Raw genomic sequence first — 121,896 nt, forward strand, 5'->3', positions numbered from 1 at the left:
ACAAAGTCATGCATGTTCGTGCAAAGTAACGTTACGTTAGCTCATATGGAGGAGGTGGGTCATCGAATTGAAAAGGTAAGGTATTGTTTGGGTAATAAAAACGGCGAGTCGTCATTACTAACATTAGCAATGCATTATCAGAGCCTGTTTCTCTGTCATTATGATGAGACGCTGAGGAAAACAACATTAGCACGCCCATTATTGTTTATCATGCAAGTTCTACAGACAAAAATAATAGAATGAGACGTAATCTTTCACATCACATATTTTAGCGTTATGGATGTGTACTGCAGTGTAAGTAAAAAAATACAGCTGGTCGCTTTCACTTATAGCGTCAGCTAAATGAATGTATCTTTGCTAACGGTTACACACAGTGACAGAGGCTTGTGCTTGTACTTACGTTAATGACAGATACCTACCGTTACAAGTTAGACTAACAGCTACTGTTCTAACAATGTACTGTCACATACGAGCGAGCGTACATCTTTACGATTATATTTGGCTAATCGCCATTAGTACATGTTTGCAATATATAATTACTTTGCAAAACATCTCTCATTTGAAGCATAAACGTAATTAACAGAAAAAGCTTCTTGTAGCAGCCTACGTTCCTGCTGGATCCTGCAGCCTATCTGGCAACCTCGAGTCAGGGAGGAGGGGGAGGGGATACACCGCTCTACAGTCATTTAAAAGTGATTGCAGTACCAGTTTTGGCCATATTCTTACATACGGCTCCTTTAACTAAAAAAAAGTTCATAAGAGTTATTTGCTCATGAATCGAACCACAATGGTCATGATGTATTTGATTCACTAAAAATAACTGGTTCATAAGAGTCATTTGTTTGTGATTTGGACTAGGCTACAGTTATTGTCCTGTATGTTTTTGATTCACTAAAAAGAGCTGGTTCATTAATCATTTGTTCGTCAATTCAGTCGCAGCCTTCGAAGGAAACAATAAAACGACTTTTTTGCCATTATTAAAAAAATAATAATAATCATGTTTTCACACATCTATTTTACATTTAGAAGGAAACAATACCACATCCTAAAATATTAACCTCAAACGCCACTGATCCAAAGCTAGATTTAGCATCTTTTATCCACATTGTACTAAAGAAATGTGTCCTCCTTTAACTAAACCTCCATGGTGTTTGGCTCAAGGCCAGACGTCAGTGTATTTTAGGTCTATGCAGAGCCAGTCTTGCCCATTTCACCCCGTCCTGACCTGGTTCTGACCCGCTGCGCCCGTGGAATAAATCATTTATGTCCTCTAGAGTTTTAGGTGAAGCGTCTGAATGAAGTCGAGCATTGTCATCTCTGCAGCTTGAACCCGATGCATGACAATGAACGTGAGTCACGCGAGAGTTTATTACAGTCTATGCGAAAAGCGAAGAAAGCGAGAGGCCCGTTTAGAGAGGATACGTGACAGACGGCGGTTATGCCCATAGACATAATAATGTAGGCCTATTCCTCCAATGACCCACGACACGTTTACTTTTGGTCTATTGCATACGAGATTAACCCAGCGGAAAAGAATCCGGCTTCTTAGAAGAAACGCAGCTTCTGCTTAGTCTCAGGTACCAGTAGGCCTACGAGCTGCTTAATTAGCACAATCATTTATTAATTATTAAAATAACAAATATTATTATATTTTTCTTAAATATTTTGTTTCTATTACAGTACAATAGTTTTGTTACAATAGTACTGTTCTTAACTTGTTTATTTTTATTTAATAATAATAATTTATTATATTAATGACAACAACAATAATAATTTATAATTAATAAATAGTATTAATTAATAATATTCATTTCTTGTTATTTTAATAATAATAATCATCATCATTTTGTCATATTAACATAAAATCACATTTTTATTCACATCGTTTTATATACACATAATTTATTATTATACATTTAACACGCTTTAACACATCTACGTCACACGTAGGCTCACTATTGGCCGACGCTGGTCATGTGTGTGATGCGTGTGATGTACAACAACAGAAGCTTACGCTATTACACTAGTGAACTGACTCGAGGCCCACAGAGAAGGACATGAATAGTTGAAATAAAGTCGTTATTTTTGTTTTTTTGCGCACAAAAAGTATTCTCGTCGTTTAATAAACTTAAGATTGAGCCACTGTAGTCACTTGGACTATTTTAACAATTTCTGTAATAACTTTTCGGGGAACAAGTGTCAATCCCTTAGAAGCCTATGGAGGAGTGATCCAGCTCTCAGAGTTAATAAAAAATATCTTAATTCGTGTTCCGAAGATGAACGAAGGTCTCACGGGGTTTGAACAACATGAGGGTGAGTAAATACTGACAGAATTTTCATTTTTGGGTGAACTAACTCTTTAAGTTTATCAAACGGCAATAATACTTTTTTTGCGCAAAAAAACTCAGAATAACGACTTTATTTCAACTATTCATTTCCTTCTCTGTGGGCCTCGAGTCAGTTCACTAGTGTAATAGCGTAAGCTTCTGTGTTGTACGTCACACGCATCACACATGACCAGCGTCGGCCAATAGTGAGCCTACATGTGACGTAGCTCTACGCTATCACACTAGTGAACTGACTAGAGGCCATAGAGAAGGAAATGAATAGTTGAAATAAAGTCGTTATTTTTGTTTGTTTTTGCGCACAAAAAGTATTCTCGTCGTTTAATAAACTTAAGATTGAGCCACTGTAGTCACTTGGACTATTTTAACAATGTCTTTAATAACTTTTCGGGGCTGGAAGCCTATGGAGGAGTGATCCAGCTCTCAGATTTAATGAAAAATATCTTAATTTGTGTTCCGAAGATGAACGAAGGTCTTACGGGGTTGGAATAACATGAGGGTGAGTAAATACTGACAGAATTTTAATTTTTGGGTGAACTATACCTTTAATTCGCATTTTCATTCATATTGATATATAATCATAATTTGTTATTAATTTATTATTTCTACTACAAAATAAATATTTTATAGTAATCATTTTCTATTAAAAATACTATTTTAGTCATATTGATATACAATAGTGGCCTAAAGTGATGTCTGGAGGAGATATTTGTTTTTAATAACCCTACAAGTTCGATTAAACCATCAAAATATTTACATATTTTAAATATGAGGGAAGAACTAAACAGTAATCTTCGTTAAGGTTTTTATCGGACAATATGTTTTATTTCACTTTTCAAAAAGGAAAAGAAAAAGCATAAAATGACTACAACATAACCCGTTAATAATATTTCGTTGTCGTTCTCAATTTCTTGTGTTCATAATTTCTTTGTATATGGCAGCCTTCATGGCCAAAAATAATTTCCACACAATTTGGCACATTTCATTGTGTTATCAAATAGAAAACAATTAACTCAAAGCAAAATCTTTAACAAAATTTTAATAATATTTGAATAAAGGATGAAGATTTAAAGTTTCCATAGGCGGACATCACTTCCGGCCACTACATTATAATCATATTTTTTGAGGGTCAAATTGTGCAGACACACACCCAACACACAACTTGTTATGGTCAATTCAATTTCACATGACAAGATTATCCCAGTGGAAAACAATCCAAGAAACGCACCTTCCTGATACAGTAGCCTGTGTCTCCGGCGGGATTCAGTGTTGTCTAATGAGCAATAATCGCACCAGTACGAGCTGAATAATTACTGTAGGATGATCGAAACACACGCGTGAGCTGAGACCTCTGGGGGAAGAGTGCTTCACGGCAGATAAAGCCCAAATCACACCCAGCACGCCGGCCTGGTCGGGATGAGATTAACGTTACACACGCGGCGGTTCTGGTCTAGAGTCCGAGTACATTGACTCTCAAAATGTCTCATTACAGCCCATTTGGACAGACTCACACAGAATGGGGCAAACCGATAGTCCTTCAATCCCCTTGTGCCAACCAGCATCTCCAGCCTCTATTCGATGATAATTAAATTCTCTCTGGGCATGATGGGAAGGCGTCCCCTATGATTTGAGCTTGTGGAGGTAGTGACTGACATGTTTGATTATCAGACACTTTCATACAGCCTCTGAAAACTCTTTTGGGGCGTCGACCCACGAGAACTTTGGCATGTCTGTAACAGTATATTTGTTTTCTGATTGAGTTTTTGAAGAACATCGGGTTGCTTGGAACGAATGGCGCCCTTTTCGCTCGCCCCTTACGATACTTATTCATTCATCTGTCTCGATAACAGTCTGCGCTCACAAGCTCTTCACATTGATCTCAGCGCTGGAGAGATACTCTCAGAGACGCTGTAGGGTAATGAGCTCTGGAACCGGTGGGAGATTCAGGCTCAGCGCTGCAGGAACACACACTCAATTCTGCAGGAAATACATGCACGGCCATGCTAGATGGTTCAAGCTATGCTCTAAAAATGGATTTTAGCTGCTTGCACAATGTTCTTACTTAATTTAAATTAGCTAATGCAGCAGGAGTCTTGAACTTCACTGTGTGCAATCAATTTGAATGTGTGAAATACAGTAGATGTCTACTGTTGTGGTGCAGTGATAGTTTCATATACACTCAAAAAAATAATTTGTTGAACCAACTTAATTAAATTAAGGAAAGCTTTTCCACGAAATTGAATTATATTTATCCAACAAAATCGAATTTGTTTGAAATGATTTGTTGTAATCTTGCTGTATGAACTTAAATTAATTTGGTCAAGACTACTAAAATAATTGTTTCATTCCTAGATAAAGTTTTTGTCAAGTTACCCAGATTTAATTTTTTGTCCTGCCTAAAAGCACCAACATTATAATTTTAGCTAGTTTGACTCTATAGTTACTTCCAATGATAGTAGCCTCTAGCATTGAATTTAATTAGAACAACTTTTCACATAATAATATTAGATATGACTTATGCAGGTCTGCAAGTGAGTAAAGTCCTCTAAGTTTCTAACATAACTGAACATTAAATACTAACATCAACTAACAACATCTTTCCATTTACTGAAAAACACATAAAATAACATTTTAATCCCTAAATTTACCCTCCTAATGCAGTCCCTTGCAAAGCATGCTGGGAGCTACAGATCCACTGCCAAGTTAGTTGTCAACAAAAATAATTCATGTAGTTTTCACACAAATTAAGTAAACTTCAGTTTTAAATATATTAGGTTGATTGAACACAATTAAATTAAGTTGTGACAAAATATTAAACAATCGTGTTACTTTTGCTTATTTTAATTAATTAAATTTAACAAGAGGCAAAATTTATTTTTTTGAGTAATAATACAGTGGTATTTTATTTGTGGTGAATGAAGGTCCGGGTAAACTTGAAAATCTCCTCTCAGCTTTCAAAGTATGCTCTGGCTCAAACGCAGAGGTCAGCACATGCGCAGTACAATCGCTTTTCTATACTCTACAAGACATCAGAGGGCAGGACTGAGTCATGTCATTTAGAGGACATTCACTTGGAAGTAAAGAAGAAGAAAAGTAGCGGATCCATAGACAGTAAGAGAAATGGACACAGCGACCCCCTTGATTTCAACAGAGAAAACTGAAGCCAATTAGAAGCACTCACTTCCTGATGGCTGAGCGACTGCGCAGGCTCAAACTGAGCTCAAACTTGACGACGTAGATTTGTAGTAGCTGTGCCAAGACAAATCTGAATCGCCTAATTATTTTCAATTCCTCAAAAACGTTGTTGAAATATTTTGTCCTGTTGCTTTTATGGACTCTCTATCGATGGGCTTCTCCCTTGACTTTATGTCTCCATGTCCCCCAGATTACCTCATAGACAGTAAAAGATTGCCTGCGAGCTTCTCCTCCTGTCTATACGGTAATTTCTCTACTGTGCGACAGAGAGTCGCGTGGTTATGACGCAATCGTTAGCCTATTTTTACAAAAACGGCTTCTATGGGGCCATAACGTAAGATACAAAGTAATGGAGCCTTTTATACATTGTCGTGTTTCTCTATAAATAAATTATGGACAAATAAAGTCTTTGGACGCCTCAGATGTAAAGTTATTCACTGTCAAAGTGACGCCAAAATGAATGGGAGTCAATGGAATGCTAACAGCAGGTGATGGTCTGCTACAATTGCGGCCCCCGCGAGGCTTCAGTTTCCGGCTGATGGATTACCCCCTTGAGGGGATCTCCTAATGCCAAAACAAAAATTATGGATAATGATATGCTGCTTTGTTTACTGTTCTTGAAACAGCATGTTGTTTGTATCGCTCTTTCCGCACTCTTCTTCGCCATTAACATTTTTATTATATTTCTTTCAGTTTCTTTTGTAGTTTTTATTTTACAGTAAAAGTGTTATTACAATATAGTAATATTTATTTTTGTTAATTTAATAATACTGATAATTTCTCAATAATAATATTATTCTTATTTTATTAGGCTATATTTAATATTATTATATGATGATTTTAAAACATTTATTATTTAAAATGCAGTTACATTCCCCATGTTGTGCAACCCTAATGCTAATATCATTTACTTTTTTGACACCACACTGAAGGTGGAAAACCGGCCTTGTGATGATGTTCCCACTAAGGTCAAAAAGGTCAAAAAATAAGTATATAAATAAATTAGTAGCAGTCCAGCTAATCAGCTAACTAACCAGCTTGGACCAGCTAATGATGATAAACAACCGGATAGAAATTAAGTCGAACAAGATACACAGAGAAGCTCTTTTAAGTTGTATTCTCCATCAGGGAATAGACTGATAATGACATAAAATTAAAGAATTAAATGTGAACCTTTAGCAGACTTGACAAAACAAACCTTTCTTTTAATAGGCAAATGGCAATGATTTCCACTGAGGCAAAAAGTGGCCAGTGAACGGCAGACATAATATAGCCATCCAGGGAACACATTTGTCAGTCTTTTTAAGACTTTAAAATGGATTTTCTGGTGGCTTTTTTATCCTTTTGTTGTTAGTGAAGACGATTCACTGCACATCTTTCTAGCTAGTTTCTCTCAGAGGGTTTATGAAAAGAAAGAAACATAAAAGCTGCTCGTCTAAACTTTTTCTTGGCAAAGTGAGAAAGGAGTGCTTATAGGAGGAGCTGTGAAAGGAAATGACCCAAATAAAAGAAAAACATGAGATGTATCTTGAGAAAATGTGTAGATGAGCATTAGCATTTGTGCCATGATCACAGATGAGGATCGGAAAATATAGCATATGTATAACACAGATAGTATCTCAACCGTGGTGCTTGTTGACTGAACATGAAACATTATATTTTAAAGATTTATTACATTTTAAATATATTTTTCACTTCAATGTTATAGTTAAATGAAACAAAATGTCTATTAGGGCCTACTTGAAAGTCTTTAACCAACCTGGACCAAACCATGCTCCAAAACACGGCTATACCACGTTAAGCTGGTGATGTATGTGCGTTTGCTAGGTTATGTTAACATTTGACCAGCAATTATGTTTGGAATAAACTGCTGATGTGTGTGTGAACAAGGATGAGTGTGTCCCAAAGTCAAGTTCAAGGTGGTGCGGAAATGAGAAATGTGACGGTGAAGATTGCCTGAGAAATTCCACTCAACATTCCCTTGACCCAATTCAGAGTTGCATTGTCCAGATTAAATGAAATAAACACAATTTCCTCATTCAGTAGAGTTGGTTAGTCTAGAATAGCCCTCGGCAGAAGCTCTTGTTTGCTGCTGAATTCAATTTAAGGTTTAATTAGAGTGGATGATGGTGATTTACACAAGACCTCCAATCATAGATTAAAACCAAGGAAATTCAGAAAAAATGTTAATTAACCAAAGACAACTTCGAGGAACAGGAGATATGTTTAAGAATTGTAATGTATAAATCGTATTATTTTTTTATTATTTTTTTTTTGTATTGCCTGGCTTAACAAAACATAAAAACGAGACCTTCCCCGAATTTCTAGGTTATCTGTGGCAGCGGCTGATTTATATGTGAAGGACTCGGGACGTTTTTGCCGGGAAAATCAAAAGGATGTGATTTTTACATGCGCCTCTCTTCCGTTCAGTGACACATGAATTTTAATTACCTCATCTGTCAACATGCTGGTGAATTCCAGAGCTTGTGCAAACATTTCCACATGCTATACTGTTTTCTCACAACTGTCATTTTTGTTATTGAGAGAGCGCGCCTCACATGTTTACATAACGTCTCTCTCAGCAGTGTGGACGGCGTCTAGATGTTCGTTAACGGTATATCGCTGCAAAGGTATTTCCAACTTCTTTTTACTTCTAAAGAACAAAAGAGAATCTCCCTGTGAGTATTTCGGGGCATTGAATCACGTCCAGTCTCGTGTATGTTAAGTCAGTGCGAGCAAGAGCAAGTGTCTGGCTGCAGTTGAACGGCCACCGGTGTCTCTGATGATAATAATAATAATAGTCTAATAATAATAAGGGTTTCTGAATTCTACAGGTAACCCCTTTGAGGTGTTCTATAGTAACGTACATGTTTTCAGACACTGCATGTGTCAAACATTTACAGTAATAATCGCTACATGAAATAAATGCTATATTTTCATCTGAAAGATTAGCATATCATTCGCTTAACAGCAATGAGTCGCTAAAACATTCCCTGACGCATATCAGAAACCTTCAGCAGATGATTTTGTGAAATATATGATATAGAAAAAATCTGTATCTTGTCCTAAATATATATTTTTTACATGTTCATCAGTTGTATAAACGAGTTACTTGCTGCTAAGGCCTACTTGCTAAAAGGTTCCTTTAGATGTAACTTCATAACGACATTCAGTAAGTGTTTTTGTATTCTGAATACATATGTAAATCCATTATTTTTAAAAGATGTCATACAAATATTTCACTTTAGCTTACATACGTCTATGTGTGCTAACTAGTTATATTATGTTTCTGCTTAAGTATTAAACTAAAAATGATAATTATATAAAATGAGTGATAATTTGTTGTATGTTACATTACTAATTATATTAGCAGTTTATAAAATTGCAGTAACTACAACTGTGGCAAAACATGCACTTATACCACATTCAACACTGTAAAACACAGTTCTTCGGGTTTGTTCCTTTTTTGTACGCAATCAAAAAAACACCAAATTTCAGCGTACAGTTTTGTGATGAATTTTCTCTTGTAGAGATTTGTAGAGGATGTGAAAGCTGAAACCCATAACAGCAGTGTTTCCTCCCCAAACGCAGTCAGAGATGGAGTGCAGATGAGAGCAGACAGGTGTCCTGAAGCTCTTCAAGCAGCAGTCGCGGGGACTAAGGATCAGACAGGGGTTCAGATCGCATCGGCCCGGCCGCTGGAGCCTCGTGTTCAGAGAGGACAGGTATCTCTCTACATCCGACTGAACAGCACACAGCTGCCTGCAAACACGACAGCGGAGTCACTCCACACTCACATTCTCTCACATCTGTCCTCATCACTGGAGCCCTGGATCATAGTCGTCTGCATTTTTAGGCTCACAAAAAAGATTTTCAAAACTGAGAGCGTTAAGGGATGCACCAATTAAAAAGATCCTCTTGCTTTAATGATAACAATTTATATGTTACACTGCCGTTCAAAAGTTTTGGATCGGTGCGATTTTTAATGTTTTTAAAAGAAGTCTCTTCTCACCAACGCTGCATTTATTTGATAAAAAAAAATAGTAATGTAGTTAAATTTTTAATTATGGTTTTCTATTTTAATATATTTTAAAATATAATTTATTTCTGTGATCAAAGCTGAATTTTCAGCATCATTACTCCAGTCTTCAGTGTCACATGATCCTTCAGAAATCATTCTAATATGATGATTTGATGCTCAAAAAACATTTATTATTATTATCGATGTTGAAAACAGTTGTGAAATATTTTTTTTTCAGGATTCTTTGATGAATAGAAAGTTCAAAAAACAGCATTTATTTGAAATAGAATCTTTTGTAACATTATAAATATCTTTACTGTAACTTTTGATCAATTTACTTCGTTCTTGATAAATAAAAGTATTGATTTATTTTATTTACTTCCCTCAAAAAATAAAATAAAAATTCTTACTGACCCCAAACTATTGAAAAAAGCTTAAAACTACTTACAAAAGCTTTCTGTTTCAGATAAATGCTGTTCTTTTGAACATTCTATTCATCAAAGAATCCTGAAATAAAAATGTAAATAACTGTTTTCAACATTGATAATAATGAGAAATGTTTCTTGAGCATCAAATAATCATATTAGAATGATTTATGAAGGATCATTTGACACTAAAGACTGGAATAATGATGCTAAAAAAAATTAGCTTTGATCGCAGGAATAAATTACACTTTACTATATATTCACATAGAGAACAGCTGTTTTAAATTATAATAATATTTCACAATATTACTGTATATCTACACTTGCTTACATTTGTGCTGAAACTGTATTTAGGTGCTGTATCAGTGCATTTAATATTTAATTTTGAATATCAATTTACAATTTTATTTCCATCATTATGTGTAAAACATAATGCCTTTTGAGAGTGTTTTTGCTGCCTCAGACGCACACCAGGTGTGAGACCAGTGTTATGAATCACCACACAGAGGAGCAGCGCAGACTACTTCCTGTCTCACACTATTCACACTTCCTGTGAGTTAAGCTTTGTCTTCCAACGCACATTTAATGAGATTCCCTGCCTCTTGAGTCACTTTTACAGTCTGTGTGTGTGTATCTGCTGTAAAACGGGCTATATTTATATAGCATATATATATATGAATATTCTCCCTGCAGATATGCTCGAACTGTCTTGCTGATATCATACGCGCATTTTCCACTAATCCGCCTTCTCGGAGATCAGCGAACTGAACTAACCAGCGATGCTGATAATTAAATTGGTTATTTAAAGTTATTTTTAAGGTTCAGGGGTGAAGGTGAAGCTAAAACTCTTATTTGACAAATTTCACAGCTCATGAATAAAAATGAGCCTCAAACATTGTAAGGCTGTTTTGCTTCTCGGGGTGCAATCATGTGCTTCTCCGACCTTTATGAACTTAATGAAGTTTAAAAAATAAACTAATTGACGGATAAAAATGGGCTTGCATTTCAGAAAGCTGATAGTTTCAAGGGAAAGCGAATTTTTTTGATTTTGTACCATAGTGGTCAGGCTTTTTCAGTAAAATTTAACATCCTTTACACAAGTTAAATTAAATTGAGAAGAGAATTTACGTAGCTTTAGAAGCTTTTTTTTGTATTTTTTCAGTCACTTTATGTAGATTTATGGGAACTTGTTCAGTTGGAATTACACAAATATTTTAAAAAAAGGAGATATTAGAGTTTTGCATTCACAAAGGATGTTATACGTCAACCACTTGGCTTTCAGGGCCGTAAGGCTGCTGATGCTGCACTTTGTCTCATTTACAAAAAGAAAACATTGACTCTCCTACTAGTCATCTATTTTCTGCATGACTAGTCAACCACTATAATGTGTAGTCATGCATGGCCTAGTACATATTACATGCTCTTGATGTAGTATGCAGTGCACAATATGTCTGAAAACATGTAGTTCAAGCAAGGACAACATGGGACTAAAATATGCACATGATTGAGTGTAGGTGTGCTCTAAACACGTCTAAGTCTCTTTCATCAAACCTGTTCCAACGCTCCGGTCCAATTCTTCAAACGCTTCTCTTCCTTCAAGTGTCACAAGAGAAAATATTCTTTTTCATGTTTTCTCCTCACCTCACTGGTAAAGACCACGTGTGTGGGGAAAAAAAAGCAGACGGGTTTATTAGTAATATGTTATTTAGAACTGTCATGACACGACGGTGCATCCGGGTCCGGAGAGGATAAGAGTGCCATCTGTAAACACCAAATCAAACTGGCCTTTCATTACATGTTGCAAAACCTGCATGCGTAAGCGGTCTACTGCAGTGCAGCTAAAGAAGTGTGTACGGACGGGATTTGGAAGCCATGTGTGTCCTAAATCCCAGAGTTCCTGTATTGTCTCTGCTAGTTTGGCTGCAGGAGATGTTTGTATTTAGCTCCCACGCCGAAAACAAGCTAGATTTACTTCTAGGGTGTCGATAACACTATTACTCAGGGCCTGTTCATTTTTGCGGCTTGTTAATTTAAAGTTAATTGTATTTGCTTAACTAGCAAGTCCTTAATTATGCATCAATTTAAAAACTCTTCTCTATTCCAATTTTGATACCACAGCTGAAACTACTTGCCTTTTCAGTTATCCAGTCAAGAACAGTAAGCGATTTGTTCTTGGTCCTTTTTAAAAAAAATTAACCTTAAAAACACAGACAGCACCAGAAATATTAGTCTGCTGTCACTTTAAGGCCGTGTGTCCACCAAAGCATTTTTAGCCTGATGAAAACGTCTAGTTGTGGGTGATTGAGAGCACTTTGGCGGCAAAGTGTTCTCTCAGTTGAAACGCTTTGCTCGCTATGATATAGAATATCCGTGGAAGTTTTACCAGTATCTCATTTTACAGGTAGTTTGTTTCTGTATTGTTTCTATATAAAAATTTAGATACAACGTAAAGTATTTGCTCTGGCTCTTGTTTTAAATGATTTTGTGTTATTATCCTTGTTTGTACAAGCAAAATGTGGCCTGTTGGTTGGTGTTGTAATAGTCCCGACCCTCCTCCACTGTGATTGAATGGTGCGTTTTCCAGAGTTGAACATTCTTCAACTCTCTGCGACTGGTAAAAAAATGCCGCTCAGCGTGAAATAGATGCTCAGCGCCTCATCACGCTGCTGCTGTTATAAAAACTCAGCACTCCGATTGAAAACAATTGGAAAAATACCTAAAAAGCATAAGACCAATGCACGGATCCAATATACTGATGCTGTACACATGCACTGTGTTTCTCGACTGTTTACGTTTACTCAAGCCATATCCGCCTGTGAAACTTGCCGATACAGGCATTTCTTATACAGTTTTGTGTGAAAAATCTGTTCAAGCGAAAGAAGACGTAAAACCTAAAAAATAATTACAGTATTCGCACGCTGTCTGAGACGCAACTTTCTGGGCGCGCGCTTCGGGTGTGTGTGTAACGAATTGAGTGTGACAAGCGTGTGAGTAACGGATTGAGTTCCCTTTTGCGTCTTCTTGCGCTTGAATATTTAAATTGGCAAGGCTTAAACTGAAATATAATGAAATTACTAGATGAATAATGTTCATGCTAAACTATATTTTGATCATTTTCGGTACAAAAAAATTGACTAACATTATAAATTAATATTAGGGAGATAAAAAAAACATAACAATAAAAGTGTAGAATATGGCCAAAATATAGTAAGCAGCTGTTTTTTTAGGTGCTGTATGAGTCAATAAAGTACATATGTTAGCTATAGTGACAGGACTGATTTTAAGTGTCATTGTTTGTCTGGAGCTGCTGGCGACTAACAACCAACTCTTGCTTGTATACTCCTGTGTCCTGAAAGTTCATTTTTGATCTTCCTTGACGTACGTTCATCATCTTCACTATATTTTTCGCGAAGCATTATTTTTTTATTAGTTTTGGGGGGCGGAGCAACAAAGGGATTGGTGTGTTTGTGTGTGTTGATTTCAAATGTCAACAGTGTTTCTCAGAAATTGCTTACTGCACCTTTAATTGTATTTGCTTAACTGAGTCCAGAATAGGCCATGCTGTGATGTTCCTGGGCTTAAATATTTACAGGAAAAGAGTTTTGCCCCAAGAAAAGGACAGTGTTTTTTCTTTGTTGGCACACATACACTTCCTTTAGGGAGAGAAGAGTCAGCACAAACGCTATTTAAGTGTGATATCCTCACTCTTTAATGAGTAGCTGGCAGCTTTTTAATTTTAGCGGCAAGCGTGCGGATCATAACTGCGTCTCTGCGGGGGAACTTTCCGCTGGTATTTTCGCAGGATAACCTTTGTGCTCATATCCCTGAAATCCACACAGATTGCTGTGGTGCGTCAGGTCTGTCAGAGTGCCTCATTGCCGCTCTCATTATTAAGGGCTGATTAGAAATTTGTGGTCACGATTAAATGTCAGCGAAAGGTCAGGAATTGTTATGCAAATGCTGAACACAAAACATTGTCAGCGTTCGGCTCACTTCTTGAGGTCTGTCATCATTCAGGAGAGGAGGAAAGACCTCGGGGTTAAAAAACGTCCGTCTCCGTTCGAGCGGCGAATAAGGCAACATGTTTTCTCTCTGTTGACTGATAAGTGCCCCTGTATACATCTGATCATGTTTTCACATGACTTCGAGAGATCCCGTTGTATTATACACAAAGAAATGTGGGTGGATACAGACACACACATGTGTATGTTCTGAAGGACTAGACTGCTGCTTTTGAATGCTTAGATACACACTGAACAATAATACGGTGGAAAGCCTCTTCTGCTGTGCGTGTCTGTGTTTGTGCTGGTGTTCATAAAGCCAGCGGCTGCGGTGAATCAGTCATTTTGTGTCCCTGTGAACATGTCAAAATATCTGAATAACAAAATCAAGTTTTTATTTCATTAAGTGTCAGCTGGAGTAACAAGGCTGATACATAACATCACAAGCATCTGATACCTATATTTAGGTTGCTGTTGTTTTTTAAGTTGGACAACATAGAAAATATTTAATGTTTTAAAATGTAAAATATTGCAGTCCATAAATGTGTATGATATTTGATCAAATATAACGCATACAACACCTTTCAAAAGTCTGGGGTCGGTAAGATTTCTCTTTATGCTCACTAAGGCTGCATTTGTTTGCTACCAAAGCAGTAAAAACTGAAATATTGTGAAATATGTAATTTAAAATGTAATTTATTCCTGTGATGCAAAGCTGAATTTTCAGCATCATTACTCCAGTCTTCAGTGTCACATGATCCTTCAGAAATCAGTCTAAAATGCGGATTTGCTGCTCAAAAACAATTTTTATTATTATTATTATCAATGTTGAAAACAGTTTAATATGCTGCTTAATATTTTTTGTGGAAACCGGATTTTTTGATGAGTAAAAAGTTAAATGTTATAGATATCTTTACTATCACTTTTTAACCATTTAATGGTTCCTTCCTGAATAAAAGTATTAATAAAAGAAAAATTTGCTGACCTCAAAAGTTGAGCAGTAGTGTATGTTATTTTAGAATATTTTATATTCTAGTTTATTTACAAAATGGTTAATACTATTAAAATTAAGAATAAAAAATTATATTTTGCAATATTTTCTTTTTCCTACTATTTCTTTTCCTACTATTTTTTTACAAAAAATATAAAATAATGCATGAACAAAGTAAATATCATGTGGATTTTGGACCAATGAGGTTTCACTGTGGGCGGGGCTACAGAAACAGAAGGCATGACATGACATAAGACTGAATTTATGAAAACTGCTAATTGAGTCTGTATATTTTTCCTGTGACAGTGTATTGTGTAGACAGCTGAGATTTGGTTTCCTTCCAAAACAATGGTGTTTTTAATCCCTCTGACACATTTGCACATCTGTGGGCTGATCTGTGATATTTATCCGCTCTACAGTGGCTGTTATGCGTATCAAGTGGTGTAATGTAGTTTGACACTGTGGCTCGACGCTCACGTCTCCGCTTCTGGAGTGGGGCTCGGGAACCCTGGTTTCGTGCTGTTGAATACATTTTCTCAATTACCCGACGTTAAATGAAGGGAGCTGCGAATTTAATATGTAAGAGCATTTGATGGTGAGAGTAGCATTACACTTCATGCACTAGTTTAATGGACAAAATGTGTTCTGCTTTTAAATGATACCTGGAGAATAGAATACCTGGAGAAAGATCTCTGAGAAAGCATACCCATTCATCCCATTGGCACGTCATTCTCTAAGTTTTGAATTCAGTTAGTTTTTCCCATTATAGTCTATATGGTACAGTGAAACATTTACTGTATTGGCAGCAAACTGTTCTAGCAGAACCTCATGGCTGTGTCATAACTTCCTTACACCTTTTGATAACACTCTGAATAGATATGCTGTTACAAACATAGTGGATTTTTTGTCAGTTATGTAATTTGGGTAATGTATGTGATGTGATGCGATGTTATGTTATATGTTACGATGCTATGTGATGTGATGTGATCATATGATATCAACTCAAGTCACCCTTATTTATATAGTGCCTTTTTCTAGACAGATTGTTTCAAAGCATCTTTAGTGAAAACAGGAAATTAATGGAACAAAGATTGTTTTGGCTGAACAGCAGATATATGTATATGTTATGATATGATATGTCATATGTTATTATACGATACGATATGTATATGTTATATGATATCATGATGTTGTCATATTTTATGATATGATAAGTCACATGTTATATGATATATCATGATGTTGTCATATGTTACTATATGATGTCATATGTTAAATTATATGATGTTGTCATATGTTATGATATACGATACTATATGTTATGATATAATACGTTATTTTTACTCTGCTAGTTATTCGATTTACTTTTTACTACATGGTATTGGTACAGTAGGTAATTATTTAACTTTATACGGTTTTAACATTTCAATGACACAATAGAGGACAAATGTTCTTTAATGATCTAGATTATTAATTACTTGTTTTTCTTTTTCTTTTTTTTAAGCAGCGTTCAACCAGACCAACTGTGACCTGGTTTAAGACTCAGTGCTGGTAACTGGATGGTTGCTCGATTGTTCTCCACAAGGAGCAAACCATGAGCCATTACCATTGTGCCGTTGAGCAAGGCTCTTAACCTCAGGTTACTCCAAGGGGATTGTCCTTGTAATAAGTTCATGGCACCGTTCTACTGTCAGAACAAGTGAAAGTCATGGAAATTAAAGTAACCGACCTATTCTTAGTTCGGTTCTTCTTCTTAGTATTCTTAGTAGAGATTCTATTCTTCTTCAGGTTTGCGACCTGAACGTAAGTGTTGAAGACTAATATGTTAAAATTATGAACATAATGTATACATAAAATATATATTTGTTATATTGTACTTTTGGTTTTTATTTTTTCTATACTTTACATATATGATGATTTAAATCTATTTGATTGGTCAGATGGCCCGGTCTGTTGTGATTGGTCGGAAATGAAATTTCCGTAATTTCAGCTCCGCATCTTCCAGCAATATTACACACTGCATGAAAGGTAATATTTGAAAAAGCATAGGGACAATTTTCTCAACAGAATTTCCTGAACGTTTATCAAGAATCAGCCTGTTTCATGCATGCAAAAAGGACACTCTGGTCATTGATAAAAGTCTAGATTTTGGTCCATATATTTGTTGTCAGATGCGATGAACTTGGGAATAGTTGTCTGCTACATTCCCTTACAACTGGAAAAGAAATAGGCTCCATCTGCGTTGTAAGTGGCCAGTTTTGGCAATACGCCACTGCTGATCTTGTATTCCTCAGCTAGTGCATCGTTGTACCAAACTGCTTAAATGCTTTTTGCATTAGAGATGAAAGAATTCCCTGTGTCCAGCGCGCCTGTGGAAGTCAGAGTAATAAATTAGATATATGATGACTAGCATTTGGCCTCCAAACTGCTGTATAATACATGAGCTGGGTTTCATCTGTGCTCTTTTCTTATTAGCATTTGCTTATTAATGAATTATTTTGCTCGATTATGCTTGGAATTTCTATTTTCTATTTTTCCTATCAAACAAGAGCACTTTTCACACTTGAAATCGCTACTAACCTCATTTTACTGAGGGGTTTGTAAATGTAAGGAAGCATAAACATTTACACAAAGCATTTTGAATAACCCGTAAATGTTTTTAAAATTGGTTAAATGATGCAAATGTTTTATTTATATTTAGGTACGATCAGATCTCTGTCTGATCATTTGAACCAAAAATAATTTTTGAATCAGGTTTACTAAAACCAAAATCATAAAAAAACTGATATAAAGTATAGAAAACATGTATTTTATTTCAGGAAGTTGTCAAAACAACATTTCTCTCTTTTTTTTAAAATGTGTATAAAGAGTTTATAGTAATTTTTTTTTCAGTTTTACTTATTTTAGTACATCAAATTAAACTATTCATTTATTAATTAAAACTGAAATAAAAATGTATAGAAATAAAAACACTCTAGACATAGTAAAAAAATGATAAAAACGACAAAAAAAAAATTCTGAAAATGGAAATATACTAAAAACTAATTGAAACTATTTTAAATGAATAATACTACTAAAATAACTCATCTGGACACAAAACGCATGTTAATGCCAGGTGTGCCGAAAAGGGGTGTTGCTTTTTGAAGTTTGTGCATGTAAGTGTTCTGGTGATGTGCTAATATTTTAAATAAGGGTACGCCGTTTGTTGTGACGTTTGCTGAAGCGTTTCAGTTAGTTTTTACGTTCTGCTCAGTTCTTGAACGTTTGGCTGCAGCTCTTGAGTGTGTCATGATGCTGGACATAGCAAAAGTCTGAATGTGTTCATGCATAAAACCCCTCTGTACATTAGTGCACTACACTAGAGAGTCCATAGACGTGTGTGTGTGTGTGTGTGTGTGTGTGTGTGTGTGTGTGTGTGTGTGTGTGTGTGTGTGTGTGTGTGTGTGTGTGTGTGTGTGTCTGAATACTGAGAGAATATGACACAGAGATCAGGTAACTGTTGAGGGTCATTGCTGTTAGTCATTTTCTCTTACAGCTCTGTGGTGCAGGTTTTTTCAATAACGCTGTGGGGACTCCGTTTTTGTTCCGCCCTGAATATTTCTATCCGTGGTCCCTTGTCCTGTGAGAGGACCCTGACACTGGGCACAACAGTGTCTAGTCCTGCAGATAAGACCTGCTGCTCTGCCTCGCTGTATGCTGTCTACAGCCTAACAAAAATGAGACTGACTGAATTTTAAAACATAGATCAATCTTGAAGTATTGATACAGTGATTGGTACATACAGTACATTTTTGACTAATAATTTTCATGTTTTAGCATGAGAATTAAGTTTATTATTATTAATAAATTTAATTTCATTATATTAATTATTTAATCATTATTATTAACCTTTGTGCTGCTTAATATTTTTTGGAACCGATGATATTTTTTTTAGGATTCATTGATGAATAAAAATTTGAAAAGAAAGACATTTATTCAAAATAGAAATAATTTGTAACATTGATAATAAATCAGCATATTAGAAGGATTTCTGAAGGATCATGTGACACTGAAGATTGGAGTAATGGCTGATGAAAATTCAGCTTAATATCACAGAAATAAATTATATTTTAAAGTATATTATAATAGAAAACCATTATTTTAAATTGTAACAATATTTCAAAATATTACATTTTTTTCTGTATTTTTGATCCAATACATTGATGAGCATAAGATACTTCTTTCAAAAACATTAAAAATAGTAACTTTTGACCGGTACTATATAATAAAAGTATATATTGACAAATTATTATTATTTTATGTATCTATTTATGTGGTGTGTGTGTGTGTGTGTGTGTGTGTGTGTGTGTGTGTGTGTGTGTGTGTGTGTGTGTGTGTGTGTGTGTGTGTGTGTGTATACAATATATATATATATATATATATATATATATATATATATATACTACCATTTGAGAGGTTTGACTCAGGATTTAGGATATTCATAGGACTCATAGGATTTTAATATTTGTAGTTAAAAATAATTGAATAATAAAATATTTGATATGAATTTAATTTTAATATGGAAGTAATGATATTATTATTGGCAGTGTATTTATCTAATGGTGTGTATTTCTATATGCAGATGCGAAGTTTCTCATTTACATATGCAATTCTTCCCACATACACAAGAAAGTGTGCGTGCGTGCGTGCGTGCGTGCGTGCGTGCGCGTGCGTGCATGCGTGTGTGTGTGCGTGCGCGTGCGTGCATGCGTGTGTGTGCGTGCAAATTACACTTAAGATTAGAGGATCTGTAGAATTCTGTACTGACATTTTTGACATCCATAATCTAATAAACTCAGAAAATCCATAGCGCACACACATTTTTTTCATTTTTTTTTATATGGAACTGTTTTTGTATCGGTTATTTTCACGACTGAATCAAATGTATTTTCAATAAATATTATTTTCTTAAGTAATACTGAGTCAGGCATTTTGGAAGACAAATTTTGACATTTCTAAATTAACTAGTATCATTTCAGGCAGACAGGAAGTATAAAATGGCAGTTAAAAATAGAAACGCACACATCCAGCACTGTCTTATTGGCCAAAACGATTGATCTTATAAGGCAGCATAATTTTGCTGCCTACTATTTGGAGCGGGCTAACGTCTGGAGCTTGCCTGTGGTGCTTAAAAATGCTGTGTAGGCAGGCAGCTCCATTGGGTTTGGAGCGGAGCCATTCTCTCCTGTCAGATGTCTTTGAGGAAGCAAATAGGAGAGCAAAGTGACGTTTTGTTACACTAAATGAAATGAGAATGGCAGCGGGATATACGGCCGATAGCGCCCAACGCTCCGGCTCACTCTTGAGTGCCACTGACATTTCCAGCGAATGACGACACAGATGGGACTGAAGCCGGTTATTAGTCTCTGCATGTCTGCATTTATGGCCATTTCAACGCTAAATGTCAATTATCATTGTGCTCCTATTCGTCAGCTAACCTTCACTTCTGAGCATGAGCTCTCTTTATCTTTTCACTGCTGGACTATTATGACAGCGTGAGTTCGTGGAATAGTTGAAAGGGTTGGTTCACCCTAAAATGAAAGTTCATTTTCCGACCCTTATGTCGTTCTAAATTGAATTTTATATTTTCTGTGGACAACCAAAGATGAGTATTAGAAGAACATCCTAACTGTTCTTTTCAATATAATGAAATTAAATTGGCCTGTCAAGCTTAAAAATAACAAAACACCACTTGTCAAGTCAAAGTCTTCTTTATTTTTATACCGCTTTATACAGTACAACCAAGTTTCCCAGTTGCTTCACAGTGCTAGATAGGAAAATAATGATCAGTGAAGCAAACGGAATTCAATTCTGCTGTTAAAGGATTAGTTCACTTCAGAATTAAAATTTCCTGATAATTTACTCAGCCCCCACGTCATCCAATATGTTCATGTCTTTCTTTCTTCATTCGAAAAGAGATTAAGGTTTTTGTTTTGAGATTCCAGGATTTTTCTCCATATAGTGGACTTCAATGGGGTCCAACGGTTTTTGAAGGTCCAATTGCAGTTTCAATGGGCTTTACACGATCCAAGCCGAGAAATAAGGGACTTATCAAGCAAAACGATCAGTCATTTTCAAAAAAAAATAAACATTCATATACTTTTTAACCACAAATGCTCATCTTGCTCTAGCGATGCGCCACGCATTACGTAATCACGTTGAAAAGCTTCCCATTTTGGAAGCTTTGTTATTAAGAATGTATGGTAATCATTTAGCACTATATCTGAAATTTTGTGTCCATTTTTTTTTTTTGTGTGTGACCACTTTCATTTATTCAAAGGTACAGGAGAAAATGGACAGGGAATTAAATGGGAACAGGAAAGTACACAAGAAGAACTATACATCACTGCTGAACTGACATGAAGGTACATCTTTCACTATCAGTTTCAGTCCCATTCCATAACCTTCCATAAATTCAACTACACTTGATTCAGTGTTTATTTATTTATTCAACAAACCAGTTTTTTTAGTTTTTTTATGTATGGGAATCAATATCATGGTCTGATGTAGGGAGAGTTCGGAAAGAAGGCGTAGTTCAGCTGGAAATCGTCCACCTACGCTGCTTATTCCTGGCCTGCGCTGTTTCTAAAACAAATAAAAGTCTATTTCTGATTCCCGCGGCGTACAATAATCCCGCTCATGTGGAGCTGAGGCTTTTCCAGTGAGGAGTCATTTGAGGAGAGAAGGATTGTATTGCTCTCTGCCTGAGAGGTAATTAATTTCAATTCCATTCATTTGTCTCTTTGCTTGACATTTTAAGCACTGAAACTGATGTGGAGTTTATATGGATTAATACCCGGCTCATTCCCATTGTGGCATTAACCTGCTTTTGTGTATTATCTGAAGAAAACAGTCCCGGACGCAAGCGCGGATGACCCACATCATTACCCCGAACATGAACAAACATTTACAGGTAATCTCAAGTTAATGTGACATCTGATATTCATTTACACAAGTGCGGCCTGTTGACTGTCCTTCACAAGGAACCACAAAACAATAGACCATTGTAAAATTTAATAAAGATGCTTTTGCTGTCAGTACGCACACCATCTTGCTGTCTAAATGAGAAAACGGAGCAATTGTAAAGTTTCAAAGCTTTTGTAAGGGTAATGGACATGGCAGTTAACATTTAAAGGGGGTAGCTCACCCAAAAATGCTAATTCTGTCATCATTAATGCACTCTCATGTTCAAAAAGGACTCAAAAGCATCATAAATGTTGTCTATATGACTCATTAGGTCTTCAATCAAAAGGATTTGTTTACAAATCGTACTGATTCGTGAACAGACTCACTGAGTAGATTGTTAACTGCTGAGTCCAAATTGGTCAGATTCATGAATTAATCATTCTGACTGGTTTTGTGAATTAAATCAAAAGATTCATTAAAAAGATTGACTCAAATTAATGGTTTGTTCAAGAATCTGGTAAAGTTGGTTCTGTGGAACACTGTGACCAGATCATTGAGTCAGTTAGTTTGAGAACCAAATCGGTCTGATTCATGAACAAATCATTCAGACTGGATTTGTGAATCGAATCAACAGATTATTCACAAATCGGACCGATTTGTTTCTAAAACTCAGACTCGACTGTCAACCACTGTCACCAGATCATTGAGTCCGAATCAGTCAGATTGGTGAAATAATCATTCAGACCGGTTTTGTGATTCAAATCAATATTTAAATTCATTTGTTTTTTCGAACCGACTAAATTGAGTGTGTTCACTGTGAACAAATCACTGAGTCAGTTAGTTCAAGGACCAAATATGCCAGATTCGTGAACGAATCATTCTGATCGGTTTTGCAAATTAAATCAATGGATTCATTGAAAAGTGCTTCACTCATCAATTAAGTGCCGCTAGTTCTTCTGTTAACGTGTGAGACTGGATATTTAAGGGAATAATGACTTCAATTTCAGTCTGTTTATCACACAAAACTATCGTATGTCTTCAGAAGACTTGAAATATAGTGCATATGGACTAGTTTCATGAAACTTTAAAGGTGCATGGAAGCTTCGAATTATAATTGTATGAAAAACATTGACCAGTACAGCCCTCAAAATATCTCTTTTTGTCATTCGGATTAGGAACAATATGAGGGTGAATAAAGTATACTAGAATTTTTTTTTTTTAAGTTTTTTTTTTAGTTTGAACTGCCCATTTAATTTTGAAAAGGCTGCACAGGGACTCTCAGCTCTGACCAGGGGTGGTTTGATCATTATTCCTTGTTTATTCATTCTGAAACAGCCTTGTTGGGTTTTTCCAAGGTCTGTGTGGATGAATAGAGGCTCTCGATGGGAGAGCATGAGTGGATCAAACCCCTCTGGGTGTTGAGAGGCTCCTCAAACAGAGACCAACAAAAGCTTAATCAAATGTTCTCCCACCCAAATACCACAGCCCTCCAAAAAAACACAGGGTTATTATAAAAAATGTATTTATTATAGTTTTTATTTTGCCTGGCATTGGTTGTCAGTTTCAGTCAAGTTTTAGTGTTGCATAAAAAGTTTTGATTTGTTTTTAGTTTCACTTGGATGCAGAGGAGTCTTAGTTTTCGACCACAAACTGTTCCATCTGCCTATGATGACGCATACTTTATCAGAAACTGTTTCTTTCTTAAAATAGTACCAAAGTTTGTTTAATTTGTCGAATTCGCATCAGAAGAACAGTGCTGTACATGCTGAGTAAAATGCAAGTAGCATCACTCTGGGGCACTTTCAGCAGCATGGATTGATTCGCTGAGATCTCGTGTAAGCCTCTGATGACCCCCAACAAATACTCAGTTTCTCTAAAGTTTGCGAAGTTCATGGCATAGAATCTTTGAAATATGTTCAAGAGTTTTGTTAGAGGTCTTTTGGGGTCAACTAAATGAGACTTGAGAATTGTTTTCATAAAGACGGCGGCATTAATATTCGTTCTTAACACTTTGCTGCAAACTGGTTTATTATTGTGTCTAGTTTTATTTATATATATTAATAATTTTAATTTGCTTTTTTATTTTTATTTTTTTCAGTTTTATTTGTATTTTATTTTGAGTGATCATAGTAGTTTTAGTTTTATTTATATTTTATTCAGCTTTAATTCACATTTATTTCAGTTAATCGACAAGGGTAACATTTGTAATTTTCATATAATTTATAATATATCAGATATATAATATCTATAATATATCATTAATTAAAATAAAGCTGAAAAATAAAATATAAATATTAAATTATAAACTAAAAAACTAAGCTGAAAATTAGAAATTTTACCCAATATATATATATATAGTTGTAGCACCAGATTACACCAATAGCAAAATAAAAACATCAAACTTAGAATATTAATTAACTAAATTAGGTTTTATTGTAATTGTTTAATTAAAACATTTTTATATAAGAAAATATAATATAAAAACAAGACATTTTCTCTGTATTAAAGTCCCCCTGTGGTGAAAATCAAGCTTTTAATGTCTGTGTGGTGTTTTAAATGTGCTTTAAGACAAACCATGTGCAAATTCATGTCAACACCATTGCTGAGTATTTTCTCTTTAAAGCTGCAGTGAACCAATGACAGTATCAAAAACACGGTTTGAAATCGCTGGTGTTTCTGACATCACAAACTACTTTGTAACCAATCATTTCAACCTGTGATCATCAACGAGTGGATCTCTGAGCTGGAGTGAGTGAGTGGAGGCGGGTCTAATTTGCGTATTCATAGAGCTGTATATACTTAATGAGGCAAGGGTGTAGAGTTACATTCAAGCTAATGTCATGCATAAAAAAAAGATTTCAAGGAGAAAAACGTTTAAACATGTCATTTTGATGATCAAAGATGAGTTTTAAGGGATACAATTAGGGCCTGAAATTAACACCTGACCAAGCGCCAAATGCGGGTGAATTTTGCAATTGGCGGGTAAAACTGTCAATCTACCTGCCACGTTGGCGGGTAGCCAATGAGAATTGAGTGATTCATTAGTTTTTTTTTTTTTTTGGGGTATGTCCGATAACATCAACAATTTTCATTCAAGCAGCTGATTTCTGTGAATGCATGTAAAACGAAATGTATATTGCAGCACAGTATTTACATTAACGACGATTTGAGACAATAAATGTACATTTAATGTAAAACTATGTAAACGGCGCTCTGTGGTGTGGCAGGATTTTGAACAAGGTCCTGAGCTGTTGCTGGGCGCCGCGGACAGACGGCGAAAGGTGCCGCTGGTGTGTGTACATTGATAGAAAGTAATGTGTTTGAATTTTAAAGCCGTGTTTCTGCGCGACGCGGCGCCGCGCATCCAGTGAGTGTGCGACCCCCTTAAAGGGTAAGTTCGGCGTTTTACAAGTAAAGCCCTGTTTTAAGATCGTTTCTGATGAAATCGAACGGTTAAGATAAAAATTTGGAGACATGCTGCTGTCCCGAGAATTCTAGGTTTTTGTGTTAGCGCCCCCCACACCCATTCAATGGTTTCATAGGGGCACTGGAACAATCATTCATATAAACGCATTAAACTTTAGTTTACAAAGATTTGAAACTCACCGAGTGGTCTGGGGTGTTCACTGATATGCTCACGCAAAAATCGCTGCAAAAGATGCTTTCCAACAAGTTTTATCGTAGTTTTTGGAAGAAAGTCCGGTTGTGAGGCGTGGGAAAAATATTGCTAACACAAAAACCTAAAATTCTCGGGACAGCAGCATGTGTCCAAATTTTTACTTTACTTGTAAAACGCCGAACTTAAGAGTTATTATTACTTATAATGATTTCGTTAATAACTTGACAGCACTTACAGTAAATGTGTATTCTTACAAGTTAAAGAACAATGTTTGTGTGTTTTCTATTTTTCACCTTTATGAGGCAAAAAAATAATAATAATAATAATTTTGGCTGGTAAAAAGTTACTGTGGCAGGTGGTCAAAAAAGTTAGTCAGACCCTGGATACAATTATTGACTACAGGGGGACTTTAACATTTATTTTTTATTCGTGTGAGTATACATTTATAGTTTAATTTTAGTTCTCATTCTACTGCAAATTCCCATTTTTGATTATTTAAAGACAGTATTTCTCGCAACTAAGGTTACTGATAACGTGCTGCACTGTTTGGTGCAGGTTTGAGACCTAAATCCTGTGTGTGTGTGTGTGTGTGTGTGTGTGTGTGTGTGTGTGTGTGTGTGTGTGTGTGTGTGTGTGTGTGTGTGTGTGTGTGTGTGTGTGTGTGTGTGTGTGTGCTGCAGTGTCTGCTGTTGATGGATGGTGTGCTGCTCTGGCTTCAGCTGCAGTGTGCAGCGCTGGCTTCTGAAGGTGCGTGAATCTCTCTCTGTCTAAACGCCCCCTTATATCAAAGCGGCTTTCAAAAGCAGCATCTTTGTCGTATGTTATTATGATTTCCCCAGTGAAGGTGGTGTGTGCGGCTATCAAAGGACACAGCAGTGCTGGTCACACTACGCCAGCAGATGTTGTGTTTCGGATGCTGTTGCCCAGCTTGAATCACCTGTGATCTCACCAGGCCTGTGCTGTTTTTAACTGAACCTTCAATGCTCATGAAGTCAACATATAATCATATACAGTATATAATACAATCTTTTTTAAAAGTTCCCCTGTAGTCAATTATTCTATACCTTAAAACTCATCTTTGATCACCAAAATTACATATTTCAACTGTTTTTTCCTTTAAATAAAAAGACTTCATTCCTTAAAATAGCTTGAATGTAACTCTACACCCTTGTCTCATTTAGTATATGCAGTTCTATGAATATGCAAATTAGCCCCGCCTCCGCTCCCTCACTTCAGCTAGAGATCCACTCGCTGACGATCACACGTTGACCTGATTGGTTACAAGAGAGTTTGTGACGTCAGAAACACCAGCGATTTCAAACCGTGTTTTTGAGAGACTGTCTTTGGTTCATTGGAGTTTTAAAGAGAAAATACTCAGCAATGGTGTTGACTAGGGCTGTCACTTTTGTGAAAAAATCCTGTTCGATTTTTGAGACATATGTGTTCATTGAATCGATTGTAAAATCGATTTTTCCATGTCTAAAGACGTTTCCATTTTCAACACCAAATATTGGCAAATCCACGGACAACTATAACAGGCATTAGGATGAACGTAAAGAGGGCGCTTGAGACGCGCACAAGTCTTATAAATATTTCTGATGATTTATTGGCGTGAAGTTTTTTGCACAATGACAAACAGGGATTGAAATTAACACCCGCCAAATTCGGATAAAAATGAACTTTGGCGGGTTACGCTGTCATATCACGAGTCAATTTGGCGTGTTTCTATGTTTACTCACTTTGCTGGGGAAGTTCGTGTGAGCCAAATCTGCGTGGATTTAGCGCAAATACGCAACTCGTGAGTCCTCATGATATATTAAATACAGCGTATTTCTGGCTTGCTTGAACACACACGTCACTAAGCAACAAATAACGGCGCGCTTGTTCACTTGCACTGAGGTAATAGCAAATATTAAAAAGCATTTGGTTAACAGAACAGACATTGTTATTTTCCAACATCCTACATGTTCTGTGTACTGTATTAATCTGTCTACCTAAAACACATTTTTGGTTAAAAAAAAAAGGCAGTTAAAATCGATTCCTTATTTTCGTTTTCGAAACTTGTGTTGGTTGGTCCGATCGATTGTGCAATCGATTTTCGAACGTAAAGTGACAGCCCTAGTGTTGACTTATGAATTTGTACATGGTTTGTCTTAAAGCATATAAAAAACACCACATAGACATATAAACAACATTAACAGCTTGATTTTCTCCACAGGGGGACTTTAATGCATGTGATTATTGTGAAGGATTCAACATGGTATTTTCAAGGAAAAATGTCTTAGTAATGTGTCAAATAATTTTCCTTTCAGCATTTCAACCAATACTGTAGGTGTCCACAATGTTTCAAAAGTATAGGTCATTCACAAAATAATAGTAAATGCCCAATTTTCACAACCTAATCATGAAGGAAATGCCACATTGGATGTACAATTAGGCTTTTATTTTATTTTATTTTAACACCAGAATAGACCACTAGTTAGAAATCAAACTATGAATAAATGTCCTAACCTATAAAAAAAATGTCTCTCATTGAATATCCCGTTTCAATTGGAAATACCATGTCATGGAATGACAATGGGTTGCAACTGTCATTTCATGTTGATTTTCATGTCAGTTCTTTTAATGAAGTTTCTGTTAAACCAGATTCTGGCAGTGTAAGTCATTAACATTCTAACTTCTAACTGTTGTACTTGAACAGTTAATTAGCTGATTCATCAGCTACCTATTGTTCAGTAGCTGAAGTAATACCTGGATTATGTGTATTTTAATTGAGGTTAGGTCCTTGAAATAACTATATGAGGCCTTGAGGGGGGAATAACTTTTGGCTCTGTGAGCAAACCTCGCATAATACATTGTGTTAAAGCAACAGCAATGATAGCAGAAAATTCAGAATTGAAGAGTTGAAATTCATGAGTTGGTATTTGAATTAAATTGGCCACGCCCCCACAGGATATTTACTTGGAATTTGGATTACAGGAAGAGGAACTCTGAAATAAAGTGCACTTCCATCTCAGTATATCCAGGTGGCATTTCAAATAAATGTTTCAAAACCATTTCATTTTATAATTTTTTTTTCCAAAGATTGCTTTGACTAGTTTAAAAACCTAGTTAAAAAATTCAAACCATGCAGGATAACTAGATATATCTTTTTGTGTCATTAGCCAATCAGAAGATTCACAACCAATCAGATTACATTTAGTTTGTATGTGCTCCAGGAATAGAGGGAGGAGAACATAATACTTTTCAATTTTCCTGACCACTATGAATCTAAAAATGTCTTCAATTCGTAGTTCAAATTCCACCTATGTTTGGGAGAAATTGTGTATTTAATGCAAAAATAAAGGCTTTTTTTATTAACCATTTATTAACCTGTCTTAGCTTACTGGTTTTTATTTTTAACGAAAGCAGCATTAGATACAGACGTTTTCAAGCTTGAACTGTATAAAATGTCCCTTATGCACGTAACACGTGGTTAATTTTTCATTTCAATCTTCTAAGACACAGGTATATCTCAGATCACTAGAGATTTGGCAGACATTTCATCTTGGATGACCACCCTTCATTTAAAGCTGAAAACCAAGCTGTTCTTCAGGCCAAAAGCGATCCTTGCCAAGATCCGGCCATCTCTGTAGACGGCTCAATCATCTGTCCCTCAGAAAGCCAAAGACCTTGGCATTACAGTGATGAGGATCTGGCACATGTACCCAGTATATTACAGCCCTGACTTTCTTACCCTGTCTGTCTTGTCTGTCTGTCTGTCTGTCTGTCTATTTTTACATTTATTTATAGTTTGTTCTACCTATCCTTTCTGTCTGCCATTCTATCTATCTTTCTATCAATATGTCTGTCTGGCTAGCATTCTATATCTATCTGTCTATCTTTCTATCTATCTGTCTGTCTATCTATCTATCTGTCTACCTGCCATTCCATATCTGTCTATCTGTCTGTCTATCTATCTGTCTGTCTGTCTGTCTGCCATTCTATATCCGTCTATCTGTCTGTCTATTTATCTGTCAGTCTGTCTGTCTGCCATTCTTTATCTGTATATCTGTCTGTCTATCTATCTGTCAGTCTGTCTGTCTGCCATACTATATCTGTATATCTGTCTGTCTATCTATCTGTCAGTCTGTCTGTCTGCCATTCTATATCTGTCTATCTATCTGTCAGTCTGTCTGTCTGCCATACTATATCTGTATATCTGTCTGTCTATCTATCTGTCAGTCTGTCTGTCTGCCATTCTATATCTGTCTATCTGTCTGTCTATCTATCTGTCAGTCTGTCTGTCTGCCATACTATATCTGTATATCTGTCTGTCTATCTATCTGTCAGTCTGTCTGTCTGCCATACTATATCTGTATATCTGTCTGTCTGTCTATCTATCTGTCTGTTTGTCATTCTATATCTGTCTGTCTGTCTGTCTGCCATTCTTTATCTATCTATCTATCTATCTGTCTGTCTGTCTGTCTATCTATCTGTCTGTCTGTCTGTCATTCTATATCTGTCTGTCTGTCTGTCTATCTGTCTGTCTGTCTCTCTGTCTGTCTGTCATTCTATGTCTATCTATCGGTCTGTCTATCTGTCTGCCATTCTATATGTATCTGTCTATCTATCTTTCTGTCTGTCTGTCTGCCTGCCATTCTATATCTATCTATCAGTCTGTCTGTCTGTCTATCTATCTGTCTGTCTGTCATTCTATATGTATCTGTCGGTCTATCTATCTGTCTATCTCCTATCTGTCTATCTGTCTGTCTGTCTGTCTCTCTGTCTGTCATTCTATATCTATCTGTCTATCTATCTGTCTGTCTGTCATTCTATATCTATCTGTCTGTCTATATATCTGTCTATCTATCTGTCTGTCTGTCTCTGTCTGTCATTCTATATCTGTCTGTCTATCTATATGTCTATCTATCTGTCTATCATTCTGTCTGTCTATCTATCTGTCTGTCTGTCTGTCTCTCTGTCTGTCATTCTATATCTATCTTTCTATCTATCTATCTGTCTGTCTGTCATTCTATATCTATCTGTCTGTCTATCTATCTGTCTGTCTGTCTGTCTCTGTCTGTCATTCTATATCTGTCTGTCTATCTATATGTCTTATCTATCTGTCTATCTGTCTGTCTGTCTATCTATCTGTCTGTCTGTCTCTGTCTGTCTGTCTCTGTCTGTCATTCTATATCTGTCTGTTTATCTATATGTCTATCTATCTGTCTATCTGTCTGTCTATCTATCTGTCTGTCTGTTTGTCTCTGTCTGTCTGTCTATCTATCTATGTGTCTGTCTGTCTCTGTCTGTCATTCTATATCTGTCTATCTGTCTGTCTGTCTGTCTATCTATCTCTATCTATCTGTCTGTCTATCTATCTGTCTATCCGTCTGTCTATCTGTCTGTCTGTCTCTGTCTGTCATTCTATATCTGTCTGTCTATCTGTCTGTCTCTCTGTATGTCTGTCATTCTATATCTGTTTATCTGTCATTCTATATCTGTGTGTCTGTCTGTCTGTCTGTATATCTGTCTGTCATTCTATATCTATCTATCCAAAAACTTTAAACATTTGTTTTTCTGGGTAAACATTTTAAATATACATTTATATACATTTGAATTCTTCGTTTAATTCAAAATCAGATAGCAATTCTTATCCTGTTTGCTACTTCAATTAAAATAGAGAAATTCCAATCAATTCAGTTTTGGCGCAAAATCCAAGAACCATAATATACCCATCATCCTCTACCCGACTGCAGTCTAAGTGCTTTGTCTTCAGTTGGTTCAGGTATTATTCTATCTATACGCATCTTCTACTGTAAATGCTGTGAAAGTTCAGGTTGTGGCAGCTGCTCGCGTTCATTCTTCATTCTATTAAAATAAGAAGTGATTGTAGAGCAGAAAATGTATTTACAGGGATGTGATTGTTGCATTAAGGAGTCGCACAAGCATTAAGGAAGCGCCAAACTGCTTATTCCTTTTAAAACAGGGTTCTGCTCCACAGAACTATTCATTTATTCATCATGTAATAAAGTCAGCCTCTTCTGTGAATGGTTTGGCTTAAAAATGGTTCATCAGAAAAGCAGGCCTCTGACAGATCCTGCTCTAGTGCTGTGTGTGTTGAGCTCTGTGCCAAAACTATGAGATAACGAGCCCCCTGATGATCATTAGCTTCAATGACTATATAATGAGCCTGGAAAATATGCAGAGGTCAGAGAGGAAAGCCTCTATTAAAAGCATTATTAAACCACAAGGGTCAAAGTTCAGGACGACGAGAGTTGAGGAGTGTTCTGAGGTCCGGTTAGAGGAACTCAATGGTCAGCTGTCACAAGCTGCTCTTCTATTCACAGTTCCTACGCAGGATTCGCTGCTCACTACACGTTGAGTAGATATCTCCTTTAAAGGTACATTTTTTAGTGGTTGACATCAATTGGCTCTCTGTTGCAGTTTAATATGCCGAAATGTGGACCGAAATGCTAATGTGGGCGTTCAGAGTTTGAATCGCAGTTTGTTGCACTTCCTATTGTTATTTTTTTAAACATATGCATTAACATTTGTCCAAGAAGACAGTTAAAAATGTATTTATTTTTGTTTGTTTATAATAAATATTTAGATTAAAATATTAAATATTTGTTAAATAAATGTGTAAATTGTGTAAACACAGATAAAAAAAGTGTATATATATATAATTTTTGTATTCAGAATGTTATATATTTATATTAATTCATATTCAAATAATTGAATAAATATTCATATAAATAAACATTTATTTTGAATATTAAATATGTATTTTAAATGAATACACATTTATTTATTCATTTTTAATTTATATACAAATATTAAATATATTAACGTTAATATTTATTGACTATATACACATATTATTTATTCAAAATTGAATATATTTAAATTAAATATTAATATAAATATATATTGAATATTAAATATCCTATAATATATGTTTATTAAATGTTTTATATTTATTTTACGACATTAAATATTTATATTAAATGAATACTTATTTATTCATTCATTTATTTTATATAGGCTACAAATATTAAATTAATATTTATATTAAAATATTTAATATTTGTTGATTATGTACACATTTATTCAGAATGTTATTTATTTATATTTCATCATATTCAAATTATTTAACACATATGTATATGAAACATTAATATACATATATAAAAAATTAATTAATAAATATTTATATAAAATATTAAATATTGATGTTATAATTATATTAATATGAAATATTTATGTTACAATATTAAATATTTATATTAAATAAATACACATTAATCATTCATTCCGTTAGAGCAGATAGCCTACATCCTGGTGCTCATGTGGACGATCAGAGTTCAATTCCATCTACCCTAAAAAAATTTCCAATCCCATTTCCTTCTTTTTTCATCTTCAAAATGGCAACATTGCCAAAAAAAATAAAAATGAAAGCAAGCATGGAATACGGCCTGTCCAGACATTTATCCATCATAAACAGAATGGACAAAGCAGCATTCCTTTTTAATCTTATTACTAGACCTTTTGTGGAACAGAACGAAATGGCAAAGATTGATGGCGGGATGCTGGAAAATGAGGAAGGACCGTTCACATTAAATGAACTCCTATTCCCGCTTGAGCTCTCAGCGAGTCCCCCATCTGCTGTCCGGTGAAGTGAGTTATTTAGCCATCGCGGGAACCATCAGGGGTTCAAAGAAAATGATATCGCTCTGTACCAGCCATCTTCAGAGGGGTTAAAGCATTCCAGCGCTCAGTTCACATCAATTCTCCCACTTGTTTCAAACAGGCACACACAGGTTTCACAGCCGGCCAGGTTCCTCCCGGGAGCCGCGTTTCACAGGACTCTCTAAGGTCAGGCAACACTGCAGCGTCTCTCTCACTCTGGGATACGCCAGCAAATGCTAAATTAGGACACAGAAAGCCTTCATTCCAATAAAGCCTCGGTCTCCTGAGTCAACGGACAAAAAGATCAGGGTTTGCTGGAGGAGGTGGTAAATTATTCATGGCTTTATACGATTTGCTAGGAGCAATTCTCTCCCTCTTTCTGTTACACTCCTCTAGTCATTCTCTCCCTCTTGCTTCTCTAGAAACTTTTCCTCCACCTGCCAGTCAAGACATCCTGTTTCCCGTCATGTGTTTGACAGGATCTGAATATTGTATCTGAATGTTTGGACCAATCCGAAGAGATACCAAGACATTTTCAAAAGGTACATGTAAAGCTTTTTTTTCTTAGATGAAAATTTTGTTGGTTGTTTTATATATTTTCCCAGTCACTCTACACAGCTCCGCCCATGCTAAAATCTCATTGGTCCAAAATCGCTCACTACTAATGTTATAACATCAATATGTTTTGATTGGCTGTCATTTTTTCACTTTGCATTGCAGTTTTAGTTTGGAAAATGAAAAAATACTATTTATTTTCATACCAAACAATAAGCACTCGAATACAAAATAAGGCAAGTCAATTTTGGGTTCTTTTGATGTTTTTCAAAGAAGTCTCTTATGCTTGCCAGGACTGCATTTATTTGATCAAAAATACAGTAAAACCAGAAATATTGTGAAATATGTTTATGATTTAAATTAGCTGTTTTCTATTTGAACATCTTTTCAAATGTAATTTATTACTGTGATGAAAAGCAGAATTTTCAGCATCATTACTCCAGTCTTCAGTGTCACATGATCCTTCAGAAATCAGTTGTCTTGCTTAATATTTTTATGGAAACCATGATTCTTTGACGAATAGAAAGTTCAAAATAATGGCATTTATTGAAAATGAAAATATTTTGTGACGATATAAATGTCTTTACTGTCACTTTTAGTACGTTTAATGCGTCCTTTCTAAATAAAAGTATTAATTTCTTTCTTTCTTTCAAAATAAATCTTATTGACCCCAAACTTTTCAACGATAGTGTAACAGATTTTGTCAAATGTGCTTATAAATTGGTTTAAAACAAATAGCTGGAATTAATTGGGACATTGCAACACATTTATTCTCTTATCTGCTTAAAAACCTGATTAACATGATTAACCCTAAATTTGTACAATTGTGTTAAAAATAATCGTGCGCAAACACAAACTTGCGTTAGAAAAGATCAAAAGCTTGTGTGAAAACACTGCTTGCTGATTGGTCAGTGATGTTTTTAAAGTGTGGCTTAGCAAAGGGTCAATTTACATAAAAGGTCAATCCGGTTCAATCCGTGATCAGTTTCAGCCCAACACAAAGAATCTGAGCAAACAAACAAGAACCTTTGTTGCCTGTGCTGAACGAGGATATCTGAAGATTCTCCTGGAGGCTTTTATCTCCTGTGCAGAAACTTTCTAAAGTCACACTGATCCTGGGCTTTGATCCTGAGCTTTCTGTTCTACAGTATCCTCTTCCTCTCCAGAATCCAATCTCTATCTCTCTTTCTTTCCCTGTCCTCTGGTCTTTCGACTCCACAGCATCATAGACATTGTCCCCTCATTCTCGGTCTATCAGACTCGTGCTGTTGAGTCCTCGGCTAACATATTGCACTGGAACATAGAGGATCCATCACTGTCATATACGTGCATAGAACAATGATTGAGAGACAAACACAAAGACGGGTGAGAGTAAGATAGCGCTTGTCAAATCATGGTGTAATCATTATCTGTCTTGTTTTGCAGTAAAAATGTCTAATCAACCTTAAAACAATATAAATTTAGTTGGGGAAAAAAAAGAGATTGTTACAAAAAAATCAATTTCATCTGTAAATCTGTATAATCGCTGTTTCCACAAGAATATTAAGCAGAACAACTGTTTACAACATTGATAATAATAATAAATGTTTCTTGAGCAGCAAATTATCGTATTAGAGTGATTTCTGAAGGATCATGTGACACCGAAGACTGGAGTAATGATGCTTTGCATCACAGGAATAAATTATATTCAAGTATATCCAAATACAAAACAGTTATTTTGAATTGTAATAAAATTCAAAAATATTACAGTTTTTACTTTATTTTTGATCAAATAAATGCAGCCTTGATAAGCATAAGTTATTTCAAAAACACACAAAAAAATCTTACCGACTCTAGAGCTGGATGATAAAACGATAACGATAATTATCGCAATATACTTTTCCTCTATAAAACCAGAGTTTGATAGAAGTTCGATATAATGTTTATGCGCCAGAAGCGCAACGAAACAGCGCTACTCATTTACGCCACGCCACAGACCATTTATCCGCTCGGCTCAAACTACACCGCAGCGCGAGCTTACGAGAGAAAATACATTTATTCGCTGATCGCTCTCGATCATGTGACCACTAAACAGCTCTGTGAGATCCATTGAGAAGCGTTCAAAAGCGTGAAGTGTTTGTCATGGTCTGACAATAAAGAGTCGTTTAAAACCACAATTAATGGTCTGGTTTCTACAACTTTTACTCAGGAGCAAAAATCTGCCTTTAAACTTGAAAGAAATTAAAGATTTTTTATTTATTGTGATAATTATCGATATTGACTGATATAATGTTTTTGGCCATATCGCCCAGCCCTTGAACCCAAACTTATGAACAGTAGTGTATCTTGATTTAAATTTTAAAAAAAAAGTAATGTATTCAAATTAATTAATTTATTTTTTTGCCCTTTTTTGTTTTTTGCTTTACACAAGGGGGAAAAAAGAGTTACATTCTTTGAAATAAACTAAATTTCCTCCCAAAAAATATTTCCACAATTCGACTATTTCATGTTTTTTTACTTTGATGATTTTCTATGATGCTTTTTTCATTAATTTGAAAAAAGACCTCAAAAGAACTTTATTTTTCTTACCCCATTAGTATATGATGTGTTTGTTCTTTTAAAGGTGCTCAAAGCGATGTCACGTGTTTTTTAGGCCAAAAACATCTCCTCACTATCCGCTAGCTGCCTGTCCCCTGAACACACTGTAAAAAACGGCGGTCTCTGCAGTCACCCCAGGCTCCACAAACGGCAACAAAAACAAACTGAGCTAACCCGCGCCACAAAACATAACAAACCGTTCCAGCCAATAACCAACAAGAAGGATTTGGGGGTGGGGTTTGGGGGGTTAGTGCACGGATGAGGAGGGGGGAGGGTCTAGCTAGCCTCTGTTTTGTTTGACAATTCTTCGAACGTCAAAAAGAAGGGACGTTACCTGACATCGCTTAGAGCACCTTTAAAGATAAATCTAACAAATGTACTGACAAAATAACACATTGATCTTGTTTTAAAGTCGACTGTTCTCTGGGATTTGTTTTCATGATAGTCGAATGTAAAGAGTTTTATCTCTAAAAACTGATTAGCTTATAACCCTAGTATATGGGACATCGAGTAAGTAAAAATAAAAACCGGAAAACAGGCTCGATCAGTCGAGGTCACTTCGAGGTCACAGTTCAGCACACGTAGCACGGCGCTCGTGGTTCGACTGGTCGAGACTGTTTTCCAAAGATGGCTCCTGTTTGTATATGCAAAGTGCCGTGTCTTTATAAAGTATCTCCTTATTAAACTGTCTGTACACTTACAAAGTTTTCAATGCTTCAGTTTGCCCTCATTATGCTACCGTGTTAGTGTTGTTAACTAGCGATTTTTATTTTTACTTACTCGATGCCCCATATACTAGCGTTATAAGATAAACAGTTTTTAAAGAGATGAAACTCTTTACACTCGATTATCATGAAAACAAATCCCAGAGAACGGTCGACTCGGTACTAATGTGATATTACACCCCAGGTTCATTTTGCGCCGGAATTGTCCTTTAAGGACGTTTTAATTGGGAAACAAGATAAAAATACTGATAAAGAAATCCAGATTGATCCAGATACAATCTCTTTCCCGCCTACACTTAAAATATTAAAATTTGCTAGTAAATTTCACAAATAATCACAAAGAAATAGCAAACAAAACATTGAATTAAACGTGAAATTTTGAAAAACTGAAATTGTATTTTCTCAGAAAGCGTACTCTAATCATCTATTTTATTACAACTAAATAGGAGAAATCCCAGAGAAATTCCAGAGATCTCATTTGTAATTTTTCTCTCCCATGGGACAGTTTGTTCCATCAGAAAACAGCTACTGTGATGGCAATGAAGAGAACAAATGTGATTGGTGCATCTCTCTCTCTCTCTCTCTCTCTCTCTCTCTCTCTCTCTCTCTCTCTCTCTCTCTGTCTCTCTCTCTCTCTCTCTCTCTCTCTCTCTCTCGGTTTCCCACACTCCACTTCCTCCCTCCACCTTGTGCCGTCCTAACGCTCTCCCTTCTCTCCGTCTCTCACTCCACCTCTCCGTTGGCTGACTGTAGGTACGCCCTCTGCTCGAGTGTGTGTCGGTGTGGTCGGAGCGTGCGTGTGTGTTCATGCGTGTTGGAAGCAGGTGGATCACGGATGCGTCTGCAAGCTCTTCATCAAGGTTGTGTTTTGTGAGGAGTCCGGACCGCATCAGCATTCTGGATATAATCCCACTCCTGTGGATACGGACACACACTAACACGGGCACATCCCACTGCCGTTAAACATCCGGTAAGAGGGGTTTTATTACTCTCAGTGACCGAGGGAGATGTTCGGGTCCCAACTGAGGTTTTTGTTTGTAAAGCTCTTCTCAGTTTGAGCTCTTTGCAACTGGTTTGGCATCAAACAGAGCAGCTCTGATTTTTTTTTAGGCGTGTTTGCAAGAGATATCCGTTAATATTTCATACATCACAGTGTGCAACGTCTATATTTAGTCCGGAGTAATGCTTTATTTGGTACATACGTTCAGATACCAGCCAGTTTCTCTACCAGGCGGATCATTTAAAGAGCGGGAGGGGCTGAGAGGCATTCTGGGTACAGCTGACACATCTAGAAAAGCGAACAGGCGACAGAGACAGAGAGAGAGAGAGAGAGAGAGACAGGTAGAGAAGGCTCTGTAATGAGCATCAATATTTATTAGATTTGGCCACTTCAACCTTAATTTCACTCTGTGCGCTCGGAAACTAATAAGAGGGAAATGTGATTAGGCGTCATGGGTAGAATAGCACTTTCCACTTCTCTCCCCTCCAGTTAAAAAGCGGGGGGGGGGAAAAAAACGTCCACAGGGAATTTAGGAAACATACACACGTGACAAAAACGCTTCTTGGATATTTTAGGTTGCCTGCATGGAGGTTTTAATGTTAATGACTCTTGTTCATACCTCGATCAATAGCTGTAAGTTATTAATATGCTATTAAGTTATTAATGATTAAGAACAAAACATATACTATCTCAGATGTGTGTATAGTGACCGATAGCTCTCGGCACATCATCTTCTGACTGAACAATGCCCGATTATTGTGGCCGAAGTCACATGATCACAAACACACTGCAAAAAATGATGTTCTTCCCCAGTATTTTTTGTCTTGTTTTCCATATCTAAACATTCTTAAATCAAGATACATTTACTTGAGAAGCAAATTACTTCTATTTCTCAAAAAATATCAAATTACTTCTATTCTAAAAAAAAAAAAATCAAAAAGACAAATTCAAACTTAATTTAAAGGGAAAACATGTTTATTTTTCATATTCCACTGGCAGATATTTTTTCTTGTTTAAAGCTAAAACTCACTTTTCAGGAAATGAGACTTAATAGCTCATGTCATTTAGCATCTCAAGTAAATGTATCTTGATTTTAGAATTTTTTGCAGTGCAGGAGTGTTCCCTGCCTTCTGTTCTCTTGCTCTATCTAATCACATCTGCCACTGTGAAGTTAACTCATTTATGAAATATTACCTCGCGGTCAGAGTTAGTTGAGTGAAATCCCGATACGTCCGGATTCCCAGCGTTCTCAGAGACTGTATTAGTGGCTGATGAGTCTCAGGTCTCACTTCTCTGAGATAGATTAAGACGTACACCGATGTTCTTGCTTTTGTTGTGAGCTCATGGTGCTGGGAGTTTGATGACTTTGGGGGAAGCTCTGCTAGCTATTGCTAATGGTGCTAAACTCATTAAAGGCTCATTATGCACTTTTAGGACATCTGTACATTGATTCAGTTGGTTATTTTTGTTTTCATTTACCACATCTGTTGCTTTATGCCTCATCCTAATATGAGTCTGAGTATTATTTTCTTCCATTTTCTCTGTCTGAATTTATATGGGATTTCAGTCTAATTTAAGAGAGAAAGAGACAGACAAATTCAACATAATCAGTCATTACATGACCTGAAATAAATAAATGAGTTAACAAATAAATGAGTGGAATAACGGGAATAGTTTAATTCAACATGAAATCAAAATTGACCCTATTTACTTTCTTAAATACATATTTTGTCGTCATAATCTTTGATTTAAAAATTGCTTTCCTCTGAAATGACTTTACTTTCAGCTTCACGTCAAAAAGTTCTGACCCAAATTTTCACGATCCAATCAATTCCCAATCAATGGATAAAATCAACCTACATTCCCAATGAAGATCCCGATTCATTCATAATAAAGATTATCAAAGCAATGGAAATAGTTACACTTTGGGTCAAAAATACATACTTTGTCTTCATAATCTTTGATTAAAAAATAGCTTTCCTATTAAATTACTTTACTTTTTGACTCACGTGACCAAGTTCTGACCTATTCCTTGTTACTTTTCATGATCCAATCAATTCCCAGTGGATAAAATCAAGCCCCAGTCTACATTCCCATTGAATACTGATTCAAAATTCAAGTAAAATCTTATTCACTAACCTCCAACATGTTAGTTAACCAGGTTCGAATTAAATTTTAATGTTATATTTGTAATATTTTTTCATCACGCATCTTTTAATCATTAAAATTTTTATAATATTTCAAATTTACAGTATATTCATTTTTTATATTACATGTAATTTTTATTGTTTAGTTTTTCATAATTTGGCTGCTTATTTTGTTTAATTTCTATTTTAATGATTTATTTTTCAAATCAACTTATTTTTGTATTTTGAATAATTTTGTTTACCTTTTATTTTATTTACTTTTTAAATATTTAATTAATTTTTATTTTTTATTTATTTATTTTTAATTAACATTTTAATTTTTTATTTGACGTCTAATTTTATTTAATTTTTAAGTCTATTTATCTTATATAGTTTTTCTTAATTTTTTCATTATTTTTTTTTTTCATTTGACGTCTAATTTTATTTAATTTTAATTCTATTTATCGTATATAGTTTTTCTTAATTTTTTCATTATTTATATTTTTTATGTTTTCATTTATTTTAATTATATGAAGAATTGTGGTTCTTTTCATGGCATCAGTAATGATGTTGAAGACAGGCATATATCGAGTCGCATGTGCAGTTGAGCGCACATTCAGAATTTTAAAGTGCCGTATCAAGTACTTGGATTATAGTGGTGGAGCGAAATTTCCCAATAGTCTGTGAATTCTTGCATGCAAAATGGATTCAATGGCAATTTTGTGATTTGCATAATTTCTCTTGACTATTTTTGCCCGTCTCTTTGGCTAAAAGCCTTTTCTGTTTGCAGGGCCATAGCCACCATACAGCACATCTCTCTCAATAACACATTAATCATTTCAATTCGGGGCTGAGATTAGCGGTTGGTTTTCAGTCTTATTGCAATCCCATTTCCCTTTTTTGGGGTGCAAAGCATCATGTGTTGTGTAGATGAATTTTGTTGCTGTGAAAATGAATGGTTCTCACATTCTCATTGTCAGTTTTATGCACTTTCAGTAAAGATGGATGAGGTTTTGATGTACCCTGAGGATCTGTTCATTTAGGAGGCCTTGCTCTTGATGAACAGAAGAAGCTCCAGGTGGACACCAGCTCTCCACAGAAAGCATGCCTTGCAGCCTCTGGCAGCTTCATAGTGGAAGACTAATCTCTCTTTTGGCAAAGAAAAGCGACTTCCCGGGGGAACTTGAAGGGATTTTTACAGGAACTCATTGTTGAAGATGCAGGTTAAAGCACATTCCCAGCTAACAATGTCTTACGCGTGACCTTCTGCCTGTAGCACACTGGTTCACACAGGGATCTATCAAACATCTGTAACGGAGAATGTGTGTTTTCAGGTACACACAGGAAGTGAAATGTGCCAGTAATGTTTGACGTACGGCCGCCACTCTGCCTCCAACCCAACATAAAGATCAGGATGGATTATCACGTACGAAAGAGCGAAAGAGAAAGACGGAGGGAGAGCGTGACCTTCTATTCCCAGATCCATCTGTGTCATGTTCGATGTTCTGTGCTCTCCTCAGAGCAGATCTGATTGTTCTGGATGGTGTTGCTTTGGGTTGATAACCGTCAAACCCCTGACAGATAGAATCCATCTCTCGTACATCTGTTCTTTTTAACGCGTTTAATGAAAACGGAAAAGTCTGTTCGCTGCCTTTTATCAAAGACAAATTGCTCTCATCTTGAGCGTTTCCTGATCAGAATTCCGTGCCAGACTCTGACATTTAATTTGCTGCTAAATTGGGGTGAGAACGGTGTGTGGATGAACGGCCGATTCTCTGATCCAGAGGCGTGCGAACAGAGGACTGCTGTTATTCATGTCGGTGAGGACAATGACAGCAGTCACAATAAAAGCTTTTAAAGGAGACAGAGGACATTGTGTGTATTCAGGAAGGGGTTTTATAGAGTTCGACAAGGATGAGTCATTAAATATTGCACTAAAAAAAGCATTTTCTTAATCAGGATTTTCATTGCGCTTTCTAATGAAATATCCTTACAATTAGACATTTATTTAAAAAGCATAATTGCATAAAATATTAAAGGAAATGTTTAAAAAAAACAAAAATATTATTATTATTATGTCTGAGGAACACCAACAGAAATGTTGGGTTCCACTTTATTTCTATAGTCCACTTTAAACGTTCTATTAACTATAAGTAACTCGCAACTACATGTCATCTAACTCTCATTAGAGTATTAGTAGACTGTAAGGTTGTGGTTAGGTGTTAGGGTTCGGGTTAGAAGAATTATTTGACTTGTAGTTGCCAAGTTACTTGTAGTCAGTAGAATGTCTTTTAGGAGAGCATCAAAATAAAGTGTCAGCAGATATTAAAGGTACAATATGTAGGATTTTTGCAGTAAAATATCCAAAAACCACTAGGCCAATGTTATATGTATTGTTTTGTTGATTACTTACAATATATGTTTCAAACAATTTGTAAAGCGTGAGAAAATTGCGATTTTAACCAAGGAAACGGGACGTGTGAGCAGGGGTGAGGAGTCCCCAGTCAATGGCGTCATATCCGTGTTAGCCTTGCGCTTTGCGCTTGCACTGCGTTAGTAACCATGGCGACAGACGTGGACAACCGGGCTATTGCCGTTATGCCTTTCAAGACTCTCACGCTGTTGTTGTTTTGTTTAAACATTATGGACCATGGCAAGCAGACTTTGAGACAAAAAGAGGACTAAAACGAAGATCAACATCTTTCGAGATGCCGAGAGCTCCACGTCCGCGACTAACTTCCACTCTGAAAAATAGCAATTGTAAGTCGCTTTGGATAAAAGCGTCAGCTAAATGAAGAAATGTAAATGTATATCCAAACCATACACTTTTAAACCAGTGTCCTATTAATATTTGTAACACAGAAATACTTACACTGTGTGTGGTTATAAAGACATTTAGTAAAGCTGTTACATGACAACTTTTCTCTCTAGGTCAGCGGCATATGAATGTTTGAATGTTCCAATGTGATTTTTGTCAAAGGCTTAATCACAGGCGAATCTCGTTGGCATTTAGGAATATGATTGTGTGGGTGGTTGAGATTGCAATCTTTTACCATTATTTGTGCAGCTCTATTAGAAAACAAGACAAAACTACCCAGTAGGAAAATTATTTTTAGCATTGTGACGTAAACACTCACATACACTACCTGAGCGACTGACTTTCTGAAACTAAAGTAATTTGATTCGTTGTAATTGCCTTGCGTTAACTCGCAATTACATTTCAATACTAATGCACAATATTAATACTAATGCACTCATGAAATCATATAAACAAGACAATCTGTAAACACATCTTGTCATTAAAATTTCCCCGCTCCATTTTCTCTGTCAGAATTAATATGGGATTTCAATCTAGTGTAAGATAGAAAGAGACAGACAAATTCAACATAATCAGTCATTTAATGACTGAAAGAAACAAATGAGTAAACAAATAAATGAGTGCCTGATTATCAAAGCAACGGGAATAGTTTAATTCAACATGAAATCAAAATTGACCCTATTTACTTTCTTAAATACATATTTTGTCGTCATAATCTTTGATTTAAAAATTGCTTTCCTCTGAAATGACTTTACTTTCAGCTTCACGTCAACAAGTTCTGACCCAAATTTTCATGATCCAATCAATTCCCAATGGATAAAATCAACCCACATTCCCATTGAAGATCCTGATTCATTCAGAAACTCATTACGGAAGTAAAATGTTTATTTTAACGTTGTTTTATAAGCCGTATTGAGAAAATCAGTGACCAGGTTTTTCAGCTCTCCTTTTGTTTTTCAGCTGGTGTTTTTGATGGCGTTTTGCATGAAGCTCTACAAAAGCGAGCGCATCCTTGGGTGAACGCACCTTTGAAATCTCTGCCGTCAGAGCTGATTGCTTTTGAAGTGCTCTGGTAATGAAATGGTTGTGGAGATTCTCGTACGAGTAAGAAATGCTGTCGCACGTCTCCCTGTCTCACCTCCAGCCCCTTGCAATCAGAAAGAGGTGATTGAATTCTGCTCATTAACAGCCTGAGCAAAGACAGACGCTGTTCCAAATCCTAGTGAGCTGCCTATCTAGATGGGTTTTTTAGACAATACAGGCTCGTTCCCGACACAATGGCTGTTATCCTGTTTTATGAAATGCCTTGACTGAGTTGAATGGACTTTGCACAAGTAATGCTTGCGGTACATATCGGCCATGTTGATTAATGTTTTATACATTTTGAGATTATTAGCATCTTGAACCGTCATGCCCTACTCTTGGTTTTTGGATCTTAGATGCAATTTGGATTGACAAGATGGATTTTAAGTTGCACGATTACTGTAGGTGAAGTTTCCGTTAAAAATGCTGTGCCTATAAATATAAAATGTTTTTTTTTAAACTTTATCCCATATTATGTTTTATTTTTTACTCCGAGATGGACAGGGCTTCACAAAGCTGCTTTTACTATACAACAAAAATGGTTGCCAAATTCAGTTGCAATTTTGCTTTTATATATATAAATATTTTTTAATTTACATTATTGGACAGGATTTGATTAAAAACGTACTTCACAAAATATATCGGTAGACATTGGATCTTTCCAACGGATAAATATTGTGTTTCCAGGGTTATTATAGTTAACTAAAACAAAAACTAAAACAATAATTTTTTTTTTTTTTTACAAAAATGTTTTCGGTACTTTAAACTTTAACTGAAAAAAAAAAAAAAAAAAAAAAAAAAATATATATATATATATATATATATATATATAAGTTTATAATGGAAAAATTACTACAAATGTAACTAAAATTAAAATAAAAACAGAAAGTATTCATATAACTAATCATAATTTAAATAATTATATTAAACTAATAATAACTAAAGTAATAAACGTACTAATTTTAATTTAATTAAATTAATAACATTGTTTATCGCATGATTTTTAAGTAAAAATGTTGTAAAATACATAAAACTGTGTAATATACATAAGTTTCATGCTCTAGATTATCACCATCGTAGAGTATGTTACAAAACTCACATCAGTTAGCTGTTAAATAAGGCAATCCCAGAATGCATTGCAACGACAATCAATCAGATGAGGGAAATGTTGCTTACAAATATAATCATATTTTATATGTACCCTAAAGACAATTATATTTCTAACTGAGCTATTATCAATATTTATTTTATGAACGTTTCTGCTTTTTATTTGGTTCAGTATTGATTCAGTATTGAGGAGCACCGGGCGTCATCCAGGAGCAATGAGCTTAACCAGCTCCTGTAACGCTCTATTAACTTGCGTCAAACTGCGCTCCGCTGTACTAACATTACAGTGGGAGTATCTGCTGAGTATGAACTATTCAGGGTTACATTAGAAATCACCTCTCAGTCTGATATATGTCTCAACTAAACCTTCCATCTGGAAAAAATCACCCTTCATTAATCAGTGCTGAGCTCACGGTTCAAGAGCAATTTTCCAACTCAATGTTAATTAAACAGAGTAACTCGTCGCAGGTTAAAATCCCCGACATCTGTTCACGACAGTAATTTCATGAATTAATATTTTTAAAAAATGACCTTTCGAATATTACTAGTAACCTAAAAGGGCAAAAAGCCCCATAAACCGTCTGTGGCATAATCCTTAACAACCTCAGTATGACCTCACACATTACAAACCCCGAGAGCAAAATCTGCTTAAATATACAAAAGCTACATGAGCGTGAAATAATCACACGTGTTTTATTTAAAAGCATTTAACATTCGATGTACTGACACAACCCTTCTGTGTCTTTAGGCCACTTCTGACTGTTTTTGCTAAAGAATACACTATAAAAACTGTAGTTTTTGTACACCAATTAATTTTTCAGTGTGTTAATGAGATCATGGTTGCAACATCCAATCAGATTCCATTGAGGATTTTGCCCGTAATGATGAACAACTGTACAATAAGTGGAGATTGCATTGGATTTCAGTTACATTTCTTAAAGGCAGTAGCAGACAGTTTAACTACATGGATAATAGCAAAGACTTTAGATATACAAAGACGGTGCACATATATTATGGGAGAAAGTGCAACTCGCAATTAGGGCTGGGGCGGTATGGATTTTTTCTAACAGCTTTTGAAAAGGTATACCGGTAAACCGCTCCCCAACTCACAAAAAGTCGGATTTGCTTCATCTATTGATGATACGTTTTGTTTAGAAAGCCTTGAATCCATGTAAAACACATGTCATTAGAATCAATGAATCCATATAATTAGACACAACGTGCACACATGTGCAGGCCAATGTTTTTTTTGCGGTGATGACGGTGACGAACTCAGACCCGCGGTTGGAGTCACGTGACCGCGGTATTGCGGTAATGCGGTAACCGTCCCAGCCCTACTCGCAATATGGCGGAACAAGTCCCGCCTTCTAAATAAAAGAGACAATCTCCAATTGGCGAAGTCCTTGCATCATTGGAGCTGCCTTTAAAAGCAATTGAAACAGTCTGTGTTCTGAGACGCATTGGCTGGTCCAGTCTGGAAAAAAAATAAAAATAAATAAGTGTCATTATTTGAGCATTTAGAAACAAAACTTATGAGACAGTTGTCAGATTTCATTAGTGACTTCAAATATGAAATTTAATCGTAAGCTTGGTGAACAGCTTTGGAGAATTGTATGTTTCCCTATTCAAAGAGATAGGAGCTGTACTTGCATGAGTGAAATAGCCGGAGGTGTTTCAAAGCTGGCCGCAGAGTGAGATGACTTGCCTGAAAGAGACTTTGTCCAAAGAGAAGGTGGAAAAATGTTGAGGGTTGTTTGGTATAAGAAATTTAACATGATCGGTAGACTTAATTAAAAACAAAAGTGTAGAAAACAACCTTTTTTATGTATTCATTTCTTCACCCCAGTTGTTCCTCAGTGATTATATAAGAATAATCCATAGCGCAGTGGTTGTGATGCTCGACGGAGTCAGCGTGTCAAATACAGACACCAGTTCAAACTCTGTCTGAGAGCTAATTAGTCACACTTCATTATGAGTCTGACTGAAGGTGATTGTAATAATTACATTGAGGTTTCTCTGTTTATTCGGTCACATAAACCTTTGGCGGTGGCCTTTCCAGAAGAAGGAAAAAAAATATAAAGGTCATTGTTGCTTTTCTGCACAATAATAAAGGCGATCTGAGAAATCTCTTGAGGTAATGGGCCAGAACCGTGTAAACAGCAGAATGTGCGTCATTAACACCAGAAACGAGAGTGGCCACCTCATGTCATTACAGACTGCTTCACCAAACAGCTGTAGCACATTATGGGATATCTGAAGCCCAACGGGGATGACAGAAGAAAACCCTGAAGCCTGGTGCACACTGTGGGATTTCTGTTTTTCTGACCTAATCATGTTATACACTTTTGGAAGAAATGGTTCTATATTGAACCTTATGGGCTGGTTCACACAGAACAAGTTTTTTTAATTCTACTGCATTACTTTTCCATAGTTTTTCTATGTAAACACTCATTAGACGGACATGTTTGACCGTTGAGCTCACGTCTCACATCTTTTGCACGACACTGCATTCTAAAATCTCCCCGCGTCTTGCGTTTTTCAAAGCAAAAATGCTTTCTGTGTGAATGGCCCCGTGTGAATTTTAGGGGTTCCCATCATTGGATCATTTTAAGGATTTAGTTTTAATTAATTGATTTTGTTTTAATACATTTTTCTATTAAAGTGCCCCGATTTGTTTTTTTTTTTCCGGTTATTACCTTTCATGTAGTGTGTAATATAAAAGGTCTGCAAAGTTTCAAAGATCAAAGTTCATGATAAATGCAGTTATTGTCTCCCAAAAGAAAGAATCGATTCTGAACTGCCTGAAACAAGTCTTTAGTGATTCCAGTCTTACTTCCTGCACAAAACTATGTAACAAATTTGCATAATTCCAGTCTGGTCTTCATTTTTGGTCTTCAACATCCACTTTGACCCTCAAACACTGTAGTTGTAGCTGAGGCCTGGAAGAGTTTGGTTCATTTTGTCAACATGTTTTCTGAACTGCAAAAGCAAATCAACTTTGATGCACTTCAAAAGCATAAGGACTTAAGCTCGAATAAATACGATAATGGCACAGTTCCCAGCCAACATTTGTGTGTGAGGCCCATATGGGTATGAAATGGGCTGAAATATGTGGGCCCTATAGGATTGTCCATTATGGGCCCAATTGGGTTCCATAATGGGCAACATGCGCAAGACCCATCTCAGTCCCAGCTTTACTGTTCATATCACTGTGTTTGAGGTTTCGACAAACACTGTAAGCGGTAGACCAATCACAAGAGACTGAGCCATCTGACCAATCAGAACAGAGTAGGCTCTCAGAAAGCAGCGGTTTAGTGAGACCGAACCCTATATCAAACCGTTTCAGACAAGTAAGAAAGAAGAGTAAGAAAGGATGTATATTATGAGAAAATTAATGTTTTTTGACCATGGAGACCGGCAGAACTAAATTATGAGCTTTTAAAATAGCCGAATGGGGCACTTTAAGACCAAATTTTATGAATTAAACAGCTCGTAAATATACTTTATCGCTAAAAATTTAAATGACCTGTTAAACTAGAGTATTATGCAATTATGTAATACATTCATGCTAATATAGAACATTTTTGCCATAAAGGGCTCTTTAAAGTTGTCCCAAGAACCCTATGGTTTTATATACAACCCCATTAAACCTTTTTTTACTAAGAGTGTAGGTGAGATTTGGGGAAAATTTGGGGATTGTGCAACATCTTTTAAATCAAACTTTATGATATGTTAGCAATGTTTTGCACAGAAAAGGGGGGGGGGAGCAGTCGTGGCTGGGTGAACCAGTGAATTAGTGGAATTACTGACTTTTAGATATATTTATGGTAACACTTTAGAATAATGTTAAATTCTTTACATTGTGTAATGCATCAGGTATATCATGAACGAAAATTTTATTTATTTTCTACATATGCATTTTAGTGGTATTAATGAATTTAACAATATATATTAGTCAGCAATTAGTATAACGATATTTATAAATTAATGTTATGTTGATTTATGTTGCAAAAATCATGACAATCATTTTTTTTTTTAAATTTCTGTGCTCCTATTGGTTCTTCATTAGATGGTTGTCATAGCAAAGTACACATTCTAGGACTTTCTGACCCAAAAGAAAATCAACAGAGTCTGAAATTAATTTAAAGGTGGATTATTTGGATGTTGGTGATCATGTCACATTCTTAAGTAAATCTTATGATCTCGTGACTCCCAAAATTAGTCGTAGATAGCAAAATCATACAGTGTACATTGGGCTTAAAACATGTCAAGACTTGTTTGATTCTTGGGCAATTAGTCACATTTTAATGTGTGTTTGAATCTTTAGATGGATGTCATTTTTGGCTCTGTGAATATAGTTTCAAATATAGTTTGTAACTTAATTTCTTATATTTTATTCAAAATCAGAGAGTGCCGTTCTGAATATCAGTGTTTATTTTTTATACAACAGTTCATTACTAAAGAAGTTGATTAATTCAAAATTTAAATTTATGATGGTATGTTTTGTTTTCCTCCAGTAATGAACTGGAACGGCATACATTTGTGGAATAAACAAAGATTTCTAATAAAAGAAACATGATATAAAATCAGCCACATTATTGGGTTAATAAATGTCCCTGGTCTTTTGAGCATGATCCATTACCACTTTATACTAAAGAAAAATAATGTTTTTCATAATCTTTCACAATCAAAATCTAATAACTTCCTCCACCTCTGAAATGACTTTTGCTAATAATACCATAGTCAACTTATTAGATGATAATAACATCATGTTGTCTTTTAAAGAAGCTAATTACTATTCATTTATTATTAATGGAGAGTCACTGACTGGTCGATGTGAGTCAGTATGTCAGATCTTCCTCTTTTCATCTCTCATAATGTCCTGAAGAGATTTAATTTCCTCTGTTTTCTCCCATGACCCAAAAGCTCTTATTGGAAAAAAAGCAGGACTTGACGGAGACTTGACTGAATCGAGGAAAAAATGCGCAACTTCAATTTCCTCCGATTTGCATCTGTCTTTCTCATGTCTGTGTGTGTCGTCGACTCTTCTGGTCTCATCAGGGCGTGTGTGTTTGGCTCTGAAGGTCTGCTGGGATGTTGACAGCTCTCTTCAGGTTGACTCTGTGTTGCGTAAACAGAGATTAGTGACCATACTGGCTCTTAATTAAAGTCAGAAAGCTGCCAGGGGACAGAGAAGGCCATCAAATATTAATGTAGACCGTCCCTGCAGCGGGCCGGCCCTGCACTCAGGGGGTTCCAGCGGGTGCGTTTCACCATGATGTGCCGTCGCACACGCTCCCGAGGGATCGCTGAGTGTCATGACAGATCAAATGATGCAATGGAACTGAAGGGAGAGCGCGAGACGCCAGCGAAACATTCAGATGACGGCCTGTGAATGTCTTTCTTCAGGCCCGTAATGAGTCTATGTTTCATTCTGAGGGATCGCGTCCACGTCTGACTAAGGTCTCAATGTCATTGGCTTCGTGCCTGTCTCTGGCGTATCTGATCTAGTGGACTCTTAAGGACGACAATGTGGATTTAGGGTTGACATTTTAAGTTTATGTCATAGGCTTTAGACTTTATGGTTTAGGGTTAAGGATCTAAGAGTTTAGGATTAGATTTAATCCTTAGGGTTGTAGACTTTATAGTTTGGGATTTACATTTTGCCATTTGGTAGATGCTTTTATCGAAAGTGATTGAAAATGACAAACATCGCAAGCAGTGTCTTATCCGAGAGCCAACAATACCACAATTTTAGGATTCGTTTTAGAGATTAAGGTTAGATTAAACAAAAAAACTAATATGATTTAATTTTTAACTAAACCTCAATGATTGTAGACTTTGGAGTTAAAGGTTTTGGATTGAAGTTTAGAGTTAAGAGATTAAATTAGTTTTAAGGGTTTATGTTCAAGTGTTAGGATTTAAACATTGTGTTTAGGACTTAAAGGCCTGGTTTCACAGACTAGTCTTAGATCAAACCAGTATTTTATGCCATTTAAGTAGCTTTTATAAACGTGCCATAGGAAAAAAAAAACATTACTGGTGTGCATCTTGAGACAAAATAATGCCACTGATGTATTTCAAGATACGTATGTCGGTGCAAGTTGCTTTCAGTTCAGACAGCTCAAACATGCATTTTCCATAATACCAAATGAGTTCAGGATTTGGATTTAGGCTAAAAAAATTCCATTTATTGGCTTTGGAGTGTAGTGTGAAACAATTATACAGTAGTTTAGGGTTAGAGTCAGGATATAAATTCAGATTTACAGTAAGTGATTAGATTTGGTCTTCGAGGTTTAGTATTGAGGTTTAGAATTAAGACATTAGTTTGTCACAAGGGTTTGTGTTCCAAGTTTTAGGATTTAAATGTTGTTTTTAGGATTAAGTTGCTGTTTACACAACACCGTTTTCAACTAAAAACGTAAAACTTTTTATGGTTTTTGGCCATTCCTTTTTTCATTTACACGACAGCGACGTTTTGGGTGCCTGGAAACGCAAACCTCTGAAAACGGGTTTCAAAGTGCAAGTTTTTGAAAACGGTCTCCATGTAAACGACAGAAAATGCAAATCTCTGAAGACGATGACGTCATGCACATGCGTATTACGTGTTCGGTCTATAGTGTTTCATCGCCATCTAATGGCCTGGCAGCAGAATACAGTGTTTTTAGTCGTTTTCGCAGATTCGTGTGAATGGGGATCGTTTTCCCAATGGTGTCGTCTGTATGCGGAAAACTCACAGGAAAAACTTCTCGGATTTAAGATTATTGTTGTCATGTAAACGTACCCATAGAGTTAAAGAGTTCAGATTTGGATTTCATCTAACAGGCTTTGGATTTTATGTTTTAGTGTTTAATATTAAGGGTTTAGTCATCAGGGTTTGGGTTATATGATTTATAGTTTAGGATTTAAATTGTTATTTAGTAGATGCTTTTATCCAAAGTGACTTACAAATGAAGAATATTGCAAGCAGAGTCAACAGTAACACAATTTTAGGACTTCGTTAAAGATTATGGCATTATGGATTTAGTCTTCATTTATAGGCTTTGGAGTTAAGGGTTTAGGATTGCGGTTTAGATTTAAGATGTTAATTTTTAGAATTAGCTTTAGTTTTAAGGGTTTATGTTGAAGGCTTTGGCGTTTCAGTTTTAGGATGTTGAAGTTTAGAGTTAAGGATTAAGGGTTTAAAATTAAGTAGCTATGGGTTTAGGATTAGATTTTGTCTTCACGATTTAGGTTGAATGCCTAGTGTTTTACAGGTGTAGGATGTACTGTAGGTTTAATTCGTATGGCGTTTAAAATTTCAGAGGAATTAGATTTAGAAGTTTAGGTTGAAGTATACATTTTTTTTTGGGGGGGGGGGTTGTTGGACAAAAATATAATAATATTTTGACTTTCTATTAATTGAAATACTTTTTTCTCACTGACCAAAATTACTCTAAATATTTTATGTGTGTGTGTATATATATATATAGTCGTTTATTTTATTGTCTCATATTTTCATCAATGGTATTTTTTATTAAAGTAATTTATTTATCACAGTGATGCACATTCTTCATCTTGCCTTTGTTATAATTGACAAAAAAACAAACATTTTTGCTGAGATTAACACTATAGTTTCAAGAACTGGCAAACAATTACTTCATTATTTCAACAGTGTTCACACGTTTATATCATCTCTGAGAGGAATTCGCAGATTTTCTATTATGACACATTAAAGGTAAAGTTAAGGTGCCTGAAGCATTGCCAACAACTGTTATCATTAGCGCCGTGATTGGTGGAACTAAATGAGCTCAGTTAAGCACAGATGTGGAGCTGTTGCTGTAGGTGCACTGCGTCTTTAAGAGGGGGCGTCGAAGTTGAAAGGGTGGGAGTAGATTTGTTAGTTTGGTGATTAATACCAAGCCCATCTGAATAGAGAGCTCAGAATGTGGGCACCACGTGTAATTGGTGTGTATGAGACACGACCTCACAGGAAAGAGCAAAACTTAAGTCTTCTTGCGCGCACACACATCCTTAATGCTTCCACCGGAATGATCTTCTGTATTTCATTTCCTTCATCTCTGATGTCATTCAGCTGTTTGTGTTTTATAGAGGTTGGAAGCATTAACAATTTACGAGGATTTCTTTAGTGCGCAACGGTGTTGTGGCTCTCAAGGTTGTTGAATACGGCGATAATGATCTTGTTCTACATTGATCCGCTGCAATCATCCCCGAGTTTATATGGTTTTCTTCATCCTGTGTGTCCAGCACATGAATATCAATAGAATTAGAGCGGATGCATCTGGTAAAGTGCATGAGGCCGAGTGCATCAGATCATGAGGCCGAGTGGTTTGTACCGGTTCCTCAAGCCCAGTTGAGTGATCAATCCTTTCTGACACACCCTGATGTTCTCTGCAGCTTCACTGCTGGGCAGAACATCCTCAAATGTGCTACATTACAAATTTTAGGTCGTCTGTGTTTGTTTGCAAAAATTAAATATGATTTTACTAAATCATATTAATAGTGTGTGTGTGTGTAATACATATATATATATATATATATATATATATATATATATATATATATATATATATATATATACTGTATGTATATATAGGCCTATATATTGTGTGTGCGTGTCTGTGTGTGTGTGTGTGTGTGTGTGTGTGTGTGTGTGTGTGTGTGTGTGTGTGTGTGTGTGTGTGTGTGTGTGTGTGTGTGTGTGTGTGTGTGTGTGTGTGTGTGTGTGTGTGTGTGTGTGTGTGCATGTGTGTGTGTTTAATTCAGTGTGTTCTGAATAGTTGCTAAGGTGTTGCTATTCAATTGGTAGGTGCTAAGGTTGCTAATGTGTTCTGGGTGGTTACCAAGGCATTGCTATGGCATTGCTATTCTGTTGCTAAAATGTTCGGAATGGTTTTTGTACTGCTGTACAGTTGCTAAGGTGGGTGGTTGCCATGGTGGTACTATTCCATTGCTAAACTGTTCTTAATCTTTGATATATGGTTGCTAAGATGCTCTGAGTGGTTGCCAGGGTGTTACTGTTCCACTGATAGTGTTCTGACTGGGTGGTTAAGTATGTTTCTCTACAGGTGCTAAGGAGCTCTGAATGGTTATAGGGTGTTACTAATCCATTGTTAAGTGTTCTGAGCGGTTGCAAGTGTGCTTCTTTACAGTTGCTAAGGTGCTCTAAGTGGTTGCTAGGGTGATACAATTCTATTGCTAAAGTGTTCTGAGGGGTTGTTAGTGTTATTCTCTACAGTTGCTACGGTACTCTAATTGGTTGCTAGGGTGCTACAATTCCATTGTAAAGGTGTTCTGAGAGGTTGTTAGTGTGCTTCTCTTCAGTTGCTAGGGTAATCTAAGCGGTTGCTAGGGTGCTACAATTCTGTTGCTAAAGTGTGTTGCAAAATTATTCTGCTGCTGTGGTTGCTAGGGTGTTACTGGCCATCTCTATCATAGACTAAACTTTTTTTTTATTCCCAGTCAGACTAAACTTTTTTTTTATTCCCAGTCAGACAAAAATTTTAAGTTTGTTTGCTTAGGAACGTCCTACCACACTACAAGCCAGACAAATAGAGATATCATTCATGTCTGAAGCACAAACAGCCAGCGAGCAAGGTTTTGAATAATTCACCAATAATTTGATCTTGGAAGAATTCGATGAGAAATGTTCATATTAAAATCATTGACTTTCAATTGCAGACATCAGTATCTTGGCAAAGCTGAAGGAGACATCCGAGAACACTAGAAGAATAATCAGGAGACTTGAGCCTCCATTTGCACTCCATTTAATGTCATCGCTCTCTAGGAGAAACAATTGAGATATTAAAGACGTATCATTTGGGATTTGTCTTGCCTATGAGCAAGATTCGATCACAGTGGATTATGCATAAAATGAAGTGCTGTTAGTCAACATATACAATAGGATTGTCTCATTTCTTTCTCATCTCTCTCTCTGATTTGCTGCACTCTTTATGCCAAGTGAGAGTTTAATTCCGATCTGAGCAGCAGATCAGTTAGTGATCCTAGAGCTGAGAGATATAAATTCATTTCCCATGTACCCCCCTCATGTTCTCCCCTGGTTTCCACGGCAACAGCAGAGAGACGGAGGGCAGTCTATTGGCTGTAAAATCTCACAGTGCGCTAATGAAAATGCTCACACACAGGAAGTACACACACATATGCTCATTGACAAATTTATATGTGAAATTGCTTTTTAGGAAGAAAAAAAAATGGCTCTCACAAGACTGTGTCATGTATATGCAATGGTTTTCTTTAAAGTACCTGTGAGTAATATGTAAATACCATAGTATATATCAAAGTAGCATCACTGCACTATAATACTGCATTGTGCTCTTTGCGAGGCCAGTAACATGGAAGAAAACTGTCCCGAGATGAGACGAGGAGAGAGGAAATGAGACGAAACAGGAGATTTGGCTCTTCTGATGGTGGGAAACGTTTTTCAGCTGTCTTCATGGCAGAGCTTGAAATGTTTACCTGACAGCAGAGCTGTTTACACCACAAACAGAAGACATTTTAGACAGCAGGCAGGCATTTCTTGCTTACATGCGTCTGCGGAGTCATATATAAGACGCTGGTTTAAAATGGTGGCTTCCATGCAGAGAGAAACATGAAATATTAAGATAAATATAAACCTCTAGAGCGTGAACACACAACAGCATGTCTAGCTTCAAAACAATGGGCTCTTAGGAATATAAAGTGATTTTTATGGGCTGCACTGCCTGCTGGGTAAACATTCTGTCTCCTTAACGCATTCTAAACCCAATAATGGAGTAAAAGAAGTATGTTGGAAACAGACGATAATATGTTAACATCAACGTGAAATCAAAAGTGACCCCATTTACTTTGATGTACATCACTGGTGCGTGTTTTTCCAGATTTTTTTTTTATCTTTGTCATTTTCTTTTTCATCAGAATGTAATAACTTGCTCATCATCTGAAACTTATCAGATGATGTCAAAGTCCTTATTTCAAACCAAGATTTTACATTTTACATACAATCAAATATAATCAGTGAAGTATGATAGTCTAATTGTTGAATTCTGTATATTTTCTAAGAATTTTAACTTACTTGATTGATTATATTTACAGTTAAAATCTTAATAATTTTAATGAAATGGTAAAAAAATTTAATATGAATACATTTTTGTTGAATTCTGTATATTTTCCAAGAGTGTGAAATCTATTCATACTTGACTTTTTATATTTAAAGTCTAATTATCTTGAAATATGTAGGTTCTATAATGATTTTATTCAAAAGTATGATTAAGTAAATTGTTGTTGACTTCTGACTATTTTACAATAATTAAAATTATAAAAAATATATACTTTATTGATTATGTTCCAAGTCTAATTCTGTTGAAACCCGTTGATGTTATAATAATTTAAATTTATATATGACCAGTTAAGTATGATTAAGTCAATTTCAGTTGAATTTTGTATCTTATCTAATATGATGTGTCTAATAATATTTGAAGTCTAATTCTGTTAAAATCAGTGAGGTTCATAATAATTTAAAATTAAATATGATCAATTAAGTATATTTAGGCCCTTTTTTGTTGAGTTATTATATTTTTTAAGAATTTTATTTATACTTGATTATTTTTAAAGTCTAAATCTTATGAAATATGTTGATTTTATAATAATTTTAATTAAATATGATCAATTAAGTATGACTAAGTCGATTCCTGTTAAAGTCTGTATATTTTCCAAGGAATTCAATTATACTTATTGATTATATTAAAGTGTAATTCCATAATTTGAGATCTGTAGGGTTTATGTTATCATTTTAATTAAATATGATCAATTAAGTATGAGTAGGCCCATTTTTATTGAGTTCTTCAAATTTCTAAGAATTTTAAATATACTTATTGATTATATTCAGTGTTGAAATCTGTAGGGTTTATAATACTTTTAATTGAATGTGATCAATGGAGTATGAACGGGTCTAATTCTGTTGGTTTAGTGATAATTCGGTGAAGAACTGAGGCCGTTTGCTGAGCGTGGAGCAGATGATTTCTTCAGATGCTCCTGACAGCATTAGAGAGCAGAGCAGCGCAGCAGAAAAATCAATAGCAGCCTGGATAATTGATGCTCAGAGTGTGTATGAAGGTCAAACACGACTGCTGACTTCATGATGCGCAGATTACACTCCGCTGTCTGATATACTGGGATTTGCTGATCAGAATAAACAAAAACTCCTGCGCATTTCGAAAAAAGGAAACACGTGTACCAGACGCGTATGCTCATGGTCTTTTTAAAGCGGTGTTCCTCCATCAGTCACTGATGTATTAACATAACTGACCTTGGCCCGTGAAATCTAATTTTGGATATCAGGCTTATGGAAATGACCAGGATCTGTGGCGTTTGGTCCTGAGAGCTTTCTATGGCCTGGGGCCTTGATTTAGATCCACCCACCACATTTAGAGGCCAGAAAATGAATGATGGATGTGATTATTTTACACAAACGCACTTGATACATACTTGACCTCCACTGATTCAACTGGGACGAATTATTTCTGAGGACAAAAATGATGTTTAGTCCATAAATAGAGCTCTACTGTTGGAAATTCGCTGCTCATTTCCGTTCTAGGAAAAGGGAAACATGCTCCTCTGTTGACGAACAGGTTCTGTTTGCTGTAATTAAGGAAGATAATGCTCCATCAGGGGAATTCATTACAGATAACATCTTGTTCAGTGTTATTGATGCTCAGAAAGGCTAAAATAAATTCTACTGTTTATCCCGACAGTGCTTAAAAATGACATGCCACCACATTTCCATAATACTATGTTCCATTATGATATATTTGTTGTCAGAGCCAGTCGTTTAGTCGTCCATTCTTCGTCAGTGAGTGTGGCGGACAAAAACAGACCAACATCTAGTTGTTTTGAGGCGTATAGTGAGACACCACCTGAATGTTGTTATTTGTTCAATCCACTCGATAGTTTGTGCTGCGGTTGACAATTCCATTGATTTTCATGTTTATTGAGTGACTGAGGTGACAGAATGAGCTAAAACGAATGCAATTAGAATTGTAATTTACTTACACTCATGTTGTTACAAACCTGAGGGGGGGGGGGGGGGGGTTCTTTCTTTCATTAAACATGAAAGGAGAATTTTGAAGAATCTGTACATGGCTGTCTAGGAACAACCAAAAATAATATTATAAAGCACCATATATACAAGTAGTCTTGCTCGCTATATGTTCTGATGTGATATGATAGCTTTGTGTGATGACAGACCATAATTTAAGTTTTTATTCACTGATAATCTTCCATGAGCGATCAACTGGTGGATTATTGAGAGAGTTGAACTCAAGAATTGTTTATTAAGAATTGAACAAATCATTAATGTGGGTTTTGTGAACATGATTAAATGATTCATTTAAAAGATCAGACTCAAACGATTCATTTACGAATCAGACATCGCTACTTTTTTCATGAACATGCCGAGGAGAGCAAGAGCAGATTTCAAGATTTTCTATGACTTAAATCTTCGTATTACTTCCAAGTCTTGAGATGTTGTGTACAATTTATATAGAATACTTTTATGTAGATTATTTAGCATTGACAGCTCCGGTTCACTTTAATTATAATAAAAAAGAGTGACTAGGATATCTTCAAATATCCACCTTTTGAGTTCCATCATACAGGATTGAAACAACATGATGGTGAATAAATGATTTTGGTTATGCTTTTTTACATGTATTTGTTTGTAATGAGCAGTTATATGGCAGAAGATCTAAATATTCTTCTGTGAAAGTGAAGTGAAAAGTGTGGTATGGTAACCAGGGCTTGACATTTTACTAGTTACTAGCCACTCAGCATTTTCACTGGCCACAATTTTGACATCGATACCTTGGGGAAAACTGCCATATAGAGATTTTTAATGTTATCTCTTAACTTGCCAGCAGGTTTATTAGGCTGCTATCACTTTAAGACCCGATGCACGGATGCATTATACTATTACACAAGCGTTTTCTTTCTCAACTGTTTACGTTCACTTAAAACATTACACGTGTACCTAACGGTGTTTACACGAATACTTGCCAAGAGTGGCATTTTTACATTATTTTGTGTGTATTTGACTGTTTAAGCGCAATGAGCAGCGAAAACGAACTCAATGTAGTACTGAGAGACGGCTTTATTTGCGCACACTTTGGGTGTGAGCATAAAATCTGTGGGAATGTGTAAAATTATGCGTTATCACACTCTGAAATTCAAGCCCTGTACCACCAACAATATTAATCCGAGCAAATGAAGCGAGTGAGTGAGGAGAGGCGGGTTTGTGTGTCACTCGCTGTCGGAGAGATGAGAGAGAGAAAGAGCAGCTGGTATCGTGTATCTGTTTTGCGGAAAATGAGTATTGGAAGCGTTTCAGATATTTTAGTATCAGTATGTATAAAAAAAATCTTTGGCAACACTACATTTCACTTAGTTTATTAGTTCAGATACCCTTTTAAAAAGGATACAATTGAAAAATGTATATACAGTATATAAAATTCAACCTGCCAAAGTGGCTAGTAGGAGTGACTGCGTTACACTTCACTGTTACTGTACACGCATTTGAAGGGGTGTTAATGTCAAGCCCCGATGGTAACCCATACTAATTTGTCTTCTGCATTTAACCCATCCAAGTAAGGGCACACATATTAGGAGTAGTGACTAGTGAACACACATACTGTAAACCACTGACATTTGCTGTGGTGCCCGGGAAGCAATTGGGTCAGTCATATCCTGATGATATTGAGATTCGAACCTGGAACCTTTAGGTGACCAGTCTGACTCTCTAACCATTAGGCTATGACTGCCCCACGCTGGTGTGTGTTGCTGCTCTTGTTTGTGATTGTGGAGATGTTGGTTGTATTTCTCTCTGTCTTTCTGAAAGTTAAGAGCAGAGCGGGGTGTTCAGCATCGCGGCTTGTGATGAATGAATGTTCTGATTTGACGCAGACTCTGCAATCGCTTTCCTGCTGCGGTGGTGTTGAAAGCCGCTGTGTTCTGAAGGACATTTAGGTGAAAAAAAGAACATTTCGCAGCTGATCTCTCGGCTCTTCAGCCCTTCGTTTGTCTGTGTGCTTGAAAAACACTGTGTGTGGCTGGTACATGTTCATGCAGCGCATCTAAAAGGCGTTTTAGAGCTATTTTGTGTCTTACAACCATTCAGCACAAAACGAGAGTCTCAGATCAAGCACGACCCTAAATTACCGTTTTTAAAACACTTACATACACTATTACAAACACAAACTCACAAGCTGCTTCAGATTTTTAGGCTTGTAAGTCTAATGAATATATACTAGATATGCCAACTAATTCAAATTAAACAAGTGTTTATTATATTATATTATATTATATTATATTATATTAATTATATTATATTATATTATATTATATTATATTATATTATATTATATTATATTATATTATATTATATTATTACGGAAGCCCTAAGAGGCCATGTATTATTATTGTTTTTCTTTCTCGTGATCTCGACACAACAAGTTGTTTTCTCGTGAATTCAACTTAATTTTCTTGTGATCCTGACATAACAAAAGCTTTTTTCTCGTTGTCACGACTTAATTTTTTCACGATAATTATATTATATTACATCATTACATTTTAAATCAAATTAATATTTTTAGATTTTATTTTCATAATAATTATAATTATTTATATTTTATAACTAATTATTATTATTATTGTTCTTATCATTATTATATTAATATTAGGATTTTATATTTTATTATTTTTTCTTAAATTGGATGCTTTAGCCATTTCAATGCCACTTACAAAAATATTTGCTTGTTTAAAAATGAAGTTGCACTACTTTCATGAGGTTTGTCTGTAGTTCTTAGCGAAACGTCCTCCAGACGCGTCCTGATCCACCGGTCTAAAGGTTGTTAAGAGCGTTAAGAATGATAAATGAAGTCTTTTGTGCGACTGAGGGCACTAGAATGGCTGAACTCGCACTCTTTGGTATGTCAGTCTCTCTGAATGGCAGCTCTTATCTCGGGGGGTGATGGCTGGACTGAGCCGTTATTTGCCCGCTGTCAGCGCTGCCGGCCCTTTACGGCTCACAATCCTCAGTCTTCACTTCCAGGGCATCGATAAGGGTATTCATACAGCAACGATTCACTACTGAGCTTCTGTTCAAACACAGATTCAAATCATATCATAATCAAATGAAATATGAGATTTATGTTAGTCTGACCTCAACTACCATTTAATTTTCAACTCGGAGAGCTACATCAGCTACAGACAATCATGAAGCGTATAACAGTTTACATATAGATTATACATATTTTTATAAACACCTTTATGTTTAATTTATCTAAACATGACATTATAATATGGTTTTATTTGCTATTTTTTCTTTCAGAAAGTCAGTATGAGTTTGGCTAATAATTTCCATGGTTTCATGGTGCAAACTGGACTTTGATGAAGGAGGTTCTTGGGGCTTCCATTCTCCTCTAATTCTCCTCTCTCATTCTTGATTAGCCAAATGAGTCGTTTCATTCTAACTGCTCATTCGTCTGAAGGAAAGAGGAAAAAGCCACTTTGCTGTACTCTCAGTGCGTTCTGCTGGCGAGTGGAGTTAAAGTCCTTCTTTAAGCATTTTTATTGTTCATATTCATGCTAAAAACCTTCAGCAACCCGTGCCATCTGCTGCTGAGCACAACTCAGTCCTCAGAATCGCTGCATTTGTTATAAAATATCTTCTGGCCTTATTAATCATTCAGGGATGGGATGAATTTATTTTTTTGTGTGTGTGCTCACAGGCAATCTGAGGCTCTGGAAAGCCATTCCTGTGAGTGTGAATCTGAATGTGTTTTAATCCATCAGTGTCTAGGAACTCTAAAAGTCCTGAATGAATCTTGAGTTGAACGTTCTTGAAATTCTACAGTTCTGATTATATCGGACTAACTAAGTTGTCCGAGAATTCTAGACTTTAAATTTAATCTAGAGACAATGAATGAATCTATGAATGAACCTAGAGTACTGAATGGATCTAGGCTTAATATTTTTGTTAATACTAGGGTTAGAACCAGCTATCTGAGAATTTTACAGTTCTAGAGTTCAGGAGAGATTTCAAAGAGAGAGTGCAGAAGGAAATCCAGACCTAGGTGTTGGAGTACATGGTTCAGAACAGATGTAGAATCAACCATTGGAGAAATTGTAGTTTTCAGAATGAATCCAGATTGAAACATTTGGGTATTTTAGAGTTCCAAAAGAATCTGTACTTAGTTGTTTCCACATTTTAGAATTGAGAACAGGGGCCAGTTGCATAAACATAGCCATTATGTTGGCTATGTTAAGACTGTGTCTTAAGAACTAATTTGACCAACTAGTTAGGGGTAATCAGTAAAAAAAATTGGTATCAAATTAGACCAATCTACATTTTTATTCAACTGATATAACAAAGAAATTAACAGTCTTGAAGAAAAATATATGTAAGACTAAACTAAACTAGTCTTAGACCCGAGTCAACTGTCTAAGAATTCTAGAGATCAGAACAAATGTGGACTCAAAATATTCTGTTGAGTGGGAATTTAGTTAACAGTTCAGGTCACGTTCATAAACATTTGCTTACTTTAACATGATTACTCATTAAGCATCAACTTTTACTTTTTACTTTTACAAGTGTATAGCAATCTGATCAATCAAGACACGTAAAGTGACTTTAGTGTTTGAACCATCTAGGCAAGGCAAGGTAAGTTTATTTATATAGCACATTTCCTACACTATGGCTTTACACAGTAAGGAATTAAAATAATCACAAAATAAAAGCAAGGGAAATTAAAACAGTTATAAAAGGAATAAAAAGATATATAAAGTTGTTACAGTTATAAAAGGAATTAAAAGAGTAAAAATATGATGCATAAATAAACTTCTCATCTGGCAAAACACCCGTGTATCATATTTTTCACAGCTCCCAGTTTTACTCTAAGATTTTCCCATGGTGATTACACTGTGTTTGTGGTGTTCTTTCAGCACGCCTAAGAAATCTGTTGGATGTCTCCAATAGACCCGATTTTTCCCGTCATCACCACCCGGGAGTTGAAAGCGCGCAAGTGCAGGCGAGACCTGAACTGCACACGTTATTATCAGTGTTTAAAACTAAACTCATTTAAGCTTTGCCAATGTAAATATTCAAGAGCAAGACGCGAAAGAGAACTTGCGCGCGCTGTGAGATGTCTTGCACATGAATGGACAAATTCAAACAAAAAGTATGTCAACATGTCCGTATCAGTATCCTAGCAGACATATACTGTTATGCCTTAAGTGAACTTATACGGTCAAGACAACTCACAGTATCAGTGTAGGTCTACTGAATCAGCTCTGAATTGAATAGCGTTTGTAACTTTAATAAGGATTAATCTTTCATTTATACCGTCAGATATGCAATGTTATTTTACATTTGATTATTTTATTCAATTTCTGTAACTGAAAACTAATGTTAGACCTACCTGAAAAGCATAGTTTATTTTATTAGTATCTTTGCTCTATTGTATTTATTTGTAGTTTTGGTTAGATTATTTGTTCTTATTTTATTTATTTTATTTGACAGTAGTCTTTTTTTCCCTGAACATAGCACATACCGAACCATACTAAAACCGTGACCCTAAAACCGTGATACAAACCGAACCGTGAGCTATTTGAACCGTTGCACCCCTAGTTTATATGCAAATTGCGCAAGCTTATTTCGTCCATTAGATTGAAAAATCTGAAAAAAACATACATTTACCCGCCTATAGACCCTCCCCTCGAAGAAATCAGGACAGAAGTGGTCGAAAGTGGGCAAAAGAGACGAATTATAACACCAGGTGTAAACGGGAATGTTTCTGCCTCGTCTACTTATGATCCAATCCACCAAAACGCATCTTAATACCAGGTGTAAACAGGGCCTTGGTTTCATTCCCCTCAGCTCAAATGTTCTGCTTATCTGCGGTCAGCAGTGAAGGTTGTGTCGTCGACACAACCAGATTTATGACGACTCAATACACACTCCTAAACACACACACTCTAAAGGAATTAAAACCGTATGACTGGACACTGAACTGGACTGGAAAGATTTGTCATGCTGGTCCAGTTAAATAAAACTTGCTCCTACACACTGTGCACAGATCTGCTGTTTGTTTCCCGTTTTTCCCCATGGCTTGAAGTAAAAGATTTCTCACACCCTGATTGCACACTTTAAATCGAAGATCTTGTTATCCAGACGTCTGCTGAAGGGGTTTTTTTTTCACAGTGGAAGTGTAGAGAAGATTCAGAATCTGAGGTCATCAGATTACAAGCACTTTTTAAAGTTTAAAGAATACCCCAAAGTTTTTTGGGTATTCAGGCGCTTCCGTCTCTTATGCCGTCGTTTTCTTTAATGAATAAGTCATCAAGGCCAGTTGCCATTAAAAAACAGAAGTACTTTTAATGTTCTATGCCACAAGAATTCTGAATTATAAATTGGAAATTAAAAATGTCATTAGGTGTCGTGATATTCTACCGGAAAACACAGCTAGTTTTAGACCTGAGGTCTCATGAACTGAGACAGTCGGTGGCTGGTCTACGGATTTGATAAAACATCTCAAGTTTAAGCGGAAGCCCAGCTGAGTATTTGATTAGTTGCTGTTGGTTGAATAGGGCCGTTTATATGCTAGAGAAAGCTTTGATAGACCATTTGATGGATAGAAAGCCATAAGATTTGCCTTAAATGGTGTGGAAAGAGCTGGGTGAGTTTGAACTCAATGAATTCAGTGAATTGGATTTACGAAAGCACAATTGATTGTACCTGCCTGTCTGAAATTCTCAGTATTCTCAGCAAATGTTTAAAGCACAACTTTCGCAAAATTTTGTATGTGTATTTTCTTTTACGTTCTATGTACCTTTATATGTGTATATATATAGAAAGTTGGTGTCTCTCTTATAGGCTATATTATCTTATAGCTTATATATATAATTATTTTAAGAGAGATTTTCTCTCTCGCTTCTCTATCTATATATCTATCTATATGTATCTATATATATTTATATGTATTTATGTATATATATGTATATAATAAATATATATATATATATATGGTCCCACTTTATATTAAGTGGTTATAGTTACTATGTACTTACATTGAAATTAATAATTTGATACAATGGACTTATTCTGTACATACATGTTTTTACATTGTACTTATATTTTGAAAATACCTGCGTGTAATTACAGCTGTAATTAATGTATGTAATTACATTTGTAATTACACTGTTGACCCTTCCCTTACACTTACTTAAAGGTGCAATGTGTAAAAAATTTGAGTATCTATTAACAGAAATGCAATATGACATCCATAACTATGTTGTCAGTGGTGTTTAAAGAACTTACTTAATAAACCGTAATGTTTTTATTACCTTAGAATGAGACATTTATATCTACATAACCGCGGGAATCCCCTTCTATGAAGGTCGACATATTGTGACGTCATGTTTCTACCGTAGCCGACAGCGAACAAACAGCGCTACAGAGCGTGTTTCGTCACAACCTTGAAAGAGAAGCAGCAGAAAGCTGGAAGCTAGCCATAAACACCGTGAGTAGTGACTTTTCCCTTGTCAGTGGTGTAAAATTTGTAGTTGGATTGTTTCATGTAACTTAGTTCTTCTCCCTCGCTGTGTTATGGCTTTGCTATGTGGGGATAAATGTGCTGCACGTTCGTGAGACAGCTGATTAGTACTCTTGTCATTGACCGTAAAACAGTAACGTTACAGGAATCACCAACCCGTCGACCTTGGAAGCATTTTAAGTCGATCGCGAAGAGTTTTCAAAATCAGAGAAAAAAAGCCTATTGTTTGTAGTAAATGGTGTCTAGGTGATGCGGAGGCGCGTGCGCTGTTACAATCATGCCATTTTTGCCGCACGTACCTTTGAGCTCATGCGGACGCGTCGAGTTTAAACAAGGCTTTATGCTTTAACCAGCTCAGCCACAGTAACAGCTCATATTGAGCCAGCTAAACGTTTACTTTCCTGTTAGAAACAAAATATAGTTGCATAGTTCCATGTGGTTCTTCTCCCTCGCTGTATTATGGGTTTGCTATGTGGGGGGAAATGTGCTGGTTACGTTTGTGAGACAATCAGCTGATTACTATTATTATATTATATATTAAGACCCTTGATCCTCACCTGACTATGGCTTTGTAAACTTTATTCATGATGTGGTTTAAAATGGACTGTGGTACAGAAAAAGTGACAATGTTACACACTCTTGGCTTACTCTGGCTATTCTCTGCTGTCTCAGACGACGATATGTTTGTCCAGTTTCAGGCACCGTAGCTTCTTGGAAAGGGAGGGGTGAGCCTGAGCCCTCAGTGCAACTCGCAGCCGAACCGCTAGATGTCGCTAAAAATCACACACTGCACCTTTAAACCTTCCCATACCACCACACCAGCCCCTAACCTTATCCGTATCACTCCTCAATAGCAGAAAACGTGTTTTACAATACAACATCAACACAATAAGTACTTTGTAAAGCCACTTAATATAAAGTGAGACTATATATATATATACACTCACCTAAAGGATTATTAGGAACACCATACTAATACTGTTTTTGGCCCCCTTTCGCCTTCAGAACTGCCTTAATTCTACGTGGCATTGATTCAACAAGGTGCTGAAAGCATTCTTTAGAAATGTTGGCCCATATTGATAGGATAGCATCTTGCAGTTGATGGAGATTTGTGGGATGCACATCCAGGGCACGAAACTCCCATTCCACCACATCCCAAAGATGCTCTATTGGGTTGAGATCTGGTAACTGTGGGGCCATTTTAGTACAGTGAACTCATTTTTATGTTCAAGAAACCAATTTGAAATGATTCGAGCTTTGTGACATGGTGCATTATCCTGCTGGAAGTAGCCATCAGAGGATGGGTACATGGTGGCCATAAAGGGATGGACATGGTCAGAAACAATGCTCAGGGAGACCGTGGCAAACGATGCCCAATTGGCACTAAGGGGCCTAAAGTGTGCCAAGAAAACATCCCCCACACCATTACACCACCACCACCAGCCTGCACAGTGGTAACAAGGCATGATGGATCCATGTTCTCATTCTGTTTACGCCCAATTCTGACTCTACCATCTGAATGTCTCTACAGAAATCGAGACTCATCAGACCAGGCATCATATTTCCAGTCTTCAACTGTCCAATTTTGGGAGCTCTTGCAAATTGTAGCCTCTTAGTCCTATTTGTTGTGGAGATGAGTGGTACCCGGTGGGGTTGTAACGAGTGGTTATTTCAGTCAAAGTTTCTCTTCTATCAGCTTGAATCAGTCGGCCCATTCTCCTCTGACCTCTAACATCAACAAGGCATTTTCGCCCACAGGACTGCCGCATACTGGATGTTTTTCCCTTTTCACACAATTCTTTGTAAACCCTAGAAATGGTTGTCCGTGAAAATCCCAGTAATTGAGCAGATTGTGAAATACTCAGACCGGCCCGTCTGGCACCAACAACCATGCCACGCTCAAAATTGCTTAAATCACCTTTCTTTCCCATTCTGACATTCAGTTTGGAGTTCAGGAGACTGTCTTGACCAGGACCACACCCCTAAATGCATTGAAGCAACTGCCATGTGATTAGTTGATTAGATAATTGCAGTAATGAGAAATTGAACAGGTGTTCCTAATAATCCTTTAGGTGAGTGTATATATATATATACATCCACTCGAATACTATTTCTGTCTCCTACATTTGTAGCAGTTTTCATTTAGAAAAATGTGCTTTATTACAGTTGCACATAGATACAATTGAGCTCTTGAAGGCCTCTATATAACTGATATAAACATCCACATAAAGTTCAATGTGACACATCACATTCTTTACACATTAAAACTAAATCTAGAACAAACTAAATTCAATCATCACTCATCACTGCTGGTTGGATTGCAAGTAATGGTTATTTCTCTGCCCACTGTTGGGCACGTGTTTTGCGTGGCCTAGTGCGAGGTTTCGATTCATGTCTCCATCACATTAGAACTCATTACCGCTGCTTTACTGCTACAGCGTCAGGAAACACTGTGTCTATTGTGTTCAGCTCTAGAGCAGAACTCCATGTTCCATTTGTTAATACTGTCAAAATCAGACTCTTGGTACAAGTAAATTACCAGAAATCACTTCCGTACAGGAATAAATCTGAAGTATGATTACTGTAAGAATGGAAAAAATAGTTTTGTTGATTTCAGATATTTTCCCTGAGTCTTTTTTATGTATTTTCATCTGAACATCGTCAACAAAAAAAAAGATTTGTGACACTGCTGAGGAAACTGCTTTAAAACTGTAGTTTGCCAAGCTGATCATAATTTTGTAGTTAAATTCAAACAGGTACATTTGCACTAATTAAAATGTATTTACTGAATACTTTGCTATTTAAAAAAGGCAAAATGCCACACACTGATTTTTGTGAGAAGTTCCAGTTAATCATTTCGGTTTGAACTAATTGATTCACTCAAATAAATTAGACATTGAAATGTTACATATTGCACCTGAACGAATCGATTTTCTTAAATGCATCAGACAATCAATTTCAATTAAGTTGAACAAACTGATTCACTTAAACTAATCTCGCATTCAGAATCTATAGATTGAACAATTTATTTACTGATTTAGCATCATATACTTTTTAAGGGTTAAAACCGAACTGCAGAATTTGGTTGGTTTGAAAACGTTTTTTAAAATTGGGTGAAGGTGAAATGGCTTCCACACATATAGCTCTAATGTGAAAACACCCTTCTTTAGTAAACTAATGTTTGAAAATAGAGTTCCTGAATCATCTGTCTTCTCTTTAATAGATTCATTTGCAGCGTCATTGCAGTGGTGAGTTTGATCAAGTCTTATAGAAATGTATTTCATGTAAAATACTCTGACAGAGAATCTTGACAGAATCTTTGAAAAGGTGTCACACACAATAAATGCCCTTTGAGAATCTAAAATGTGAACCTTCAAACAGACGCGCGTGAGAGCAAAGAGCACAGCAGGGCTCCTGTCAAGGAGAAAGATTTTAAAGTTTTTCGGTAACTGTAGAGGATGTCATTTTTCCCCTGAACACGGCCACGCTAAGGCAGGTGTTCAGAGGGAGTTGAAGTCAGCTGTGAATAGAAATGTTTCTGCCTGGAGGAGGGCAAGAGGCCAGCGAGTTCTGCCTTCAGACACGCTGCTGTTGTTACTCACACTTCCTTGACTCTTAGCTCCGCCCACCAGCCCCTGCTTCAGCGCTAAGCCCCGCCCATAGCCCGTCCCAATCATTTCATCCCTGTCTGGCTGTTTTCAGTACCTTGCTTCTGCTTGTTTTAGCCATTCAAAATGCTTGCAATAAATAAAATAATGTAATGTAATAAAATAAATAGTAAAGTTTTTGGACAATCTTTCATGTTGGCTTGAGAAAGCCTAGTCAGAAATATTAAAATAGTTTGAAATAGGAATTTAAAATTGAAATAGTTTTAAAAGGTTTTCAGTAGGTTTCAGGAAGCTTTTCAGTAGTTTAAAGGATGGATGGATGGATGGTACTTAAACGGTTAGATGCAAAGGAAACATTTCAAAGGATTACTTTTTTTTAAAAAGTTTTTAATAGGTTTGGTACAAATCTTCGAGGGCCCTTAAATACATGAAATGGACTTTTCCCCTGTCTACTGCTTTTGACGTCTCAACGCAGGATAGTCGATACTAAAGTGCTTGGGATTGTGTTATTCGCCAATCAGTGTTACATGACATTATTTCCTGTGTTTCCAGACTAATTAAGGCACCGATATACTCACGGCAAAGTACTTTTTTTTTTCATTTAGGGGTAAAACGAAGTTCGAAAAACGCGACCAGCGAAGGAGCCTCAAAGAAAGCAGAAAGAAGGCGGAGCCTCTGAGCACACCTACCTATTATGTAATCGCCGCGAACCAATGGTAGTACAAAGGTGTTTACCAGCCATAGCAAACTTTTCCGGAATGTTCGCTTTGGCAAGCTGTTTCGAACTCCCAATACGAGCTCCAAACAAACTTGATTTTGGCCTGATTTTGTTCAAATGAGGTCATAGCAGTATATCAGGGCTTTTAGCCACATTTACAGCTCAGGTGATAGCTGAGCACTGAGCATCATTGAGATGAATGAGAACTCTTAATAGTAAGCTTTCACCCACATAGCCTGACAGTCCAATCAACAATCCCCTGATTGTCTGTAAGCCCCGCCTCCAGTCCCGCCCCATTCTATTCATGTGTGCCAGATTCTGAGGTCCACATTGCCACACATCTCACTGGCGAGATTAGACTCCATTGTATGGAGAGTGAACAGGCAATAGGCCTGTCAGCTTTCTGGCACCCAGGGAATAATTATGCTTGGACTGATAGATGGCCGTAACTGCGGAAGAAGAATGGAGTAATTCTCATATGTGCCCTACCACAAAATGCCGGCGGCCATTAACTGGAATGATGGGGAATTAAATTCTCCCCAGTATTTTAACAGGATCTCATTTGCAGTGGAAAGCCGAAATATTGCGGCGTAACTCTCAATTGTGCCATTTAATTCCAGCGGCCTCTGAATGGCGCTCGGTGTGGGGTAATCACTCTCCCCTGTGCGTGACACATGGGACAGCTGGGTGATCAGAAATGCCTGTAATGCTGTTAAGTAATTAAAAGAGATCCAGTCAAATAGATCAATGAGGATGTGTTGGGTTTACAGTGGGTGGGTGTCTGTTCGTGTGTTTTTAAAGGGACCATGCAATTAATATTCTTGTTATCATTTACTCACCCTCGTTTCAAACCTTGTAGGACTTTCATAAGCATCATAAAATTAGTCCAAACGTCTCGTGCATTATATTTCAAGTCTTCGGAAGCAACTTTACCATAAGTTTCCATTAGTTAACATTGGGTCATGCAATAACTAAGATTAACTAACAATGAGAAATACAATTGTTACAGTATTTATTAATCTTTGTTAACTTCAGTAAAAATAGTTCAACGTTAGTTCATTTTAGCTTTAATAATATTAACAGATACAATAGATACAACAATGCATTTGTAAATGAATAACTGCTTTTTACATTGTTGGTTCATGTTAACAATATACAGTACACTGCCCAGCCAAAAAAAAAAAAAAAGTCGCTGTCTGGATTTAAATAGACAAATGCTTAAGAGTCTATGATCGGATCATTATTGCTGTGATAATTATGAAATAACATCACAACATTTATTTCCATCAAGAGGTGCATACATTTTTCAAGATCTTTTATTGACAATGCAAGAGTCCAGCACTCTGTAAAGTCTCCTCCAGCACATCCCAAAGACTTTCAGTGAATTTAAGATCTGGACTCAGAGACGATTCATGTGTTAAAATGATTCTTCATGCTCCTCACAACCATTCTTTCACAGTTTGAGCCTGAGGAATCTTGACATTGTCATCCTGAAATATCATGTTGTGTCTTCCTACATGGTTGTTTAATAAATTAAAAGCTAGACACTCCATCAATTAGGGTTAGAAGAACTGTTGCCAAACATATAACATGCTTGAAACATAATAATCACTGCAAAAATTATCCAATCATAGAGTCTTAAGCATTTGAATCAACAGCCACTTTTATTTGGCCAGGCAGTGTAGTTAACTAATGTTAACAAATGGAACCTTATTGTAAAGTGTTGACTTAAATTAAGTTGTTATTCATAGAAAATCTTGACATCTGCTCTAGCTAAAGATATCTTGACTTCTTGGTTGTCGTCACGAAAAGTTATTTGGCCACACGTGCATTCTGACTAAGAAGAATTTAAGAGCTTTAATTTCCAACTCCTAAAACATCTGATATCCTGATGCGTTTAATCGTCTATGTGTCGACTGATCAGAGAGCATTTTCTGTCTGTAAGAATGTTTATGATTTATCTCAGCATTAGATTAAACTCCTTTCCCGTGAGGATTCGTGTCAAGTTGAGCAATAACTCAAAAGCTCATTAATTAGACTTCCGTTTGATTGCTTTTCCAATATCCAGAGATCATGGTTTGGCTCTTAGCATGCCACTCGACTTTTCGGCACAGCAAACAAGTAAATTTATGAGTCAGTAATTGCTTCTTTGATCTTATTGCGGGTCACAGGTTCATTTCCACATCAGGATGTGGAGAGCAGAATATTTTCGGGCCAGGTCCTTCTGTTGTGGCTTTAAGAAGAATTGTTTCTTTAAAAATAAATTATTTTGTCAGACTCCAATGGTTGATTGCAAAGCAAAAGCCTTTGTTCTCTTTGGACTCCAATCAGAGCTGTAATTTTCACGCTCCTTTTAAAGAGTCAAATTTAGTCTTCACTTGAAAGAGAAATAAAATATCTTTTTAATATTTCAGGTTTTCTACTATGCAATGAGATATATTTCAAAATATTTATAACAAAAATGCCCATAAATCGCTAATATAGATTTTAAAAAATGTATTTGCATATATATAAGTTTTAGTTATTTATATTTCCTTTTATTTGTGGCCATTTTTAAAATAGTTTTCCAATCTAAATATATTTGGGTTATCTAAATAGTGTCACGGTCTTGTTTAGGCAGAAGACGACGAAGAGGCAAAAAAGCTCGAATACAAACTTTTACTAATAATATATAACTCCAACGGGTGCAAACAGGCAGGATGAACACACACACACGTACTATAACTGAGAACGGACCAAGACTGGCTGAACTGAAAGGAACTACAAACACTGATGAACACCGATTAACAGAAACCACACAGATGATGATTAACTAGACACAGGTGGAACAGATGATGAACTAAATGACAGTAACCATAGAAACGGGAAAACAGAACAAAGGAAGACATGTGACTGGTGGGTGACTGTGACAAATAGCTAATCTAATACTAGATTTGGGGGAAAAAAATATTTCTTTGCTGTATGACTATCATCTTGAGAAAAAGACACTACTAATTTCAACTAATCTATCTTCTAGAGTTAAAGTCCTTCACACCAAGGACGATAACTATAAAGATGACGATAAAATATATAGTTCTAAAAAATTGTTCACAATATTAAAGGAGAACTCCGGCGCAAAATGAACCTGTGGTATAATAACACATTAGTACCGAGTCGACCGTTCTCTGGGATTTGTTTTCATGATAATCGAGTGTAAAGAGTTTTATCTCTAAAAACTGTTTAGCTTATAACGCTAGTATATGGGGCATATAATAAGTAAAAAGAGATCGCTAGTTAATACCACTAACAAGGCTCAAAATAGCCCCACACCTACACGGTAGCTTAATGAGGGTCTCTACATACAAACCAAAGCACTGAGAACTTTGTAAGTGTACAGACAGTTTAATAATAATATAATTTATAAAGACAGTACCATCGCAGAGCCATCTTTGGGAAACAGTCTCGACCAGTCGAACCACTAACGGCGTGCTAAGTGAGCTAAATTGTGAGATTCCAAGTCACAGTTCAGCTCGTAGCACGGCGTTCGTGGTTCGACTCGTCGAGAATGTTTTCCAAAGATGGCTCCGCGATGGTACTGTCTTTATAAAGTATATTATTATTAAACTGTCTGTACACTTACAAAGTTATATGCCCTATTATATGCCTTATTATATGCCCCATATACTAGCGTTATAAGCTAAACAGTTTTTAGAGATAAAGCTCTTTACACTCGATTATCATGAAAACAAATCCCAGAGAACAGTCGACTCGGTACCTATGTGTTATTATACCACAGGTTCATTTTGCGCCGGAGTTCTCCTTTAAAGAATAGCAGAGTTCACACCACAGCTGTAACAATAAAAGGCACAGAGAAACGATATTGTTGGAATCACTTTCAGAACGATTTTATCCAGCTGATGAACGATAAAAACATTGACAGCCAATCAGAATCTGTTGTAACAAGCTTGAGTATTTAAAGTGACAGAGAAATACGCATTTTAGAATAAACAGAATAATATCATCTGCTGGTATGGACACTAATATAGTTATCTTTATAGTTATCATTCTTGGTGTGAACGGGCCTTTATAAAATAGAACTTACTCAAACTGTGCTAATATGCTATCAACATCAATTTTGTAGCTCAACAAGTTAATATACGTAGCCCCGCACTTGATATGGGGGAATATATAGTGGCCATGAATTAAGAATTCATTCCTTTAATTCATTCCCTCGTTGTATAAAATTGTGGCCATGAATTAAGGTGGCCCGTTCGTAAAAGATGTTATGTGTTTTGGCCGTTCATTTACACAATTTGCAAGATTTTGAAAACAATACCGTTATCGTCTCCGTGTAAACTACAAAATGCGAATTTGTGAAAACTGTCATTCATTACGTGTTCAGTTTCTAGATGCGTTGTGTTTCCTTACAAAGTGACATCGCCAACTACTGGCCTGGCAACAGAATACAGCGTTTTTAGTTGTTTTCGTAGATCCGTGATTGTTTTAACAACATTTTTGTTTGTATGCGAAAAACGCAAAGGAAAAGCGTTCCTGTCATTGAGAAATTTGTACCCTAAGATCGTGTTCCCTCTTTTTACTAAATCGTGGCCGTGTTGTAATAATTTGTTTTTGTTAAGTCAAAACGAGGTAACGAATAAGTTAAAAAAAGTTAAAAACGAGGGAATTCATTTATTAATTAATAAATTAAGTTGTGGGAAAGATTTCTTAATTCGTGGCCACTATTAAACTAAAACAATGAAACAAATTCGTAAATCGTGGCCATGATTTACTAAAACAAGGGAACAATCTCTTTATTCGTGGCCATGATATATATTTTTTCTCCGCATGTCATGTGCGGGGCTTCGTGCGTTTATCCATCGATTTCACATTTTTCTGTCCTTCCATGTTGCCCTTCTGAACGTGGTGCCAGTTGGTATGTGCCCAAATGCCCATATGGTTAATCCGGTCCTGCTTTTGTTCTCTCAAACCCAGTCAGGCTATTTTTTATAGATGATTTTGGCTGTGACTGCTGTCTTGCTAACACAGTTTTCTGTTTTTAAGCAGCATGTATTTTTATTTACTTTAGTGTTAGACAGTGTTTTCAGCTATTTGTTTACTAAAAGAAAGCTGTAGTTCTCAGTGCTATGAGATTTACTTTCAGCAGCTGAGGGTGAGATATCGATGCCCTCTTGAACTTAATATAAATTTCCAGGTCCAGGCTTGTACTGGTTGCTTGTGAAGCTAAATAGGTGTTTTGGTTTCACAAAAAAAACATTCAGTTGTTATTTTGGAGAGCCTAACTCTTTAGATTGCAAATACATTTGTGGAATATTTCATTTTGGTCTTTTGAAGTTAAATCACAGTGGAGAATATAATGATATCTTGACAATTTGTAGTAAACAAGCCTTCGTGTTCTATAAATTCTGCACATTCAGGGCTATTAAAAAAAACCCTAGTGCAATGCTGTAATACAGGAAGAGTCTATGATGATGTGTACTGGTGGGATTCAGGTGGAGATGAAGCCGCAGTGGGAAATTGGCTCTGAAAACGAAGGGTGGTCTCGCAGCGTGTGTGAGAATCCTGTATTACGCCCTGCGGTCGCACCTCACGACCAATCAGAGATGGGAAAACTCTAATTGTGTGGCCAAGAGGAGACAAAGAGACCCTCCCGGCGGAGGCAATCAGTAACGGTGAAAGCTCACGGAGCCAATCAAACGTAAAGGGTTATGAGTTATAATACTGCAGGTCTCATTTAAAATATACTGAGTGCTGTTAAACCTTGAGGAACGGTCACAACTGCCGCAACCATGTAATGTAGTTCAATTTGGTGGATGTGTTAATAAAGGAATATTTCTTTAGGGACTTTATTATGTCTGCTGTTTTTGGGTCATTATGTGGTTGTGAAGTTGCTCAGAGCGGTTTTAACATGTTGCTGTGCGGTAGGAGTGGTATGTGTAGTTGCTAAGGCTGTGACAAACTGAAATATACGTAATAAAAGCCGACCAATCAGGTTGTGAACATATCCCTATGTCTTTAAGTTCAGTATCTTTAGGTCCGGTGTTAAAATGCCAATGTGAGCGCTAAGCTGATCAGGACTAAATGTTTTTTTGTTGCTGTTTTGGGTCCGGACCAAACAAACCAAGCAAACTGAACTACAAGTGTGAACACGGCCAAAAAGCTCTAAATTTTTTCCAAAAGTAGGAGACAACAGAGTTTGAGATAAATGTGAGACATGTTATAGGTAAAGAAAACAAAGTAAAATGAAGGTAAATATCACTTGTGAACAGAATGTTTATTGTGTATCATTTCCAAAAAGATGAAATTTTGTCCAAAACATTATTTAATTTTGTGCATTTAAAATGCCAGGTGTGAAATAGCCTTAAGAAGGAAAAGTAGTCATGTTGTGACAAAAACGGGAGTCCCTTTAACCCGTTCTGTTGACTATAAGTAACGTTGCATACATGTCTGTACTAACTCTCATTAGAGTGTTAGTAGAGTATTAGTAGACTGGTGGGGTTAGTATAAGTTGACATGTAGTTGCAACGTTACTTGTAGTCAATAGAATGTTCAAAAGGGACCATCAAAATAAAGTGTTACCCAAAAATGTTTAAAATGCTTTCCCACCATGCACTGAATGCTGTTAAACATGTTTAATATGCTGTTAATGTGTAATTTGAGATTTGATGGAAATAACACCATTGTGAAATTACATTTGTAACATTTTTGGAACAAAACAAAAAAGACAATTCATCACAGGAGAATTCTTTTATTCACTATTAGGACATTCTCAGTAAACAAATTAAGCTAATGAGAGTGTGAAAAGTGTTTTAAGACTGTAAGTCCACAGTAACAAAATGTGTGCATATTTGAAGAAACGCCAAAGTCCAATAACTTTGGAAAGTAACAATAACACACCTTTAATTTGAGATATCAATCATGTCTGTAGGGTCCAGGTTGAGATATGTTTCAAATTTCAATACCCAGTTCAAATCTCAAAACCTCAGTTTGAGCAATAGTACCAATAGTGATGGCTGGCTTAGCAAATGCGGCTAATAAATGAAATGTATATTCAAATACACCGAGGCAAATTTGGTACAATCCAATAAAAAGCACCCATGTGCTATTGTGCCATTAGGTCTGAAATATTATCTTCTGCTTTGTTTTTCTCATTGTAGTTTCATCTTTTGTGGGATTTTCCACTGAGGAGACATTAAGAAAGGGGAATGTGGACCCGGGAGAGAACGTGTCTCCATCTCCTGTGCGATTCCCTGTGAACCAGTCTCCGTCCTAAAGAGCAGAGAAGCGTTTACTGCCCGTGAGTACAACTCAGCCTCTCCTGCAGAGCGAGTGATTTGTGTTTCTGTGATGTTATGTAAGTGCTGGCATGGTATTTTTCCTCAGTATACAGCCGTCTCCTGCAGCTACACTTTAAATCATATTAAAGCCAATGTGCCAGAAAAGAAATAGAGTTGATTTTGGAATAAAAGAGGTGCCGCGTTGACAGTCTGTGAGTGATGTCAGCATTTCTGACAGACAGCGGCTTCTGTAGGAGTTTACAGGGGTTTGTCTGAAAGTTAAGGGCCACCAGGAGAAGTCCAAATGTGTCCCGCACCCACTAACCCAGCCAGAGCAGAACAAACACTCCGACTGACACGTATCGGCTTCAGACGACACGCCCACTGACCACCCACAGGTCGTTCACGCATCACCTGCCCGGCTCTAATCTGATTGGCTGGCTTTATGTTATTCAGGGTCTGTCTGTCTGCCTGTCTCTTTGAAAGCTATTCAAAGTTTCATAGTATTTGAGTTTGAGAGGATTGTGGGATTGTTTGCGGAACTATTCTTTCTGTCTATCTATTATCTAATCTATTATCTATGTATCTATTTATCTATGAATCTATCTATCTATCTATCTATCTATCTATCTATCTATCTATCTATCTATCTATCTATCTATTATCCATCTATTATCTAAATATCTATCTATTATCTAATCTATTATCTATGTATCTATGTATCTATCTATCTATCTATCTATCTATCTATCTCCTATCTATCTATCTATTTATCTATCTATCTATTATCTATCTATTATCTAACTATCTAATCTCTAATCTATGTATCTATCTATCTATCTATCTATCTATCTATCTATCTATTATCTATCTATTTATCTATTTATCTATCTATCTATTATCTAACTATCTATCTATCTGTCTGTCTGTCTATCTATCTATCTATCTAGTTGTGTGTGAGAACGAATTTCAGCATTGTACCTGAAAGACCTTGTATTGACAATTTATATTTTGCAATTAATTATGTAAAGTGTGCACTGAGAAAACAGCGGGCTGTGAATTTTTGTGACCAGAATGGGCTGAAGTGTGGACTTGTATTCATGCTGATAGTCAAAAGTCTAGCTACGAAGACTGAGTCTGAGTCTTTTAGATCCAACATGCTGTAATGGCTAATTCAAAGTAATTGCTTGTAAAATAGCTTGCTTTATGCTAGCCTGTTCTTGCACCTCTGTAGCTGCTAGAAACCGTGAGGTAAAAAAGATCCGCCCAGAGTAGAAGGATAAATGAACCTTGTATTATTTTGGTTTGTCATTTTGAATAATAGCGTATGAATTCCAACCCATAAGCCAGGATTTGAAAGCCGTATCTGTGCGGAAACATTACATCCCCCCCCCGTCCCCCCCCCCCCCTCTCTCTCTCTCTCTCTCTCTCTCTCTCTCTCTGTCTCTCTCTCTCTCTGTCTCTCTCTCTCTCTCTGTCTCTCTCTCTCTGTCTGTCTCTCTCTCTCTGTCTCTCTCTCTCTATCTCTCTCTCTCTCTCTCTTTTTTTTTTCTCGACTTGCTTCTGTTCTCCATCATTTATCGTGACTGTGCGGAGAGGAAACCAGGCTGCAGTAAAACTGACGGACGGCATTTCGCATGACTGAAGACAAAGGACACGCTAGATTCTGCATGTGTGAATCTCTTTCTCCAAAAACAGGGAAAAAGATGGGAGCTCAATTTCTGTCTCTGAGCTCAATGTCCATTTTCTCTCGACTCTGTCAGATCCTACACCACAAAAACATCCTGTTAAATTTACGTTAAAACACTGGCAACTGCATTCAAGGTAAATTAATACATAAATAAATACAACAATAATAAAAAATTTATTGAAATAAAATAAAATCATATGTTTAACTGCTACTTTGCCATAAGGACTAAACAGGACAATCTATTTTTGTATTAATAATTTTAATAATTTAATCTTTATTTAAATATAAAGTTTTTTGGAATTACAAAGTATTCATTATTTAATGATTTATGGTGGAAATGTATATCAATGAAGGCAATACCTGTACATATACTTGTACAGTAAAATAATTTAATTAAATATTTTTAGTAATCAGAATATAAATGAAAGTATAATATAGCCTAGTCATTTGTACTCTACTATTATAATATCTTACTTCTCGCTCTAATATTAGATATAGCCATGTGTGGCCATATACAGATATCCGTGTGTGTGTGTGTGTGTGTGTGTGTGTGTGTTCTCACATATGATGAGTATCCATTGAGAGAAGCATGTGATGACCTTGTGCTCAATCATATAACAGTCTGCTATCCGATGATCTTAGACTCATATATGACAAACTGAAGACTCTTTGTGTTATTATATGAGAAAGCATGCGATGAACTGAGATCTTTCGTTTTGCTTGGTATATTTTAAGAAACAAACTAGCAATATGAAATCCATTGACTCCACGTTGATTGGATGATATGAAAAACTATATTTAAGGCTTTTGGCTTAGATAGATATAGATTACAGTCTATCCATCGCCATCCATCTATCCAATGTTTTTTTGAAACACCTAATAGTAAGTAAATGCATGCTTGAACACCTATATATTCCATTTTCTGTAGACATTAGGTGTTTCTCAATGTCAAGGAAGGATCCTCGGAAGCCGTTATTTCTACGTCATCGACATCCGTCGAAGGACTGTTCCAATGTCGAGGATCCTCAGAATTTCAACCAAGGTCTGAGTCCTTCGTTCGAAAAATATCCCATACACAGGAAAGGATGCATATGTGTAGCCTTCGCGCTCTCAAATCACCCACAATCCTATGCGCCAGCTTTGCTATCTTGTTCAAAAAATTAAAAATGTCAGACGTTAGCGGAGTCGGAGCAATAACGGGGCAATATGCTTTTAAATGTAAGTATTTACGTTACCATACATTTGTTATAACCGTAGTACATAAAAGTAAAGTTTAACGTTTAAATGCCAGTACAAATTACTACCGTATTGATATTACAAATTATACAAATATATACAAATTACGTTATTGATGGCTAACTGAACCAGACCTGTCATTTAAAAATTGTTAGCTTGGTTGCCGTCACCAGCATTTCTTTTATAAATAACTAGTTAAGTTGTACAAAGAAATTTAACATTGTTAGCAGAAGAGCATTCTTTTAAAAGCATTTAAAATCGTACTGACCCCAAACTTTTGAATGGTAGTGTACATCACAACTTTTTGAATTTTTGCAGCGCCAAAAGTGGACCTTTTCAGTGACGTAATGACGCAATGACATGCACTTGCTAGCCTGTTCCATTTACGTGTTCTCCGAATGCTAAAGAGGAGCCTCGCCTAGCCTCTGTAGGAAATGACTTGGAAGGATCAATCTTGCCAAGGAAGTATCCTTGACATTGAGAAACGGCTATTGAGTATAAAAACAAGCTGTAATTATTCGTGTTACATGTCAGTCATGCTAGTGGGCGATTCTTGGAACAAATAAGCAGACCAGACCACATGTGAGACTATGCTAATGTTACTGTCAGTAATATGTGGACAGTCTTGTCAGGATCGACTGGTAATATTCATACATGGGCAGATGGTTTCTGTGCAATGGCTCTTCTGTGATTTATTAAAATATCTGCTTTCTCTGGCAGCTGAACTTTGCTGCTAGTCTACAATCAGAGAAAAATGAGATCAGAACAGCACTGATTTCAACCCCTAACACATACAGGGTGGCAAACACAAGGTGCTGATGCATGCTGGGAACCGCTGTAGATCTCTGCTGAAAGAACTGATTGTAATTGTTGGAAAACTCAAGCAAAAGACACCCGCTTCCCTCTGTTTATGCATGTGATTAGTGTGTGTGCGACTGAAGAAAGAAGAAAAGAGTAAAGGTTGAGAAACCGAGCTGGGCTTTGTGAATATTCATTTGAACATTTGAATATTCATGTTCATGAATCCATGCATGCCTAATGAGATAAAGAAGTGTTTATGCTGCCTCACAGTAAATGTGACTGTAATCTGAGTGTCCTGTGCTGTTGAATAGCTGCCACTGAGATATAAAACCATCAGAGGTGGAAAAATGGATTTCTGGAAGCGTGTGTGCTGGAGAAAGATTTGGTGTAATCTGCGTTTAAGAGAGGGGACTTGTCGTCAAGGTCAGTCTTTTTCCCTCTGAGAGGCGGCAGTGTGAAGACATTTCTCGGGAAGTGAGGAGGCTGCTGGGAAGGAGATTTGTAGCCGGTGGTGAGGGGAACGGAAAGAGTTTGGAGATTATGCCACACATGCATGAATCTGGAGGGCGGTAATGTGAGCTGGAACGGGAAACTGGTGAACAGACTTCTCAGAGAACGCACACCACAACAATGTGTGTGCAAAATAAGCTCTTTTGGAGCCCAGAAGACTTGATGGAGTAGTCATTTATGTTTCATTGAACTGTTGTTCCTCATTCTTTGGACAAAAATGAGAGAATTGTTGACGTACAGCAATACAGAGCTATTAAATGCGCGTGGATAGCAGATCATTTCATCTTGAAAAATGTTTGCAGACTTTGGTGTCTTGGCAAATCTGAGAGTTTGTTGAGATCTCTTCTCAAACACATTTGGGCATTTTTTTCTGAGGAGCAGGAGACATATGCAAATGTTTGCTCTCCATTTAATCGCACTGATTTGTAGTAGAAACAATTGAGATATTAATTAATAATGTGATTTTTCTTCCCTAATGCGCCATTCTCTAACTCGCTTGCTGATTTAATGTGCCAAAATGTGCATCTTTTTTTTGCTGATGAAATGCAAAACGCTCTTGTTGGTTTTCATCATGAAGCACTTAAATGCTAAAATTTGTTTTGAATTAAACACCGCTGTCAGTAATCCAACAATTATATGGTGACAAATAGTTTGTAATATGTAGGCTGTAGATTTCCAGCAGTGATTATAAATCTGGGGTGGATCCAAACCAGCCTGTGACCGCTTTAAATATTCTGGCTTTATAAATATCCTGCCTGAAAATAGACTCTACGTGAGATGTTGCTAATCATGCGGTCATTACGGCAGAGTGTAAATAAAGCCAAAGCAAATTATATTTGCCTGGCTCTATCATGTAGGAACAGAATTTCCCAGGTACCTCCTTGGGTCACAAGGGAACATTGACTCTGTCTTTCCTATGGAAAATTCTAGTGGGAATTCCAGATGTGTCCAGCTGATTAGTGGCGCTGCAGGAGAGGCCTGTGGGTAAATCTGGGATTCACACCCTCGGTGTGGTTAAAGTGAGGCCGTCGTTCCATTTGGGGAATGAAGCGATGGGTTTTTAATCATCTCCGAATTACATCAAACTCTGCTGGATTATCTCCCCTGCTGCCATCTGCCTCTTAATTAAATTGTCTTTAGACTGAGTTTGTCTATTGGGATGATATGGGAGGATCTACCTAAAGGAAATCAATCAAACAACCTCATGATCCCTCCGAAACACTTTGTTTGCGAGCTTTGTTTTTCCTCCTGACCTGTAGCTGGTTCCCTTGCCCTGCGTAAAACACTGTTGGTAAAGATTTTCAGCTTATTTCCACACCAGTGTTTACCAGTGTAGTTTTCCCAATGGCAGTGGTCTCAAACTATGAGATAATCACATAAGTGTTACTTATTTATCCTTAAATCCAGTTTTCATTTTGTGAGATTTGCTTTGGCATTTAATGTGATCCCTCTCTTAAGGGTTGCTATGAAGTAGCCAAATATGTATTTTAAAGGCCTTTAAATGTAAAAGCACAGTGAGCAGATTGTTTTCAAATGTCTTAATGCCAAGGACCTGAAAATGTTATGCTCCCTTTGGACAGACCTTCTTTATCTATACAAGAAAAAATGTAGGGTGGTATTATTATTTTTTTTGTCCATAGGGAATTGATTGGATGCTTGTGGTTTGCTATTGGTCGATCTCATGTGAGTGACAGGTTGCCCCAACCTCGCTCCAGTAAACATGTAATGAGAGAAGAGAAGAGATGTTGTTGCTGGAAGGAGAGGAAGTTATTTTAATAAAATGAGTTAAATGAATTATGAATTTTAAAAAAAAGATGTACATGGAATATTACATACAGTTTTGATTATTTTTTTATTTTTATTTCATGATGACAAAAAAAAGTGTGATTTACTATACAAACAAACAAAATTATAAAATAATTAAAATTATATTATTGACTTTTGCATTGTCTTTATGCTAAAGAAAACTATTGAAATATAATGTGAAAAATCTTAATTTTTTATGTCTTAAACTTATATGCTGAATTGTTTCTAAGAGGTAAAAACTAATGATTTCAGTACCATGAAACAGTCACTGATTTCTTAAGAGTATTGTAACATTATGTATTATCAAATGGTAGCTGTGAATATTAAGTATTTAGCTATCTGTTGGTGAATGTGAATGTTAAAAAAGGCATTACAACAAACCTATTTTGTGACGACAACAAACAAGCACTCATTTACTATTCCCTATGTACTATTATGTAGGGGAAGCGATTTGGGACTCATTACATCTGTGTGGTGCGATAACTATTAATCAGTGCTTCGGTTATTAATCAGTGAAGCATCTTCATTGGCTTGGCTAGTTCAGGTGATGCTCCTTCAGATGATGAACGCCCCATCCTCATAAATTTAAATACCTGGGGCCTCATTTATAACCATTGCGTACGCACAAAACAGGCCCTGAAAGAGGCGTACGTCACTTACAAGTTGTGATTTATAAAAACAAACTTGACGGGAAAATTTACGCACCTGCACGCAAACTCTGACCCATGTGTACGAACATTTTGGAGATGGAGCAGTTTGGCGAACCCGATGGTGAGCTGGAGTTAAATGTCTTCTTGGTCACTTTTAGACAGAAAATCTAAAGAAAATTATACATATACAGAAAGATAATACAAATATAATTTCAACAACCAAGCCTATCACATGAAGCAAACATTCATCCCTTCTTAAATGTCCGCGCCAGCGAGCGCGTTTGGCTGTTTAGTAAAACTGACGCATAGCATAACGCATCTAAAACCGTAAATCTTCATTATAAGTCCTAATCATAAATACAGTTCATGTTCACAACAACAGTTTAAATAAATAAAACAATGATTTAAACTTTGTTTTACTTCTGTTGTAAAGATTTAGATTAAATATGCCATTCTGATTAATGTAGTTCAACACTTAAATTACATGAAATCATTACTGAGAAGTTACAAAAAAAATTATATTCAATAAATAGAAATATTTGTTGTGGATGCAATGCTTCTGAACACTTTTCCTCTTGCATGCTGTGTTTTAATGTTTTAACTAAAGAGATAATTGCTTATCATGATAATAGCAGATTGTGTGAGAAAATGGTTTCGTGCAAATAATGCACAACAAGGTCTATCTGTTTCCATTTAAAACATAAATCAATTAAAAGTACTCTTTGGCCAGTGGAAAAAATTAAGAAAAACTTTCTCCGAAATGTGTTTTATACTATTTTATTGAATATTTATTTATTCAAAAACAAGGCAAGGATAGGCTACTAGTTTTTATTAATGTAACTAATGTGACAGCACTGCCGCATTTCATATTTTCCTAATGTCTTGTACCGTTAAACATGTTATCACGTGGATGAATAATCATATGCAAATGATATGCAGATGAGGATATGCATAGTAAAACTAGGCGTTGTAAGCTCCATATATGGTTGTTTCGGGGAGTAGACGCATGTGCGCACAATCTTCCGCTAACTGGGATTTATAAAGTGAATTCTGCGCAGGTTCGGGCGTACGCACGGTTTTATAAGTGTGAATATTTTTTTGCGTACGCCATTTTTAGCTTTCTGGCGCACGTACACTTTTAGTAAGGATCCTACGCACAGTTTTATAAATGAGGCCCCTGACCACTACATCAAAGCCGGCTTGTGATGTTCCTGGTCTCTTGAACTGCTACCTTCCTGATCTTCAAGGAGCAAATTACAGTTCATCGCAGGCATCATTAGTCCCCTAAACATGGAGAGTAGTGCGTGAATGAGGGAGAGACGAGTCGCTCAACTCTGAAAAGGTTTTTCCATGCATCAATAACTGTGCCAATAAATGTATATAGACAAAATTCACGGTTGTAAAATGTATCTATTTGGTAATTTGAGAGCTCTGCTCTATAATGCTGATCCGTTCCGGAGAAACAGCTGATGTTTTCAGCTACATTCTGAATCTGATTTGTGTACAAGGCATTATAGTAACTCTATCTCTCTGAGAGATGTGTGAATTTTTCCAGCGTTAGATATTTATGAACCCACTTAGAAGGTACAGGAAAACGCACACATTCATGAATACTTACACTTTGCAATTGTGCTGGTTTGATCATGGTGAGACGTACTGGCACATACACCAAACTTTCGGCAAAACTGCAAGCGGATCCACATCCAAATTCTGATGTCCATCCATATTCTGCTGCCATACATTTCCTTAATTTGCCTTGTTCATAAGCTAAGTGTTTTTAATTGATCTCACTTTAAGTGTTCACCTGGGCAATACTCTTTACTGATGTCGTAGTTGAGAGATAGGATAAAAATAGAGTATTGGTTTCTACACAGATGCTTCATGATCAATTCTCATCCCAGCACTGAAGCTGAAGAGGACTTAGTGCACGTACTGTAAGATTTCAGTACTGTAGAATTTACTGAAAGATTTCAGTATCCTATGGTTTTAGATTTGTAAGGTTTTATTGCTTTAGGTTTCTGTAGGGATGCGTAGTTTAAAATTTCAATACTATAATACTATAAAATGTCAGTACTGTAGAGTTTTAGCTCTGTACATTTTCAGCATTATAGAGTTTTGGTGTTGCCATAGTTCTGTAATCATACGTTTAATTCCTGTAATATTTCAGTGCTTTGTATTCTCAATACTGTAAAATGTCAGTACTGTACAGTTTTAATACTGTAATATCTCAGTACTTTACAGTCCCAATGCAATAAGATGTATGTACTGTAGGGTTTCAGTACTGTGGGGTTTCTGAAGTACTACTCAATACTGTAAAATAGTGCTTCGGAGTTTAATAATGTATTACTTCAGTGACAGTGACTTCTTTTGCTGTAGGGTTTCATTATTGTGGTTTGAATGCAGAGCACATTCCTTAGGGAACTTCTGCCTTTGGTCTTTGGGTAAAATGTGTTTCATGAAGTGCAAAATCTGAATATTATGCTTGGACGTGGGCAGTCAGCGAGTACTGATTATGTAAACCCTAAAAATGACTTCATGACCCTCAATCAAAGGTTACAAGATTTGTGTTCTTCTGTCGGATTTACTGAAACAATTCACTGTACTGTTGAGACTAGAGTTTGACAGCATGTGTTGTAAGGCTGAAAATTTTTGAGACCTAATGTTGAAGAGCGTATGATTTCTTTTATTCAGATGGTTTTAATCATTGAAAGGTCTGGAGGCAGGATTTGAACTGGATTCTCTGGACACAAAACTCTACATATTATGTTCTGTAACCTGACTGGTGCCCTGAGAGATGGAGAAAAACAGGTCACTCCAAAACTAGTTCAGGGTTTTTTCCATTCAGTGACTACCTTGAAAAAACTATTTTTTACAGTTTGCCCTCTTTCCTGTTCATTTTACAAAATAATAATATATATTATCTGTGCTTTTAATTGGCTAATGTAAATTAATTGAAGTCAATATGTCAGCTGATCTGTGCGTTGTGTTTTGGGGGAGTGGCCACTGTGTTTGTGGGTGTGGCCATTGGCTATTTCACCTACATATACTGTATAATTAAGTAGCTCTGGCAAGGAATGGGAACTTGTAAGGTCTATAAATAGTTGTGGTTAGTTTTCAATGGTCATAGTTGTGTTTACAGTTCTGTTTGGTGTTATCTGTGCTATTTTGCATTGTTTAATTTGAAGCTGCGTTTCAGAAATGTGAAGTATATAAGCACATTGTTGCTTAATCAAATCCTGACAGCCCTTGAGTGTGTGTGTGTGTGTGCGTGCGTGCGTGCATGCGTGCGTGCGTTTGTAAGAGAGATCTAAGTCAGTGTGGGTAGATATGATTGTTACCAGCATAGCAAGAGAATACAGAACAAGAGAATGAGATTTTGTTGGTTCCAGATGAGATGAGTGCTGTGCTGGAAACATCTTTTAAAGTTGCTATTGCTGTCTGTGCACTGCAGCCTGCGGCTGGGAAATGCCATCAGTAATACAAAGAGAAATATCTCAGCATAGTGTATTGTGTGTGAGCCCAGCTAAAGTGTGCCAAGACATTTCTCTCTGCTCGCCTCCCTCTCCTCCTCGATCTGACAAGCTCAAATCTGATTGGCTGCTTGACGTAAACTCTCGGAGTGTGCATGTTTTTGTAGTAGTCATGTTTAACACAGTACTTGATAAAACTACTGAGGAAAACCTATTTTCTTTTACAAATTTGCTAGGTTAGTAGCATGAAATCTTTAAAAGATAACCAGAATTTAGTTTGAGATGCCTAGTAGACTAAAACTATTCACAAGAATAACTACATCATTTCTAAATTATGCAAAGCATTACCAGCATACCAATACTTTTTACTATTATTATATTTAATTTTATTTTATTATTTAAACATTACCAGTGTACAGATACTTCTGTGCAATTGTTAATTATTATTATATGTTTTTTAAATATTATTACCAGTATACCATCACCACTGTGTTGTTATATGAATTATTTTTATTATTATTTAATACTTTTATTATTTAAACATTACCAGCATACCAATACTGCTGAGTCATTATATTAACTATTTTCTATTATTATTTGTATTTTTTATTTTATTATTTTTGTTACAAATTTTATTATTGAAAGTTTTTTTTTCCACGACGGCTTATTAATCAACTACCGGTATTTTACAATAGCTGCAAGTACAACAAACTGTGTTTGGTTTCTTAACATGTTGGTCAGATGGTCGGTCAGATGGGTGATTATTGGCCAGAATAATTTATGCTGCTAGTCAAAAGTCTGGCTATGCAAGACACAATGTGGACAATAATCAAAAGTCTGTCTTTTTTTGTCAGTAGAAGCCATTAGTTTCTCTACTAGAGAGTGTTGTGTTGGATTCTGTGTGTCATTTTGACCTTTCTAGCCCTGGAAAGAGGCGAGACGGAGATGGAGAGTGAAAAAGAGCAGAATTATTCTGAAACTGAAAGCCGTTGTGTGCGCGCAGACGGAGTTTGTGTCACACTGGACTTGTAGATCATATCAAGTGTCGCTCATACGTCAGATTAGGCCTAATATGCGTCTGCCCTCATCACGACGTCCTGTGCTTTACAAACTATTCAGATTTGTCATGCTGTTCCAACATTAACTGTGAAATAAATCATGTGGTTTGGAAGATGCCATTCTGATGTTTGTTTTTTCCTGGCTGACGGCTCTATTCCTGTCGGTCTCATTTTCCCCAGTCACAAAGAATCAGCTGGAGAACCCAGCACAGACATCGAGCAACAAATGGGAGTCGAAATTGGCTCTGGCGAGTAAATAAAACACTTTTACATGGTTTAAGTTGTATTTTAAGAATATAGTTTAACTCTCTCTGAGTGCCGAATGTTTGGAATGAAAGACAGAAACTGTGTACTAGAGAAACATCTGTCGCGACTCATTTGTCTTCTAGACACTTTTATATCAGTGTAAAATGTACCATCTATCTAGGATTCCTAGAAGATAAAGTTCTAAATGGAACCCTTCAGGTGCTTCTTATAGAACCAGGGGTTCCCATTATGGGATCATGTTATGCACTGTAAAATAAACTTAAATTACATTACACTGACTTAAAAAAATGAGTTGAATCTTGTATAACATAAAAAAGTTGAAAATTGCTTAACTTATTTTTAGTTAAACCAATGTAATACTGTATATGTTAACATAACTCTTATTGATCATATAATTTTTTTTACTGTGTATATATTAAAATTATATATAAATTACAATTAACCTTTACCATATCATAAATCAGAATTAAAATATCGTTAAAAATGTTGTTTGTCAAATGATGCCAATCATGATGTCTGTTCATAATATATTCATTTTGGTGGCTTAATTGTTTGAAATTAAAACATTACACTCTTATGTGAAAAAAATAGGTTTAATTGAGGTATAGACATAGAACCCTAGCATTCTTGACTCAATTTTAAAGAAAGGTTCTATTTAAGAAGAAATCCCTTAAATGTTTACATAATACTTTCATATTTAATGGGTAATTACATTTTTTTCAGTGATAGAATATGTGTACGAGCTGTTTAATTTATTAAATTTAACCAATTTAAAAAAAAAAATGAATTAAATTGAATGAATTAAAACTTAATCCACACTCTAAGAACTCGCGGCTTATTAGCTGTGACACTCACACACACACACACACACACACACACACACATTTTAAGGTGTTAAGTGACTCCAATCCTGTAGGTTTTAGTCTCTGCATACCCGTGGCGTCTGCAGAAATCTCTCATAACTCATCTGTTAATGCAGCCCAGTCGGAATAAGACCATCGATCCAGGCATACGTCTGTCTGGAAAATCTCCTGAACGCAGCTTTAATCTGATTTATCATGCCGAGAGGAGCTGAAAATCCTGGGACGCCCATTTACTGAATGCAGTTATGGGTGCGTGTGATGTGCACTGACCCCTATGAATTTAAACAGACAGCTGTTATGTCATGGGAGGCCGTTTGTTTATGCTGCTCACAGCTATTGTGTTCAAACAGCTTCTTCAGGCAGATGCTTAAGGTGCCTGGAAAATGTTTTTTTAGGCACAGCAATCTGAGTGAGAGCAACAGTGCCCCCATGACCTCATGTGCGGTACTACAGTCAACAACAGCAAAAGAATGATTATTCTGAACATTTTCCTTAGAACAAAAAGTTTGGTACATAGGTACAATGAGGGTTTCAGAAGGTAATACCATAGTACTTTGACATTCATCATATACAAATGTGAAGTTACTCATTCATTGAGAAAATTTTACCTCAGACATCTTTGACAAGTATGGAGTCATGGACCAAAAAAAAGAGACACTGTGACACTTTTCAAAATATATTCTTGTGTACTATAGAAGAAAGAAAGGGGTTACACTTTATTTTGATAGTCACTTTAGACATTCTACTTACTATAAGTAACGTTTCAATTACATGTCAACTAACTGTCATTAAAGTATTAGTAGGCTGTAGTAGACTGTTAGGTTATGGTTAGGTGTTAGGGTTCCCGTTAGGAGAACAACTTGACTTGTAGTTGCTAAGTTACTTATAGTCAGTAGAATATCTGTTGGGGGACCAACAAAATAAAGGGTTAGCCGATATTAAGCAGACAGTCTACTAATACTCTGATGACAGTTAGTTGACATGTAGCTGCAAAGTTACTTATAGTAGAATGTCTAAAGTGGACTATCGAAATAAAGTGTTACCAAGAAAGGCATACAGGTTTTGGTAATATAGGGTGATAAAAATGACCAAACTTTCATTTTTGGGAGAATTGTTTTACTCAAAGCCACCATGTTCGCCACTGTATGGGTTAAAGTATGCTAGCCTATATGTAAACATTGGCGTGTGATATTTGGCAATGTTTGTGCTGACTACAGATCTGTAGGCCTATAAATTATTCCTGAGACTTGTACGACTCAAACCCAGTGATCGACATTTTTATTGATATTGCTTCTCAGGTGCTTTTGAATTCACTGCTATTGCTTTTTGTTCATAAATATGGCGGCTGCGTAAAAGGTCATGTGACCAACAGATGAATATTGAATGCTACTGTTGGATTACCACATTTATTTAGCTTTCTCTCAATTTTATGCTTATTATTCTCAAGTCATTTAGAATAAAACATCTGATGAATGAATAAATGTTGGACTACAGTATGCCTACCTTCAAAGTGTGTATTACCCTCATGGTATGTTTTCTGTAAGGGTCTGTTCATTTTTAAGAATGAACATTTAAAAACAAACCATACATGCAGCTTCCTTAAAGCATTTACCATGGAAACGTTGCAGTTACTAAAATTAAAATGTGGTAACTTGGTGTTAGTTTAAGAAAAACTGAATTTAAAGGACAAGTTCGGTATTTTACACTTAAAGCCCTGTTTTAAGATCGTTTAAGATCGTAACAGGGCTTTAAGTGTAAAATACCGAACTTGTCCTTTAAATGTCAGAAAGGATCCTAATACCTCTTTTACATTCAATATCGATTTATTTCATCAGTAGGCTAGTTAGAACTGTAGGCTACTGATATTTTGGCGGGAAATGTGCTTCTCAAGGTAAACTGTGAGGAAGAGACACATATCTTTGATCATTTGCGTTAGAATCTCTCTCACACACACGGTTTGCAGCAGTTTATTTGTTCAGAGACATTTTGGAGACTGAATAAACGGGATTGGAGACGCGCGCGTGCGTGTGCGTGTGTATGTGTGTGTGTGTGTGTGTGTGTGCGCGCGCGCATGAGATGCTCTCTCATTCGGCGCTGGGTGAGTCCAGACTGCAGACCGAACCACTGCTGTGATTTTAATAGGACAGACGGAGGATATCAGAATATCTGTGCGACTCCTTGAGCCCATCGATCACCCGAGAAATGATAATGATAATGAAGATGATAATGATGATGTCTGTGATCCTATGAAGAGAGTTTATGTATGTGCCTATGTGAGGGATCCTCTGTGATATATGAAGGGTTTATCATACACGGATATACAAGCACTTTCAGCGGTTTTTCTGGACGGATCGTCGCGTTTTATAAGATGAACATATCCACGTACGTGTTATTGCAGCAATACATGATGCTGTAAGTTCACAACGCTTCCTATTTAATGTGTGTGTGTGTGTGTGTGTGTGTGTGTGTGTGTGTGTGTGTGCGTGCGTGTGTGTGTGTGGCGCGTGTGATACCCAAAATGATATATATGTATATATATATATATATATATATATATAACATACTTAACAATACATATTATGCATAAATGAAAGGAACATCATTCAATTATGTTCGTGTATGTTCTCTGTCCGTGTGTGTGTCATATATATATATATATATATATATATATATATATATATATATACTTTTTTTTATCAGTCGAAAATGGAAAAATATGTCCCTTTTATGGTTTTTTTTTTTTTTCGATAAATTGATTTGTAATAGTTTCAAATGCACTCTTACAAATAAAGTTTCCAAAATGGGGCTTTTTACTGCAATGGTATAGAAGAACCATTTTTGGTTCCCAAAGAACCTTTCAACGAACAGAAAGAACCCATTTTTTTCTAGTGTGAAGAACATTTTAAAAAAAGCTAAAGAACTACGATAAAGAACCTTTTGTAGTTCTTTATGAAATCATGGAACCATATGCCAATAAAGAAGAAGTTGTTTTTTTTATATACCGCCTTTCCGTAGATTTACATTGTACATTACAATACATTTACAGACCCGTGCACACACATTACAATCACATAAGGACACATATAGTCACATAAAGAACCTTTCATTTCTTAAGAGCGTACTGTAGTATTAAATGTAAGGTCTTCATATCAATGCATAAAATATGAGTTGTTGATATAACATAAGAGGTAATCCCAGTCATGTGAATTTGTGAATGAATTGATTAAATTTAAATATTTGACAAAAGGGTGAGAAACATTTTTAGAAAGTTATACCATCATAATGTAGAAAAACACCCTTGAAAATCAAATCTAATGGGCAAAAACGTCCGCTAAAGTGAATTGTTGACCCGTGGTGCTAGTGAAGATATAGGCTGTACAATGATGTAGAATCATCTAAAAGGTTGGTTGAGTACTCTAGAACGAGCAGCTGTCTTTAATAAGTACTGTGCTTATTCAGTGAAGTTGATTTCTGAATTGATCTGATTTGGAATTGAGCATTTGATGGCAGGTGCTCTGTCCACACAGCATATTAAATCAGTCTGGGCAATTTCAACCCAGCTGGCTCAGGCTATATTGAGTTGTGTGTGTGTGTGTGGGTTATCTGTTATGTCTGCTGCTGTTGGATTAGTTCTTCATATAAATCTCACAGGAGCTGAAAGATTTCCCACAGAAATACTGGTCCAAATATCACTTGCTCAGTGTGAGCTATGAATTCAGGGGCCTTGTGAATAAACGTTGCGTACACATAAAACTTGGAACGCAGAGCTCGGAAGAGTGCACTCGCCATTTGTTACTCCCACATGGGCTTTTGTAAAAAGCAGGCTTGACGTGACAATGTGCTTACCGTCATGCAAACGTTTTTGCACTTCACTCTCTCCAATGGTAAAAAATAAATAATGTGTTTCATTGTGATCGCTGGTTTTACAAATGAAATCAGTGTGATCGACGGCACTCATGGAGCAATAAAGGCACCGACGGAGAATCAATTCGCTTTGTGTCAACGGAAATCACTTTCATTACTCCAGTGTGCAAATAATATGATGTACAAATAGGTACGACCGATGTCATTCCGTCAGGGCCTGGATGAATCTCGTTGAAATTTGTATGTTTTATTTGATGGTAGATGCTATCTGGCTTTAAACTCAAGCTGTGTGACTGGGCTTCTTGATGAACACGTTTGCAGCACAGTGTGATGTGATTTCATCTGTATAGCCAACAAGGTGACCGTGTTATTTTTCTATTCACCCAACTCCCAGGATACCCAGCATCTGACTGCAATCACCAATCCTCAGGGAGCAAGTAAAACATGTAATACTTTACCAGTAAATGTAAATTCTGTCATTGTTTACTCACCCAAATGTCGTTTCAAAACTCATATGGCTTTCTTCACAGAAGGTGGAACACACAAAAAAAGAAGCTTTCTAGTTTCACAAAGCTGCCTGAAAGGCGAAAAAGTTTTGAAATAGGTGCTACCTGAGTAGAGAAAAAAAGGTGGTTGACTTCCATTTTTTCAAATGGGTGGGAAAACTTCAACACCCATAATGCACTGGGCATGTTGCCGTCCCACTCCCACCAGTCGGCGATGGATACGCTTACCAGAGTCAAATACCGTCTAGGAAATACTTCTTAGGAAACTTTCAGCCATGTTGCAAGATTTCTAAAGAGTAAACGTTTAGCGGGAGTGAGTTACTTTCGGTTTCCAGTGAAGGATCCAGTGCGTTGTAGGCAGTGAGGCTGCAGAGAATCGTAAATATGGAGAGAACAGCGTGACGGAAAATCTGAAAAACTCTGTTTGTATTTAACACTTCAAACTTTTAGGCCAAAAACTGAAAGAAACTGCCATTCAAAATGCTGACGCGTACAGGGAAGAAAGCTGTTGCCATAGTGTTCCATTTTTACTATAATTCTGTTTAAAGTGTAGGCAAAATACGATAAAATTTTCAGTGAAAAACCTACCCTTACAATATATGTTCTGTTAATAACCCTCTGAAGATCCGACTGTCCGTGGGCGGGGATACAAAAATTTTGAAGTATAATCTGTAGTTTTCATGAAAGCCCGGGAGATGACAAATAAACGTGAATTTCTTGGTCCCGAAAACCAGATCAGTCCAGTTTGTGATTGAATCTTTCAGATTGGTTTTGTGAACTGAATTAACTGACTCATTGAAAAGATTTGTTCAAAAGAATGAATCATTCCCAAATCAGACATTGAATATAAAATAATTTTTGTGTAAATATATTGAAAATAATTTCCGGTTAATAAATACATATAAAATAATTTGAAATAACAAAAAAATTGTTCAAAAAAATGAATCAGTCACGAATTAAACACAGTGCTACTTCTCTTATGAACTGAAAAGATTAATTGAAATATAGTGCACACGTCGTATTGACTACTTTTGGAGTCTTTTAATTTTGGGGCGAACTGTCCCTTTTAGTAAGTATATACGGAATTCTTTTAATCTGAATGTTTTATGTATTTAATTTGTGTCTGTAGATTTGTATATTCTTATGTAAACAATGGAAATTATGTTAAGTTGGATTCATTGAGTTATTATGTAGTGCAAGGGTACAAGAGATCTTAACTGGGTTGTTATGCAAATGAGTGGGAGGGGCGTGTGAAGGGGAGGAGCTTGTGCCATTGTGTCTTATTGCTGATTACTTCCTGTTTCGCGCACACACACACAGGCTCATTTACCCATGGCTCTTTAAAGTCAAATCACTTACAGTCTTATTGTCAGAGCGAGAGAGAGAAATAGAGCAGCTTACCGCTAATCTTTAAATGAAATGCTTTTTGCCCAGGAGAAAAGCCCCACTGAATAACTATTATTTTATCCATTAGTTTTGCATTAGATTCCTGAAATTTTAAATTGCTGTCTGTTTAGCGAACAGTCAGGGATGGTGCATCCAAATTAAATTATTTTGAAAATCTGTGCACTGTCAAAGGACTCTTCCTCTCTTCATTGTTACATTAGTGATATTCTCCAGCAAATGTTTAATGCCGCAGTATCACATTATGCTTTGAAAAGACATTGCATACAGTTCAAGGCATCTTCATAAAGCAACAGGAAACTGCATTTTTATGTATGATGCAATTCATGTTTTTATGATTACTCGGAGGATGTTCTGGAAATGAATTGGCAGTAACGAGCCAGCAGAGCTCATTAGTGTTGCAGGGAGAAGATGCTGTAGGCCTGCTGAGTAAATGTTAATCACAATGGAAGACTCTATGGGAACAACTTGGAAATGTCAGGTAGTCGTGCGGTGGAGCCTGGGTTGTGGGTGGTGCTCGTGTTGTGGAAGTGTTTTTTTCGTCTGTCTGTGGGCAGCGCCTGTATTTTGACTGGGCGGTAGGATTGAGTCAATACAAGAATTTTAACTTTAGAATGAAACTTAATCGACACCATATAGGCAATAAATAACCTGCGTCAGATGACATGATGCAACTGAAAATTATTTTATTGAAACCCTACAAAGTAATTTTGATTTTGGACATTTGATTTAAAGGGATAGTTCACCCAAAAATGAAAATTCTGTCAGTATTTACTAGGGATGTAACGATTCTAATTTTGTTATAGTTTGTATCATTACACTAGTAAGAGTTAAAAAAACAGAACACATTGAGACAGAGATAAACCAGATTCCTGGTTGCCAAGGAAACACTGATGCACCTTGTGATCTCCGTGGCACTGGCACTTGTCATAATGTCTTTTACATGAAAACGGAGGTGACTGGTGCTTCTCACGGTGGTGATTATTTTTAGTCTACGGAAAGTCAAAATGCCGCCACACCTCCGATTTGAATGAGTCAACATCTACGCTTGCCGTTGCCATGTGTTTGACGGCGCGAGCACACCAGTCTATCGGTACTGATCCACTTGTCCGTGCGTCACTTCAGTCGCGCCGCACTCCGCTTTATTCCTATGGGTGACGTCACGCGACTTTAACGCGCCCGCAAAGCATCCCGGGAAGGCGGTGCTTCATTTGGAAAAATGCTGCGCGTCAAAAAGCTGGCCGATGCCCATCTTTATGCAAATGAATCCGTCAAACGCGACGCGTCTATCCAATAGAAGTAGTCTCTCGAAGGGCCTTTGTTCTAGACTGGCCGCTGGGTCAAAACCACGCCCATAGCGGTAAACTTGAGGAACGCCCATCAACTTACAAATCTGGAGAGGTGTGCGACACCACGCTTCAGTCGTGTCACACAAGTGGATCAGTACCGTATGAAACACACTGGCGTGCGGCGCGAGCGGAGCAAACCGAGCGTTTTCAGTGCATTCCTGTGGAAGTTGAGTTCTCACACAAGCTCAAGTTCTATGAATGAAGTGAAAACACTCGCTAGCTTCGTGCCAGTTTGTGCTCGCTGCTATTGTGCCTGTAAAGCGAGGTTCACAACTTCACAGTAACGTTAGGCTATTCAGTAAACGCGCCCTGCTGTTTAAAACGTGTATCGCGATTCGTTTAAGATTTCAACCGACTTGAATCGTCACACAATTTTATCGATTTTCAACCGGTTGCGAGTGAATCGTTACATCCCTAGTATTTACTCACCCTCATGTTGTTCCAACCCCGTAAGACCTTCGTTCATCTTCGGAACACAAATTAAGATATTTTGGATTAAATCTGAAAGCTGGATCACTCCTCCATAGGCTTCTTGAGGGATTGAAACTTGTTCCCCGAAAAGTTATTAAAGACATCGTTAAAATAGTCAGTGACTACAGTGGCTCAATCTTAAGTTTATTAAACGACGAGAATACTTTTTGTGCGCAAAAAAAAACAAAAATGACGACTTTATTTCAACTATTCATTTCCTTCTCTGTGGGCCTCGAGTCAGTCCACTTGTGTAATAGCGTAGTGCTTCTGTGTAGTACGTCACACGCATCACACACATGACCATCGGCAGCCAATAGTGAGCCTGCGTGTGACGTACAACACAGAAATACAAGTATTCCTTAAAATACAGGTTACATAAGTCAGGACACCCCTATATTAAATTCCCATAGAGGCCGGAAGATTTTTTTTTATTTTATAGGCCAGTTATTTCATGGATCCAGGATACTATGCATCTTGATAAAGTTCCCTTGGCCTTTGGAATTAAAAAAGCCCCACATCATCACATTCCCTTCACAATACCTAGAGATTGGCATGGTTTTATTTTAGTTAGGCTAATAGCTGGTTTGATTTGCATTGAGGTATGACCTTATGGAAAGTGCCCATGCCAATCTCTAGGTAATGGTGAACATTTATTTATTTACGATACATTATGCATTCACAAAGAAAATTGGTGTTCTTAAACGTTGGATTTTTCCTCATTTTTTAATTAAGGCATTAAGATCAATTTCTAAAAGGATTTTTTTTATTCCTCTTTTTAGTCAACTTTAGCATGGGTGTGTTCACTTGCGCTAAGCACTGTGCTAAGCACTGTAGATAGATAGATAGATAGATAGATAGATAGATAGATAGATAGATAGATAGATAGATAGATAGATAGATAGATAGATAGATAGATATAGAACATCAAGAAAGACATTGTTGGATATAAAGATAAAATGGCAATTAGATTATAAATGACATAAGAGTGAATACAGAATTTTAATTTCCAGTTGAAATATTCCTTTAAACTAACAGGTTGCCTAATTCAGTTTGACTAAAATGTTTTCTGAAATGATTAGGCAAGTACTTGAATGTTCTGTTGGTCCTCCATTGTCATCACACACCAAAATTTGTGAATCGATTGAGAGTGTGGGCGGAGCTTGATGTGTTAATGTGGGCGGTCCTTGTATTTTAATTTGATTGTGCTTGTTTTGTAGCTGAAGGTATTGTATTGCAAATGTGTGTGGAGTACTTAAATAGCCATAGCCTGTTAAGTATTTTCGAGCTTGTGTCTCCTTGTGTTGGGGACAAGAATGCCTGTGTGTGTGTGTGTGTGTGTGTGTGTGTGTGTGTGTGTGTGTGTGTGTGTGTGTGTGTGTGTGTGTGTGTGTGTGTGTGTGTGTGTGTGTGTGTGTGTGTGTGTGTGTGTGTGTGTAATCAGTATTCTTCTCAGGCCACTAGATCGATGAAAGCTCAGCAGCTGGTTTTGCTTGCTGAATGAGATGGCAACAACCATCAGGTTTGTGTGTGTACATGTACGTGTGTGAGTGTAGTGTGTATCTTCGAGGCGATTGGCATTTGCGAGCTGTGTTCAGAGTGGTTATAAATTCTTCAGGACAGTGGAGTCGTGCAGTAATGCTGCTTAAAGCTCCGATTAAGGTGTGTTGAAGAGGCTGAGGTAAGCATTCCCAGGCTAACGCTTTGTTTAATTGGATTTGTTTATTCATCAGCAGTCCTGTTGGATTTACTGTGTGAGGTAAACATGCCGATAGCACCAGCAGTTAACCCAGATCTGCACGAGAGCATCGGCTCAGATAATTGATGTTTCCTTGGAGTATTTTAGATGAGGAGGGTGTGTCTTAATGGGGCCGTATTCTACATACAGTATTCTGCAGAAACCTTTGCTAACTAAGCCCCGCCTTTTTTGTTTCATTGCTTTTGTTTTTTGATGAAAATATAATTTCATTACATTTATTCAACATTTACAAATATTTTCATCATATTCATTCTTCTTAGTCATGAGAAAGTGCAAAATTAAGCTAAATATTCAGACATTTAATATATAAGCTAATTATTATACAATTAATTGATTGTATTATTTACAACTATCATTCTTTAAGAAATGTAAGTTTGTTAATATCTTGCAGTGTTTTTTTTCTGGTCATATCTTTGTCAGCAATATATTTTAATTAAAATAATTTTATCTTCGGTATGTCCTTTAAATCAGTTATGAAATAAAAGAAAACAGCTTTGATCAACACTGATAGTTACGGATAAACACTTTAGTGCCTCTATATATTATTATGGTGAAAGAGGCCCATTGCATTGAGGCTTAACCTATCTAGATGCCTATGAAGTGTGTAAGTGTGTGTTCTGTGGTTCTGTAGAATTGATTTATGTTGTTGATTCTCCTCTCTGAATCATTCAGATCAATCGACAGCGACTAAAATAGAAAGCGAGCTGAGGTTTGTGTTCTGAAGACTGGAAAAGAGCGTTGTAGAGGCGGTGGAGTTACAGAGGTCATGTGATCTCAGCCGAGGGTTTGTGTTTCAGGAGACGATGAGTGTGCGGCATTCAGCAGACGCCTGGAGACAGAACACAATTCATGAGCTTGACTGAGAGACAGAAAACTGTTGGTGAAAACTGAGCTGTGTGTGTGTGTGTGTGTGTGTGTGTGTGTGTGTGTGTGTGTGTGTGTGTGTGTGTGTGTGTGTGTGTGTGTGTGTGTGTGTGACCCCTGAAAGCCAGTGTTAAAAAGGAAAAAGAAAGGAGTGGGTGTGGTTGTGCTCCTTTTCCAGATAGATAGACGTGGATGATACAGCTAACATCACAGACAGGAAGCTTGTTGGTGGATGACGGTGTGATATCAAGAGTCTTTCCATATTTGAGCAGAAATGCAGTTCAATTTCCACTATACAAACTCCTTGATGGAGACTATCGGCTCTATGAACCACATCCCTGCTGGAACAAACCCGGGTCACACAAGCTTAAAGGAATCTTCTGGCTTCAATTGAGCTGTAACGATTTGAAAAGGCATTCCAGCACCTTTGACTATAAAAAGAATATATTGGCATATACAGTATTTTGGATATAGGCTATAGGCCTATTGGATTTTTCTGTCAGATCAAATCTATATATCCGTATGCTCCTGCTCCAGTACTTTTTTTAATTGATCCAGCACAAATGTTCTGTCTCCATTAAGTCAATGTACTCACAAAAACCATTCATTACTTTTTCACTTGTTTTATTGTGGTAGAACTGCTTGTTTAAAGTTATATCCAATATTTCAACTTGAAAGTGCAGTAAGCAATTTCTGAGAAACATTGTTGGTATTTGAAACCAACCCAAACAAACACACCCCTTCCATCATTGCTCCGCCCCCAAAATACACGAACATGCAATGCAAGAGTTGATGTCACTATCATAGCTGAAGCAAAGCAAAATTAGGCTTCAATGACACTCAACTGTCCCGTTACTGAAGCTAACATTACATCAACAGCATATCTTGGTTCTGTGAAACCGCAAAACCAATGTTACTCACGAATGTTATATTAAGCCCACGTTCACACGAAGCCAGAGCTTTCCCTATCCGATCTTTTTTTTTCCTAATTATAAAAAAAAATTCCGTAAACATGGCGGCGTCTCAAGAAATATCTGCGTACACATGAAACCGACTGAAACCGATGTAGTATACATGCCAGACCAGTATGAGGCGCTGTATTTCTGACACAGATACACTAAAAAGAGAGAAGAAGACTTGCGCATAAACCTTTCGCGCTGTATACAATAATATACAGTATTTAATATTAGGCACAGTAGCTTCTTTTCTTTTTTACCAAGAACTTTATTGAACAATATGAAAAACCATAAATGGCCTGATACAAAATAGGGATGAGTCACGATATTCGATTAGTTAGCTAAAGTATAAAGCATGCCACGAAGAACCGGCAAATAGCCTATTTATTATGAATGTGTCAAATATAGCAAGGAGACATTTTAATTGTTTATTAATAAACTAGTGTTTTCTGTGACGATGCTGACTCGCCACCTTCGCAGTATTGTGAAGGTGCCTATAGAGAGAAGTGCGCACTTCATACGGATTATTAGAGTTGTCTGTTTCTTTTCGTTTTGAATTGTTTTGTTTAAAAGTAAACATTTCAAGCTTAGATATATTTCTGAGTTTCTGTTCATTTATGAGACAAGCTCCAGTTCACGTGCGATGCAAGTTATATCGCGTCGGCGCCTCTATGTCCTGATTATTGTCTGCTATATTTGCTTCTTATTTATTAAATTCAGGAAAATGGTTCATGAAACATTGATTAAAATTAAGATACAATTTATACAAAACGAAATTCACTTTAAAGAAAGGCTTTATACAAAACAAAACTTAATGAAGTGGTCAAAATGATGTGTCTCTATTGCTCATCTTACTATGCTGTTCACATTTCATATAATCAACATTTATGAAATGGAAAAAAATAACATAATATTTAAACATAAATATGTAACTAACTTTCCTTTAATGGCTACAACATGTAGGCCTAGTGTACAGAGAAATTTAATGTCGGAGCGAACGCCGTGCATGTCACCGGTGAGCATGAGGGGCAGAGGTGCGTTTTTTGAATAATAATAAAATAATTCCCAGCGATCGTCGAATATTATTTTTGCTTGAAATGCCCATCCCTACAAAATACGAAATGTCTTAATCAGACAAAATACATGCATCATAGCATAAGAAAGAAATATAAATAAATAAAGAAGTAAAATAAAGAAATAAAATAAAAAATACATTAAAGTAGGCCTAAATAATAAATAAAGAAATAAAAGAGGCTCAGTAGCTTCTGAAGCATGAACTCAAGCAAGTAGTCGCAGTGTTGTTACTGATTTAGCGTGTCTGACTAGTCGACACGTGGGGTGATGACATCATCGTTTCACAAAATATACGGATTGGCCGTACACAGGAAAACACAAGGGTGTCGGTTTCAGATTTATCCATCCTGGGATCCGGTTTCAAAAAATAGCGGTTTCAGTCTCCCAAAACGCCGGATCCGTCTGGACGAAACGCCAGTCCGATAAAACATTTGTACGTATACACCTTAACGTGTCTCCGTGTGGACAGGGCCTAATGCTGGTCCTAAAGATCTAGCCTGATCAGCACTTCTTTTTCCAGGGATATTCCTCTGACCTTCTCTCTTTTGTAATGTCTCTCAGCCATCTTTCTTTCTACAGTCTTTCTTCAAATCTCCCTGTAGCTCATTCTCTCATGACTCGGACACACCCCCTACAGCTGATTGGCTACAAGTGTGTTGTGCTGCTCGGTCTGATCCCCTTTCAACAGCGTTTCTCAGAAATCACTTACTTCACCTTTAAAAGAAGGCTCAAACTTACAAAAAAAAAATTTAATCAGTAATGAGTCCTCCACCTCAAAAATATGATTCATAGAACATTACGGATCAAATAATAACAGGTTCTACTGAATAATTCATGCAAGTCCTTTAACAAAAAATTAAGCTTCACATTTATGCAAAGCTTTTACTCTGTTTACTTCCATTTTAAGTGTCACTACAAAATTTGCTAAGTAACAAGTCAAAATACGTTTCACTCAAGAAAGCCATTCATTATTTGATCCATTCTATTATTCATGCTTAATGAAAAGGTGGGACAAGTGTAAATACATTTTTGTGGTAGTCAACATTATGCTACAAATGCCGTTGATTGGGCTGAACTTGAACTTAACCTGGAATATTCCTCAAGGTGATCAAGCTGGTTTATCAAACACTGAAGCAGTTTATTTTGCAGATCTAAGATTATCTACCAGCCCTTACTAGCTTGACCAAGACAGTCTACCAGGGTGAAACCAGGTCCACTAGTCTTATATACCATAAACGACCAGCTAGAAAGCCGGCAGCCACTTCAAGCTTGTCTGGTGTTTCAGGGAATGTCGATCGATGCTGATCGATACTGTTGATGGGCATCAAGGCATTAACATGTTCTGCAGAAAGAGTGTCAAAAGCTAAACACCTCACACCAAATGTGTCATTTCGCACATTTGTGGACGTCGTTCCCCGTCGTTACTGGTGCAGGTCTGAATATATTTCATCTAAATCAGTGCCAAGAGTGAATCAGCCGGTACAGCGTGAATTTAAAAGAGCTCTTTAAAATGACACTGTAATGAGTCCTCTCTGACAAGAAACACAGTGTGTGTGTGTGTGTGTGTGTGTGTGTGTGTGTGTGTGTGTGTGTGTGTGTGTGTGTGTGTGTGTGTGTGTGTGTGTGTGTGTGTGTGTGTGTGTGTGTGTGAGGAGCATATGAACAAAAACTAAATCAATATCTGGGTTGGATACAGCTATGCAGCATATAAATGTGCTATATATAATATTCAATGCAAAAGTTACAAAATCATGCAATGGGCCTCATTCACAAGCAAATGTGTGTGTATATTGTTTGTAAAGCCATTTCTATTAAAAATGACTTTAGGAACAATTTGCACAGAAATGTGGTTTATGAATGAGAATCATTGTGTAATATATACAATACAGTACGGACAGTTTACATTTCAGACTGATAGATGGAATGATTATGATGTGTATTTTATGGCATGTGACAATGACAATTAATTTAATTTAACAAATCGTATTTAAAGGGACAACTCACCCAAAAATGAAAATTCTGGAATCATTTATTCAACCTCATTATGTCATTCCAAACTTGTATGACTTTTTTTCTACTTGTTATATACATTACCCATTTCATTTTCTTTACTCAAACACCGAAATGGGCTTCCATACTCTCACCAATACAATTTTATTTCTTACATGGGTCATAAACGGAGAAGTCCAATCCAAGCTGCTCTTTTCCATATAACAATGGTAGTTCAGTGGCTGTAAAGCTCCAAAATGTGAATGATGACATAATTTGAATTTATGGGCAAACTGTGTACATTAAACATAGCCTCAGACTTACCTTAGCAAGCCTAAGCATGTAGACTTAGCTATCATTTTATTCTCAAACTTTAGTAAAATTGTTTTGATTTGTTTTTAGATTCATAAAGAGAGCGCCAATAGCTACAGAAACTTCACATTACATCTAATCAAGTCTATACGGGGATGAAATTCCTTTATGAACCGGTAATCCCGCTCTGTGTGCAGGAAGAGGAGGCCGGGAGATGTGATGCAGAAATGCATGCTGGGAAATTGATTGTTTGAACTGCATCTGCCAAACAGAGATGTTAAGACTCTGAGATGAGTATCAGTCTGATGCATCATGGGCAAATTCACATGCTCATGACCAACAGGTTTGCCTCTTGAACTGCCACGACTGACCCCGACTATCAGCATTGATTCAGCAAAGAAACAATAAAATTTCAAATAACTGTTTTCTATTTGAATATATATTAAAATATAATTAATTCCTGTGATGCAAAGCTCCAGTCTTTAGTCACATGATCATTTAGAAATCATTCTAAAATGCTAATTCGCTGCTCAAGACACATTTCCTATTAGTATCAATGTTGAATTGTTCTATTTAATGCATCCCTGGTAAATAAAAGTATTTATACTAACCCTAACCATTTCTTTAAAAAAAAATGGCTATCCCAACTGACCCTAAATTTTGATTGTTAGTGTATATATTACCAGATATTTTCAGTTTTGTCCTGATATGGAATGACCTTATAAGTTCTCACACTGCACTTAAAGGGACAGTTCACCCAAAAGATTTGGTCATCATTTACCCACCCTTAAGTAGTTCTAACAGTTGACTAAACTGGAAAAAAAGTACTATTGAAGTCAATGGCTACCATCAACTGTTTGATTACCAACATTCTTCAAAATATCTTCTTTTGTGTTCAACAGAAGAAAGAAACTTTAACAGGTTTGGAACAACATGAGGATGAGTAAATAATGGCAGAAATTTTGGGGTGAACTATCCCTTTAACCCCAGGTTAATCCCATTGCTCTTAACCCCACTTATAGTTTACACTCACAATTTTTAAGCACCCCTTTTGTGACGATAAACCCGCATTGTCACAGAAACACTGTGTAAACGGTAGTTTCAAGAGACTTTCATTCTTCCCTTTATAGTCTGAAAAGTCCATTCAGTATATGAACTTAGTACAGTAAGCAATATATATAATATGAGGATGCGCAATGCTAGAGCCTTTATGTAAACAGGTTGTGTGCTGCTATCGTCCAATCAATGACTCTGACACTGCAAATATGCAAATAAGGATGTTAACCCAGGGTTTAGAAAGACCAGGGTTAACTATTTCAAGTGTGAAAAGCCCTAAATTGATGAATACTGTTGTATAATACAGTACATAATACACACCTCTGTGTGTGTGTATTTGTGTAAGTGGGTTTCTCAGTTCATTCTATCTCATGACTCATTCACTGTTCCCCAAAGCATCTCTCTTTTCATTTATTCAGAGAAGAAAATGAGTGTGAGAGAAATTTATTTAGCTAAAAGGGAAGGAGTGCATATGTTTTCACAGAAAGGTGTTACTTTAAGAACGAGGCGACCGCTGGTGTCCTTTTACACTGTTTTTCAGAATCTACTTCAATAGATGTCATTCTTTTCTTTCCGTGCATATGTGTTACGTAACTCCAGTACATACACCGTGAAAGTCGACTACATCATTTCAGTCCCTCCTGTAAGTTTGTTCCCTGCTGGTTGATGTTTTGGAACATGCTTAGCTGGTGATTCGCTTGTCCAGCTACAAAATTGCTAGTTGACCAGCTAATCTTTCAAAACAAAGATAGCTTGTTAAGTTGTCAGAATTAGCTTGATTTGAACAAATTCACCCAGGATGAAGCATTGTAGACACACTCGTTAGGTAAAAATGCACTATTTGACCCAGCATTTGTGTGTGTGCTATATATAGGCAAGCATCACTATTGTTATTGTTAGTACTTATCCTATTTTCCAGTCATAACTTGCTTAACTCTTTCCCTGCCAGCATTGTGCTTACATATGATATCGCTTGTTTCTGCTTCTTCGCCTGTGTTTTGATCATGAGATTCTTTATTCTTTCAGAAGATGCGTAATAGCGCCCCCTACCGTATAACAGTGAAAACAGAGAGCCGGAAATTTCCATCAATGGCGGGGAATGAGATTATTTGCACTACATACAGTATAGGGCCCTATTGAATCTGTTATTATTGTGTGTATATGATAGCTTTATCAAATGAAATGCCCATGAAGTTACTCTAAGAGCAGCTCTGGCGATGAAGTTCAAATGGAGTGTCCTTATATTGAGACTACAGGTTATGAAAACAAGTAGAACAAGCAGGATTTTTTGCGGTTTAATATTCACAGACACTAGTCCATATGGTGATCTGAATAAGTGTAGAACCCTACTTTTGATTTATTCATCCAAATTTTGTAAAATTCTGTGACATTCCACGTTATACAGTAAAATACATTTTTATGACTGGATTCTGCGATTCCATTCTCGTTTATTACATATTACGTAAATTATAAGGCCCTATTCAAAATGAATGATACCTCAAATTTGTGAGTAAATGTGTGATATTTCTTTTTTAAATGACATTTAGAAAATGTAAAAATGTAGTTTTGTGTACAGGTCGATAGCACAAGTCATTAGTTTGGCAACGTGCTAACGTCAAACTCTATCAGAATCAACTGTGAGTGCAAGTCCCTTTAAGGCAAGTCAGTTCACTTAATGGCCAGGGAGGGATTGTTAATGGAGTTTCTGCCCATTAAGAGCGTATCAGATCGATTATTACGAGGCTCCGTTTCGGTTAGGTTGCTGTCCCAGAAGCTTCCTTTGTAGACAATAGACAGTGAGGCTAAGGTTTGCAGTCTATCTTATGTTTGTGTGTCTAACCTGTTTGTAAACCAGCGAGAAAACCTGCCCTGTGTGATTGATTCCTCAGCGCTGAGATGTCTGGTGTGTTGGACCTTGTTATTCCTGATTCTTGTGTTGATGCTGCTTCTCCTGTAGCTTCAGGGTCAATGTGTCTCCCTCCCCTCAGAGAGAGAAAAACTGAGAATGACAGAGCAGAGAGAGTGAAACCGGAGATGTTTGAGCTCTGAGGAGCTGTTAGGGCTGTAGGATGGAGCTGTTTTTTCTGGGAGGAGATGTTTTTAGAAGGTCAGATCTGAAGCTCTGAATATGAATCTTACTGTTTGCACTTCCTGAGCCAGAGTTACTTTACAGACAAAATAATAGCAGAAAGGGCGAGGAGAGGGTCTCTAATGAGGGAACACTCAGTCACACTCAGGCGATTCTGCAGCAAGTGCAACAAATAAATAAGCAGATTCAGTCACGGACCATAAGAAATGGATTGAGTGTGTGTGTGTGTGTTTCTGAGTTCCAGACTTGTTTCAGTCTTGAACACCGTGTTCTGAACACGAATGTTTTAAGTGAACAATACGATCTCTTTCCTGACAATTGTTTTGCAAGCTTTTCTATTGTAGCACAGAGATGCGACTGATTTGCTGGTTGTTCGTTTCTACCCTCAAATACTGTCTTTAAAGGCCCAGAGGAACATTATGTTGCTCAGAAAAAGCTAAGGTGAAGTGTGTGATTTCAGTGCCACTATCGCGTCACTATCGAACGTGAACTGAACGTACTGTATTACTGCCTGATGAACGTTACTGTGAACTCGTTCATTCACTCGTTCGGCGCGCTCTCTCAGTTTAACTTCGTTCAATAGGGCGCCAGATTACTATAGAGCCTTCCAGGCGAATATCTGGCTAAAACACACCTTAAACGGGCCTTAATATGTAGCGGAAAAAACACCCAATCTGGCAACACCAGCCACCGGTGTCGCACCGCCGCATGCGTCATCAAAACAAAAAGCAGCAAGGAGGCGTCGTGTGATCATTTAAACAAGTTTTTTGACAGGGTTGGTGAGGATGGGAAAAATCTTACATTTCTGTGCAAATTTTGCCCGCTGATAAAATAATTGCTGTCTGTGGTACTATATGGGCTGTGGCAATAATTTTGAAAAATAACAGCTCGTAGCAACATATGGAAAAAAAGAACTATGAACTAGTTCAAAATTTTAAAGTATGAACTATGAACTGAACTAGTTCATGTAGAAAGTAAACTTTCCCAACACTGTCTGTAACTCTAGAGGAGAAATGTGAGACATTACTTGGATCTTTTTCTCAGTAGAAACATTATTATTACTTTTATTACTTATTACTAGGAGAAACAATTGAGTTATTTTTTACCCATTTAAAAAAATGCAGAAATACTTAATTAAAAACTGAGTCATTTTTGGTCATGAAATGGCAAACAAAACAGTACTTGATGTTTTTATGAACGGATTCAAGAGATTTAAGTCACTTGGAAGACTTAGTCCACATAGCAACAGCAGAGCTTCATTAAGTCAATTAATCAGATTGATACGGATGAGCTGGAGTTGTGTTATTCTTGTCCAAGTGTGTTTAACTTTGTCCTGTGAGGTGTCCGTGTGCTGAACTGACCTACATGAAGCTGAAGTGAAATAAGTCCAGTGTGTGTGTGTGTGTGTGTGTGTGTGTGTGTGTGTGTGTGTGTGTGTGTGTGTGTGTGTGTGTGTGTGTGTGTGTGTGTGTGTGTGTGTGTGTTGTGTGTGTGTGTACAGGATTAGTGAACTGGCTGATTCTGAACTAGATTAGACTCTTAGCGTGCTGCTCCTATAGCCGTGACAGATGTGGGGAGGATTCTGCTGCTCAGGTATTTAGCTGCCGTCTTTAAGTGGGATTGTTGCCGCTGGGAAACACCGTCCTGTTCCACACTGCAGTTATTCACAGTCTTACTGTGATAGATTCAGATGTATCATAAATATATAATAGTAAGTGATGCAACAGATGGAAATGCAATCATGTCAGAATAGAGATGCAGCAGCACCATGTTTATTACCAACTGTCTCGCCATGTTGCTTTACAAATCACCTTCCAGCTTTTACACACTAACTTACCACGGTACTTTACATGCTACCTGACTGCATTACTTTACACACTACTGTACTGTACTGCATTACTTTACACACTGCTGCATCACATTACTTTACCCACTACAACTCTGCATTATTTTAAATGCTACCTGTTACTTATATATTTCTCTGCTGTGTTTCTGTGCACATTTCCACACTGTTACTTTACACACTACACACTTGCATTATATTATTTTTTACACCACGTTATATTATTTTACAAGCCACCTTACTGCATTATTTTACTTGCTACCTCTAGTTTTCTGCATTACTTTACACACTAATCCAGCAAGGCATTTTACATGTTACCAAACTGCATTATTTTAATTTACAGTACTTGAAAGCCTACCTGTTACTTTACATGATAGTTTGCTGCATTACTTTACACACTACCACAGTTACTTCACTCCATTATTTTATTTTACACACTAACTTACTGCATTATTATGTTACCTCTCTTTTACATACTAGTTTGATGTTACTTTACACACTAATGCAGCAAGTTATTATACATGTTACCAAACTGTATTATTTTAATGTACAGTACTTGTTACCTGTTAATTTACATTAGTTTGTTGCATTACTTGACACACTACCACACTGCATTATTTTACTTGCTACCTCTCTTTTACATATTAGTTAGCAGTATTACTTTACACACTACCACAGTTACTTTACAAACTAATGCAGAAAGGTATTTTACGTTACCAAACTGCGTTATTATAATTTACAGTTCTTGTTCCCTGTTACTTTACATGTTAGTTTGTTGCATTACTTTACACTCAACGCATTATAATACACATTACCTAATTTAATTTTAGTTTACACACTACCTTACTGTGTATTTTACGTTCTACCTCTCTATTACTTCACATACCAGTTTGCTGCATTGCTGTATTGATTAATTCACCACATTAAAGTACAAACTACCTCACTGCATTACTTTATGCACTCACGTCATTCATGCTACTTTTACTGTAATTTTACAGGGGGCTTAACAGTCAACTGTTTCTTTTCTCTTTTTCACTGAGAAATAATAAATATTGCTATTTGATAAAAATTTCATAAGACACATCATTAGCTGAATAATGTTTCAGCTTGTTGCTAGTCTGGTGACCAGACAGCGGTGATAGTTCTTTCAAGTCAGTTTCATATAAAGAACATCTCCATATGTTCTCAGGTTTTGGCAGCACACACTGTAGGCTGCTTAATTTCCTTTGAACTGAACCCAGCCTCCCCTCAACAGTGCTAACGGTTTAACACCGTGCCTGTGGGCCACATGCTGAATGCTTCCAGCCAAACGCAACCCTTCAGTGGCTTCATTATTGATCCTGATGAACTGGGGCTCACAGTTAGATCACTGCAGTTTATTCATTACAGCAAATTACAAACAAAAATCCAAATTGGCCTCTTCTGAAATATTTGTGAATCTCTTCTACATTTATACAGTGTATTTTGTGTTTGTGTGGGCGGGAGTTCTTCTGCACGCACTTCAATGACTATTTTTAATGGTCATAGTGCTGCAAGATTTGTGATTCCCTAAACAAATATTTTAAGGATCACAAAAGCTCTACAAGTTCGTTGAACTAAAAAATCCTGTCAAGTCTTTCAGGACACAAGCAATCATCACTGGTGTCAGGCTTCCCACTGCAAGTTGTACATCTTTTTTTATGATCATGTGACAGGGATGTTATGTTACACAAAGAGGAAATGAACATGCTTTGATGTACTCAATAGAAGTATTCCAGTGCTGTGTAGGTGGTTTTGAAACCGTAATCAGAGTCACGACAGGTCGGTAGAGAATAGCGTGACGGCAAAAGAAGAAAAAAAAGTGTAAACCTGACATTCACTGGAGATGTGAGCTCTGTTACAAAACCAATTGAGCTGCCTACCTAGAGAGCATTATAAAGGTGTTATAGATGCGCTCTCTATGCAAAAACTCTTATTATGAATAATTTAAAATCTTTCTTAGATGCTTTTTAGCTGAATTTTAGGGCAGCAATGTATGTTTTCATTACCAGTTAAGGCAATCCCAGGATTCACAAGAAATGAGCTCTGCGAAAAATCCAAAGGGGGCAGATCAGTCAAGAGATACCGAAAAGTATTTATAAAATTACTAGTTTTGTGTGTGCTATGTATGTTAGGTGTTTTAAAGTAACATGTTATTAGTTTTGCAACATGCTAACACCAAAGTGTGGGTTGTTTGCACACTATTTGTGGAGTTGCTGGCAGTGTAGAGTATTCAGAATGAGTCTTTTATGAGTTTTCATTTCGGATACTGCCTATGAAGGTACTGTAGATACTGCCATTAGATAGCAAGGTGGGAAACTTTCCTCTAAAAGATGATTTTCAGAAGACTGTAAAGAAGCTAAACTTTAAAATGAGGGCAGTTGTGCATGAACAGTGTTTATTGCTGCTTCAGAAAGCATTAGAATCTCTGTACAGATTGAAATGGTCGCCATGTCTTTAAGGTATCAGAGAGTGTTTCAGATCGGCCTTAATCCAACATTTCGTTTTTTAGTCTGTCTCGCAGATGGCATATGCTAGCGATTTTATGGCTACCAAGTTTCTGTAAAGTGGATTTCTACTTGAAAATTGTGGATAAATTCACACATATGCCTCTGTGCCATCATTTCAATTGGATCCCATACATGGAAGTGTGAACGCTCACAGGATTTGAGAGTGAAAAAGCTGGTTGGGACAACAGCCTTCTAACTCACTTCTCAGCTGTGTTAGGTGCACCAGAGGTTTAGAGGACTCATAAATATCTTATGATGGTGATGTAACCCTTGCAATGGATTCCAAGTCAAGTCCCTGAGCTCAGTTAGCGTGAGTGCTACTGTGTGTTAAAAGCCTTTGAAGTTGAACTAGCTGGGGTCAAGACAAAGAATTGAATCCAAAAGTGCCAATTCGCGCAGTTATGCAAGTACACGCCATTGGCTCTTCCTTTTCCCAGTTCTGAATAATCCAGCAGTCGTTTTATGAGCCTATAATGTAATAAAACACGTAGTTGACACTTTGGAAATGGAAAATGATTTCTGCTATATTAGTAAAACTGTTAGTAAAACACACTTTTACCCTCTCCATTCTTTCAATGAACAGTGTTCAATAAATACACAATTCACTCATGTTTTAGAGCCATATGTTGCTCGCCAAAGAAAATAGCACAGTAGACGGTTTAGTCAATATACTGTGCAGTATAATTGTTTATTGATTTGGATGCCTTGAATTTCATATTTTATAACTCGGTGCACTTTTTCTCTTTTCTCCGTCTGTGCAGGTAACCGGTAGGATGGTAGCAGGGGAAGTGAGTGGGCACAGCTTCCTGGTGGCATGCTGGCAGCCCATTCTAATCTTGATGCTGGGCACAGTGCTGTCTGGCTCTGCCACGGGCTGCCCATCACGCTGCGAGTGCAATGCTCAGGAACGCTCTGTCTTATGCCACCGCAAGAAACTGATGTCCGTTCCAGAGGGGATCCCGTCGGAAACACGACTCCTGGACCTCAGCAAGAATCGAATCAAAACCATCAACCCAGATGAATTCTCTGCCTTTCCGCACTTGGAAGAGCTGGAACTCAATGAAAACACCATCTCGGCCATTGAGCCCGGCGCCTTTAACAACCTGTACGGCCTGCAGAGTCTGGGACTTCGCAGCAACAAGCTGAAGCTCATCCAGTTGGGAGTGTTCACAGGCCTCAGTAACCTAACAAAGCTGGACATCAGTGAAAATAAGATCGTAATTCTGCTGGACTACATGTTCCAAGACCTCTACAACCTGCGCTCTCTGGAGGTTGGGGATAATGACCTTGTCTTCATATCCCACCGGGCGTTTCATGGTCTCAGCAGCTTGGAGCAGCTTACGCTAGAAAAGTGCAACCTGACCTCTGTCCCGACAGAGGCCTTCACGCATCTGCACAGCTTGGTTACGCTGCGCTTGCGAAACCTCAACATCAACAGCATCAGAGATTACAGCTTCAAGCGGCTCTACCGTCTCAAAGTCCTGGAAATTGCCAACTGGCCCTACCTGGATACCATGACCACCAACTGCTTGTACGGTTTGAATCTTACCTCCTTAACGATCACTAATGCAAACTTGACGTTGATTCCATATTTGGCTTTGCGACACCTGGTTTATCTTCGATTCCTCAACATGTCATACAATCCTATCCAGATGATCGAGGGCAACCGGCTCCATGACCTGCTCAGGCTGCAGGAGTTCCACCTGGTGGGCGGTCGACTGACAATGATCGAGCCCTACTCCTTCAGAGGACTTAACTACCTGAAAATCCTCAATGTCTCCAGCAATGCCCTTACCACCCTGGAGGAGGCTGTGTTCCATTCAGTGGGGAACCTAGAGACCCTGGCATTGTATGACAACCCGCTGGCTTGTGACTGCCGTTTGCTTTGGGTTTTCCGACGCCGCTGGAGGCTCAACTTCAACCGCCAGCAACCGACTTGCTCCTCACCTGAGTTCGTTCAAGGAAAAGAGTTCAAGGACTTTCCTGACGTGCTTCAGCCCAATTACTTCACGTGTCGCAAGTCAAGGATCCGAGACCGGAAGCCACAGCAAAAGTTTGTTGATGAAGGCACCACCATCCACTTTGTGTGTCAAGCAGACGGAGACCCAACGCCCGTCATCATGTGGCTTTCCCCACAAAAACAGTTCATCACCATGAAAACGATAGGACGGCTCACTGTTTTCCCAGATGGCACCCTGGAGGTGCGCTACGCTCAGATTCAGGACAATGGGACGTATGTGTGCATTGCTAGCAACGCCGGTGGAAACGACACCGCTTTGGCCCACCTGCACGTCCACAGTTACTCGCCAGACTGGCCCAACCAACCCAACAAAACCTTGGCGTTTATCTCAAACCAACCCAACGACAACGGAGCCAATGGAACAAGAGCAACTGTCCCGTTCCCGTTTGATATAAAGACGCTAATCATCGCCACCACTATGGGCTTCATCTCCTTCTTGGGTGTGGTTCTGTTCTGCCTGGTTCTGCTCTTTCTTTGGAGCAGAGGCAAAGGAAACAGCAAACACAACATTGAGATAGAGTACGTCCCGCGCAAATCGGACGCTGGGATGAGCAGCAGCGGCAACGCCGATGCCCCTCGAAAATTTAACATGAAAATGATATAATCCAATCAGGGAGCTCAAGAGACCCTTTCAAAAACTCATAAAGACAAAAACAAGAGATTCCCTGCCTGAATAACCTCTGGCTCTGACGAGCTCCCCATAGAGGAGGGGTGTTTTTCCCCCTTTCTAAAGATGGATGTGCGTCACAGGGGTTGGTGCTTTTGTTCAATATTGAACATGAGAGGGGGAAAATGTCCTCATGCGCAGTCCTCTGTGATGCCGCCTAAACTCAGCCTACGGGGACCAATTTCTTTGAGAGAGGATTTTGTTTTAAAACACTTAGGTTCCTGTGGATTTTTATGGGCAAAAAAAAGAGAAAAACCCCAACCTCCAAAATGTTTTGTGTCGACCTCCAGAATGCAAAGGCAGAGCATTCTTCTCCCTTCTGTCCTGCTGCCTGCATCCTCTTGTTTAACCCATTAATTTCTTGTTTTCTTCTAAAATGAATAGTTTTATGAAAGAATAACAGTAGATAAATCAGGGGTGAGAAGCACATTTAACAAACCTAACAGCTGAATTTGCCCAAATTCGCCCAAAATGTCTTCTACATTGTGTCTAACAACAGAATGTAGAGTATAATAGATTCCATTTCATTCCTCCTATAGAGAAATGTGTGTACAGTGCAACTTTCACCACACACTCCTTTCTTTGTATCTGCACTCTACTGTCTAGTTCTCATTTTGCTTTCGGATCTGTATTTTAAATGCATATGTTAGATAAGCCGAGGGAGTTTTATGACTCAAGCATCTGGATAAACAAGTACAGGTTGTTTATTGTTGGATTAATGGCTAGGCAAGTGAAATCAGCAGTAATTATGTAACTTTTGTTGTGTGTTTTGCTTTAATTTTATATAGAGATGATCATTGTAGCCTGCAGTGAGCATTTCTGTTGTGCCTGGTCAGGTTTAAACCCATTTAATGGCACTGCAGCATCACATTTTATATAACAAACTCATTCAAAGTTTTATTCGCCTGAGAAGCTAAACCGAGACTGGACAGCTCCATCTCAGAGTGTGCACTGTATGTGCGAGAGCAAGCGACTTCATAACAGAATTAATAATTTCATCACAAGGTGAGAGTGTTAATATGCTCGACAGCACTCAATCACCTTTACCTGCTGCCGAGTCTCACACCTGTCTCTTGCTCTCAGATCTGTCTCTTGGGTCTTACACCTGTCTTTTGGTCTCACACCTGTCTAATGGTCTTAGACTTAGACCTGTCTTACTGGCTGCAGATTTATTTTTCTTTACATTATATGAAGCTTTGGTGCCCAAAGAAAACGTTTCGAAGTTATCCAGCAAGTCAAAGGACTCAGATGTTGTTGGTTTGTTACATGACAAGTGATTTCCCTGGAAGGACACTGAGCTGTGTTTATGCACTGGATTTTGCTCCGGTGTAGATGGGTTTCGCCTCGCTAAGTGGTTTGTACTGCTGACTGAGGCTGCAGATGGAGAAGCAGCACAGATGGTTTAACCCTTACTGATCCACTTTAGAGTTAATCTGACACTTGCACACACACACGCACACCTGAATCTTTCTCTGATCCTCTGCCTCTTTGGTCTGCCTACTGTTTTCATCCTATTACGTCGAATAAATCTTTATATGACCTCTGCCCTCTCCAACATTCAGCCCAGAATGATAATGTGCATTAATGTGGTCCATAATATTCTTTTATACTAAAGAAAAAAGACCTAAAAAGGTGAAAAAATCTACTATGAAAAATGTTTAAATTGTTCTGTGCAATAAAAGTAATATGCATTTTGTTTTCTTTTTTTTAATTAACACAATTTTATTGATGTTGAATTGTTGAAAATATGGTATGTTGTATTAAACAATCTATGGAGATTTTTATACCAAAAATGTGCCTTGTTTATTTTGTTCTGCAGAAGAATCTTCAGTGTATGCTCAACGTTATATTTTGGATCTGAACAAGAAAATGTATAAGAACGAATTAGAACATCTTATTTTCTCTGCATAAAACTATGTTTGCACATACAGTGATTTGCTCCAACAAAAAGACTAGAAGTCATTGGGTGCTTCTTATCAAAATAGAACCAAATCTTAGTTTTTATAGCAAATGCATCTCATTAGTAATCAGATTTTCATAATGACCTGTTGTGAAGCTCCCATTATCGCTCATCCAGTGCCTATTAGTGTCCAACAGTATAGCAACCTCATGACCTTCTCCGATAAAATCACTGTATGTGTGAACAGGGCTTAAGAAAATCACTAAAGATGAGGAAACTGTTGTGTTACTGAACAACATAATGTTATTAGAAGCTTAATGGTGAAAAGAATCTAACAGTTTTACTGGTTTTAACCATGGTCATTATCTGGTCTTAACTGGTTTAGGTTGATCAGCTGGAGTCCTGCCGGGTTGGACTACCAAGGTCAACCTGGTTAAAGCTGGTAGATGACCAGATTCCTGAAGGATTATATCAGGGAACGCAAAGAAAACTGTGGTACTCGGCCCAAGTGTCGCTGAAAATATATTATGCATTCTGTAGAGGTTTTCTGGAGGACTTTACAGAGATTTGAGAGTATGAAAAATAAATGGACCTCCTCGTAGTACTGGAAAAAATGCTGTAATCACTTGTCGAAAGAGACAGACAGCGAAAATTATGGTTTTCTTTTGAGATGCGGAATCCGGAAAACTCCCAGAATGAGGCACTCCGACTAATTTATCTAATGAATAGAAAATAACTGTTTTGGGGGTTTTGGATGCTGACTAACGCATACAAACTGAGACATCTTACATTCCCTCTCTCAATGTTTTCATTTCTGATTTCCTCTCACGGGCGCGTTTCACGATTTCACTATGGAACTAAAGATTAAGGTGTAATTATCCATTTGAAGGGTGCTCATTTCTCTCAAAGCCACTGAAATAGAGCACTCCAAAATCTGAAAAGCTTTTATTTTATCGTCATTTCAAAAGGATTGAAAGATGGCCCCTTGACAGGGACGATATTTCCTGTATGTTTGGTTTGTTATAAAAGTCTCAGCTGAATTAGAAACGCATGCAGTTCCTTCTGTCAGTAACATGTTATCTCCTGCTTTTTCTCACTGATTTTTAAATGCATCACAGACATTAACAGCATGAATTTAACACCTACCTCCTGTCAATACAGAAAACTCAGAATCAAAGCCTCACCTAAATAGATATTTTTAGAAACGTATCACTGCAGATCACAGCAAATGGCACATAAAAACACAACCATCCAATTTACATTCTTTGTTGCTGTATTTGTGTGTAAATAAGAGAAGGTACCGCCATCTTGCTCCGACAAAAGTGACTTGAATGCACCATACTGCAGAGATAGTACAAGTAGCATGCTATTGCTAACATTAGCCAGCATGCTATCCTTTGTCCTTATAAATGCATTTAAAGGGGCGTCCTTTTTCAAACCACAATGAATTTTATCTTTTAATTCTCTTTTGTGATCATTTGGGTGTAGTGGAGAGTATGCGGGTGCAATTTTAATATATTAATTATCTCCAAAGTTCTTGTACCTGAGGCTAGCGTGCAGCATAATTACTGACCGTGTGTCGCGCTACCTGCGCTGTAAGCTACACGCTCAGCACTTTAAAATGTCAAACATGCTGGAGGAGATGTGTGAACAATGTTTAACAGCCCTCTGGTCAGTGACACACGCATGTTAATTATGTTAATATTATGTTAATTTGTGACTAGAAGATGAATGAACGGGTGTAAAGAGGCCAGATCTAATGGAGGAGAGAGGGAGAGGTAAAATTAGTGCCGTGTGTGTATTAAACCAGGGTTGGTGTTTAGAATTACACGTCTATCAACTTTAAAGCCAACTATACACTTCAGGTCCAACGACAACCATCCTGGCAGCAATTTGAGAAACTTTGACATTCTAGACATGTTTGTGAGTATTAGCACAAGCTAATTCATTACCTTTTACTTTTGAGATGTTTTAAAGAGTAAAGCTCCATTGAACTTTAGGTACATCTCTCTTAATAAGGAGATTTCTATTCTCATTCAACTAAAAGTCTTCAGAGTTTGCCGCGATTCTGATGTCTGTCCGATCACTATTATTCTACCGTTATTCTTCCATTGAGCTCTAAAGAGGATTCATGTTCATGATTCATGTTTCTTTGGTCCGACCTGCTCTCTTTGTATGACATAATCAGAGATTAACATGCAGGAAGAGAAAGAAACCCTCCTGAGAACAGAAAAGCAAACAGCACAGCAGCCATTTTAAAGGTTGTATTAAAGGAGACAATTTTACTTAACAATAGAAGAGGGTCCTTTTAACATATTGAATTAATTTTTTTATATTTACATGATCTATTTAAATCTCTATTAAAATGTATTTTTGTGTAATACATAGCCTATATATAAAATAGAATTTAAAATTGTATTTACATACATTTTTGATTTAGTTACTTATATGTTTTAATGTAAATATATTTCTTTATATATAGGCTACATATTTATTTATATTTTATAAATATAAATATATTTACATTGGAAAAAACACACAAAAAATATATAGGACATGTATGTAGCCTATATATAAATATATTTATATTTTAGAAAATCTCTATTTAAAAATTGCATTGTACATTTACACAAAATTAATCTTAAAGCCATGCTGATTACATATATTTAGCATAATATTATCATATTTTTTATATATTAGGGCCAAAATAAAACCTTACTAAATTAAATTTATATTATTTATTCACATATGACAAGCATGTTTGTTATTTTCTATCATTCATTGGTCTTTGAAAAAGTTGTTAGCTTAGCTTATTTTTATATTTAATTGCCCAAAAAAAAAAAATTCGGAGGTTGTGTGAGAAAAACGCAGACATGGCAGATTCAGACAGGATTTAGGCTATGTTTACACGGAAACGATATGAAGAGAAAACGCAAAAGTGGCGTTGCGTTATCACTTTTTATTATGCGTTTAGACGAGCGTTATCGGGGGGAAATCCGCGTGCATATGGTGACGCAAAAGTGTGTGAAATTCGATGTAGTATGCACTCCAGGCGGCTAGGTGGCAATGTGAAGCACTGCGACACAACAACACCAATATCTGAGAATATTTTGTACAACTGCTGAAAAGACTCTTGTACGTTTATCAGAGCTGCTATGGCAATTTGAAGGTCTGACGTATGGAAATAGTCCGACATATTGGGGTTATTTTCCTGTAATGGCGCATGCCTGTGACGTAAACACGTACGCGACGAGAGCCACAGTGAGCAGATTTGCGTTTTTACTGTTTAGATGGGAACGCGACGGTGGATCGTTTTTAAGATTTCCACTCTGGAGGGTGGTTTCACTTTTTTGCGTTTTTAAGCCTCCAAAACGCCGTCGCCATGTAAACGAAAGGCACATCCGATCAAATATTTTTACGTTTTCACCCAGAATCATTCTCGTGTAAACAGGGCCTAAAACACAAACATGAAAACAAATTTATGAAAACCGTTTTAAAAGTTCAAGTTTGAGTACGATACCGTCGTTTCAGTGTAAACTATAAAAACGTGAATTTGTGAAATCAAAGACGTGAATTACATGTTCAGACTATAGCCTGTTGTTTTTTTAACAAAGTGACATCGCCAACTATTTGCCTGGCAGGAATAATACAGTGTTTTAAGTCATTTTCGCGAATCTGTGTGAACGGGGATCATTTTGACAACATCGTCATCTATACGCGAAAAACGCAAAAGAAAAGCTTTTCAGTTTTTAGTACATCGATGTCGTGTTAACGTACTCTTTACTGAAAGACAAATTAAAGTGTTAATATTTGACAAAACATCCGCGTTTCCATTACCCTTCAGATTGCACAAATTGGGAATTGAAAATACGCCCAATGGAAACACGTCAATTTCAGAAAAACTCCCATATATCACTCGTTTTACGCTCGTTTTTCTGGCAATTCGAAAATGGAATCGCAAAACTTATTATTAAATGCAAATATTTTGCAATTAGAGGTCACCTGGCGGCTGGCGTATGTAAAAGTCGATTTATTTTTTTTAAAGATGACAAAGTATGTTTGGACAGAAGACGAGACAGAGTATTTTATTAAAATCATAATAAACAAAAGTATTACGGGGATAAGCCTACTGGATTCTGAAGCCTACTGGATTCGTTTTAGTCACATAACATCGGTTACTAATGGAAACGCCGTCATTTCACAATAGTTTTTATTGAAATTTCGAAAATATCGCAAAACTTTTGCCCAAATCTGTAATGGAAACGTGGCTACTGATTGCATTGTTCACAAACAACATCTGAAGCAAAATCAGCTGTGCTCCAGATGTCAGTCTTTAATGCTGTCAGACACAGAGGCAAACACCTGTGCAGATGATGAACACCTGCCATGCTCACACGCTTCATGTGCTTTGAGTAACCCAGCAGAGAGGTAAGAGGCTTCACCTGCTTCCTTTTTGTTGGCCTTTTCCTGCTGGTCAAAGTCTTTGTTTAAAATGGCAGTGAATTCTCGGTCACAGTAATGTGTCTGAATCACATTCAGAGCGGACACCTGTTCTCTGAGGAATCCTGCTCACCTGGACTGTGACACATTAAAAAGCATACTTCGTCCAAAAAAAAAAAAAAAGGCTGATGTTTAATTTTTTGGCTGAACTTTTCTTTAAATGATGCTTTTGGTTCGTTTTACATGCAGTCTGTTTACGATTATCGATTACTGCAGGTCATTTTATGATAAAACCTCATACACTTGTTATCTGCTGTCATAGTGCAAAAATGCCTCATGGATTGCCTTTCAAAAACAGGATCCAGATTATGATTATCCTCATAAAGTGCTCTATCAATACTGTCAAATTGTCTTTGTGCCGTGACAACAAGCATTTTCACGGATCAGTTCAGCTGTAAGGGACAAACGTGGCATTTGAAATCACATTAGTTTCGTGCTGTTTATTGTTTGGCAATATTTGCTGGCTGTGGGCTTCAGGCCAGAGGCTGACGGTCAGACCCATGGAGTTTACACTGGCTTTTTAAACAGCATTTCACAACAGATGCGTGGCTGATGCTCTGAGCACTACAGGAAATTCATCTCTTATCCCATAATGTTGTTTAAAAATAATCAACATTCATTAGCCTCTGTTCCAGTCATATAAAAAGACATGACTGTTTTGGACAATGTTCACCTTAGAAAGATGCCTGGAGCGCTGCAAAATTTTATAGTTTCATTAAAACTATTAAAATAAATGGCTGTTTTTAAAACCTAGTGAGCTGCCGACATAGTCAGGTGTGTGTGTGTGTGTGTGTGTGTGTGTGTGTGTGTGTGTGTGTGTGTGTGTGTGTGTGTGTGTGTGTGTGTGTGTGTGTGTGTGTGTGTGTGTGTGTGTGTGTGTGTGTGTGTGTGTGTGTGTGTGTGTGTTCGTTCATTCAAGGGTCAAGAAAATTATTTACAATCTTAATGTATTTTGGACAATATAAAATTATTTACATTTAGTGTTAAGTA

General features: G+C 36.9%; 1 protein-coding gene across 8 annotated transcripts; it reads left to right on the forward strand.

Moving 5' to 3' along the window:
- Positions 1–9,034: 9,034 nt before the first annotated feature.
- Positions 9,035–116,299, forward strand: lingo1a (leucine rich repeat and Ig domain containing 1a). Of its 8 annotated transcripts, none has more exons than XM_077210257.1 (9): positions 9,035–9,265; positions 21,298–21,382; positions 21,528–21,728; positions 21,871–21,930; positions 33,338–33,542; positions 33,639–33,758; positions 37,827–38,043; positions 77,288–77,427; positions 112,581–116,299. In XM_077210257.1, exon 9 carries the CDS (start codon positions 112,593–112,595, stop codon positions 114,441–114,443), a length of 1,851 nt encoding a protein of 616 aa, XP_077066372.1. In that variant the 5' UTR covers positions 9,035–9,265; positions 21,298–21,382; positions 21,528–21,728; positions 21,871–21,930; positions 33,338–33,542; positions 33,639–33,758; positions 37,827–38,043; positions 77,288–77,427; positions 112,581–112,592; the 3' UTR covers positions 114,444–116,299. The 8 variants fall into 8 exon arrangements, with proteins under 8 accessions (XP_077066372.1, XP_077066368.1, XP_077066367.1 ...); XM_077210253.1 differs by having other exon boundaries at positions 33,338–33,539; XM_077210252.1 differs by having other exon boundaries at positions 33,338–33,758.
- Positions 116,300–121,896: the final 5,597 nt, after the last annotated feature.

The sequence above is a fragment of the Siphateles boraxobius genome, unplaced genomic scaffold (assembly GCF_051911475.1).
Source record: "Siphateles boraxobius isolate OS27281-9 unplaced genomic scaffold, OSU_SipBor_1 65, whole genome shotgun sequence".
In the NCBI taxonomy this organism is placed as follows: domain Eukaryota; kingdom Metazoa; phylum Chordata; class Actinopteri; order Cypriniformes; family Leuciscidae; genus Siphateles; species Siphateles boraxobius.

Excerpts from the sequence above, each read along its gene's own strand:
- lingo1a (XM_077210252.1), top strand. The coding sequence starts at position 112,593 with ATGGTAGCAGGGGAAGTGAGTGGGCACAGCTTCCTGGTGGCATGCTGG.